The sequence below is a fragment of the Peromyscus californicus genome, unplaced genomic scaffold (assembly GCF_007827085.1).
Source record: "Peromyscus californicus insignis strain IS unplaced genomic scaffold, ASM782708v3 Scaffold_10__1_contigs__length_136768540, whole genome shotgun sequence".
Taxonomy (NCBI): Eukaryota; Metazoa; Chordata; class Mammalia; order Rodentia; family Cricetidae; genus Peromyscus; species Peromyscus californicus.
Genome location: NW_026294391.1, coordinates 100,062,025 through 100,206,203, shown reverse-complemented (window position 1 = coordinate 100,206,203; position 144,179 = coordinate 100,062,025). Strand labels below are relative to the sequence as shown.

General features: G+C 42.2%; 2 protein-coding genes across 4 annotated transcripts; both read right to left on the bottom strand.

Annotated features, from left to right (window-relative positions):
- Positions 1 to 59,201: 59,201 nt before the first annotated feature.
- Zcchc12 (zinc finger CCHC-type containing 12) lies at positions 59,202 to 62,399 on the bottom strand. Of its 2 annotated transcripts, none has more exons than XM_052746753.1 (4): positions 62,189 to 62,399; positions 61,774 to 61,834; positions 61,437 to 61,571; positions 59,202 to 61,029 (listed from the first exon to the last, which is right to left on the bottom strand). In XM_052746753.1, exon 4 carries the CDS (start codon positions 60,919 to 60,921, stop codon positions 59,713 to 59,715), a length of 1,209 nt encoding a protein of 402 aa, XP_052602713.1. In that variant the 5' UTR covers positions 60,922 to 61,029; positions 61,437 to 61,571; positions 61,774 to 61,834; positions 62,189 to 62,399; the 3' UTR covers positions 59,202 to 59,712. The 2 variants fall into 2 exon arrangements, with proteins under 2 accessions (XP_052602713.1, XP_052602724.1); XM_052746764.1 differs by having other exon boundaries at positions 61,774 to 61,831.
- A 20,412-nt stretch (positions 62,400 to 82,811) lies between these two features.
- Positions 82,812 to 143,797, bottom strand: Il13ra1 (interleukin 13 receptor subunit alpha 1). 2 transcript variants are annotated; one of them, XM_052738115.1, is made up of 11 exons: positions 143,405 to 143,797; positions 129,815 to 129,954; positions 126,061 to 126,199; positions 123,495 to 123,615; positions 114,119 to 114,303; positions 111,237 to 111,388; positions 104,763 to 104,828; positions 104,361 to 104,493; positions 101,157 to 101,253; positions 98,517 to 98,601; positions 82,812 to 85,263 (listed from the first exon to the last, which is right to left on the bottom strand). In XM_052738115.1, exons 1-11 carry the CDS (start codon positions 143,481 to 143,483, stop codon positions 85,171 to 85,173), a joined length of 1,290 nt encoding a protein of 429 aa, XP_052594075.1. In that variant the 5' UTR covers positions 143,484 to 143,797; the 3' UTR covers positions 82,812 to 85,170. The 2 variants fall into 2 exon arrangements, with proteins under 2 accessions (XP_052594075.1, XP_052594076.1); XM_052738116.1 differs by having other exon boundaries at positions 104,763 to 104,810.
- Between the last annotated feature and the right edge of the window lie 382 nt (positions 143,798 to 144,179).

The window sequence follows — 144,179 nt, the reverse complement described above, 5'->3', positions numbered from 1 at the left end:
ATTATCTAGTTCCTTCACTTCAGATGTGGGGGACCATGGACCTCATATGCCTGGCAATCTCAGTACCCACTTTGACTAAACTGACTATGGCATCTAGTCTACCACCTAGACAATGTGTAGACATGAGCTGAGTCTCACAACCAGTACTGAGGCTTCACCCTGGATCATTGGTTAAGTTCTGGGTTTCTGTTTCAGCCTGCGAAGCTGATTCAGTCCCTTGAGCAGGGCACGCGGGATGCCACATTGCTTTCTGGTCCTTGTACCAGGACAGGTAGATACAGGCCACAGTTCTGGAATCTGGGGATTGCTTGGGTGCCAGCTTTTTCAGCAGATGGTCTCACCATCATGAAATAATTAGTGTGTAGCCCCACAGGACCCTGGATGAGAATGACACAAACTGAAATGGAAAATGAGGCCGACGAAAATGGAGGGGAAGTTGCTGTTCCACTCGAAGGTGTTTGTGCCTCAACAGGAAAGGGCTGTGAATGTACTAGCTCTAAATATACACCTCTTTCCCACTCTCATTTGAGTCTCCAAAATGCCTTACTAGCTTCCTACATGTACTTTATTTGTACTCTATAGCAAATATTACTTGCTTTATGACTATTAATTTGAAGAGGTTAGAACTCTAGTTTCTCAGCTCCCCCACTTCCTGGACCATACCTAAGCACATCTGCCTGATACACCCCTGTCATGGCCCAAACTCTTTGGGAACGAGACTGCCTGCCTCAGTACTGCTGCTGCTGTTGATCTGTTGCTGCTCTTATTTAACCATGGGCTGCTGTTATTATGTAGCTTGGGGTGATAACCATGATAAACAATTGTGCTTTTGATTATTCTTTTGATGTTTTAATCATCCTTTTGATGCTCTGAGGGTCGGTTACATATGAAGAAAAACAGGCAACCATCTGTTTCCTGAACCATTCGATTGAAGAAGCATCAACTAAAGCATAGTCTAATAATTGCTGGGCCCTGGCTAATTGGCAGAAAGGCAGCTACGCTAGCACTGATACCACATATGGCACAAGTTTCATGCACTTATGTTGGGGGAAATTGTAAAGTAATACTAGTGCAAAGGGCTAAGACTCTGGTTGTCCCTAATCAAGAGAGGTGCTCTATTCCTGCACAGAGCATGCGAGGATTCCCTAGCACACTCAGTTCCATGATAAATCCTGTCCCACGCTCTAAATCCCTTCTCTTCAAAAATTTTAAGTGTGTGTGTGTGTGTGTGTGTGTGTGTGTGTGTGTGTGTGTGTGTGTGTGTGTGTCTTCATGGTGCATATGTGGAGGTCAAAGGGCAACTTAAAGGTCAGCTCTCTCTTTCCACTGTGTGGAGTCTGGGTATCAAACTCAGGTCGTCAGGCTTGGTGGCAGATGCCTTCCCTTATATAAAATGGCAGTCTCCAACACTTAGCAGTCAAGTTCCTTTTACAAGTAGGACTTCAAGGATGGCTTGCTACTAAGGAAAGAAGGAAAAGGCTTTTAACACAAAAAGGGAGGAAACTAAATAAGGAAAAACTCTCTTGCAATGGAAGGGGACCCTTATCCCTAGTTTTAGCTAAGTGCAGTGAATTCATAAACAGTCTTTTTATTGAACTGGATTTCAAGGCTTTTACTTAGTGTGAATTTGAAAGAAATATGAATGCATTACAGTTAGTTTCTATTTCTGTGATTTAAAGAAAAAACACAAAAAATCTTAGGAAGGGTTTGTTTTGGCACAAAGGTGGAAGTTATAGTTCTTCATTTTGGAGAAATCACAGGCACAGGAGCTTGGAATAAATGGTCACTCTGCACCCACAGTCAAGAAACAGAGGACAAGGGATGCTTGACACCACTTTCTCCTTTCTGTATAGTTCAAGATCCTAGTCAAGGGAATGAAGCCACTCACAGTGAGTGACTCTTCCTACTTCAATTAATCAAATCAAGAGAATTCCCTACAGGCATGCCCAGGGGCCCTTCTCCCAGGGGATTGGAGAGCTCATCAATTTGAAAGTTGAGGTTAACTATTAAAACAAGACAAGAACAAATGTGGCAGGTACCTATACAATTTCATACTCGAGCCTTCCAGGATATAACCTAGGCATACTTATGAAATAGACAAAATTTGTTCTCAGCATACTCAAATTTTGTCACTTTTTTCTGACTGTATTCCACTTTCCTTGCACCCAGTATCTCCAGCTGACACCAGATGAAGCCTGTTCCCCAAATCAACCTTTAATAATTCAGCTGGGGTTCCCATTGCTTAGTCCTGAACACCATGCTGAGATTTTTCCTACAACTCAAATCAAAATGTATCTTCCTAATCTCCCAAGGCCCAGCTTTCTAATGGGATCCTTCATAAGTGATACCCCTGAATTGTTCAAAGAGATCTGGAATCCCTTAACCCAAATGTGTGAGAACGGTGGGAAGTTCTGGCTTGTTAAGCCTTAGCAGGAGACCTTGTGAGGTCCTCAAAAGGGCAGTTGAAGAACATCTTAAAAACATTGCGTCCTGCAGCCACTGTACCTGTACCTCTAGGTAAGAGTGACTCTCGATTCCACAGATGGCTCCTTTAGCAGGAGCCTCATGTGAGTACACAAGACCTCTGGCTGAAGCTGTCCTACTTGGTTCCCTAGTGAGCAGAGATGTGGTGGAAGAGTTGAGGGGGGCAGAGGTCCTGCGTTTTGACTTTATAATGCAATAACAGTTTTAGGAATTACTATCTACTTCATGTCTCATTTTTAGTAGAAGACGAAATCAGGATATAGATTTTAAAATGTAAGTAATAGTCATTTGACCAAATGTTATTTCTTTTTACATAAATTATACTGTTGTTATGCCATCAAAAGCCCTGCTTACAGAATTCATCACAGAAAAACTGGGGAGCAACTTTTAAGTAGTTACTGTGCTTCAACAAACCATCACAGATGGCATGATGATTCTCACAGACACTGTGCTGAATGAAAGAAGCCTGTGCCAGCTGGGTGGTGATGGTGCACGTAGAGGCAGACACAAGCAGACCTCTATGAGTTCAAGGCCAGCCTGGTCTACAGATTGAGTTCCAGGACAGCTAGGCTCTGCCCAAAGAAACCCTTTCTCAAAAACCCAAAAGAATAGAAAGAGGAAGAGGAGGAGGAAGAAGAAAAGAAAGGAAGGGAGGAAGGAAGGAAGTCACATGCTGTGTGGAGTTGTTTCTATGCCCGCCTCAGAAAGACTATAATGAGTATATAATGAGTAACTGCATCAGTGGCTCCAAATTTTGGAGGTGGAGGGAGGAAGTTTGGAGATGAGGGAACTGGTCTGTAACCCTAAAGCGGTGATAACAGTGTGCATCTATGTGTTAAAGCTCATAGAAATATATGCCAACAGTAAATTTTTCTTTATGCTTTAAATCAAGCTGGGGAAATGCACTTTCCATATCATTTAGTGGTGTGAAAAAAATCAAACTTTCTAAAAACAGTTACAAGTCAAGATGCATCCTCTCTAAAGAACAACTATGAAAAGGGTTTTGAAGAATATCTTACAAAAACCTCTCTAAGCTCCTGGGAAGTAAGGAGTCATCTGAAGAGGGTAGAAATCATGTTCTAAGGCCTCGGCCCAGCAATGGCATGTGGTGTCTGTAGCCAGTCACCCACAGAACCTGCTCCCCTCCTATTTTCTCCAGGGGTAAGAGCCAGCTGACCGAGGACCCAGGGTTAGGGCAACATATTTTCACCATTTAGAGTTAACAAGCCCATGAAGGCTTTTTTGATCTTAACCTCATGACCAATGGACAAGCAAAGAAGGGATGGGAAAAAGAAGAATTACAATATCCTATTTTAACTCCAAGTCTACCCTTAAGTATGGAAATTTATATAGTAAATGTTTGGTTTTTACACTAATGCAAATTTCAGTCAAGTTTGCCAAGAATTTCCAGAAAGTGAACAATGCATTTCTGTGTCACCAGAGCCATGCTAAGGTGTTGTGTACCCAGGCTTGGGGAGTCACTTTTTTTTTTAACTATCCAATCTGGGAGGTAGATGGCCAATTTAATTTTCTACCTGTCCTATAGGCCAGATCCATTAGCTCAGTATCTAGTAAGATGTGAAAAACCTAAATTTTGTCATTATCTTTCTTTCAAGCTAAATATGTCAAAACTTTGAAATAACTTTAGATCATAAGCAATTAATGGTGCAGTGCCATACCTATGTGTCCTGTCCTCAGTTTCCCCCAGTGAAAACAGCTTATAGATGCAGTAGTATTTGCTCCACCCATGACCTTGGGCTGTACTGCCCAAAGGAGGTGAAGCTTCCTGCCATTGTACATGACCCTTCTCCCTGCTCCTGCCTGTGAGGTGGATTCGCTCCCAGTCAGATCAGAGGATGACTTCTGCTGTCTACTCTGTAATTGTGAGTGTATTTCCTCAATTTGTATCTTAATAAATTCTGTTACCCATTTAATAGACTCATGTGGATTGATCATAATATACAAAACCATACTATAATGAAATAACTAGGACATTGCTACTAGGAAATAACTAGACATTGCTACATTCATCTTTTTACTTCTTTTAATCATTTCTGTGTATATCTCTATATTTAGCTCTATGTAACTTTATTGTCTATGTGTAGTTTCCTGTATTCACTAACACAATGAGAGCTCAGCAATCACATGCATCCACATCCTTCTTGCTATCCTTTGTAGTCTTATCCAACTTCCTATCTACCCCATGCACTGGTTAATGCCAGCTAATCTTCACCCCACCTCTAAAGTATTCACGAACTTCATATATATATACAAAATATATACTCTTTTAAGATCGGCTTTTTTACACAGCAAAATTCCTAAGAGATTCATGAAAATCATTAGGAGAGCCTATACCCCTTTTCCTTTTATTGCTTAGTAGCATTCCATGGCATGAATATATTAGTTTGTTTAATCATTAATCTCTTGAAGCAAACCAACAATGCATGATTTATCCAGTTGCTTTGTATCCTTGCCAACACTTGGTATTGCCACTATTTTATTTTACCTTTTAAATATGTTTGTTTTCTTTTGCTAAGATAAGGTCTTACTCTTTATCTACATAGCCCATGCTTCTCTCAAACTTACATCAATCCTCCTGCCTTAGCCTCTCAAGGCTGGAATTAGAAGCATGAGCCACCACACCCAGCATATTTTTAGTCCTTGATGGCTAATGATACTGACAATCTCTTCATTTGTTATTTCCTGTTTGTACATCTTCTTTGAAGAAATAGCTGTTCATACATTTTATCTGTTCCTAAGTGGATAGTTAGAGTTTTGAGAATTCTTGAGTCCTTTGCTGGGGGTGTGGTTTGAAAATATTTTTTGCCTGCCTGCGGTTTGTCTCTTTATGCTTTACAAAATGCATTTAATGTTTTATCAGCATACAAAGGAACAGATTTTCTTGTGGTATTTTCATACCTACTTAGATTTAGCTGATGCTCCCATTCACTCCTCTCCCCCATCTCCTTACCCTTACTTACTCTCTGCTTGAACACTTTTGATCTCAGTATTCCCTTTCCACTTTCATACAACAAATGTTCTATTACCCTCCCCAACCCCTTCCTTAAAGCTTCTCTGTTCCTCTTTCTAGTTCCCTGACTTCTAACATACTCACTCAAATAACAGGACTTTTGATATTGTGAATCTTTTTAAAATTTTGATGGAGTCCAATTTAATTTTTTTTTTCATTTTTGGAGCATGATGTTAAACCTAAGAACTCTTTTCTAAGCCCTAGAACATGAAATTTTCACCTATGGCTTTTTCAAAAAGATTTACAGTTTAATGTTCTACAGTGTAGAATCCACAGTCATGTCTGTTATCCGTTTTGAGTTAAGTTTCAATAAGTTGAATGATCAAAGCTTTGTCCTGGAGGAGGTGGGAATGGGGGGTGGGCTGGGGGGAAGGTGAGGGGGTCCATAGGGGGGAGAACAAGGGAATCCGTGGCTGATATGTAGAACTGAATTGTATTGCAAAATAAAAATACAAATTAAAAAAATTGTTTTGCATCTGGGTGTTTTACAGTTGCTTCTGTACTGCTTTGAAGGCTATCCTTTCTCCACTGAGAGCCTGTTTGGAGGTTCTAGCAGGGAGCTCAGCTTCTTGTATACCCTTAACCAAATACCAGTCTTCCTCAATTCAGGGTAGGGTTTCTTTTCAACCAAGCACACAGCTTCAGAAAGAATACAGATGGCGGAATGAGGGAGGAAGTGGACACCTGCCTAGCCATTCACATCAGCTGAATCAAGCCTGGTGATCAATGGTGTGACAGATGTCACAGACAAATCAACTTCATGTCCCTCTTTACACCTGTGTCAAAAAAAAGGCAGTTGAGCAAATTTGCATGAATCATTGACCACGGTCAAGTTACAGAGATGGTTCAACATACATAAGTCAAAAATATAACACATCATATAAATAGACTTAAAGACCATCTCAATAGATGCAGAACAAAATATTTTTTTCAAAATCCAACATGCCTTTATGATAAAATTCCTAAAGAGTATGACTGTATATGTCAACATAATAAAGGGTATATATAAAACCCCACAGCCAACATCATACCCTAAACGTTGAAAAGCTTGAAGCAATCCCAATATGAGTCAGGAACAAGACAGGGCTGTCCACTATCCCCACTCCTTTGCAATATTGTATGTTGTAGAATATTACTTTAACTGTGTAAAGATGTGTTACTTTTGTTTATGCTGCATTTGTTTAATTATGCAAAGTTGTGTTACATTTGTTTCACCTCGCCTGCCTAAGGCATCTGATTGGTCTAATAAAGAGCTGAATGGCCAATAAGTAGGCAGGAGAAAGGATAGGCGGGACTGGCAGGCAGAGAGGATAAATAGGAGGAAAAAGAAGAAGAGAGAAGAGAACGAGGAGAAAGAGAGGGACACACCCGGGGCAAGAAGTCAGTCAGCTGCCAGACAAACAGACAGATGTGAGAAGCAGCAGAAGTAAGACAGACAGAAGGAAAGAAAAAGTAAAAAGCCCCAAGGCAAAAGGTAGATAGAGAGAAATGGGTTAATTTAAGTTAAAAGAGTTAGCCAGAAACAAGCTTAAGCTAGGCCAAGTATTCATAACTAATAAGAAATCTCCGTGTCACAATTTGGGAGCTGGTTGGTGGCCTAAAAAGAAAAAGCCGGATACAATTGTACTCAAAGTACTAGCTGGAGCAGTAGGCCAAGAGAAAGAAATTAAAGGGATAGAAATCAGGAAAGACGCCAACTATCCCTCTTTGCAAATGGCATGACTCTAGAGATCCCAAAAGTTCTACCAGAAAACTTTTAGAAACAATAAACTCAGCAATGTGACAGGCTACCAAATCAACTTAGAAAACTTAGTAGCCTTCCAATATACCCATAACAAGCATACTGAAAAAGAGATCAGGAAAACATTCCAATTCACAATGGTCTCAAAAAAAAAAAGCCATCCAGGAATAGGCCTAACCAAGGAGGTAAAAGGCTTTCACAGTTAAAAACTTTGCATCTCTGAAGAGATTGAAGAAGATACTGGGAGATGAAAAGACACCCCATGCTGGTGGACTGGTTAGAATCACTGTTGTGAAATGAACAGGCTACCAAAAGCAGTTTACAGATTCAATGCAGTACCAATCAAAATCCCAATTTTGTGACATTCTTCACAGAAATATGAAAAAGAAACTTAAAATTCATATGGAAGTACAAAAGACCCAAAATAGCCAAAGCAATCTGATAAAAACAAAACAAAACAAAACCAATGGTGGAAAGGTTAACATACCAGTTTTCAGCTATATTATGGAACTATGGTAATTAAAACAGCATGGTCAACAATGACATCATGAAATTTGCAGGCAAATGGATGGAACTAGAAAATATCATCCTGAGTGAGGTAACCCAGACTCAGAAGGACAAACATGGTATGTACCCACTCATAAGTGGATTTTATTTATAAAGCAAAGGGTAATCAGGCAACAACCCACAACTCCAGATAAGCTAACTAACAGCGAAGACCCAAAGAGGGATACATGGATCACCCTGAGAAGGGGAAATAGATGAGATCTAAACTGGGGATGAGGGGTAGGCAATGGAGAGTAGGGGATAAGGGATGAGAGCATAAGGGGATGGAATGGTTGAGCTGCAACAGGGAGGGAGGGGGAAAGCAATGAAAGAGATGCCATGATAGTGAAACACATCATGGGGATAGAGAGAAACCCAGTGCTAGGGAAGTTGCCGGGAATCCCCAAGGATGACCCCATCCTGGGCTACTAGCAATAGTGGAGAGGGTACCTGAAATGAACTGGCTTGCCCCAGAGATCAGACCAGTGAATACCCTAATTGTCATCACAGAGCTTTTCTCCAATGTCTGATGGAAGCAGATGCAGAGATCCACAACCAATCAATAGACAGAACTCCAGGAGTCCAGTCAAAGAGAGAGAAGAGGGATTCTATGAGCAAGTGCATCAGGATCATGATGGGGAAGCATGCAGGGACAACCAAACCAAACTAGAGGGAATTCATGAAAGTTGGATCAATGGCTGTGGAGCCTACATGGGATTGGACTAGGCCCTTTGCATGGTGAAACAGTTGTGTAGCTTGATCTGCTTGGGAGGCCCCCTGCTGGTAGGATCAGAATCCATCTCGTGGTGCATGAGTGGGCCTTGTAGAGCCTACTACCTATGATGGGACACCTTGTGCAACCTTGAAGCAGAGGGAAGGGCTTGGACTTGCCTCTACTGAATGTGCCTCTACATGGGAGGCCTTGCCTTCTTGTGGGTGGGAGTGGGAGGTGGGTTGGGAGGGGAGGCTGGGGGGCAGGAGGAGGGAAGAGGGGGATCTTTGATTGGTGTGTAAAATTAATGAAAAAAATTAATTAAAAAAACAGCATGGTACTAGCACAAAAAAAGCAGACACATAGGTCAATGGAATAAATAGGAGACTCAAACATGAATGCATGCAATTATATCCATCTACTATTTGACAAAGATTCCAAAAACATACACTGGAGAAAAGACAGCATCTTCAACAAGTGGTGCTGGGAAAACTGCGTGTCCACATTCACAACACCCAAATCAGATGGTCTAAAACCACCTGTGACTGTAGCTTCAGGGGTTCTGACACCCTTTTCTGGCCTCCAAGGGCACATACATATAAGTGCACCTATAGACACAGAGACATTTAAAAAATGTTTCAAAAATCTTTAACAGAAATATGGGAAATAGACATTACCAACAATGCCCTTCTCAATGTCCCTAAATATCTAGATCTTTTTTATATCTTATTTTTCTTTGCTAAGACTTTCTATTTGCTTCAATAGACTTTCCAATTTTACTTATTAAAGTAGTTTTGTAATTGCTACTTTAAAGTCCTCATCCAACAATTCTACCATCCAGTTCATCAAGGTTTAATATTAGTTGATTATCTTCAGTGATTTTATTAACTTCTGAATATGCTGACTATTAGGAGATTCTGACTCCTAATTAAAAGAACTTCAGCTTAGCAGGCAGCTACTTTGCCTAGGTTTACCGCACAGGTCCAAGCTTGCTTTTATTGGCTGTGATTCAGTGACAATTTACTTTTCAGAGGCTCCATCACAATATTTTTGGTCTGCTTGATTAATGTGCTGCTGGGTCAACTGGCCCCTGCTGGTACTGTCTGAGGATGTAGAGCCTTCCCAGGCTTCTATGTGTATGGGGAGCAGGGATTGTAGGGGCCTGTAGGTTCTGTCGTCTCTGCTTGTGCTGGTGAGATTCTCCTCACCTATGCTGCCTGCGCTTTTAATATGTACAAGGGGAAGCTCGGACTCTCAAGAGCATGGTGGCAGAAAGTTCTGGGTCAGGCTACTTAGGGTGGTATTTCTTCTCCTTGTTTGTACAGTATCTTTAGGACAGGTAGGAGGAATCTCCTCCGGTGGGATTGAAAAAAAAAAGAGCCAGTTCTCTTTGCTGATTGTCAGTGGAGATCCCTGCTAGACCCCCTTTGTTGCAGCTGCCACGCTCACCTGGCATTGGATCCAGGGTCCCATTCAATCCAGAAGAAGAAAGAATTTCTCTAACCCACATTCTGTTGCTAGGCTGGAAGCTGGGAAATGCTGGCTTGTGCCCTTCATCTTTAGGTTAGGGAATAATAACAGTTTCCTGCTACAATGAAGATCATCCGATCTTGGAGATCTTAACCACTCTGGCTCCCCCTTTACAGTTTTCAAAATTCTCCTTTCATCATCTCTTGCATTACTTCCTGGGTTGATGGTTTTACTCATCTGGAAGGAGCAGAGGAAAATGAGTCTACGTCGTCTGATTTAGACTGGAGATGGAGGGCTAATTTTGTATTGGTTTCTGCTGCTGAGTCTCCAACGGATGACTCATACTTTCAAGTGTCACCATTTCTTAGGCACGAATAAGCTCAGGACGTTTTGCTTTGGTTAATATAGCAAAGTTCCAGGAGTAGGTGGCTGTGCATGTGTTCCAGTGTGTATGCACTTTGGAGAAGAAATCCTGGAAGCGTCTAGCCTTGAAATAACTGTATTACAATGGGAAAACACTGACAAGACACTGAATTAACTGTTAATTTGTCCTGCCTATGAGATACTTGTGTTACTATGTTCACAGAATCCCCATATTTTAAGGAGTCGGAATAACCAATTCTTGATATTTCTAGACAGGCTTGAAGCAGATAATGAGATTTTAAGACATTCTCTTATCTTAATCTAAAATCTTGGAATATCAGTACATGGCATACTCTGTGAAGCACTGGTCCTCCAGGAAAATGAGATGTCATTAAAGAGGAGTGCCTTAGCAGGCTGAACAATGGTCTCCGAAAACTGGCCACACCCTAATTGATGGCATTGTATCGCCTTACATGAAACAAGGAATCTTTGTAAGTGTCTTTTAATTAAAGGAGCTTAATCTAATTACAGATTTCCTATCAAAGAGAGGCAGGGTAGTCAAAGTGCTATAAAATGATGTGACTTAGGAATCTGAGAGTCAGAAAGGGAGAAATGAAGATACCGTACTTCTGGCTCCATGGGACAAAGAATGCAAGTAGTATCTAGGAGCAAGTAAGTAGCTGACTTAGGATTTCTGACCTTCATATTTCTATGACAATTGTGCTGTCTTAAGTAACTACTTTCATAGTCATTTCTTATCGCAGCAATGGGGAATGAATACACTCACAGGGAGCACGCACATGGTGGAGGAAGTTGGAGGTCAGAGAGTGTTGAAGTTTAGAAGGACATTCATGTGTGCTCTACAGAGACACAGTAAATTAGGAGACTAATCTGCAAACATGAAGTCTAACAGGGGCTCAGTATCTTCCAGGCATGTCCAACTTGAGGCCTGTGGACTGTGTGTGTCCCAGGAAAGCTACAAATGGAACCCAACAGAGAAGATTCCTTCTGGAATAGATGGGAAAAAATACAGAGACCCACGACTACACAAAGTGCAGAGAGTGAGAGACCATGGAATATTCATTCTTAAATAGGATTGCTTCATCAAATCCCTCCCTTCAGAGCTCAGGGAACTCTTCAGAAAAGGAAGTGGAAAGACTGTAAGAGTGGGGGATGGAAGACACCAAGGAAACAAGGCCTTCTAAACACAACAGTGCCGGTGCACATAGGAACTCTCAGAGACTGTGGCAGCACGCACAGGGCCTGCACAGGTCTGCACCAGATGGGGTCCCAGCATCAAGAGGGTAAGTGGACATATGGCCCATCCCTATCCCAGAAACCAACTCCAGTTGATAAGCACTCCTAAAGAAAACTTAGTTCTCTCCACTGGAGTCTCACTGGGTATACAAATCATGCTTAAGGGCAGGCCCCATACTCAGCAATAGATGCATAACACAAAACAAATTCAGTGGTATTTTTGGAGGTTTTCTTTTTCTCATTATAAGTCTTATTTATTATGGTTTCTGGTTTTGTGTTTTTATGGGATTTCTATGTGTCCGTGTGTGTGTGTCCGTGTGTGTGTGTGTGTCCGTGTGTGTGTGTGTGTGTGTGTGTGTGTGTGTGTTTCCTGTGCTTTTTCTTTGGTTCTTCTTTTCTGTTTGTATGTATTATGCTATTCTAGTTTGTTTGTTTTTATATCATCTTATTTTATTTTAACATCATTATTATTTCCTTTTAGATGAGAGAAAGAAAGGTGTGGATTTAGGGGGTGGATCTGGGAGGAGTTGGGGAAGGGGAAACCATAAACAGAATATATTGTATGAAAAACAATCTATTTCCTTTAAGTTATTTAAAAGTTACTTAAAAATTATGAGGGATTTTTTTTGCCATTTTTGGTAACTTGATTACATGGTTCTCAAGCATAAATACTGGATATGACAATGTTCTGTCATAATATCAAAATGTTGGACATGCCTGCCTAGATCAATGCTGTCCAACAAAACTTTCTGTAGTGAAAATGAAAATGTTCTGCATTTTTAGTCTCCAATATGGGAGTCACTAGCCTTGTGTGATTACTGGACATTTGAATATGGATACAATAACTGAGGAAGTGAATTTTCATTTTATTTATTCTTAATTTATATTTAATTGTTTTAATGTACATGTAGCCTGTAGCTACTATATTGGATATAACACACCTCTAAAGTTAAAAAGAATGTGGATAAAGTGAACACAAATGTATTCATTAAATTCTTCAAAATAAGAGAATTATCTTGTTCAAAATACCTTATCTAAAATTAATGCAGAAATGCACCTGTACTTCAATGCAGATTAGATTTCTACAAACCTAGGATAGAGAAAATAAATCTATGAGCTTACAGAATTGCTATTGTAAAAACCTGAGTTATTTTATAAGAGATGCATAGACTTCACACTGGAAAACCAACTGTATGTTAGAAGAGCCAAGAATGCATTTATATAGGCCTTTACCACCATAAAGAAAAAGCTAAAAGTTGAAGGACATAGCTCTTCCAGAAATCTGAGACCTGCTTAGTTAGTAAAGACATATATATTTCTACACACCTCAGTGTCCAGGGTAAAAGTAGATGATCATACTAGTCCCTTGAGTCACAATACAAAATTATACAATATTATGAATTATCTGCTTATATGCAGAGCAGTAAATGGTAGTTTAAAAGCTCAAGAGGAGAAATGGGTAGATGAACGAAGTGGAAAGCTCTCTCTCTTTCATACGAACCCTCTTCTTCTAGGGTTACACCAGCTATGGTCTACTGTACGCTCCAGCTCCTCACCACCATCACATGCTAACACTGACAGTCACCAGGTTGATGACTCAAACCCAGTACCTTCTTAGCACGTAAGCTCATTTTATCCCTCTGTCTTACCTTCCACACAACTTCTGGATCTGAAGACATTCAAGCGTTCACGACCACTGTTGACTCTCGATGGAAGAAATAAAACAATGATAAATAAAGGGAGATCCTGAAAAGCATAGCCTGTCAGGAACGCTGCACAGGAGTTGAACAGGCAAGAAACCTGTATGTGCTCTATGAAAAAATTTCAAGTTGCACTAAACAAAAAAGCAAGTGATCACATCCCCTGGGATGGCTACAGTAAACACATAGTGGGAGATGGCTCAGTCTGTAAAGTGCTTGCCACACAAGCATGGGGCCCTGAATATGAGCCCCAGCAAGGCATAGTGTCACATGCTTATGATACAGCACTGGGGAGGCAAAGCCAGGTGTATTCCTGAGGCTCACTGGCCAGCCCGCCTAGCCTAATCACTGACACCCAGATCCCAGGGAAAGTCCCTGTCTCAGAAAACAAGGTTAACAGCATCTAAGGAACAATATCTAAGGTTGTCCTTTGACGTACACAAACAGACACACACACATGTACTCATGCATGCACACAGACATACATACATGCACACACACACATACACATACGAACACTTATGTGTCCTTATACATACCCAAAGACAGTAACAAATGTTGATGAGAAGAAAAAGAAATTAGAACTTTAATGAATTAGGGCATAATGGTTCGGCTACTTTGAAAAAAACAGTCTATAAGTTCTTCATATTGTTTAATATAGGGCTACATAACCCAACAATTCCACTGCTAAGGAAATGCTCAAGAAATATGAAAACTCACAGCTCACAAAAGCTTAGCACATGTACAGTAATGCTATTTCATAATAGTCCAAATGTGAAAATGACCACCAACTGAAGAATGAACAACCAAACATGGTATGGTGTGTGTGGGGGGACAGGGTGAGGGAGAGAGAGAATATATTATTCAGCAATAAAAATGATGAAGTTCTGGTTCCTACTACAACATGGACTTTGAAAGAATGGTACAAAGTGAAATAAGAGAATCAGAAAATAACACACAATGGCACACTCTAATCCTGGTATTTAGGACACTGAGGCAGGAGGATCGTGAGTTTGAAACCAGCCTAGGCTACATAGTGAGTTTTGGACCATCCTGGACTGTATTGTAATTCCTGTCTTTTTAAAAATAAACCACAAAAACCCAGAATAAGAATATCAATAAAGACAGAAAGTAGGTTAGTAGTTGCTTAGGGTTAGGCTGGGAAAATGTCTTTAGAGGTGATAGCTAAAGTGTACAAGTTTCTTTTTTGAGTTGATGAAATGTTCTTACCATGGCTATATTTTTACATATTCATGAGTATATTAACAAATTGAACTATAAACTTTGAATGTGTGAATTGTAGTATGTGAACTGTACCTCAATAAAGCTGTTTTTGAAAGTGAGTGCCAGAATAATGCATATAGTAAGAGCTCATTTATAGAAAAGCCACAAGTACATATGCATGTAATATAAACATTTGTCAGTGTATGCAAATATATAGAACATGATTTGGAAGGAAAGCCACCCATCTGTTAGCACTGGTTACTTCTGGAGAGGGAAGTGGGACTGCCTTCTGTGGCGTCCTTCTCTCCTCCTACTCTGCTTGTTTCCCAAGTTTCTTTGTAGGCCTTCCTTCCTCCATTCACCCCTTTAGAAGCCACATTTGATTCTCCTGGCTCTCCAGAAATCTCATCTACATTCTGACTCATTCATTCAACAAATATCCATTAAAAACCAACTAGATACATAACAGGAGCAAAGCAAATAACTCCAGCAGTCCCATGGAGCTTACAATCTGGTGGTGGCCAAGAGATATAATAAAGAACACTTGGATCAATGCTACAACATTGCATATAATATTAAATGATAGGGATATAATAAAACAGGGCATGAGACACTGACCAAAGTAGGGTTACATCATTGGGACTATCCGAGAAAGCCTCTCTGAGGGAGCCACCATTAAAGCTGAGATGTAGACAATGAGAAAGAAGGTTTGAGAACCCCAGTGAAAACAACTTATAGCTGAGAGCGTAGTGATCGAGGAACATCCTATGGAAGATGTCAGGGATTTCAGTAAGGATTGTGTCTTATTAGGTTCAAGTCAAAAGCTTGGCTGTCACATAAAGTATAACTGGAAGCTCTTAGAGGCTTCTGGTACAGGGAGAATAATATGTGCAGATTTACATATTTAAAAGTTGGTTCTGGGTGGTGTGTGAAGACAGGAAATAAAGAGGCCAGGGAGGAGACTCCTGTAGTGAGGAAAAGAGATGATGGTGGTGACTAAGGGGATGGACTGGAGAAAGATGAAATATGCTCACTGGAGATAGGGCAGGGTTTGCTGATGGGTTGGATGTAGAGGATGAAGGAGAGAAAGAATCAAAAATGATCTCCCCAGCAAGCTGGATATGGTGGCATATGCCTCCAAGCTCAGCACTCAGGAGGCTGGAGCAAGAGGAAAGGGAGTCTGAGGCCACTGTGGGCTGCACGGCAAGACTCAGTTTCACTTGAAGATGACTCCCAGGAATTCTGATTGTTAGATAGACGGGGGATGTCATTCCCTATGACTGGAAGTAAAGGAGAAGAGCGAGTGGAATGGTTTCAAGAAGTAAGTTTGAGACCGAGAATAAGCTTGATGTTATAGTACCTGCCAGGCATGTGTGTGAGCGGCTGGATCAATCCCTGGGAGAGAGAGTGAGAGAAAGTCAGGAGAGGCTGGATGGATGGCCTCTTAAGTGCAAGATGTGTATTAGTTATCCAACTGGAGATCCTATGTACATGGCTGGCTATAGAAATCTATACTTCAGGGGAAGGTTAGGGCTAGACCTGGAAGTTTAGGAACTGAACATTTTTAAAAACCCTGCAAATGGATGGCGTAAGATGACAGTGGAGACTTGAGAGAGACCTGGCACAGAACTCTGAAGTCTCTTATTTGTCTTCTATCCTACTTCTCATATGAGTTCTAGAAACACATGCCTAAGTGCCTTGCATAGGCCTAACATGCCCCAAAGTGACTTTATGCACTTCTTTCCAAAACTGCTCCTTTTTCTTCATTTTCCTATTACCTATTCATCAGTCAACTGAATAATATTTTCAGGTCTATTTTATATTGTTTCATCTCCATGAAAGTTAGTTCGTAACACCACCATCTCATTGTTTCATGGCAATACACACTTAGCTATAACTCTTATCAACTTGTCCCTGGATTACTACAATGCCTTCCTAACTGATGTTCTTACCTCCAGCCTTGCCCTATACTGTCCTCAGAGCCATCCTTCTCAAATGCCTAGCTCATAGTACTACCCTACTTAAAATCCTTCAGTGAGTTAGGCACAGTAAGTGATAAAAAAAAAGTATAATCCCAGGATTTAGGAAGTCGAGGCAAGAGGATAAAGAGTTAAAAATAATCCTTAGCTACACAGCTAATTTGAAGTTAACCTGGTCTGCATGAGAGCCATCCCCAAGCAAGATCAACAACAACAACAATTGCTCTGGTGGTTTCACACTACTCAAAGTACAAATTCTTCAACCTAATTGATAAGATCTTTCAAGTACTGCTTCCTGCTGACCTCTCCAACCTCAGCTTCCGTCTACACCCTCCCCCTCGCGTAGTAGACAAACCAATTTTTCATTTAGTATTTTAGTCCTTTGGACTCAACCCTCATTCATATTTGCAAACATTCACCTGCAATGCAGCGCCCTCACATCTTGTTTTCCTCCACCTCTACAGAAAATGCCTAGACTGCCTTCCAACCAATGAGCTTGATCTTTCTTAATGCCTCTTGATAGTCTCACATGCTTCCATCTTTATTGTCTGTAACACTTCACTGTATTTTCACGTTTATGTCTCTTTCTCCCAGTATTAGCTTAATGAGAGCACTCAAGCTTTCTGGCACCTAACATAGTACACAGTCTTCACACGTCCAACATATATCAACTGTGTACCAGTTCCAAGTCCGTCTCTAAGTGTTTACAAGTATTTATCCACTTAATCTTTACAATAACCCTATGTATGAAGTATATACTTTTGTTATGCCAAGTTGGTGAATAAAGAAAAGAGATGCTATGTAATGTGCTCATGGTCACAGAGCTAGTAAATAGGGTTTACAAGCCCAGATGTAATTCCAGAGTCCATGCATGTAACCATCACCAGTTTCGCAATAAAGAAACAGTAAATGAAACCAGGCTTGGTGTTACTGGCCTGGGATCCCAGCACTCAGTAAGTACATGCAGGATAATTAGGAGTTCAAGGTCAGCCTTGGCTAGTGAATTCTTAGCAAGCTTAGGGTATGTGTGAGATCTTGTCTCAAAAACAGTCTGCTCAATAAATAGGATATGGGGAAGGTGAAGCATGCAATTTTTTTCATGGTAATATTCTGACTTTGGAATTTCATCTTTTCTTTAATTTCAAAATCTCATTTGTTTCAGAGTTCAGAACACAATAAGACTGCAATTTTTTTTTAGAAATCCTTTGTTATGAAACTCAGTGAGGGCTAATGTCACTATCCTCATACCCATGGCACAAACAGGATGGGCTGATTTATTGATGTTCAGTGACTACAGAAGTACAGAAAATAAGATGGGATTAAAAATTCTAACATCTAAATTCATAACAGTAACCATTTACAGAAAGCTGCATTGATGCCAGACATTTTGTTAAGAATTTTACATGAATTATCAGATTTAATCTTTCCAACAGTCTTGTGATATAGACAATGTCATGATCGCCATTTTTTTTTTTGGCAAGGGAAAAAGTTCTCAAAGAGATTTGGTGCCTCGTTCAAGGTTTCCGAGTCAGTAGGAGTCAAACTAGGATTTATGCTGGGGACTTCCTACGTGAAGATGCTTGTTCTGAACCACGGTAGATTAGTTCTCAGCAACACTGTCACCTGAGACTCCAGAGCTATTCCACCCCAAGGACAGCTACTAGCCACATGTGGCTAGGTAAATTTAAATAACAAAATTAGAAAAAAATGCCTCACTCACTCACACTAGCTATGTGTCAAGTGCTCACAATGAATTCTAAGATACCTGTGTTCCATTGGTAATACCCACAGAGGTCAGGAAACTAGTAAGGGGTTAATAGAGGGATTTCTTTTTTTTTTAAATTTTCTTTTCATACACAAAATATTGTTATCATGTTTTCTCCTCCTACATCTTCTCCCAAATCCTACACACCCAATTTTATGTTTTCTTCCTCTCCCTCCCTATCTCAAAATCAAAACGAACAAAAACCCAGTAAGAAAAAAAGTGCCCAAATTAAATGAACAACAAAAAATCCACAGAATTCATTTTGTGTTAGCCAATTACTTCTAGCATGGGGCCTGTCCTGGAGTGTGGTTGATATACCCAGTGACACTCTTGGAGAAGACTGAGCTTCCCATTGCCATCAGGTATCAACTGTAAACAGCTGCTTGGGTGGGGGTATAAGTTTGTGTCTACTTCCCCTTCTCAGGGCTGTGACTTTTTCTGGTTTGAACCTGTGCATGCCCTGTGCATGCTACCACAGTCTTTGTGAGTTCCTACGTGTATCAGCCCTGTTTTGTCTGAGACACAGTTTCTTTGAAGTCATTGACCACCTCTGACTCAAAAACCTACTACTACTATTCTTTTAAGGAAGCATAGCACTCAAATGACTCCTAATGACATATTACAATATATTACCATATATTGACTCTCATCAGAGAAGCAGCTTCTTGCAGTTGGTGCATTGGAGTTGGTGGCCAGTGAGAACCCATAGACCCCAAAATATTACAGGATATTGTCTATGTTCTTGGTTACCCTCCAGAACTTGTTTAAGATCCCATTGCTGAAGAAACCATATATGTGAGTCACAGAACACAAAGAAAGCAAGCTTGTACTCATCTGGAAGCCTTATCCTTAATGGATAGTTTCATAATTCTGGAAGGTTCTATGCATGTGAGCAGAGGAGAAAAGCAATCATCAGTCTTACCCTGTTGTGAACCTTGAAAACTACAGTAACAATCAGCCTCTCAAGACATGCCCACTGGTATAATAGTGGTATGAATCTCATGGGTGTAACCAATCATTTTCTAATTAGATTTAAGGCCCACTCTACAAGATGAAACCTATACCCGGCACTGTTATCAGGACCAAGAACCTGTGGCTAGACAGGTCATAGTCCCTAGGAAAGAAACTAACTATTTCTATTGCTTTGTTAAATAGGCATAGTTTTAAACTGAATCCTAATGTCTTACTGTTATACACATAGATTAGCAAATCCCTCCAACTTCACCAAAGAAACTTCTTTTTGCAGTAGATGGCGACTAACACAGAGACTCACAACTGGTCATAGTGAAGAGAATGAGAGACTGCAGAACGCACAGCCCCAAATCGGACATCTTTATCACACTCTCCCCTCCCAAGGCCCAGGGACCATTTTGGAAGAAGGGGCAGAGATATTGTAAGAATCAGAGGTGGAGGATGATTACAAAGAAATTGTCTTTCAGACACAGCAGGGAAGTTGCACATAAGAACTCACAGAAGTTACGACAGCATGCACAAGACCTGCAAAGGTCAAACCAGACAAAATCCCAGCACAGAAAGGAGAGGTGAGCATAAAGTCCCACCCTTAGTTAGGGAACTACTGGCAATTGATAACTGCCTGGAGAAGACAAGCCAGTCTTCTTAAAGGTACGGCCCCTGGTAGGTTGTCCATGCTTCAGTAAAAGACCACACATCCGAGAGTACATAGGCAATACAAACTGTACTTAATAGTTTTTTTTTTTATAAAGAGAATACGAAGTTGATTGGGTGCAGAAGGCGTGGATCTGAGAGGAGTTGGAGGAGGGTGACTATGATCAAAATACACTGTGCAAAATTCTGAAAGAACTGATTAAAATATGGGGGAGGGAGAGCAACAGGCACTGGTGGGTAGCACACTATGGAGTGCAGGAGAGAATATTTACATCTTCACCAGACAGCTTAGAGGACAATAGTGTTGCTTGAATTCTAAAATAGGTCTTTTAATAAAAAAAAAACCTGGAATCAGATATTGGGGTAAATGCTGAGAGATTGGAGAGACAAAGGAACAAGCCACTGCCGCGTCTCACCTCGCCAACTCCACGAATCCTGTTTGAAAGCCTCTAGCCACAAGGGCTCTAGTTCCTGTCTCCTCACGCCTTATATACCTTTCTCCACCCAGCCATCACTTCCTGTCTCAAACTTCCTAATGCTGGGATTAAAGGTGTGTGACTTCCTAGTGCTAGGATTATAAGTGTGTGCCACCACTGCATGGCTCTGTTTCTCTCCTGGACTGAGTCAATCTCATGTAGTCCAGGGTGGCTTTGAACTCACGGAGATCCAGACAGATCTCTGAATTCTGAGTGCTAGGATTAAAGGTGTGTGCCACCACTGCCTGGCCTCTATGTTTAATCTAGCGGCTTGTTCTGTTTTCTGATCTTCATGCAAATTTTATTAGGGTACACAATCTATCACCACACACTATGGCACTAGAGTGTGTGCTCTAAGATATGGTAGGCTGTTAGCTTCCTCAAGGTGCTAAAAGCCTCCTTTTCCTTCTACTAGTCTGCCTCTTCTTATTTTGGAGTGTTGGGGAAATTTTCAGGTGGTTATAAATCTAAGAAATTTAATCTTTGCTCCTCCATCAATTTGTCAACAATAACACCCATTCTCCCACCACTCCATTCCCCCACTTCTGCCACAGCTGCAATTCATCTGCCATGTCCTCTCTCCAGTTTTCTGAATTCAGAGACAGGGGTGCCACTCATGTGCATGTTTCTGCCAACCCAGAGAACATTTTACAGCCTCAAGTACAAATGGTCTCCTAGAATTGGAGATCTCTGGCTGTTGCCTGCTGCCACACCCTGTTTTACCACCTGGTACTTGCTTAGCTCTCCAAAGGGCACATCCACCCTTACCCTGGCCCACCTGGCTGAGAACAAACAGCTGATGAGGTGCAGCAGCTTATAGCAACTCCAACATCAATGGGACTTCAGAGCTAGGGAAAAAATGACATGGAATGTTTTCTGCATCCCATAGTAGCACCTCCAATGGTGATGAAATTGCATAGGAGTCTAGAAGGTGACACATAATTTTCTCAATACACAGGGACAGGTAAGACAGAAAGGACACATTGCACCCAGAGACATGAGATGTACACATTTATTCCCGGTCATGAAGAAGTGTACTATATTATTATCTAAAAGGCACTCCAGAACATAAGGCCCTCCCACACCTGACTTCTAAATCCTGGCAGATTTATTCCTCTAACGATCTTTTATCAGAGTAATATTAAATGGACATATATTTTTAAAGCTGAATCCAAATATATCAAAAGGAAGAAAGCACTAATGTGCAGAATGGGAAGGGTAATGACGACCTAAAATGATTACTAGCCCACTGAGTCTCTCAAGCCCAGGCATCTTGAGAGTTGTCTGTACAGGCTCTCCAAGGATGCTGCCTGTTAGGGTACCTAAGAAATGAACTGCCTAAAATGCTTCTTGCTCTTCTTGGAGGTGCACATCAGAAAAGTATATGATGTCAACTCAAGAGTGTCAAGCTAGCTGTCTCTTAGTCCCTAATGCTGTCAGCCGCATGGTATCATGTGACCCAGATCAGAAATATTCTGTTGATTCCCAAAACAGGCTCCTTCGGGAGCAAGTTCAGTGCAGTGTACCACTTTGCAGTGGGAAAGCTGGAAAGGGTTCTGCCCCATCTCTGTGATGTGTGGGCCTTGTTAGCTCCCAAAACACAGCATTGGGATGGGGCAGTAAACAACAGCATTCTGGTTTGGTCATGCTTGAAAGGGTTCATAGCAGTGTGAGAACAGAGTAATGAAGAACTAAAGGGCCAGAAGATGGGAGTCAATGTTTCTGAAATGAACAGTACTTGAGAGCTGGGAAGGTGGATCAGTGGGTGGGCAAGCTTACTGTGAAATCAGCCAGGCCTGAGTTTAAATTCCCATCACCTACATAAAAGATGAGCATGGCTGCCCATGCTTGTAACCATAACATCTGAGAGGAACAGAGAGTGGCAAATCTGGTCAGCCAACCATCCCAGCTGAAATGCCAAATGGATTCAGTGAAAGATCCTGTCCAAAAAAGAATATGGAGAATGGGAGAGTAAGACTCCTGGGGTTCTCTTCTGGCCTATACATCCACACTCACATGTGTATACCCCACACCACACACACACACACACACACACACACACACACACACACACACACACACACACACACACACAAGCACACGCATGCACTCACACACATAACACACATATATATTATTGTATTTGCTGGAGACATTATTGGTTTCTATTTTTTTCTCTAAAAAAAAAATAAAAGTAGTTCAACTTCCTTAATGAACTGTGACCAGGAACTTGAGTCTGAGAAGGAGTCTTTCACTGAGCCCTGCCAAGATGAAGCAGGAAGAAATATGCATCTCATTTTAAGGCCTTTGACTGAGGTCATAAAGTCTTGGGAAAACATAAGCTGCTCATCCCCAGTGTACATCTCCTGTAGGTCCAGGGAAGTGGGTAATAGGGAGGCTCAATGTTTCCAAATCAGTATCTGAATGGTTAGCTGGTATGAGCTAGCAAGAACAGAACTGTTTCTGAGAAAACTGCCTAATTTGGCTTTCAGATAAAGTGGACAAGTCTCGAGGCAGCTTGGCTGAATATAGACAGTACAGGGAGATAGAAAGCAGGAGAGGTAGGTTGCTTTCCCGAGTTCTTTTCTGAGTCGCTGAGTTCACCTTCTAGCAAACTCCCTGGGTATCTTTACTCCCTATACTAATTTACTCTTAGAAAGGCAAGAAGAATACTGAGTCTGTTTCTCCAAGCCTATTGATGGTTGGCATAGACTCTGCTCCATTTCCTTGTCTCATCTTTTCTCAAAAAGTCCAAGTTGGGGAAAGACTGACTGTAATCTGGTAGCGGTTGGAGTAGCTAACTCTTACAGACTAGTACGAAGTTGTGAAGATCCACTGGGGGGTCAGGAGCCTTCCTGGATTAGTCGGGGTGGCTGTCCAGCCAAAGCAAAAAAGAGGCTACCTGACCCCTAGGGTCCAGGCAGAGATGGCAGAGAGGCCAAATCAGAACTTCGGATCCACAAAGTGGCTATGTGGCAGGCAGTGTGGGATACAGAAATGGAAGCAGGCAATTTTAGTAGGAAATTCAAAGAGTAGCTGATTCCTGCCCTTTGCCACTAGTCCACATACCGTTCCCTGCCTCTGCAAGCCTTTATCTTCTGAGAAGTGAAGATCAAAAACAAGGCAGCCACTTCTCAAGTCCGCAGTTAGGGGGGGCCAGTACTCACTCTTAGGACAAAAATGAACTACTCTCTGTGTAGGGACGGCCAAGCCCAAGGAAACTATTTCATTTTTCTTGTTTCAAGACCTTCGACTCTGTTCTCATCCCTGCACATTTCTCCCACAAGTCAACATATCTTGCTGTGGCAAAATATCTGAGAGGAGCTACTGGTTTTATTTTCTGATTATAAAGTAAGTGGTTATTATATAAAATCAAGAGCATAAAGAAACATATAAAGTAGACAATAAATCACTATAACCCCGTCACCTAAAGATCACAAGTGACAGCATAGTGTTCAGGCCGGGCAATGTGGCTTATTCCCAGTGTGACACTGGTCAAGACAGCCTTTCTGAGCTTTCTGTTTTCTTACCTGAAGACTAAAAGCAGCTGAGACTCACAACTGGCCAAGGTGCAGAGAATAAGAGATTGCAGAATGCCCAGCCCTAAATAGAACTTATAACTGCACCCCCTCCTCCCAAGGCTCAGGGATCTGTGAGGAAAAGAACTCAAAAAGAATGTAAGAGCCAGAGGCAGTGGATGTCTACAAAGAAAAAGCATTTTCAGAACACAGCAAGGCAACTGCACATGTACAGCAGTGTGCCAGCATGAACAGGACCAAATCCTAATGTGGAGCTGGGAGATGGGCACCAAGTCCCACCCTTGACTGAGGAGCTATGGGCAATTCTTAGGTGTCAGAAGAGGAAGAATCAGTTTTCTCTAAGAAGTAGGCCCTGATAAATCAACCATGTTCTGGCAGGCCGCATATCCAAGAATATTTAGCCAGCCAAAATTGGCCTTGATGGGGAAAACAGGATACAGAGTTGGATGAGAAGGGAAGGGGATGGATTTGGAGGAGTTGGAGAAGGGAGAAGTGAATATAACCAAAATCACATTGTACAAAACTCTCAAAGAATAAAAACATATTTTAACAACTTAAAGCAATTCAAACCAAATATAGTGTTTACCTTAAGGTATTATTCAAGAATGAGAGCTGGGGAGATGTCTCAGTGGGTAAGAGCACTTGCTCCCCTAGCAACAGGACTTGAGTTCAAATCCTAAGCACTCACATAAACAGCCAGGGATTGCTGCCTACACGTCTGTAACCCCAGTGCTGGGGAGGGGCTGAAGACAGGAGGACCATCAGAGCTTGCTGACTGCCCGTGCAGCTCCAGGTTTAGTGTCTCCAGGGAATAAGGTGGCTAGTGATAGAGCAGAACAGCAGACATCATTTTCTGGGCTCTACATTTTGCAAGGATGCACCACCACCACCGCCCGGCTCTCCATGTATATTGTAATTGTTGCATAATTCCAAAGAAATAATCTCCAAAGGTCTGAAACCATTATGTCTGCTTCAAAATCCCTGAAAAGAGAAAAAGCACTGTTAGAGTGCATATCTTCTTTAAAAGTTTTAATTACAGGGGAGTCTGCATGGTACCACACTAGGCTCTCTGAATGAGGATGACAGTTGTGTGGTTTGATCGGCTTGTGGGGCCCCTGGCAATAGGACCAGTACTTATCCTAGGTACATGAACTGGCTTTTTAGAGCCCATTCCCTATGGTGCGATGCCTTACTCAACCTTGATGCAGTGGGGAGGGGCTTGGTCCAGCTCCAACTTGGTATGCCAGCCTGTGTTGATTCCCCAAGGGAGGGGATGGGGGGAGGTGTGGGGAGCAGGAGAAGGGGAGGGAGGGGGAACTGTGGCTGGTACGTAAAATGAAAAAAAATTGTATAAATAAATTAATTCATTAAAATTTTAATTGCATTTATTCCTTTATTTATTTATTTATCATTTATGTGGCGTGCACATGCCTTCTGCATCGTGCAGTAGGAGGTCAGAGGACAACTTGCAGAAGTCACTTCTCTCCTTCCACTATGTCCTCCTGCAGCAGCTGACAACAAATACAAAGACCCATAGGCAGACGTTGGGCAGAGAGAGAGACACTGCGGTACTCAGTCCTAAACAAGATGTCTCTATCAAATCGCTCCCTTCAGAGCTTAGGGAACCCCTCAGAAGAGGAGGCAAAAGGAGTAGGGGAGACAGAGGGAACAGGAGAAGAAGGCCCCCTAAAACAAGAGAGCAAAGCTCATATGAACTCAAAGAGACTGAACCAGCAAGCACAGGGCCTGCGCATGTCCGCACCAGGTCCTTTGCATGTGGATTATAGATTTTAGCTTAGCATTTTTATGGGCCACCATACCCTGCTCGAATACCCGTTTCTTTCAATGTAGTCTTCAAAAGACATTAAAATAACAAACTTCCTCACACCCCTAATCAAAATTTTCATTTATTTTTGTTCAGCTGTTTTTGAGACAGGGCCTTACTTCTGTAGGCCCAGATGGATTTGAAGTCATGGCATTCCCCCACCTCAGCCTCCAGAGTGCTAGGACTGAAGATGTGAGCCACTACACTTGGTGAGAATTTTATTCTTCTGTGCAAATATTCAGATGCAGCTTATTGATAAATCATCAGTTTTAATCTTATTGGGGGAATGTAAGTTATCAAAAATATGTGTAAGCCACAGAGTCATGGAAACACAGTCTCCCAGGATAGAAGTTAAATACAAATGTCATCTTCTCTTCACACGTCCCATATTCTCCTGCCTGATGCTGCTTGGTGAGAGGAGAGGAGAGGAGAGGAGAGGAGAGGAGGGGAGGGGAGGGGAGGGGAGGGGAGGGGAGGGGAGGGGAGGGGAGGGGAGGGGAGGGGAGAGGAGAGGAGGGGAGGGGAGGGGAGGGGAGGACAGGAGAGGAGAGGAGAGGAGAGGAGAGGAGAGGAGAGGAGAGAGCTGACCCGAACTCGTGGGAGCTCACAGACAGCTAGGGAGACTGCATGGGACCAACCTAGGCCCTCTGCATGTGAGTGACAGTTGTGTAGTTTGGTCTGTTTGTGGGGCCCCTAGCAGTGGGACCAGGATCTGTCCCTGGCACATGAGCTGGCTTTTTGGAACACATTCCCTATGGTGGGATGCCTTGCTCAGCCTTGATGCAGGGGGAAGAAGCTTGGTCCTGCTTCAACTTGGTATGCCATGCTTTGTTGACTCCCACAGAGGCCTTACTTGTTCTGAGGAGTGGATGGGGGAGGGGGTAGAAAGGAGGTGGAGGGAGGGAAGAGGAGGAGAAGAGGGAGGGGGAACTGTGGTTAGTATGTAAAATAAATAAAAAATTAATAATAAATAAATACCTTTCTAGTTTCCATATCAGTCAAGAAATAATGTGTGAAGAAATGAAATTTCAAGGGGGAAAGCGGGACCATGATAGCGGAAGAAGTGCTGTTGTTGGTGTTTTGGTTTTGAATTTTGTGGGGAGAGAGGATTGGGGTTTTTGTTTGTTTTTTGTTTTTGTTTTGTTTTGTTTTGTTTTTTAGACAATGTCTCTGTATGTAGTCCTGGCTGGCCTCAAATTCACTATGTGATCCTGGCTGGCCTTAAACTCACAGATACTTGCTTACCTTTGCCTCTGAGAGAGGAGGGATTATATGAGCAAGAGATGTTGAGACCATGATTGGAAAAAGCACAGGGACAAATAGCCAAACTAGTGGAAACACATGAACTATGAACCAATAGCTGAGGAGCCCCCATGGAACTGGACCAGGCCCTCTGGATAAGTGAGACAGTTGATTAGTTTGAACTGTTTAGGAGGCCCGCAGGCAGTGGGACCAGGAACTGTCCTTGGTGCATGAGCTGGGTGTTTGGAACCTAGGGCCTATGCAGGGACACTTTGCTCAGCCTTGGTGCAGGGAGGAGGGGACTGGACCTGCCTCAACTGAATCTACCAGGCCGAGCTGAATCCCCAGGGGAGACCTTGCCTTGGAGGAGGTGGGAATGGGGGATAGGTTGGGAGGGGAGGGCTGGGGGGTGGGAGGAGGGAGGACAGGGGAATCCATGGCTGATATGTAAAATTTAAAAAATATTTATTTTAAAAAAGGTGTATACCACCATACCCAACAGAAGAGGAGATGTTAAGGTGGGGGTGGGGAGAGGAGTAGAGAGAGTAACAGAATATCTGTGACATGAAATCCGAAAAGGGACTAGTGTGGGGAAGAAGGGAAAAGCAAAGGGAAGGAAGGGACTGATGCCCTAGGGTTACACCATATTCTGGCGAAGGCCCCACAGAGACTTCTAATTTGTATGTCTTACATTGGTTTTTGGACAGCAGACATGTGTGTAATCCAACAAACATTGACCATTCCAATTTGACTACATGGCTGCCCCAAACTCCAAGAAAACAGAATGTCTTTTCCAAGGCATCTACACACCTGCGTTATTTTTATCTCTGCCTATTACTTAGACATCTTTCCTATCATGTTTTGGCCACACCTGCCCCCTCTGTTTTCAACCACATGTCAAGCTCTTTATTGACTCAGTTTTTTAAAAATCTGCTGTCCTTTCTAACCCCAATTCCTCATATATCTAGCTCCTGCTAAGCATTCTGCTCTCATATCAAATGTCATTATTTTATGTGACTTCCCTGCCTAATATTTCCTCAGGCCCATCTAGTCATTCTACTTATTCTCCTTTCTTTCTTTTTTTTTTTCATAATACTCACACTGTGAAATTAGTTTACTAATTCACATACATTTTCCAATCAGCAATCTCCATGAAGAAGAAAAAGAAAGAGAGAAACATGCTTGTCTTACAGCTGTAGCAAGCAAAGGTATCTGGTACATGACAGCCAATAGCAATGCTTTAAGCAACTTAAACTCCGTAGTCAATACTACTGTAAACCTTCAAAACTTGCAATATGCCTTCTTTTTTATTTTTATTATCATCATTATCTGTTGACAAATGTTAAGAGCTACATTTCATTATGATTTGAGTGATATAATCTACGAAAACTCACGGAGAAAGGAGACTGGAGTTCAGTCTGACTGCTATTGACTTCTACTTCAGAAGATAAGCATCTGCTACTAAAATTCTGTGGATTCTTCCACTGCACGAATAAGGCATCATTTTTGAAGAAAAGATGTTTACTATGTGGAGGACCAGGTCTCACTGAAAGATAGAAGAAAGAAAAGTAGTTTCTACAAGTTTATTAAATTGCTGAACTTAGCAGAAGAGGTGGGGCTAGCTAGAGAGGGAGGGTTCTGAATCCAAGGAGAAATAAGGCTTGGCAATCAGAGCAACAAGTCGGGATAGGCCGAACTGCAGGCACAGGCAGGGTTTCTCTGTAGAACGCTGCCCTCTGCGTCTCCCCGCTCCACAATGGCTGACTCCTTTTGCCACACAGTGGACGTTTACTGGGCTGCTACCGCCCAGGAGCTCTGTCCAAGTTCATGGCACATGCTTTTCTGTCTCTCCCCTGCTTTTCCTGGACAGTGCTAATGGAGGAGCAGCATATTCCCTGCTCCCAGCCAGGACACTTGCAAGAGAGTAAATGGAAACGTCTGGTCATCGATCTCACTGCGCGACTGATGGTTAAGTTGGACGTTCTCCCTGGGTTTAAAATTCCAGATGGGACTCCAGTCACTTTATTAAAGCCTGAATTCCATATGTCAACTCCCAAATAAAAACTCACAGATCTGTCTTGTGATTCCAAAATCTTACCATATTCCCAGAGCAGCTTACAAACAAAATAGCTAAGTGACTATTTCTGGAACAGAGAGGTTCAGGTGAAAAGAGATATAGACAGAGAAGAAAGAAGAGTACCTTCTAGAAAACAGATGAGCAAAAATGGAAAGTTTAATGCTTAGACCTCAGAGTACACTCATTACTGCACCATCCCGTGGGCAGATGACTAAGAGATTCATCCAAGATCACACAGCACTGTTCAGCTGATCCAGGGACCGAAGCCAGGTCTCTTGATCACCAGTCTCACTCTCTACAGTATTTTAGCACTGTACAGAGTAGTTCTGCATCTCTAAGAAGCATCCTTACACAATATTAGATATAGTGGATTTCCTAATCAGAAACCATCTCTCAGTGGTGAGTGGTCAGGGCTAGAAAAAGGAAGCATAGCAGAAGGCTGAGCAAAGGAATAATAATGGCATGGTCTGAGGGAGACATGTTTCTGGCTGCTTTATGGGCTCTGCAGCCTCAACGCTTCTTTGCCTTGAGCCAAGTCAGTCATACCCTTTGTCACGAGGTAGAGGTAGGAGGCCAGTGAGCACAGTGAAGAAAGCAGGCCTTGCTGGCAGTAGTAACGTGGCTAGACTGTTAATCGGCCAGCAAGTGAAATAAGGTAATTGCGAATGCATGTGACAGCAGCAGAAAGTTCTGGCCTAAGCAGCATTTGTCTCGCACCCAGGGCCAGCCAGTTCACAGAAGCTGGCAACAGAGCTCATGGTCATGTGAATAGAACAGGATACAAGAGTCCACTTTGAGCAACGGTGTGTGTGCCTTGCCCAGGTTTCTGACCCAGAAGCATGGACAAATGGGTAGACTATTTCATCAGTAAGCACTGCGACAACCTGGCAGGGACATGCGTGAGAACTGAAGTCACTTCCTGTTAGGGACCTCCAAGCCTGACCTGCCCCTCTCCACAGCTCAGGCTTCCGCAGAGGTAGCTCCTGAGGCCAATGGAGTGGGGATGAGGAAAATCCTATGAGTGGTTGATGGGGTCCATAACACAATCCAAAATGCAGCCCCTCTATGGATGGCAAATCAGAGAGTCAATGACTCTTGCGTGCAGATCATAACTGATGCAATATCTGAATCGCTCTCACCAACCCCAGGCTTTACATTCTTACAATAAAAAGCACCATATTCTCATTACAGAAAACTCTAAAACTTCAAGCACAGATGAGCTATAGTAGACTTAGAAATGCTTGGGTTTGGACTAAGTGAGGACTTTCTGAACACTATTTTTGGGGGGCACATTGGTAGTCAAACCCTCGTCTCCATGAGTGCTAGGAGAGCACTCTACCAGTGAGACACAATCCCAGCCAAATGGTAAAAGTATGGAAATTTTAGCAATATTTTTATAATATACAAAATGTGCATCTTTATATTGCTTGCCTCTCATGTTTCTTTTGTGTCTAATTTGATTCGTTTGCTTTAGGTTTTTTTGTTTTTTTTTTTGAGTCAGGATCTTACAATGCACCAAGGCTGTCCTCAAACTCACAGTTCCCCTGCCTCTATCTCTCAAGTGCTAAGATTACAGAGCAGGGACTTCTATAGTACTTGTCTCCCACGTTTCTTTGCCCTTTTGAATTCTTGTCCAGAGGGCTCCAGGGAACCACAATCACACCCTCTTTTATGCTATATTATGCTATTTTCTTATTTCTTCCCATGTTAACAGGCTTTCAATGGAAACATCCCCCATTAGTTGGTCTGAGTACAACCCCTATTCCCTCTATCCCGTCCCCTCTCCCCCGCCCCAGCCTGCGGTATCTCTTCCTGTTGCTTCTAATTTACAGTGCTAGGAAAGTAGATTACAAACTTATGTGGAGCTGTTACAAATACGTCATTAAGAAAAGGTCTGGAGAAGAAAGTTTGCAGTTTTGGTAATATTTGTGCATGGCGTGGGGGGGGGGGCGGTTTGCAAGTCTTTTCTTTCCAAGTTGGGATCAAATTTTCAGAGCAAGGGTGTGCCAGGAGCCTGGCCTAGGGCTAAGTGCTTTCTTCGCTACTGAATGTCTGCCTGACATCAGGCTGTGCCTCCAGGCCTTTTCCACCCAGCTCCCTGGCTCAAATCTCTGAGTGACAGAAAGCTGGAAAGGACAATTAAGAATAAACCTGAGGCCAGGCCAGACTCTTCTTTGAGAAAATGCTTAAGTGCTGACAGAGGAACTTCTCTAGGTTGCTCCCAGGGGAACTATACATACTGAAGGAATTAGAAAGGCAGCTTCAGTTTAGGCAGACCCTGAGGGAAACCTAATGACATGAAAAAGAAAAACCCACTAATCAGAAGTAAGCTAAATTGGGTGGATTTTCAACAACTGTATTTCAGCTGGTAAGAGGTCATCTTTAAAATCCTCGGGAGGGGGAGGGCTTCTAAGGGGCAAGGCAACATATGCAATTTGCCATGTCAATGTGGTATGCATCATATGTGCCAAACTTTTGCAAGTTAGAAGTATTTTCCTAACTGCTTGACTCATCTGATCATCTATACAAAAAACCATTTTTCCTCCTATCCACAGACATCAGTCACTACATTAAGGAGCAACACTTGAAAACTGTATTTCTATTGTCTGTACCATCTTATCAGCTAAATGGCCACCAGGTCCACATCCCCTGAAGGATTCCACTGGGAGAGCTGGACCAGACCTCAAATCTAGCTATCATAGGATCTATAAAGAAGTTGTTTAGATACTAGAATCCTTGCCCTTGAGAGACCTCTACCAGAGTTCTGCCTGTGTGAGGTCATGCACCTATACACAATGCATAGCAGTTGTTATCAGCCTGTCTCACATCGTTTTTAGACAGGAAGGAGGTCATAATGCAGAATTCACAGGTCATCAAAGGCTGGTGATGAAAAACTTATTCATCATTTCTGAACCTTGATTTGTCCACATGTTTGAAATCTTATTTGCTAGGGGATGTCTTTCTGTACACTGTGAATAGATGTTGTTCCCATTGGTTAGTTAATAAATAAGCTGCTTTGGTCTATGGCAAGGCAGTTTAGAGGCAGGTGGGAAATCCAAGGAGAGAGACAGGAAAGAGAAAGGTGGAGTGGGAGAGATGCCAGATTGCCATCCTAGGAGCAACATGTAATGGGATGGAGGTAAAGCCAGGGAACACGTGATGATATATGGTTTAATAGTTATGGATAGAGTTAAACTATAAGAGCTATCTAGCAAGAGGCGTACCATAGGTCATACAGTTTGTAAATAATATTAAGCCTCTGAGTGATTATTGTACAAGTGGCTGTGGGACCTTAATATACTTAATAAAGTATATATATATATATATATATATATATATATATATATATATATATATATATATATAGTGTGTGTGTGTGTGTGTGTGTGTGTGCGTGTAAGTGCATGCATGAGAAGCTAGAGCTCAACCATGGATGTGATTCCAGCCGAAGCACCATTCACCTTGTTTTTCATTGGCTCCCTATTGGGTGTGCTGGATGGTTATTGAGCCCCAGGGATCCACCTGTCTCTGCCTGCCTAGTGCTGGGTTTACAAATACACACTACTACACCTGGCTTTTCACTGTACCCTCTGGGATTTGAACTTGGGTCCTCATATTTGTGTGGCACACTCTTTACTGACTGAGCTATATCCCCAGCCCCTGGTTAAAAGAATTTTTAGGATCAGATGCATTATTCCCTTTGGTTGTAGTTTACAATTTAAATTTCTTTCATGTATATGTCATGTCATAGATAATGCGCTTCTAATTGTTTCTCAGTTTTTCCAGATTGAATCCTTTCTAAGATTTCTTTATCAAGCTGTTGCTGTTTATATGTTTTCCCTTCTTTCCCAGTGGCCACATTTCAATTCCTCCATTTCCCATGTTCACATCTGTCCTCTCCTCTTCCATAGCGCTGCTTGGGATTGTCACTCACCTTGCTAAATGTCCTTACCTTCTTCCTCACCAAATCTTCAGTTTTTCCATTTTTTTTTGTATCTTTGATTTTTAGTAAACTTTTAAATCTGTGAAGATATATATATATATATATAGTGTGTATGTATATATATATATTATAATGAGATTGGCATTGATTCTCTAAGAGGATATGATTCATATTCAGGAACTGACTAATTGAACTTGTCTCATATAGACTTGCAATATCAAGCACCACATAGAACATAGTACGGAGGCTCAGAAAAGGGAAATGTAAACTAATCAGTGGGGCTCTTTTTTCAGACACAGCTCTTATCTCCACCTCCCTACAATTCTGTCCCTCTGCCCCCGCCCCAAGCTACCCAGCTAAGTAGCCGATCCATTATCCATAGAGCAAACAACTTACATGCACCTGGTTTAAGAGCCTGCCCTTGAGAAAGGTACATAAGCAATTCCAGCAGATCAGTTCTTTGAGGTTTGATCTACACTGGCACCAACCATCCCATCTCTAAAAGCATCAGAAAAAAAATGTATTTAGTTTATCTCTGTGAGTGAAAACAAAAAGAACGGAAGACTGTTGCAACCGAAGTCAACAAGCATTCCTGGATTTCCTGCATGTGTGCAGGTGTGTGTGTATGTATATACATACTAGTGTGTGTGTGTGTGTGTGTGTGTGCATATGTACATAGTAATGTGTTTATATATACATATGTGTGTGCATGTGTGTACATATATACATACTAATGTGTGTGCATATGTACATACTACTGTGTGTGTGTTTGTACATATGTACATGGTGACATTTTTTAACCCCTTACATTCCTTCTAGGATGTGATCTTTACTACTCGTAAGAAATTTGGAAAACTCTCCACTGGATATTCTTCTCCTAGGAGAACTAATTACCTTGCCCTCTCTCTGTGTACTTAAGGCTAAGGAGGAATTCTGTTCACTCAACTCTGTCAAAGGGACAAACTTATTGTCAGTGAAACAAGCCTGAGGCATTGGGGCCCCTAGAGATATGGCGCAGGGCTTGTGCCAACCTTGTCGTAGTGACCTTGGAAAGAACCTCCATCTTATCAAAGGCTCCTGTTGCTGGAGTCATCTGGAACTTGGCACTAGTATGACCAAAGTGTTTGACCTGGGGCAGTTCTGTTATTAGTGTGATTATTGCGAGAGAAGCAGCAGGAGAAATGCAGTGTGATGGCGAGTAATGAAGGGGGGAAAGGAAATGGACTATGAAAAATAGATGGGTGATGCCACTTCTGTCCCCTCTCCTTAAGTGAAGCAAGCGCTGGCTGTAGAACTGAAGAGGTGACTTGGTGTGCACAGTCCTGTCTCTTTCCAGAACGAGAAAGTCAGCCTCACTCGTTCACTCCCTGTAAGCAGGCTCGAAATCAATGGGGAGTCGGTACCCAGGGAATGCAGCAAACTACCAACAGTCAGCAAATCTACCACCTCTATCTCTTCAGAGCTCACATCCCTCGCAGTTAGATGGAAGGAACTAGTTCCTGTCAATGAAGTCGATGTGAAAGTTGCATGTGTTGCCTGTAAGCATGCGCACTTTCAGCTGTCTCTTTCTTTACAGTGGTGTTCTTGGAGGTCACGTGTTCCAGACAGATTGATGTGTTCATTTCCGTATCAGAGTCTAACCTCTCTTGGCTAATGTAGGAGCCAAAATAGCCTTCAATCTAGAATGTGAGAAACTTCAGTGTAAGAAATAAAGCTAGTCATACGCTCAAGATACGATTTCTTTTAAAGAAGTAAATTCTACCTGGATGGTTGCCTTTGACATCCCTGAAACTCTCTTCAATAAAACACTGTCTCTGAGGGAGAATGGAAGGTTCTTCCTGAAATGGAAATTACTGAATTTGGAGTACTGAAATTGAAGTTACTACTCCAAGGGGAAGGCCACCTCTCTCAGAGATACACACCTTCCTATCAGACAGCGTCCAAAATTCATTTGAGTAGCTCCCAAATCTCCTGGGCCCCATCACCTCCTACTGCTCTTTCCCATGTCACTGATAGCCCTGATAGAAATGATGATTTCTAGCGTCTATATGCAGGACTGCTTCCAAAACACAGGTTCTTGTTAAAAAAAAAAAAGCAGACAAAAGAAAAAGAAAAAAGGAGAGAGAGAGAGAGGGAGGGAGGGAGGGAACTAAGTTTCCCACTATTGAAACCATTCAATTGCTTGTGGGTCGAGGCCCAACCCATTTTTAAAGTTTAGCATAGGGGGAAAAAGGACTTCCTTCCACTGCAATGTCTAAAGTTAGCTCTGGACGTCTCAGCAAGCTACGGAATCAAGCCTTAGAAAGGAGGCACAATGCCTTCCAGCTCCAAACAAAAAGGCCAGTGACAACTTTGGCTTTGTCCCCTCTGCAGACAGAAGACTTCTTGCCTATTTTTCACTCTACCCAGTTTGAAAGCTCTTGCTCCCTGAGATGCAGAGGCCCCATAATGGCTGCTTATTGCAAATGACCAAGCTCTGTATTTTTAAAATATCTTTCCAAAGCAGGTCATGCTATCAGTAAAGGTCTGCGAACTTATACACACAGAAAAATGTTTTTCTTGGGCTAGGGACTGGAGGGAAATGCTGATGTTTTCAACATCTAAGGAAAGCAGTGAGAAAGCCTGTCTGGTGGACAGAGGCTAGCTGAGAGCCACAGCCTGGTTCCCTTACTCTGTGGCTGGAAGCCAGTTCTACTGGGAGGGGACAGGAGTCAGGAGCCCTTACGTCGCTGACCCAGAAGGCCTCTTCTGAGCATTGCCCAATGCTCCTGTTATACAACATGAAAAATAAATAATCAACCTTAAAAGTCAGGCAGCCAAAGCTCTACTCAAATAATAAGCCCTTTTACAAGCTGCTTATCATCTGCCAAAATCAGCTCCAGAGAACACCAGGAACTCTTGATTCTATTGTTCTTTTTAACTACTTGGGGGAACCAGACAAGCTTCAGTGGCTTCTCTGGTTTTCTGAGAGACAGAGGGAGAAAGCTTTCCCCTTACCCACACCCTGTCCCTGATCTCAATAATTTAAATACACAGTGAGTCCTCCCATCTCTGGGAAACCCCTGCTTAAGGTGTGAGCTAGGAAAAAGGCCCAGCCTTGGTTGTTGTTGGTTTTTTTTTTTTTTTTTGGTGTGTGTGTGTGTGTGTGTGTGTGTGTGTGTGTGTGTGTGTGTGTGTTTGTGTTACTAGAGTTTGAATCCAGGACCTTGCACATGCTGAGCAAGCATCCTATCACTGAACTAAATCCCTAGTCCTGGACATTTCTAGAAAAAAAAGTCACTCTCTACTTCTCATCTAATGAATAGGAAGAATGGAAATACCAGGCTTTTCTGAAAATGTGTATTTGGAGGGAGGGAGAGAACAGGGCAAAGATGTGGGAAATGTAGTCTCCTGCCTTTGATACCCCTCTGACTTAATCCCAAAAGGAAGGTGGAATTTCCTAAGGAAAAATATTCAAAGTCATGTTTACTACACTTGTGAGAGCCTGGGTGTGAAATGTTAGCCTGGAACTATTCTGGCTTTCAAATTACAGAACAGGGGCTGCAGTTAACTGGTCTTGTTAAAGAAATCTGATGGGAAAAATTTGGTTGAAAACTCATTTCTGATGAACCACAAGTGGGATTTTGATGTTTACTATCTATCAATATCCTATGACTGCCAGTGCACAAAAGCTGGGGATGTCTTTTTGTGTGCTGTGAATGTGTTGCTCTGATTGATTGATAAATAAAACGCTGATTGGCCAGTAGCCAGGCAGAAAGTATAGTATAGGTGGGATGAAAAGAGAGGAGAATTCTGGGAAGGAAAGGCTGAGTCAGGAGATGCTGCCAGCTGATGCTTAATAGAAATGAGTTAATTTAAAATATAAAAACTAGATAACAAGAAGCCTGCCATGGCCATACAGTTTATGAGTAATATAAGTCTCTGTGTGTTTACTTGGGTCTGAATGGCTGCGGGCCCCAGTGGGACTGGAGAAATCTCCAGCTACACACAAATGCCCAGCTCATGCATTGCATTTCCTGGAAAACCTTACTTCTTCTCTTCCTCTTCCTCTCACTGTTCCCACCCACAAACTGAGTCCTTTCCTCTGCCAGGTTCTGTCTATACATGCTCACCCTTGTCTTCATTACCAGTTTATGGGTTTTCTGAGAGCAGAGACCGAACTTCATTCTTTCTTACATGTCCACAGTCTCTATCAGCCCCTGGAATACCAAGGGTGTGCGTTAAACCATTTAACTACGGACAAGATCAGTGTTTATAGCTAATACTTGAGTAGGCAGTAATTCTATGTTTAACTTCCTGTATCTTTTCTCATTTTCCAAGTGACAAAATTGAGGCACTAAGAGATTAGATATCATCCCCAGTCTCATTCTAGTAAGAGGAATGATAGTTGTGCCAACTAGGCTATAAGGGTCTAGAACCTTCCTCCCTGTGTGTGTGGTGGGAGAATGTGTATATGAGAGGTGGGTAGTGTGCATGCCCATGAATGCACAAGCAGGAACCAGAAAAGGCTGTCAGACCGTCTTCCACTCTGGCTTCCCACCTTATTTTATGCAACATGGTCTCTCACTGAAGCAGAAGCTTGCCATTTCATCTTGGCTGGCTGGCCAACAAGGTCCTAGGATCTGCCTGTCTCTACCCTCCAATGCTACGGTTACTGTCTGGATAACTATGCACAACTTTCCCACAGGTGCTGGGAAATGGAACTTAAGTCTCCATGCTTACACATCAAGTGTTCTTACCCACTGAGCCATTTCCCCACCCTAGAACTTTTACTCTTAACCACCACACCAAGTGGTACACAGGAATGAATAAATGACCTCTCTCTCTCTCTCTCTCTCTCTCTCTCTCTCTCTCTCTCTCTCTCTCTCTCTCAGTGCAGAATTAAACTGGTTTGGTTAGGAAATCTGGTTACTCTTCCTATGTGACTGATTAAGCATCTAGTAAGTGCTCAGTACCAAGCCTTTAAGTAGTAGTGATAACGTTAAAATATGATTTCATTACCGAAAGAGAAGAGAGACACATAACAGAAGTGTATTTACTGTGTGCTAGGCATGGTTTTAAGTGTTTCACATGTATTCCTTATCATGACACATTTTCAATACAAACCCACAGCGAGTGCTGTTATTAGTAAACTTGAGAAGAGACAGGTGGGGAATCAAGGCCTGGGGAGGTTAAGAAACCTGTCCTCAACAGCATTCAAATGCAGCACCTGTGTTCATCCATTTTCACAGTGACAACACTTGTCACTTCCATTTCAAGGAAGAAAAGACTCAGGTTGTTGAGGACCCAGGTTCCATTCCTAGTACCTAAGTGGCAGCTGACAAAGGTCTGTAACACCACGCCCAGGGAATCTGATGCCCTCTTCTGGCCTCCACGGACACTGCATGCATCTGGCCTACATGCAGATGCATGTACATGCAGGCAAAACACCCATATGCATAAAAATAATAAATAAATAAATAAATAAATAAATAAATAAATAAATAAATAAATAAATAAATAAATAAATAAATAAATAAATAAATAAATAAAATGTTCAAGAAACAAAAAAGAAGAAAATATTGAGCACCTGATTTCAGAGGTTTCAGTTCATGATCACATGGACCTTTTGTCCTCAGCCTGTGGTGGGATGATAGAAAGACCTGTCCAGCTTATGACTGAAAAACAAAGAGGGAAAAAAGGCTGAGATAGCAATATGCTTCAGGAAACAGCTCACCCTGCATAAAAGTTCAAGCTGTTACAATGGCCTGCAAGCCCTCACCTGGTGTTTTCTTTGTCCTGAAAATATATTTGCAGATGAAATGAAGTAGATTTGGGAAGGAGAATCTTGACACAAAGCCATAATCACATCAAAACACGGTTTAACAGCAAGGTTTAAGAGTTAGTGCTGGAGCCGGGCGGTGGTGTCGCACCCCTTTAATCCCAGCACTCAGGAGGCAGAGGCAGGCGGATCTTTGTGAGTTCAAGGCCAGCCTGAGCTACAGAGTGAGTTCCAGGAAAGGCGCAAAGCTACACAGAGAAACCCTGTCTCGAAAAAAAAAAAAGTTAGTGCTGGATCAAGTCAAGTCCTAGATCGCCATCTGGTGGAAGCAACTCCAAAGTCTTCACAGAAGCAACTCCAACATTTCACTGGAAAAGTACTCATAGGAACACGGGAAAGTCAAGAGTGAACACAAAACACATGGCCAGATCTATCAACTTATATTACAGTTAAACTTCTTTGGCATAGGATGATAAGGTGAAAAATAACTGACTTAAAGTTAGTAACTCACAGTCAAAGAAATTAAAATCTAGTCAATTTTACAAACAAGTACAACGCAATGAGCATGATTGAACGTGTGAACATGAGCCAGAGAAGAGGAATAAGGAACTCTAAATTGCCCAGGAAAGGGAAGAATTACTTTAGGCTGGGTAAATTTGAAGCGGGATGACTCTCCAGCTGAGTCTTGAAACAAGGAAATTGTTAACAAAAGAGTATTCTGTGGAGAGACTTAAATATGGGAAAGGGCATAGCACATGGAATCCCGAGAGACCAGCAGGGCTTTATAAAGGTCACCATTTGAGTGGCTACACAATGTGGGTGAAAAGAACACAGAGGGATTATCTAGAGAAAGGTCCCTGGCAGAGGCAAACACAGGAGGAAATGAAAGACTCTTACCTTATTTTCTCTTATATCAGAGGAATATGTGTAAAAACTAGGGGGGGGGAGATAAAGAAAATTAAAAATACCCAAATAAACAGTCAAAGTTACATTAATAGACAGAGGATTATGAACCCACAATGAAAACACCAGTCAGGCAGGTAGGGCGTATGAGATCTATTCTGTCCAACATGTTATCAAAAGGGAATATCCAGAGAACACTCTTTTCAAATAAGGCTTTCTCTTCCTTTCTCTCCTGTCTAAAGGAGAGGTCAAGACACCTCTCGAATCCATCCACTTCTCTCCATCTCTACTATCATTGTCTTTCTTGGGCAAACCACCTTCCTCAGTCCCCTGGTGCAGTGCCTAAGCCTTCTTATTGGTCTCCCCACTCACTCTGGGGACCCACTTTCAACCCTCCTGCACAAACCAAACAAATCACCCAGGGTTGTTCCTGTAAAAAGTAAATAAGTCATGGTGTTTTTTTTTTTTTTTTTGCAAGTTTTCATTTTGAAACAGTTCATTTCAAACAGTTGAAAAGACATTGTAAAATCAGCACAAAGAATCTCAGCACCATCCATGAATTCTCTGAATGTTAGCATCCCACAAAACCAATGAGAAAGCTGTTGGTTACTACCAAGGTACGCGTACCACTAATGCATCCTTCGGGTTATCATGCCATGATGATCATTGCTGTGGTTCATAGGTGTCGTAGCCCAGTAGGACTGCTGGTCTCTTCCCTCCTTTGGAAGCTTGCATGGTGCCTTCTGGTACCATGAAAGTTAATCCTCGGGGAGGAGGCTTTTGGGTCAGTTCCAACTCAGGAGCTACATACATATGCATGTACATCTATAACAACAAATAATAAAAAAGAGCCTGTGATTTTGAAAAAGAGCAAGGGGAATATATGGGAAGGTTTGGAGGGAAGAAAGGAAAAGGGGGAATGATAGGGTGGATGACATACTTATAATCTCAAAAGCAATTTAAACCACAACACAGTTTTAATAAATAAGAAACTAACATTCCAGATGGATGAACTGGTGCATGCCCACAATCTCAGCCGTTAGGAGGTAGAGGCAAGAGGATCAGATGTTCCAGGCCATCCTCAGCTCTGTAGTGAGCCCAAGGCCAGACTGACTAGGCTACATGAGACCCTGTCTGAAAAGACAAAATGAAAGAAATTAACATTCTAACAATATTATAGTATGATCTATAGGTGATATGTAACCTTCTTCGATTGGCCCACCAATAGATTTTTTTCATCATTAAAGTTTTTTAAATGACTGACCATTGTGAATTTCAGATTTGTCTGATAGCTTGTCTTAACTTCAGGCTGTGTGCTCCGCAAAAGGACTACAGACACATGAGCTGTATCCTTCTTGCTATCATATCAAGAGGCATGTGATGCCAGTCTGTTTCACCAACGGCAGCATCTACTTTCATCAGTCAGGCAGGTGACACCTTCGAGGTTTCTCCAGACTGAACTCAATCCACTACCGCTTACAAATGATAAGTAGTTTGTGGGAGAGATGCTCAGAGACTGTGTAAGTATTCAGTTTCTCATACTTTTTCATAAAAGTTTGCCTCCACTCTTGCTTGGAGCAATAATCATTGTATTAGAGAAGAAATGGGATGTGTACATGTTAAAAAATGCATTCATACTGGTACCCTTGATAACCACAAGGCACATTCTAAAGTTGCTGTTACTTTTAACCAACAGAGTAAAATCTAGCTTTTATCGTTCACAGTATATTACTTCTTTGCTCCACATAGGAATATACACAGATTCAGGAACTATGAACCCATACTACTTTGGAAAACAATACTAAGCAAAGCAGGTAATTCATCTTTAATTCAAAGGTGTGGGCCCAGCAGCATCAGCATCACTTGGGAACTTGTTAGAAATGCAAATCCTCAGGCCTCAGCCCAGACCCAGTAAATTAGAAATTCTAGGATTACAGGTTGGCATCTGAATTCTAGCAGTCTCTCTAGATGACTGAAGTTTGAGACCCACTATCTTAAAATACAGTCCAGGTACTACTTGCTGAAGTAACTCAGAGTTTTGGTTCATTAGGAGTACCAAAGTAGAATAATGCTACGGGACTGAAGAGATGGTTCAGCAGTTAGGAGCACTGGTCGCTCTTCCAGAGGACCCAGGTTCAGTTCCTAGAACGACATGGCTGCTCACAATCATCGGTAACTTCAGTTCCAGGGCATCTGGCGCCCTCTTCTGGTCTCTATGGGGTTCCAGCATGCTTACGGTGTACAGATAGACAAGCAGGCAAAAGACCCATACACACAAAATAAGAGAAAATGAAATGTTTTAATAATAATAATAATGTCACCAATGGTGGCTCACACAACAGAAATTTATTACTCATAGTTCTGGAGGCTGAAAAACAACGAGCAAATTGTCAGCAACATTGGTCTCTGTCTCCTGGATATGAGCTTCCCCGGATATGAGCTTCCCCGGATATGAGCTTCCCCCCCACCCCCCGCTTTTTTTTTTTTGAGACAGGGTTTCTCTGTGTAGTCCTGGATGTCCTGAAAATTGCTTTGTAGACAAGGCTGGCCTCGAACTCATGATTGCCTGCCTCTGCCTCCCAAGCGCTGGGATTAAAGGTGTGTGCCACAACCCCCCAGCAGGAGATGACCTTTTCTGTACACATACACTCATAATATTTCTTCCTGTTCTTATAAGGCTCAACACTTATGGACTCATTTAATCTTAATTAACTCCTTGAAGGTTCTGCCTTCAACTATAGTTACATTGGTGATAAGGACTTCAGGATACGAATTTTCAAAGGAACACAATTCAGCCCATAGCACCCATATTATTTCCTTCCACCCTTTCATGTGGCTGTAATCAGAAATGCAATAATACATCAATAAATACAGAAAGTATTTAAAGTTCCTTTGTGCCTATCTGAATTCCATTTGAGATCTCTTTGTCCATATTAATCTGTGCTGGTGAAACATGCATATTCTTTCATTTTGTTATCCTTCTGATAACATGTAATACCCCAAGGAAGCTACTTAAGGGAAGAAGAGTTCTTTTGGCTCATGGTTGAATAGATCCAAGTCCACAGTGGTGGGAACTCATCCTGTGGCAATCAGATTGAGTGGCAGAGGTCCCTTCAATATGGTAGACAATGGCTAGAACTAGAGAACAGAAAAAGGGGTGGGTGGAACCTTCAAAGACCTGCCTCTGCTGACCTACTACCACCAGCTGGGATCTTTTCCTAAAGGCTGTACGGCTTTTGTGCTGGCTAGTTTTATGCCAACTTGACCCCAGCTGAAGTCATCTGAGAAGAGGGAACCTCAATTAATAAAATGTGCCTCCATGAGATCCGGCTGTAAGCATGACTGTAGGGTATTTCTTAATTAGTGATATGGAGGGGAGGGCCCAGTCCACTGTGTGTGGTATAATTCCTGGGCTGGTGGTCCTGGGTTCTATAAGAAAACTGGCTGAGCAAGCCAGGGGAAGCAAGCCAGTAAGCAGCATTCCTTCATGGCTTCTGCATCAGCTCCTGCCTCCAGGATCCTGCCCTGTTTGAGTTCCTGTCCTGACTTCCTTCAATGATGAAATGAAATGTGGAAGTGTAAGCCGAATAAACCCTTTCCTCCCCAACTTGCTTTTGGTCATGGTGTTGTGGTGATAACATCTAGCAACAGAAACCCTAAGTACTACAGCCTTCAAAACACTACCACAAGCTGGGGAAGCAAGCATTCAAAACATAAGTCTGTAGAGAACAGATCAGATTCAAACCATAACAATATGGCTCTAAAAAGTCAGAACAATACACAAAAATGTTTATTCAAAATATATACTCCCAAAAGCTGTCATTGGGGAACTGGAGAGATGGCTCAGTGGTTAAGAGCATGTACTGCTCTTGTAACTCCAACTGCCTTGTAACTCACAACTGCCTGTAACTCCAGCTCCAAAGGATCCAATACCACTGGCCTCCAAGAGCACCTGCACACACACACACACACACACACACACACACACACACACACACACACACACATAATTTAAAATAATAAAAAAAATGTTCTTAACTGTCACTGGTGGGTGCTAGAGAGCTAGCTCAGCAGTTAAGAGCACATATTGTTCTTCGAGAGAACCATAGTGTGCTTCCCAGTAACCAAATCAGGCAGCTCACAATTGCTGTAGCTCTAACTCCAGGGGATCCAGTGCACCTAGCCCCTGTTAATGCATACGTGCACACACATACAAACATGCATGCATGCACACACAAACACACACTTAAAATTAATAAAAGTAATGCACCAAGCCTCCATGATCATGCTAATATATGTACACACACATGCACCTAGTCTCCATGATCATGTTATACGCACACAAAATTAATAAAAATAAATAATTTTAATTGTTGTTTTCTATCCCTTCTATTCCACTTGTACCCTGCCCCTCACCTTTCCATTCTTCTCATTTGCCCTTCAGGTTGCTAATCGCATCAGGTTTTGATTAATCTTTCCACACTGAGCTTCTGTAACAAATTGCCACGAGGTTAGCGACTCAAAAGAGCATAGACTGTTAAAGCCCAGAGGGTCAGATTTAAATGGGTTTCACAGTACTAACACCAAGATGTCGGCAGGGCTGCATGCCTTCTGAGGGCTGCAGTGGGGAATGTCGCTTCTTGACTTTTCCATTCTCGAGGGGCTAAGTATACTCCCCAACTTATAGCCTTCGTGTACCTTCTAGGCTGCAGCATAGCACCTCCAAATTTGTCTCAAATGGACATCTTTTGTGGCCCTTGGTCTACCTATCACTTCCTACGCAGTACAGGCTGGCCTTCAGCTCACAGTACTCAGACCCTGGCCTTCATAGTACTACAATCATAGCTGTACATTTCTATTTTTTTATAAATATTGTAGCCAGATATAGTGTCACAGACACATAAACCAATACCTAGGAGCAGAGACAACAGGATCACAACAAATTTGGGGGCAATCTGGTTTACATAGCCAGTTCTAGACCAGGCATGGCTACATAGTGAGACCCTGGCTCAAAATAACTAAACAATACCACAAAAGTCCACAGTGATACGCCTATCACCCTCCTGGTTAAAACTTGTAACTGGATCCCCACTACATCTAGAACAAATCCAGCTGCTCTAGTCTTTGAGCTTGCCTTGTCTTCCTTCATCCGTTGAGCATGGCAAATCCTTCCTGACTCCAAGGCTTCTACACTCCATCGTTCTAAAATATCCTTCTCCAAGCTCCTTGAATGGCTGGCTCATTCTTCTAGCCACATCCCAAAATATCACTTCTTCAAAGAAGCTGTGTGTGATCATACTCCTCAACTGCTCTAATCTGGCTCTTTATCATTTATCAGAGTGTGCAGCATACTGTGTTATATGCCAGTTGACTTTTTATTGAGCCCTTTTATCACAAACATGAAAACTCCAGAAGGACAGAGAGATTGTGTCTATCTTGTTATATCCAAGACATCCAGCATACTACCAAGCACACAACAGGCCCTTAATAAGTGTTGATTAAATAAACGTAGGGTGGCCTGTGGGTGCATTTCAGTGGTAGAGCATAGACCCTGGGGAAGGGAGAGGAAAGGGGAGGGAGGAGGAGGAAGAATGGGGAGGAAAAGAATGATGATGATGATGATGATGATGATGATGATGATGATAATAATAATAATAATATATGATACTCCACTCTGAGTAGAGAACATGAGAAAGTATTGCTGGCCCAAATATAGGCAACTAAACAGTCCCACATTACCTTACGTAGTGCCGGTGTAGACTTAAGTCCCAGTACCATCTAAACAGCTTCCCATATGTGATTGTTTAATGAGTATTTACAAAACAGCTAATGGAGTCTCTAATCCTCACAAAAACTCTGTTATGTAGTTACTGTTGTTATCATTCCCATTTTCTATGTGAGATAACAGAGGTGGCATGGTTAAGGCTGCACACCTAGTAAGCTACCATGGTACTAGTGAATACATCTGGACTGGCTGGTTTTGTGTGTCCACTTGACACAACTAGAGTCATCAGAGAGGAAGGAGTCTCAGCTGAGGAAATGTCTCCGTGAGATCCAGCTGTGAGGCATTTTCTAAATTAGTGATCAACAAGGGAGGGCCCAGTCCATGGTGGGTGGTGCCATCCCTGGGCTGCTGGTCCTGGGTTCTATAAGAAAGCAGGCTGACGGGGCTGGGGAGATGGTTCAGTGGTTAGGAGCAGTCACTGTTGTTCCAAAGGGCCTGAGTTCAATTCCCAGCACCCACATGGCAACTCACAACTGCCTGATGCCCTCTTCCGGTGTGCAGATGTACATGCTGACAAAGTACCCATAAAAATAAATAAATAAATAAATAAATAAATAAATAAATAAATAAATAAATAAATAAATAAGTAAGTAAGTAAGTAAGTAAGTAAGTAAGTAAGTAAGTAAGTAAATAAATAAATAAATAAATAAATAAATAAATAAATAAATAAATAAATCAAAAATTAAAAGAAGAAGAAAGAAAGCAGGCTGAGAAAGCCAGGGGAAGCAAGCCAGGAAACAGCACCTTCCATGGCCTCTACATCAGCTCCAGCCTCCAGGTTCCTGCCCTGTTTAAGTTCCTGTTCTGGCTTCCTTCAGTGATGAACAGCAATGTTGAAGTGTAAGCCAAATAAACCCTTTCCTCTCCAACTTGCTTTTTGGTCGTGGTGTTTTGTCACAGAAATAGTAACCCTGACCAAGACAATGTCCTTTGTCTTCTGTAGTGGAAAGAGAATCAATCAGTAATTCAGAAATTTACCAGTATTCTATGATGATGGAGGTCTTGGAAAGGTACAGTGGAAGCATGATCCAGGAAGCAAAAATCAGGGTAATGAGTCTGACGAGGCTTCTCAAAGGAGGTGGTCTCTGCACTAAATTAGAAGCATCACTAAGGCTCACTAAGTAAATACACTTGCTGCCAAACCGGAAGACCAGAGGTTGATCTTCATAGCTCATGTAGCAGAAGGAGAAAACCAACTCTCACAAGCTGCCCTGTGACAACCACGCACATGTGCACGCACGCGCGTGCGCACACACACACACACACACACACACACACACACACACACACACACTCACACACAGTGGCACACGTGCACTCATCCAGATGCATACATGCATACACACACACAACACATAAATAGTAAATGTTTTAAAAGCATGAGTAGATTTTAGCTAGATGAAAGAAGCATCAAATTGTTAGTTACTAATAAGGCCCATGAGGTAATATACACCTTGATGGGTTTTTAACATTTGCCATAGTCTAGCCTTCTCCTGAGCCTTGCAGGGCAATAAATGCAAACTGCAATGAGAATACAGAACAGGAAAGAATGAAGCTTAGAAATCAGAGCATCAATTTGCTCAGAGAAACAAAGGTGGGCAGTCACTCTCTTTGAGAGTGCCCATTGACACAGTTTTCTGCTGAGTCTAGAACATGGATCTGCAAACCTTTTCTTTAAAGTCACATAGTAGATATTTTGTGCTTTGTAGGTTTAATATGATCTGCATCATAGTGATTGAACCCTACAAAATCAGTGACAGACAATATGCAAGTTAGTAAATGTAGCTGTGTCCCAACCAAATGATTTACAAAGACTGATGCTGAACCAGTGTGGTCCATACTGTAGTTTATTGATCCATGGCCTAGAAAAGAATGAGAAAAGTAAGCTGGGTGGTGGTGACACACACCTTTAATCCCAGCATTCTGGAGGCAGATGCAGGCAGACCTCTCTGAGTTTGAAGCCAGCCTGGGCTACAGAATGAGTTCCAGGCCAGCCAGGGCTACACAGAGAAACCCTGTATCAAAAACAGTTTTTGAAAACAAAAAGTATATAAAAAGAATGGGAAGAGTAGAAGCTTGGAAGATGGCTCAGTCAGTACCTGCTAGGCAAGCATGAGGACCTAACTTGGATCTTTAGAACCAACATAAAAGGCCAGGAATGGTGCCACATACCCACAAGGGAGGCAAAGACGGGTGTATCCCCAGAGCTCACTGGCCAGCCAGTCTACAAAAGTCTCTGTGCTTCAGATTCAGTGAGAGACCTTACCTCGAAAAGAAAGGTGGAGAGCAACTGAGGAAGACATCGAACAGTCTGGTCTCTGTCCTACATACACACATGCATACGCGCAAGCACAAATGCTTGTGCATGTTGATACCTCCATGCCTACACTCACACTAACAAGTACATATACCACACTCACACACAAGATAACACACATACAAGCGTATATACCCACATGCCTACATGCCCACTGCCATACTACACACTCACAACACAGAAGAAAAGAAGGAACGAGAGTAGTGGGTACATGGCTCCCGTGATTAATTACATCAGGCATTGGAAGCCCGATGTATCACCAAGGCAACACAGAGATACATAACTCCAGTAGAGATCAGGTCACTCTCAAGCAGAGGATCCTCTTCCTCAGCATTGCTTTAGATGCACACTATTGGCAATGGCCTCTATGGTCCTCTTCTGTGACTGCTGGCCCCTTCAAAAACACACCCAAGTTAAAGTTCTGCTTACCAAAATACTGCAGCACCACCACCATCACCAGCAGCAGCACCTCCACCAGCAGCCCCATCACCACCACAAGCACCACCACCACCAGCAGCAGCACCAGCAGCAACACCACCACTACTACCACCAACAGGACCAGAAGCACCAGCACCACCAGTGCCACCATCAGCACCACCACTACCAGGAGCAGTACTACCATTACCATCACCATCACCAGGACCAGCACCAGGACCACTATCACCACCAGCAGGATCACCACCATTACCACCACCACCAGCAGCATCAGCAGTACCATCACCAACAGCAGGACAAGCACCGGCACCAGCACCACCAGTACCACCACCAGCAGCACCACCACCATCACCAGCAGCAGCACCAGTACCAGCACCACCAAACCCACAATCAACAGCAGCAGGACCATCATCATCGCCACCAGCAGGACTACCACCATCACCAGAAGCAGCACCAGTACCACAGTACCACCAGCACCATCAGCATCAGCACCACCAGCAGCAGCACCAGCACCAGCAACAGCAGTAGAACCACCAGAACTATCAGAACCACCACCACCAGCACCAGCACCACCATCAAGATCATCACCATCACCTGCAGCAGCACAAGAACCAGCAACAGCAGCATCACCACCACCATCGCTACCAGCAGGACCACCACCATCAAGCACCACCATCAACAGCAGCGGCAAGGCCACCGCCAGCGCCAGCAGTAGCACCACCACTACCAGTAGCAGCAACACCATCACTAGCAGCAGCACTAGCACCAGGACTACCACCACTAGCACCACCACCACCAGCAGCAGCAGCAGCACCACCACCACCACCAGCCCCATCAGTACTGGCACCACCCGCACTAGCACCAGCACCTGCAGCACCACAAGTATCAGCAGCATCAGCACTACCACGACCACAACCACCAGCCGTAGTACCACCAGCACCACCACCACCGCCACCACCACCACTACCGGCATAACCAGCACCAGCAGCACCCCCAGTACCACCACCACTACCAGCATCACCAGCACCACCAACACCACCTGTACCACCAGCAGCACCAGCAGCAGAGCAAATAGTCTATAGCTCCTTTACACCTCCTTGACCCTTCACTACCTGAATTGAGGAGCTGAGAAGAGGTAGAACCTGAGAGGGTAGGAGAGGGAAGAGCGAGGGGAGAAATGATGTAATTATATTTTAAATTAAAAAATACTTACAGAAGTCACTGGTGTGTAAGTTTATGATGAGAGGCTGCTTTTAATTGGAAATAACTATTTATTTACTTATTTGTTTATTTACTTACTTACTCATTTACAAAACCAATATAAGTTTGTCGCAGTTAGAGTTTCTATTGCTGTGAAGAGACACCGTGACCACAGCAACTCTTCTAAAGGAAAACATTGAATTGGGGCTGGCTTACAGGTTCAGAGGTTTAGTCCATTATTGGTCATGGCAGGAAGCAAGGCAGTGTGCAAGTAGACATGGTGCTGAAGAAGGAGCGGAGGGTTTGGAGCTGAAGTTTTCCTGGCCCCGCCCCTTGGTCCCACATCCACTCAGACCCAAGAAAACACACAGAGGCTTATATTAATTATGAACTGCTCGGCCATTAGCTCAGACTTACTACTGACTAGCTCTTACACTTGAACTCAGCCCATTTCTGTTAATCTATATGTTCCGTGGCTTTACCTATGTGCTGCTCCCTGGACAGTGGGCTGGCGTCTCCTGAATCAGCCTTCCTCTTCCCAGAATTCTCCTTGTCTGCTTATCCCACCTATACTTCCTGCCTGGCTACTGGCCAGTCAGCATTTTATTTATCAACCAATGAGAGCAACACATATTCACAGCATACAGAACAACATCTCACAGCAAGGGTTCTTACATCTTGATCCTGAAGGCAGCAGAAGTGGTCTGTCTGACTGGGCATGGCTTGAGCATATATGAGACCTCAAAGCTTTCTCCCACAGTGACACACTTCCTCCAACACCACCACACACCTAGTCCAACAAGGCCATAACTTCTAATAGTGCCACTCCATCTGGAGGCCATTTTTCTTCAAACTACCACAATGTTTATTTTAGAAAATCTGAAAATAAGCCAGGCATGGTGACACATGCCAGTAACTTTAGCAATTGGGAGGTAGAGGCAGCAAGGTCACCCTCAACCACATAGTGTTTTCAGGCCAGTCTGAGCTATATGAGACCCTGTCAAGAAAGGAACAGGGAGGAAGGGGAACAGAAAGGGATATGGGGGGAAGGAGGAGAAGGAGAAGGAAAAGTAAGAGGGGAAGGGAGGAAATGAGGGAGGAGAGATGAAGGGTCTCCCTGCCAGTTCATGTCTGCGGCTGTGCAAAGCCCCTAGTCAGGCAATTAATTTTGGAAACACTGAAGCTCTCTTCAGAACTGGGTATCTTATTCTAGTGTGGCAAAGTTGAGACAAAGCCCACACCTAACACCTATTCCCTTCGAGTCCTCGACAGAGGAAAGCCGTGCACTTTGAGGGAAATGAGGAGGCACCAAAAGCTGCCAGCTCTCTGACCTAGGGGGAAGGCAGAGAGAGACTTTCTTTGTCTTCCAGGAAGGGCCAAAGCTGCTACAACCTCTAGGGTAGGTGTCTCCTTCCTGGTGCCTGGAAACTCACGCAGTCACTCCTGGGACTTTTGTTGCTTTTATTCCCCCAGCACGGTCACCCTCCAGCCATCACAGAGCTACAACGACCTACAGTGGAGGACAAAAAGCCACCCGAGTCAGCTGCACAGTGCCTGGTCACTCTCTCTGATCACAGCTCTAGATACTCTCAAATCTTACTCCATGATCCTCAGCGTGATACACTGGTCACGTGCCACCACCACAGCCGAGCTGAGGATGACTGAGCTGAGCACACTGATCCTAGCCACCTGTCTAGCCCCGTATAGCCGAGTCCAATCCAGTACAGCAGAGCCTTTCTGAACTCAGCTGAACCTATCAGAGCCCTGTCGAATGCAGCCTAGGCACTCAGTCCGGCCGAGCAAAGCTAAACCCAGTCGAGTCCCTTCAGAGACAAGGCAAGTCTCAGCCCTGATCCACCCAGACAAACCAAGCGGAGCTTTGCTGAGCATAACCGAACTTAATTGAGTTTCCTAGTACAACCGATTCTAGCCGAACTCAGCTAAGTCCCAGCCCAGCCAAGCCAAACCCAGGTGAGTCCAAAGTAGGCTAGCTGAGCTTTGCTGAGACTAGCTGAATGTAGCCAAGTCCCAGACAAGCTGAGTCAAGGCCAGATGAAGCTAGCCAAGTTTTGCCAAGCCTAGCTGAGCCAAGCCAAATCTAACCAAACACACCTAGAGCTTTCCTTCAAAACAAGCTGAGACATAAAGGAGCTCAGCCAAATTCTACCAAGTCTAACCTAGTCCAACTGATTCCTGGTGAGCTCAGCCCAGCCCAGGGAAGCTTTCCTGAGTCCAGCCTGAGCTTAGCAGAACTAGGTGAGCCGCTGAATCTGACAGAGTCCAGCCAAGCACAGCGAACCATTTTGAACCTGGATTGCAGCTCCTTTCTGGGGAGAATAAAGCATTTTGTTGGATTGTTTTGGTAGTAGTGATGCTCCTGAAAACATGTGTGCTCTACTCTGAGCCTGTCTCCTATCAGGCCTCTTGACCTTCCTACGTGAGTTTCTCGGCCACAGAGACAATGCGTGTTTCTCTATGAGTTGAGCTCAGATCTCTTTCTTGCAGCCCCCGGTTGCTAAGGACCATAGCAATTATGCCATGACCCACATATGGAAAGCGAGACTCCCTAGTTTCCAGCCCTCTGTGTTCCACTGTCCCAGTGGCTCACCTGCTCCGGGGCTCTTAACATACTTGTTTTAATCCCTTGGCTACTGCACACAACGGTAAGCCTCATGGGGAAGGGATCCCTGAACTGTCATTGTGAGATTGGCTAGAGCCATGGAGAATCTATAGCGATGTTATCCTCTCTGTTCTGGCTATCACACCCATAGCTTCCAATTAAGCTGTTTTTTTTCTATTCGTGGCAATCATCTGTGTACATTTCAAAAGGTTTTTTTTTCTATTTTCTTTTCCCAAGTCATTCAGATTTCATCCGAATGTCTCTTATTCTTGTATTTTCAGATGTGTTTCCATCCGTTCTCTTGCTTTTTCTAGGAAAACAAAAATATAATTTATGACCAGTGTGTGTGTGCCTACAAATGACAGTTTATTTCTTGTAGTTTTTGTTGACATGCTTCTATATTTCCTCCAGCTTTAACCTTGTGCCTCTTTTTGCCAAATCAGCTTTTCATTTTGTTCTAGCAATGATTACACTTTTTAGAAAAAGAACAAAAACAATTTTTCATATGCAAAAAAAGCTGTATAGAGAGTACATTCTCAACAAAGCAAATAATGCACGTACCTACACTCATAGTTAGAAATACATTTTAAAAGAAATGTGTTAAAGTATCCACCATTTACCTACAGCTTGTTTTTTCTATTTCTGCATGCTTTTCTATTTAAATGTTGACTATATAATATTTTCTAGCTTTGTGACCTTTCAAACTACTGCTTATGTAACAACTAATTTTATTTAGCAAATAATTTTATTTAGTAAATAGAGGTTTTACAAAATACTCTAGCAAAGAAGGAAAAATTTATTTATCACTTTTTTAAAAAAGTATTTATGTATATGTGTGTTCCTGCTTATCTGTAATGTGTACCATATGTCTGCAAGTGCTTGAAGAGGACAGAAGGGGACATTAGGTCCTCTGGAACCAGATATCTGATGTGTGCACTGCTCTTAACTACTGAGCCATCTCTCCATCTCCTTACTTTTTTTCCCACAATATCTTATATAGACCAGGTTGACCTCAAACTTACTATGTAGCTAAGAATGAACTGGGTTTCTGATCCTGCTGCCTCATGAGTGTTGAGATTACAGGTGTGTGCCAGTATTCCCAGTTTGTATGATGCTGGCATCAGAGGACCCAGGGCTGCATTCATGTTAGCCAAGCACTCTATTGACTGAGCTATATCTCCAACCCTATATATCAGTTATTTACTTTCAAGAATCGATGCTACTAAGCAGTCTACTTTTTATTATATTTTTGCCCATTGAGACAAATATTCATGGTATTTTAAGTCAATTCCAGTTTTTCATTGCTACCAGTGAAAACACAAGACTGGTAGCTGGGAACATAGCTCAGTTGGTAAAGTACTTGCCATGCATGCATGAACAGCTGTGTGTGGGTCCCCAGAACCCACATATAAAGGCTGAAGTACATCATACTTGTAATTCTAGTGTTGAAGAGGTAAGACAGACAGATCCCTAGTACTCACTGGACAGCCAGTGTAACCTACTGATAAGCTCCAGTCAAGGAAGAGATCCTGTCTCAAAAACAATGTGGAAGTTACCTGAGGAACAATGTCCAAGGTTATATTTGGTTTACATATATACATGCAGCACATGCACACACACACACACACACACACACACACACACACAACACACACATACACACACACACATGCACCCAAGACATAAACATGTACACACACACAAGTGTGGGTGGATATCTTTGTTCATAAATTATTTTGTTCAATTAGTTTATCTGCATCAATTTTAGGACTTACATTGCTGGATCCAGAGATTTTTCTGTTTTAAACCATTGCTGCATTCCTTAATTGACCTATCAGCAAGAGTGTGTCAGTGCCCACCCAGTCTTACCAGTGGAATGGGAGAGAGACTATTTGCCCTTCTTCTCCTCATTAGGTTTTTATTTTTATTATCTTTTCCCAGAAATCACATTTAAGAATGAATATGAGATGAAGATTCTTTCAGACTCTGAGAAAGGACTTTCCTGAACAGATCATTTTTCTCTGTCATGTTTAATGACAGACATGAGACTAGGACCATGCTACCGACTGGCTTGGTAAGTAACAATTAGCACAGTGATAATATGACCAATGGGATGATTATATATTTGAGCTCATTGTCCTAGAAGAAACATCAGCAATGACCATTTTGAAAATGTGTATGGATGTCTTGCCTGCAAGTGTGTCTGTTCACCTTATATATACCTGGAGACCTTGGGGGTCAGAAGAGGCCATCAGATCCTAAAGTTGGAGTTACAAATGACTGTGAGCTGTCATGTAGGTGCTTGGAAACAAATCTGGGTGCTCTAGAAGAGGATCCACTGCTCCTCATCACTGAACCATGTCCTGTAATGAGTTTTGACTCTGGAGAGGCAGATCGGAAGTTCAGTTCTATCTGTAGCCCATACTGGCTGTGTGATGTTCGAAGAGTGACTGAATTCATCGCACCTTGATGTCCTTGACTCTAAAGTAGAGCTCGTGAACAGAGTAGCTATCTAAGGGCACAGTTGTGGGAGACTGTTGTCAGCCAAGCTGTCAGGCCTGATCTGAGATGAACTGCTGCAGGAGGCGATCCATATATCCTTTCAGGATGAAGCCTCAAGACCCAGACCTACACTCTCTGTCCCACCCCACCCCTCTTTTGTCCTGTCCCTGGGATCCCTGGTTGTGGCAACACATACTTAATTGGATAGTAAGGACTTCTCAGACATCAATCACGCCTCCTTCCTGCCATGCACTGGGGAAGTTCTGTGTTACTCCAAGATCCACCCCCCACCCCAAATGCCTGTCACATATTACTGGGGATAATGGCTTTGATGGTTCTGAGCAGTCTAAAAAGACACGGGAAGCCTTTAAGATGTAAAAAAAGGAGCAATCGCCCCTCCCCCGGGATGCACAAACCACACCCCCTGCCATGCATGGGTAGTGGGGGTGGCATTGGGCTGGCCTAGGAAATCCACTGTAGTATTCAATAAATCCTCTCTTACCTTCCTACCATCCTTAACAAATCTCAGGCATTCCTGAACATGACAGTCTTATCATGGCTGCCAGGGACCAGGCTCAGTGGAGCTCAAGGAGCGTGACTATTATTACATCCTCAAATGAGCTAAGGAAGCACAGGGTGCAGCTCAGGGACAGCACTTCATTTCTTCTGTCCTTCCTCCTAGAGCAGATTAAAACACATTCTAACCCAGCAGTTGTCATTTCTCAAGAGCCTACAGTGGGTTAGCCCTGTCTTAATTTCATATTCAAAGCACATCTACTACCAGCAGCCCTTGTGTGTAAAAAGACACATCACATGCCAGGGTGCTATGAACCCATGAGGCAGGGAAAAGGTTGAGGCTTGGGAGTCAGTAACCCTAGAGCAGTGGTTCTCAACCTTCTTAATGCTGTGACCACTTAGTACAGCCCCTCATGTTGGGGGGACCCCCAACCATAAAATTATTTTCATTACTACTTCATGACTATAATTTTGCTACTGTTATGAATTGTAATGTAAATGTCTGTGTTTTCCAATGGTCTTAGGAGACCCCTGTGAAAGGGTCATTCGACCCCCAAGTTGCTCAGCTTACAAGCCTCACAATTCCAGGTGAGTTTCTGAGATGTTCAGTCTGTTTCCTCATTCCAGAAATAAGATCATGGGCTTGCCTATTTTATAAGATTGGTGTGATGGTAACTGAGCTGATATAGTTAATAGTTAAATTTTTAGTGGTGATATTTATTCAATTTTTATTACAATTATACAAGGGCCAGAAAGAGGAAAAAGATACAAAAGAAACAGAGAAGAGAGTACCAAAAAGGCCAGAGACGGGGGAGCCATGAGAGAAGGGTGTCATGGAAACCAAGGGAAAAGATGCCAGGAAAAAGGGAGACAATATAAAAGGCCACTTAGAGGCCAGGTGCTTCTGACGAGACAAAAAGCCATTTTCAGCCCATCGTGACCAGTGAGGGTGGAGGCAGAAGAGAGAGAACAAGGTCATAGCTTGAAAGGAAGGGTATTGTAGCACAAATGTCCTCCCAAGTCACCTTTGTTTAGCAGTCTCACTGGTCTGAGCTGGATACCCAGGTATCCAATCGGAGAAAAATGGATTTTTCTCGCATAAAGGAAAAGATGCTGTCTCATAAAATGAAGGAAGGAAGAGAGGCGGGGGAGAATTTCAGGTCAGCAAAATAAAAAAAATTAATTAAGCATTTTGAACGTGCACAACAGAGGGTGGGGGGGGGCATGAGAAAGGCCAAAGGATCCCAGAATGGATTTTCTAAGCACTGCTCTAGCTCCAGTGAGGGGGGTCTTGGACAGCCAGGATTTGTTTCTTTTCCTTTCTGTGTTTCTACCCTGCCTGGGGCCAGAAAACAATGCTGGCAGCATAATCTATGTCTTTGGATCAATCATTCAACAAGTATTTGAAGGGTGGAGTTGAATAAAGTTCATCTGGAACATGGAACTTTTTTTTTTAACTGTACCAGACACTGGGGACAGGTATTCAGCAAAGGATAATGTGATCCTTAAGTCTCCATTGTCAACCTGACTGGATTTAGAATCCCCATGGGAACATCTCTCGGGATGTCTCTGGGTTTCCAGAAAAGCTCAGATGCAGAGGGAAGACCCATCCTGCATGTGGGCAGCACCATCCATCCCGGGGGGCTGAAGTCCCAAATTAAGATGGAAAAAGCCAAGCATCAGCCGTTGCCTCTCTCTGCTTCCTGACTGAAGGCCCAGTGTGACCAACCGCCTCACACTCCTTCGGCCGTGTGTTTGCCACCTTGATGGACTGCACTCCCGAACTGGGAGAGAAAACAGACCCTTCCATAAGTTTCTTTGGTCAAGTATCTTGTCGCATCACTGAGCAAAAGTAACCCATCCAGCAAGTGTCCAGGGGGCAGGTGGAGAGTAAGTTACAACGTGTGCGAACTGGAGGGTATTGGACGCTCCAGTGGCTTGAGGAGCCTGAGAAGCCAGAGCAGCTTCCTCCTAGAAGCACAGGAAGTCACCTCTCTGGCTCTGGAGAGTGCAGTGGCTGCCAGAGATACACAGGGGCTTTGGAGGGATGAGAAGGCTGGCCCTCTTGGGTCTTTGTTCAGACCTGAATTCTAAACTAAAGGGTCAGAAGCAGCAGCGATCCCTCCCAGTGTCCCTCTGGCCATGAGTGTTCAGTGGCTGAGGTTTAACACATAAATGAATGCTGGGGAATGTGGCTCGAAGAGACAGGGGTGGTGGCGGTTGTCAGGACAGATTGTGGGGTCATGGAATTGAGCAAGAGTGAGAAGCTAGGAGGAGCTGAGGTGGTTGTTCTAGAAAAAAAACTTGAAGTCAGGTTCTGGACAAAACCTCTTGTAGGTAGCCCTTGGTGTCTGCTACCTCCTCCAGGTCTCAGCCTGAGGTCTCTTGCTACTTCTAAGTGGACCATCAAATCCCAGCAAAATGACACTCCTAATACCTGCCTCAGAGACAAACCTGGGTCACTCTTGGTTCAGCAAAGGTCAGGTTTCTGCAGGAAACCCTATGTCTGTTATTCCTACCAGGATTTCTGTCCCTGCCAATCTCCATGTGAGTCTTCCTAGCCCTCGTTCCCTCATCCCTGTCCCCTGACCCATAAAGCACCACGCTTCTCCCCTGACACACCAACTCCCACTGCTGCATACTCTTATTCTCTCAGTTCTGTGGGGCCTCTATTTCCTACATGATAAACGTTCTCAGGGACTCAGACGTCTGAATCCATTTCACTCTCTCCACACTGCCTTGCCCTGACAAGCAGACTGCTGTCCTTTGCCTCTGTATGAGTGGATTGAATTGGAAGTGATCTTACGTTGATTTGGGGTTTGGGGTCCTTGGGCTCCTGTGGCCTATCATTTACCGGCTGAGGATTGGGCCACTGTCAGGAGCAGAGAGCTTGCTGATGCTAACTAAAAGGAAATGCTCTCTTATTTCCTTAATCATGGAGGCAGCAGAGGGTAGTATCGGCCCACAGAAGAGAGCAGGATGCCCAGCAGCACCAGCAGAAATGTAAAGATGCTACCCAAAGGGAGAAATGCCCTTCCTAACATGAGCAGGAATTGAATCACTGCAATTCCTATGTTGGGCTCCTACCTCAGCACTGGGCTGCTCCTCTAGCAGACTGCTCTGGAATATTAGAGAAGAAAGCCATGGAGATTTGTCAGTCAGTGTAGGTCATAATTTGGCTCTACAGGCAGGGAGTCAGTCAGTTGTGGCAAAGGGATCCTTTGCTTTAGGAGATTTATTAAGCCTATTTTCTTCCTTCCTTCCTTCCTTCCTTTTTTTCTTTCTTTCTTCGTGTGTGTGTGTGTGGGGGGGGGGGGGGTTATGGTGTGGTGTGTGTGTGTTTGTGTGGTGTGGTGTGTGTGTATATATATAACGTGGTGCGTGTGTATGGTGTGGTGTGTGTGTGGTGTGGGTGTGTGTGTGGTGTGGTGTGTGTGTGTGTGTGTGTGTGTGTGTGTGTGTGTGTGTGTATAGTGTGATGTGTGTATATATGGTGTGGTGTGGGGTGTGTGTGTGTGTGTGTGTGGTGGGTATTAAGCCTAGAGCTTTATGCATGCTAAACAAGTGCTCTGTATTTTATTTATTTATTCACTCATTTATTTATTTATCTTTCGTGTGTCTGTGTGTGATGGAGATTAAGCCTAGAGCTTTATACATGCTAAACAAGTGTTCTCTTTCTCTCTCTCTCTCTCTCTCTCTCTCTCTCTCTCTCTCTCTCTCTCTCTCTGTGTGTGTGTGTGTGTGTGTGTGTGTGTGTGTGTGTGTGTGTGTGTATGTGTGTGTGTGTGTGTGTGTGTGTGTGTGTGTGTGTGTGTGTGTGTGGTGGGGTTTGGGCCTGGAGCTTTATGCATGCTAAACAAGTGTTCTGTCATTAAGCTAATTCTTTTATTTTAATTTTAAGACAGGTCTAAGTAACTTTCCCAGTCTGGCTTTGAGCTAACTTTGTTGCTCAAGCAGACCTCGAACTCAAGATCCTCCTGCCTCAGTCTCCCAGGTAGCTGGTGTTACAGAACTAGATCACCGGGCCTGGCTTTTTTCTCATCTGCAAATCAATGTTTATTAAAAACAAAACACTTCAGAATGTAATTCCACCCCTTTATACCTTCTCACCATATTGTTCCTTTTCCTTTGCTTCCTAAAATAATACCACAAGACATTAAAGTAGATGCTGACACATATCTATCTATTTATTGACAAACAAAGCCACAACATACATTTTGGTGAAAAAATACAGCATATAGAACAACACGAATATTTGATCACTTTTGTCTATACACATATCTATCTAGGAACATAGGTACAGAGAAATATTTAGAAGGATAGTCACCAAAGGGCTTATAATTGTTACACGGGGTAGAGAGTATTGGGTAATTTTTACTTTTTTTCTTTCTTACTTGAAGCTTGAACAATGGACAATAGCACTTTCACAAAGAGAATAAAGCCACCAAGAAGATAGGTGCACACAGAAAGTAGATTCGGGCAGTGGGGAAAGGGAAGGAGACCATAGGTCAGGCCATTGCTCTCTACTGTACTGGTGTTCACAACCCTTTCTCCACCCCAAAAGAAAGCCACTTTGTGGATTTGTTCATGCAATTAGAAGTCTGTCTCCCCAACTTTTCCATCATTGGACTCTGAGTACAGGTAAGGGTTAATTCCAGCCTGGAGGATGGCATCTACTGTAGTTCATAGAAGCCAAAGTGTTCCCCAAAGGCCTCTCTTGCCCTCTCCTCCTCTGAATGAGTCAGCTCCTGTAGGGTGATGATCAGATTCTCAAAAACCTCCGTCTTATCGGTCTCATTGTCACAGGTTTCTTTGGAGTGACCATCCTCACCACAATGGGCGCAGTTGACTGAGAGCTTTCGCTTCCTGGTTCTACGCAGCTCCCCCAAACTATTGTTCTTACGCCCAGCACCGCTGCTGGTGGAAGGAGCCTGAATCTCAGAAATGTTGGGGGACTCAATGACCAGCACTTGGTCCTCGGATATAGCCCTGCCTAGGAAGGGAGGGGCACTAGTGGATGGCAGTGGTGGGTCCTCGGACTCCACCAAGATCACATCCTCATCTGAGTCATCCGGAGAGTCATCTATCTCTATCACGTTGCAGTCAGTACTGCTGACCATGATTGGTGGGGAGCCCTGAAATGCCATAGGACTGAACACCCCCTCCATCATTGACTCAGATCTTCTGGGCCGCTTTCGCTGATTGAAAGTGTCATCCCAATCCTCCTCCTCCCTTATCATCCTGATCAACTCCAGGAAATCGGGAAGGTGCTCTGGCTCATTTCCATACATTCTGAGAAGCCCCTTAAGCCGGAATCGAAGGTCTCTACTCAGCTCAGCTCCAACAAGGAGCTGATGCAGGCGAGCCTTGTTTGCCTCTCTCTCGGCAAAGACCCCTGCCTGGATGGCATTCTGCAGCTGCACCTCTAAACGGATCACATACAGCGATGGTTTCTCTCCAGGGGTCTGCACAGTGTTATAAAATTTACCATGGGCTGCCACACTGCTCTCAGACTCCCCAAAGACCAGTTTCATTGCCCGCAAAAATTCTGCCACATTTAGGGTGGGATTGGCAGCATGGAGCAAACGCATGACCTCCCGGGCAGGGCCCCTAAGGGTTCTCATTAGACGCCTGACCTTTTCCTCCTCAGGCATATGCCACTCAGGCAGGACCCCAGTGACCTGGCTCAGCCAGTTTTCAAAGGTTTCTTCCCCCTGGGCTGGTTCTGCCCTCCCAGAGAACAACCTCATGTTTCTATCTGCCATGTTGGCCATTAAAGGACCAAGACTCCTCCCCAGGGACCTCAGCATGGAATGAGCCCAAGGTGGCAAGGGTGAGTTCTGCCCCCGGCTGTTACCCATACGTGCAAGGATGCTAGCCATGCCTGACAATGGCAATAGGATATCTTAATACAAGATGCTCAGGGCGTTTTAGAAAAAAAAAAATTGCTTTCTCTTCAGTCACGCAGTAGTCTCCAATCTCAGCAGGGGCTGCAAAAAATAAAACGGGAGGGGGGATTAATAAGGGAACAGGCTACAGTTGTGATTATCGTACCTCAATAGCCCATATCCATCCACTGTCCTAAAAATACTGGGAAGGAGACCAGTTGCAGCCTCCTGGAGCTAGCTGATGTCTCTGTACTAACAGAGTGCTTTTTACAGTCACGTCATCCATACCCTCCCACCAGTCCTGTGAGAGGGAGGGCAACTGTTGCTTCGATTCTAGATTTAACGGTGTGTGGAACTGATGTCGGGCTCTCAAAATAAAGCACAGTGGTCACAAAATTCGCAAGGGTTAAAAAGAGATCTCACGATCTCTGGTCTCAACCACACTGCCCATCTCAAAGCTCCCAGACCACCACCCCCGCCCTCCAGCCCGTGATTTCTCAGATTCTTACACTAGCTAGGAAACTGGAGTAAGTCTTTATTTCCAGCCTCTGCAACCTGTGTCCTCCCGTGAGAAAGCTCGCCTTCAGAGTACGTAGATCTCAGTCCACAGGGTGTCGCAGATCCTGGTGCTCAGGATTTCAAGACTGCGCCACAATAGAGGAGGGAAGGGTCAGAAACAGACTCCATCGTCATCGTCATCCCGATACTCCCTCCCCCTCCCCCTCTTCTCCCGCCTCTTCTGCTGTCACCAGGCAGAAAATTCCCTCTCGCACCTTCTGAACACAATCCAAAATGATAACCCCCCCCAAAAAAAACGCATTGCACCCCGAGACGCCATCAGCCTACCCAGCTCTAACAATCAGCTGCACCGAATTCAAGTTCAGATTTCCGCTTTGATGGGCCGCTACTGAGAAAGGAAACATAAATTGGACACACCCACCCCCACAGTGCCTGATGAAATTAGAGGAGATGCATAGGGGGTTCCAGGCAAACAGAATTCCTTCTCCCTCATCCTCCAGGTGGCCTCTTACCCCAACCCCTTCCCTGGCCAGGCAAATCCTACCAAGTGTCATCTTCCAGGTGAATCCCAATGCAGTCAGGCCATGCAAACGCTGCCAGCTTCTCAATTGCTGATTCTCCAAGACCGGAGCCACCTAGTACCCTCGGGCTTCCCCGCCCCCTCCCCTTTTCCCCTTTCCTCACCAAGGAATCGCGTCCCCCTCCCCCACCCCACCCCCACCTTTTTTTTTTTTTTTTTAACCTGCGATCCGCTGGTGGACAGCAGCTGTTGCGACGTCTTCAGCTACAGAGTCTGCCTTTCAGTCCCGTCGCCCTGCAGGGAAAAAAAGGGCTGGCGCTTCCTGAGGCGCTAGGCGACCCGAAGCTACCAGAAAGAACTGCTTCACCCAGCCACCTACCCAGAGGTAACCGGATCCCAGCAGCGCAGTTCCCAGGGCTGCGGCAGAGCTTTTATCAGCTGCCCACCCACACAAAAGAGTTTGACGAGCGGGCTAGCGGAGCCAATCAGTGGAGTGCGGGGGCGGTTCCTAGTCCAAGGGTCCGAGTCGGGAGGGGGAAGCAGGGAGGGAAGAAGGAGAAAAAGACGCAACAGGCCTCACCAGCCATAGCCAGTGACGCTAGGCTGGTTTAGAAAGCTAATTTGCATTGTACCCCTGGGTTTGTGACTCTGCCCCTCCACTCTTCCCTTCTGCCTCTCCTTTTCTCCCTAGCCTCAGTACTGTGCCTTGAGGCCAGATGAGTGTGTATGACAAGGTGGAACCCAAATCAGGTTCACGACAGTAAAAGGAGGTCGATATTAGGCTCCTTAGCCGGCTACCTCAGAACTGTTTGGGGAATTGGGCAGGGTGATGAACATCTGTAGTCCAGCTCTCTAGGGAGGTAGCAGCAAGTGAGTCAGACATTCGATGCCAAATCTGTGCTACGTAAGATCCTGTTGAAAGAGCTATTTTGAAGCTACCTGTGGTAGCCTGCGCCGGTAATCACTGCACTTGGGAGGAGTGGCTAGGAGGATCAGGAATTTAGGGCCAGCTTTAGCTACATAGGGAGTTCCAGACCAGCCTGGGATGTACATGAGGCCCTGGTTCAATGTATATGGAAAAGAAAACATCTTTGGAATCTTGTTAGGAATGCAGGCAGATTCTTAGATCCCATTTCTGGGGGATTCTGGTTTACTTAGGAGTTTAGGGCATGATTTTATGTTTTATAATTTTAACCAGTGATGTAGTTGATGCTAAGGTGTAAATAATCAGAAGGGCCCAACTCTCCCGAAGGGCACATGGTTAGGGGTTAATTATTGTTTTATTTTTATTTTGTTTCTTTGCTTCGTTGTTATTGTTGTTTTGAGACAGGGTCTCACACTATATCCCAGACTGGTCTGGAACTGCCAATGTAGCCCAGGCTGACCTAGAGCTAGTGGCAATCCTCCTGTCTCAGCCTCCCAGCTATTGCTGTTACAGGCTTGAGCCACCATGTCCAGTTTAAACACCGTTGAATATTACTACAAAGAATGTTAATTTCTTTGATCTTTTTATAAACATCTTTTCAAGTTTGCTTGTTGTTGTTTCTGTGGATGAGCAAACTGCTGGGAGTGGACCATCAGTTCCCTGGGATGACTGCTCTCAGACCCTTCCCTTATACCTACCTGTCTGCCTTGACGTGGCAGCTGTCAGCTAATTGGTCCCTTTGATAACAGCCAGACTATACTCAAGGCAGTCCATCTACTTTAAACAGCCATGTCCCTCCAAGGAAACCCCACTCCAGCTGCAAGGGACCCTGCAACCATAGGTACTTTGGGGAAAGTCACTACTCCTGCTTCGAGGGGCTTTGCTCTCTAATCACAACTTCTCTGGGCAACTTGCAGGGATTTGGAAGACTCCATTCCTCCTCCTCAAAAGAATACTTCACCCTGCAGTTGCTTAACTCGGGGAAATTCCCTGTGATTGGTATAATATGAAGTTTTTAGTAGGTTCCTAAACAAATCCTGTGGTCGTTGCATATGAAAGCTCATGACTGGTAGAACTGAGAGCTTTGAATATGCAAGACTGTGGTTGCTGGAATTATAATTCAGGCATGAGTGTGTCGTGTGCCTTTTCTACTGATATCATCAGGCTTTTTCTCAGTTTTGTCAGCTTAACCCCTGGGGTTTCTCTGGTGTGCTTTCCCTGATTTGGCAGCATCAAACCTAATAAATGCTTCCCCGGATGGTCTTTCATTGCCTACTTGTGGTCTTTATCACAGATACAGCAGGCTGAGCTGTTAACACCAAGAGCTGATAAAACATGGGCTTCTGGGCCCAGACATCCAAACTGCTGCTGCAGCTAAAGCAGCTGGAGAGTGATTCCTGATGCTATAATCCTGGAACTATGAGCTCTTGTCTCACTCAGAAACCAAGAGGTGGCTGAAGAGCTCTAGAGAATGGCCAGGAGTCAGAGACTCGAAGACTATGAAGGGCTATAGAAATATTAATACAGGCTGCATATTTTTCTAAGGTATAAAATTTTTAATTGGTCTGGGTCACTAGAGCTTATGAAACATTCATGTATGATATCTTCCTGCATTATCTTCCTCCTTCATGTATGTGAAATAAAACCCAGTCTAGGCTAGGCATGATGAGAGGTATAGTAATATCAGAAGTTCAAGATCATCTTCGTCATCAGAGTCAGTTCAACGACAGGCTGAGTTGTATGAGAATCTGTCTTAAAAATGAAACAGACCACAATTTAACTAGCTGTCCGATGACAGTGCTAGAGCTTTGCCACTCATAGAACTCAGTCAGATGTTTCAGTTCAGATGCTGTGTTGTTCATCTCTGGCCTCTAAGATCTTTCTTCTGTATTCGGCTTCACTGACCCCAGAGAAGGAGCAGCTCATTGTTGGAGACATATGGTTGTATGGTGGTTTGAAAGAAAATGCCCCCATGGGCTCATATATTTGAATGCTTAGTCCCTGTTAGAACAGTTTTAGGAAGAATTAGGAGGTGTGGCCTTGTCGGAGGAGGTTTGTCACTAGGGGCAGGCTTTGAGGTTTCAATGCTCAGGCTTGCTTTCTCTGCCTGCTGCTTATGGATCAGATGTAAGCCCTCAGCTACTGCCCCATGCCTGTCTGCCTGTTGCCTTGCTCCCCCCCATGCTGGTCATGGATGCACCCTCTGAAACTCTAAGCAAGCCCCCAATTAAATGTTTTGTTTTACAAGTTGCATTGATCATTGTGGTGGTTTGAATAAGAATGGCACTCATAGACTCATATATTTGAATACTTGGTCTTCAGAGAGTGGCGCTACTTGAGAAGGATTAGGAGGTGTGGCCTTGCTGGAGGAAGTGTGTCACTTGGAATGGGCTTTGAGGTTTCAAAAACCCATGCCAGACCTAGTCCTAGTCTCTCTCTCTCTCTCTCTCTCTCTCTCTCTCTCTCTCTCTCTCTCTCCCTGCAGATCAAAAAAATGCTGATCATATAAAGATTCCCAGGTTAGATCCCAGAAAAACACCAGGGCTTAAACTTTAGAGAAAGTATAACTTATCCCTGGCCCCGGGTTGGAAACAAGAGGAAGGGGCTTCCAATTATAAGAGCTGTGAGGACTTCAAAAGGGCCATATTTAGTTTCCAACTGTGGAAATTAAACCTTCATTGCTGGGTGGTAGTAGTGCACACCTTTAATCTCAGCACTAGTGGGGGCAGATCTCTGTGAGTTCGAGGCCAGCCTGGTCCACAAAACAAGTTTAGGGACAGCCAGAGCTGTTACACAAAGAAACTCTGTCTCTAAAACTGAACAAACAAACAAAAGCCTTCCTGAAAGTTAGGAGAGGAAGTGTTCATTAGAAATAATAATTACCTTTGGCTGCCTTTGCACTCTGAGGCAGGGTTTTTCCATCTGTTGTCTCTTCTTAAGGATTTCAGCAACTCTCCTGAGACAGGCATCATGAGCCCACCAAAGAAGCTGAGTGCTGATGGACACTTCTCCTCTCAAGTCAAAGCCAGCACAGGGATGCTCATGGGAACCCTGCTCTTGGCAATCTGATGCCCTTAGGGCAATGTCAGTCACAATTAATATTCAGAAAATCAGTATATTTTTAGAAAATAAAAACAGAGAAGTTTTCACCAATATATCACGTTGAAAATTCTGCAGATGTCCTCAGGAGGGAATGACCTCAGGATAACAAGATGTACAAAAGAATGAAAAGCAAGGAAAGTGGTAGTGTAGGGCGACATATGCAGATACTGATAAAAGTAAATGTGACACCTAAGAACGCAGATCAAACCTCTACTCTGATTCATTTTACGACGTTAAAAACAGTATGTGGGCTGGAGAGATGGCTCAGGGGTTAAGAGCACTGACTGCTTCTCAGAAGGACCCAGGTTCAATTCCCAGCACCCATATAATAGCTCACAACTGTCTGTAACTCCAGTTCCAGAGGATACAGACATACATGTAGGCAAAACACCAATGCACATAAAATAAAAATAAATAGAAAAATTAAAAAAAAAACAGTATGTGTATGTGTCTATCTGTGTGTGGGTACATGCACACGAGTGCAGGTGTCTTCAAAGGCCAGAGGGGTTGGAGACCCCAGATCTGGAGTTCCAGGCAGTTGTGGTTGCTGGAAATCGAACCCAGGTCCCCTGGAACAGCAGGAAGCACTCTTTAACCACCAAGCTTTGGCTCTCGCCCATCTAATCTGCTTTTGTTAAAGTAAATTATTATACAGTAAGGAAGTCATCAGGAAGGGCATGAAGAGAATTCAAGTTTTCTAAGAACCTTGTATTGTATCAGAAGTGACTTTGGTATTCATAGGCATTACAGTCTGATAAGGTAACCATTAATGGAATATGACTATTAACGTAATAGCAAAAGGATGTAAATTTCCAAACAAATAGACCGGGAAATTTTTTAGAAAATTAACAACAAATTGTGCCAACCCTTAGGCCATTCCTTTGTTTATTTTAGTGCTAGTGACTGAACCCAAGGCCTCACACATGCACAAGCTAAGCATGCAAGCGACTGCTCAACTACAGCCACAGTCTAGTTTCTTTTTTGGTTAGGATAGGAAAGGTGAAAGAAATATGGAGGAGACGGATAAAAGCAGAGATACGGATACTTTGAACTGCGTGACTCAAAACTTAAGCTAACAACTAATGTACAGAACACTGTAACCAACTAGCAGGACACACACATGCAGAACATTTATAAAACTTGACCATTTGTGAGGCCAAAAAGTGAGGCTCAGAAATTTTGAATAATTGAGTTGTGATCATAATGTAAATAAATTTTAAATTAAATTAACAACAGAAAGTTTACTGGAAAATCTTGGTATAGTTGGAAACCAAGACACACATTCAGAAATAACTGATGAGTCAAAGAATAACAGTAGAATTATAAATATTTTTAACTGAACAATAATCAAAACTTGGGGAAAGCAGTTGAACTGGGGCTTAGATGGAGAAAATCTTTACCAAAAGTCAAAGTGTTGAGCCTCCATTTCAGCATGTAAAAAGAGGAAAAAGAAAGAGAGAAAAGGAAAAGGGAAACCCAAGCCTATTTAAGAGGAAGAGAAAGTAATAAAACACAAAGAAATGAAAAATAACAAGCCTGGTAACCTACATGGTGGAGGGGAAACACTCCATCAAGCTGTCCTCTGACCTCCACATGCACACCATGGTCCATACGGGCTCCCCAACTCCAACAAATAAATACATAAATGGAATTTTTTTAATCAAGCCATAAACACAGTTGAAAGAAATGAAAGGTCTAAATAAAGAAATGGACATTTCCTATTTTGAGGTTGGAAGACCTAAGGTTAATAAAATGGAAGTCTACAGAGTGATCCATAGAGTTAGGTATTTATTTACTATGAAATCACAGAGCCAGACACTTCAAAACTTCCCATTCACAGTGCTGGGAGGAGGAGGTGTTCAGACCCCATCAGAAAGCCAGATAGTGGTGGCAGCAACCTGTAATCCCAGCACTTAGGCGACAGGGGTGGGGGATCTCTGGGGAAAACTGGCTAACTGAACTAGCAGAACCAGCAAAATCTGACTTCAGCAAGAGACTGCCTAAAACAGAATACAGTGGAGAGTGATGGAAGAAGACAATGCCAACTTTGGCCTCCATGTGCACATGTACACACATACACACAAACTCTCAAATGTGAAAGCACACATATGAGAACATATGTCTCCCAAAAATCTCTACCCATAGATCTGGATGTACCAGTTCCCTCATTTACAAAGCAGAGACATTAACAACAGCAGATATTTCATTGGATTATCATAAGGGTCAAATAAGATCATAGAGATGAAAACTATGAAAAGTCCCATAATAATCAGAACTATGAGGTGATGAATGAATAAGTTTAGCATGTACTACATTTTAGTGTTGAGTATTTAAAACACTAGGTTATTAAATTAGCAAACCTCTGAGATAGGCAAAAAAAAAATCCCCAGTACTTATACCCTTCTATTTTGAACCCTGTAGCTGTACATGATAATGCCCTGAAGAAAAATTATCCAATGTCCTCATGCATGCTACATGTTTTCTTACCCAGTCCACTCATATATGATGGAAAGAACAATAAGCAATTTGTTGAAGGCTTGTTGCATTTTAGGTACTAGGATTCATAAGTTCATCCTTAACTTGACCTTCAAGTCCATCTTCATATTGAATGTCTGTTTTGAGCAGGGGATGAGTGTTAGTGACTCAGCTCCTCAGCTTTTCTAATCTAAACTGTAAAGCAAATCCTATTCTTGTTGGAGTCTCTGTTCTCAGGACTGAAATCATGCAGCACGGGGTTGTCATGACTATGTCAGCTCAGATAGCTGGAGCTGATGAAGAGTAAGTGTTACAGCAGGGCAGGAGCTGGAGCCCTGGGTCTGAGGCATTGACTGGACGTCTGATGATTGATCCCAGCCTCCCCTGAGGCAACAGGTTTATTCATTTTTCGTTCACAATTATTTCTCTGGGACACAGCAGCTGTCATTCAAATCCAGGCAATCTCTTTCCATCGCTCTGTGACATTTAAGGGAGCAGACAGAGCAACTTGTCAAGTGCTTGTGCAGACTTCCATGTCCTGCCTCTCCGCTGACAGGTTTTTCATAAAGGGGTGTTCATCTCTTTGGCTCACTGCCCTTTGTATCCTTATAACTGTAGACTGTGCGGCCATTTGCCAGGTCCAGAAATGTTGGCTAAGCACTCTCAAGCCACTTTCCCTCACACCCATTCTTCCTCCATAGTCCATAGTCGTCTCCTTCATTAGAATGAACTATTTTTTGAATAATTGGATTGTCCCCAACTACCTCCAAGTGACACAAGAATAGACAGAATCGACTTTCTTCTGGGCCGTGACCACGGTGCTCAGCTCTGAGCCTGGCATGGAGCACTCTCAGCCAATATTGGTTAAGGAATGGAACAAGACGAATAAGTGAGTCATGGAGAGAAACAGGACAGAGTAAATGTGACAAAATATCCTCAGCCTATGGGGGGCGGGAGTCTTTATAACTCTTGACTGAAAAATTAATTTCAAAATTACTGATGAGCTTCAAGATTAGAACAAGGAATCTCTATGTGTCTGTCCAGACCTTAAGCAATTTTGAGCAAGCTGACAGATTTATCACTCCATCTCCCCCATTTACATATCAAGGTTTTATTCAGAGCGGTTCGTCAGCAAGTTTCATAAATCATGCCACTGTGGTCCTCAGCAGATCTGTATACTTCCTAGGTAAAGGGATGTGCTTGTAGGTGACTCCAGCACCATGATCACATCCAGGAAATTTAGCCGTGATGAGATATTGCAATCTCCAGTCCTTCCTCCAATTACAGCTGCCATGGGCAGGGGGTGTTCTGTTTGCTCCTCCAGGACAGAAGGAAGATTAATGGGCAAACATATGAGGAATACGGTCAAAAAAATTAAAGCTGTCTATTACTTGCATACATTAGCTTTTATTTAAAAATAGGGGATGCCTTTCCACTGAAGCAGGGACTGGATTATTTCTTGTGTGTGGTGGCACACACCTAAATCCCAGCTCTGAGGAGGCTTTGGTAAAAGGATCAGGAATTTGAGGTCAGCCTGGGCTAGATAGCAAAACCTTAGAGAGATGGGGAGACCTCTTATATGTATGGGCTACAAAGACAGTTTCTTTCTGTGTGTGTACTCTACAAACCAGGTGATTTTTAAGTGAGCTGTGGAGCACGATTCTTTTATTCCTCATTTTGCTAACCGTTTCTAATGCCAGGGTGGGCCCTTGAACATCTGAAGTAACTCCTTTGCCACAGCACTGTTTTGAAACAACCTGACACCAATTTCCCTAGCTCCTGTAAGCAGGTAAGAAGAGTGAGCGGCATATATTATGTGTTTCCTGTACACGAGAGTCTAATTGAAGTGCTTTTCAAGTGGAAATGTGAAAATACTCCCTAAGGATGTAGCTATTATTTTTTTCTTCTGGTACTGGGGATGGAACCTAGGGTCCTTTGCATACTAGAGAAACACTCTAGCATTGAGCTACATTCCCGGCCTGTGTCTAATCTTCTCATCTCTGTTTTACTCGTGAGGAATATGAAAGGCAGATCTTGGTATCTTGATTTTTATCCAGCGTTTTGTGTTAGAATACTTAAGGCACTGTGTTCCTGCTGTTCAAATGCGTGTGTAGGACAACAATCAATTGAAAACAAATATGGTCGTGCAAGCTTGTAATCCCAGCACTTGGGAAGCTGAGACGGGGAATCGTGAATTTGAGGCCAGCCTAAGATATAAGGTGAGGTTTCTTTTTGAAGAGAAAAAAAAGTCAAAACTGGTTTTGATTCTTTAAAATAATAAATCAACTAAAGCATGGTGTTTTGAGTACACCATCTTCATTTCTTTGTTTGTCTGTTTGCATTTCTTTCCTTCTAAACCGGCAGTCTCATTTGTAGATAGAGGATGTGTTTTTAGGAGATGAGGAGTCTCTTGTTTCTAGGTTCCCTAATTTCCTGACTGCTGCTGTTGTTGTAATTGTTATCTTTACTTTATTTATTTTTTTGTTATCTTTATTTTAGAGATACACTTTTCCTTTTAGTTTCCAGGACAATTCAGAAGTGGAGATCCTCTGAGGAACTCCCCGTGTGAAGATAGTTAATCTCTCCAATGCCTTGTATCTTAGAAGGCAGAAGTCTCAGAAAGGTGGGTCCTCCTTTTCCTGAACTTGTGTCTTTGTATTTTTTCAGAACCGTTAGCTTCTGCCCAATTCCCACCAATCCTTCACATTTCAGTTTAAGAATTACATCTCACAAACCTTTCTGCTCTCCTCCAAAACCAGTGAGGCTCCCCATTACTGGCTCTCACTGCATCACCCAACTTTCCCTAATGGCAGTTTCTGCACTAAAATGATTGCATGTTGGAGACGTGCTCAGTGGTAGAGCATTCAATCCCTCCCCACGACACACACCTCTACAGTTACACTGAAATGCAGTTTGTTAGAGGGATGCATCTGTTTTTGCTCACTTATGTATCCCTGGTACTCAGCACACTAGAGCTACTAAACGAATGTTTGTTGAATGAATAAATGAATTAATATGAATAAATGAATGAATGAACAAAGACCCAGTTCCACTTCACAGCAAGATGTTAGCGAAAGGAAACAAAATTGAAACATGAAATCATTCTAGTGCTTGAAGAGCCGAAAGTAAGAGTCAAGAGTATTATAAAAGGCTCTTGCGTGGAGGGGTCATGCCCTCTCAAATTATGTCCTTTCCAAATGGTTTTTCATAAAGCTGCCATTACAGTTTATAGGCACAGCCCCCAGGTGGCAGTAGTGTGTTACTCTTGAGCAGCAAGTGCCGGCTAAGCGCCTCCCTCTCCCACTTCCCACCCTAGACTGTACAGCAAGCTTGGGTTTGGGGTTTCCTAGCCCTGAGCTAGAAGACATGCAAAGTGAATTCTCTAGTGACTTCCTTAGTCTTTCTCCGGCGAATACCTCCCATGATCCTCTATTTTTTTCAATGTTACATTTATTTATTTATCCTGGGAAGCGGGGAGTGGGTGCCATGGCATGCCTGCGGATGTCAGAGGACAACTTCCAGGAGTTGGTTCTCTCCTTCCAACAAGTGGATCCTGGAGATCGAACTCAAAGTTGTCCAGTTTGTCAGCAAGTACCTTTACTCAACACCCCCACCCCCACACACACTTTTATCTGCATACAAAGTAATAGAGTACATTATGGCATTTCATATATGTATATATTAAATCATATAAAATACTTATAATTTGTTCTCATACTTGTCTCTGCCCATTGCTATTTCTCCTCCTCCCCTCAGTCCCCCCTTTCTGCCTTCATATCGCACACATTCTATCACTCCCTCTTGTCCTCCTCTTCTCCCTCTCTTGTTCTATTCCACGCTCCACACGTTCACACTAAAATCTAGATTCCATGTGCCAGGGAAAACATAAGCTAACTAAACCCCTGACATTTGAAGCTGCCCCTCTCACAGCCATCCTTGAGTGTCTGAACGGAGCTGGGAATCATGGCCTGGTGGATCTCTCGCGGACTCCACAACCCACATGTCCAAAATCGAATTCAGAGTTCTCGTCCACTCCCCAACTCAAGTCTGTGCTTTTTATAGATACAATTTTGAGATAGAGTCTCGGTATGTAGCCCAGATTGGCTTCTAACACGCAGCCCTCCTGACTCATCCTCCAGAGAGCTGGGATCCCCAGGTGTGTGCCTCCAGATCCTGTTCTATTATTTTGAGCACATACTTTCTGTGCATTAAGTCCTGAAGAAACCATCTGTGCTGGCTAGTTTTAAAGTCAACTTGACACAAGTTGAGAGTCATTTTGGAAGAGGGAACCTCAGTTGAGAAAATGGTCCCACAAGATTGGCCTGTGGGCAAGCCTATGGGACATCTTAATTACTGATCGGTGTAGGAGGGCCCATTCTATTGTGGGTGGTACCATCCCTGGGCTGATGGCCCTGGGTTCTATGAAAAAGCATGGTGAGAATGAGGAGCAAGCCAGTAAGCAGCACACCTCCATATGGCCTCTGTATCAGTTCCTGCATCCAGGTTCCTGCCCTGACTTCCTTTCATGATGGACTGTGAAGGGGATATGTAAGCTAAAATAAACCTCCCCAAGTTTCTTTTGGTCAGAGTGTTCTATCACATCACTAGAAGTCAAAGACACCATTTCTAAACTATCCCAGAGCTGTGCCTCCTCCTCCACTCTGCCAGGCACAAGGCAGATCCTCACCACCTCTTTTTGAATGTCCCACTTTATCTGTATATCTTCCCCGTCTTCCCTTCACAGTCTATACTGCCAACAGAGACCAGGCCTTTGCACAAACTCTTCCTTTTGAAAACAGCAAGGACCTCCTTTCATATATCTGTTCAAATGATTCTAGTGCATTATGGTGCATTTTTAACTAGCTCCTCCCCGAAGACCACTTTCTAAGTCTTTTTTCTGGTCCCAACAGCCACATCATTCTTTGTATTACTTGTACACAGCACTTATCTCCACCCTCCTCTTTTCATAGTTTTAATTCATAATGTTATCTCTTGGTAGTTTTTCATATATATATATATTCTATCTCTTTTGAGCCCTTAGCCCTAGGTAGCAATGAATGAGGTGGCACAATACTTCAGTTCATCCTCTTTCCAGTATCCACAGAAAAACACATCATTCATACATCTTAGCTGGATTCCTACTGAGTCTGAGCACGCTCTCAAAACCCTTTTCAAAAAAAATATTCCAGGCAGAACTAGTCTATTATTTAAAATAGATGTCAACCTACTTTGGACTTGAAACAACTATAGTACAAAACATATGCCCTATGACTTGGACTCTACCGGAACATTTTGTGTACAGTCCATACTCATCTAAGGGCTTCTTGAATGAATGCATAAAAAGCAAAGTGGAATAGAGCAGACTCTAGCAGCAGGGATGTGACTCCAGACTCCGACATTCAATTTGACTGTGTGTTTTCTCACTGGTACATCTACATACCTTGCTGGTGATAGTCACGGGGTTTTGATTAGTATTTCTCAGCTGCATTCAGGGCAGCGACTTACTGCAAACTTCATTATCAAGTGTAAATGCAGCAGATTTAAGATGTGCTCTCATAACTATATGTCATTCTTGACAACCTAATATTCTACTTCATAAATCTCTTTTTCCACTTTGTTTCAAGTTTTTTATGCACTTCAAAATATTTGTTAAAAGGCTGCAACTCTTTGGTCTTAATTAATTCATGCCAAAGTGCTATCCTTCACTATCACATGTCCAACATAAACATACTTAGGTTGATCCTTACCCTATGGGGGGTGATGATAAAAAACAGATGTGTTCTCTGCTTCTATTTGCCAAAACACTCCCTGGACATACTGAAGTTGGCATTTGTGTGTATGGGCGGAGACTTGTGCCGATGAGTCATTTTGTCTTGGTTTTAGTTTTGATGCTGGGGGTAGAACCCAGAGTCTCACACACACTAAACACATGCTCCAGAGATATACCCACAGCCCAGGTTTGTTTGTTTGTTTAAGACTGTGTCTTTAGTGTGTAGAAATTTCAAATTTTCAAAGCCATACTTAGGTTTCTCACGTCTTTCCCACTTCCACAGCTATCTTATTGTGTTTGTGAAGAACTCCTGAAATTAAACCATTTGGAAGGGCAAAAGGGAGTGACTTTGTGGCAAGAGGGTCATATTCATTACTAGATGCTGACATAGTATGATTTTCAAAGCCAAATAATTATTTCCCTCAAATTCTTGCCTTTGCAAATCATAAAGTATTAGTATTTTTTAAGCCAGCAAGATCTTCACTGGACCTTGATTTAAGAAAATTGTAGGAAAAACATTCATGAGACAATTGGAGAAATGTGAACACTAACATAATATTTGTCAATGTTAAGAATTTTTGTTATTTTTAAAAAGTGTTATAATGATACTGAAGGTATACATACATATTTTTTATTTGGTTATTCACTTTAGCATTTACAAAAAGTCTATATTGCCCAGGCTGGTCCCAAACTCCTGGGCTCAAGTGACCCTCCCCCTTCAGCCTACCAAGTATATGAGGCTACAGGTGAGATAAACTGTTATAAGTTTATGCGTTTTTTCTTTAATAACAATGTTACTTTATAGAGATATGCAGTGAAGTATTTGCAGATGACAGTGTATGATGACTGGGATTTGTCTTAAACTATCTCATTCTGTGGGGTAATAGACAATAGATGAAGGTAAATATGATACAAGATAAAACATATGGATAGTTATTGACACTGGATAATAAGTACATGGTCATGTATTGTAATAAAATCTCTCTCTCTCTCTCTCTATATATATATATATATATATATATATATATATATATATATATATATATATATATATATTTCCATTTTTCCCAAAGAAAAGATGATTAAACATCCCCCCATAAAAGTGGTAGCAGGGTTTAGGGGAGGCTGCTTATAAGATGAATCTTATCCAAGAATGGTAACCCACAATTTTCTGTTGTCTTTTTTGACACAAGAATGAACTGAGCTTACACATTATGAGGAGGCAGATGCTGAAAGAACAGGAAATGAGGCAGTTAGGGAAAGCATAGACTGTAAACTCTAGCAAGAGTTACCGATCTCCTGTAAGCCAATCAGCAAGAGGCTTTGGGGTGGCAGCAGCTGGAGAGAGGATGCTAAAAGAAAGTAGAGCACACTAAAGGAGGAGGTATGTGTACATGGACACTGATGGGGACATCACTGGAGTGCGGCTCGAATGTGTCCCTTATTCTACCTTATCTGTGTGTACGCTCGTGTGTGACAGGAAACATGGGAGGTGCACGTGTATGTGGGGTTCAAAGAACAACCTTGAGTGTCAATTCTTTGGCAGTTGCCTACCTTGTAATTGAGACAGTTTCTCACTGGCCTAGAACACTCCAAGCAAGCTAGGCTGGACGGCCAGTGAGCCCCAGGGATCCACTTGTCTCTGCCTCCCCAGCACTGAGATTACAAATGGGCACCACCAACATGCCCAGCCTTTTGATGTGGATTCTTGAGATCAAACTCTTATGCTCATGAATTCTGGAATCAAACTCAGGTCCTCATGCTTTACCAACAGAGCCAACACTCCAGTCCCAAACGCAACTTTTGATTGGAGCAATCTTTGTCCTGTCTCTAGTGCCTCTGGCAGCGTGATGGGTTAAGTCATGTAGAATTCATCCTTCTATCAGTTCTTATGTCAAACAATAACATGTGGAATTGGTTTTGTTGTTTTTTTTTCTCTCCACATTTTGAAATCTATGAGTCTTGGGTCATTTGCAATTTTTCCATTAGCTGCTTCCATTACTTTCCTAAAAATAGTCAAAACCCGTTTGGTATATTGAGACTATTGGATCTATAGGGGCTCCTGTTTTCCACTCTGCTTATCACAGGTGAGGAAATCTCAGAGGAAATGAAATAATGCCCAGCATCATGCAGTGCCTAGCAAAGATTTGGTACATAATAGGCAATAAATATCTGCTTCTGAGTGGTGCTGGGGATTGAATCCAGGAATGTATACACACTAGGTAAGAGCTTGATCACTGGGCTATATTCACACCACAATAAACAGCTGCTGCATCCAAGACTGAGACATGCATACCAAGAAATTGGAACTGGAATCCAATCTGATTGGTTGGTGCCCACGTCATCCAAATGAATGAATGAAATAGCAAGACTAAATTTTGCACCTTCCTTTTCTCTGATTTTAATTCTGGTCTCCATGGGCCCCTAAACACAGGCAGGACCACATTTATACTAAACCTAGGTCTCCTCTGAGTCTTGAGGTTTGTGAGCTGCTTTTTAGCTTCTTTGGCACCCCAGGTACTGGCTATATGACAGAGTATATGGCAACTTTCACATATTAAAGGTTTATACTGTCGTCTCATCCTGAAAAATGGATGCATTTGCACTCCAAATGACTCATTTTTTATCAAAGAGCACCTACATCCATTTTCCAGTTCACATCTATATCTCAGGGGTGAGGGAAGGTTGGAAAGAAAGAAAAGAATAAAAAAAATTTTTGATTTCAAGAGTTTTTAGAAACAGAGCTAATAATGGTCATTTGATTTATGCTATTCAAGTTTTCTAAAAGCAATGCAATTGAAAACTGTTATTACAATTTCAGTACCATAAAGGAAGACAATACTATAGTATGATGCCATGAGAGCAAGATATGGTTTCCACTCGGATTGTCATGTTCATGTGTCGAGAGACCAGGAACTGGCTCCTAAGCACTGCTGATGCCAGTTCACCATACTAAGCACTCTCTATGTGTCATTTCGAACCTAACAACAACCCTAGGATGTAGAACCTTTTGTCAAATTGTACTAATAAGGGCCAGGCAGTGGTGACACACACCTTTAATCCCAGCACTCGGGAGGCAGAGCCAGGTGGATCTCTGTGAGTTCGAGGCCAGCCTGGTCTATAGAGCGAGTTCCAGGACAGGCACCTAACTACACAGAGAAACCCTGTCTCAAAAAACCAAAAAAAATTGTACAAATAAGGATTGAGGTTCAAACCACATTAAGGTGATTTCTCAGAAACTAAAATCAAAAGCCAAAAATAAATGGAAAATGTGAGAAAAAATGTGGAAGGTAGGAAATCAGTCCAGTACATTTAATAGCTAACTAATTGGAGTTCTAGAAACACAGACAATAGAAGAAGAGATACAGGTGAGAAATAACATGATGTGCAACAAATGAAGAGCTACTTCTTACACTGAACGATGCTCACAAAATCCCAGCTTACTAGATGAAAGATTTGCACTGAGGCATATTATTAGATTATAAGACACTATGGACCAAAAGACAGTCTTGAAGAGAAAAAAATTACATGCCGGAAGTTGGAAATCATGGAGGGCTGATTCTATTTTAGAAGCAAGAACACATTGGAAGAATATGTGCAATTTGAAGAATGCTTTCCACATCCCGAGAGGAGATTGTTTCCAATGAAGACTTATTCACCTAGCAGAAACTTAATCATGTGTAAGGATATATTCAAACACAGAAAGGTTTTATTAAAATCACCTCTAGAAGGGCACACTGTTAGAAAAATAATCAAATAAAAATCACCTCTGATGATGACATCTTTCTAAGGAAGTTAGCAAAGGGTGTGGTCCGGCAAGGCTAGAGGTTAAATCAAAAGAAACTGGGGTCTACGGAATGAATGCCAATGCAGGAGAGGAATTCCCAGGATGACAGCTTGGTGGCAAGCCTAGAAAATAACCATTCCAGAATGAATCAGAGGGGAGCAAACTCCAAGAGAGCATTCTCCAAGAAAAATAAGTGGAACTCAGGAATTAATTAATATGTTTGACCATACTGTGTAGAATTTTATGGTTTTGTCAGAAAATTGATGGTACAGAGAAAAATAAATTTAAAAAAAAGAGGTGATTTGGGAAGAACAAAATAGAAATATAATGAATTGGACTTTACATGCATCGTTACTGTGAGCAGTACTTACATGATATAGTGCAACTAGTCAATATTGTCATTAAAAGTTTTATACTTGTGGAAGTGTGTGTGTGCATGTGTGTGAGAAACAGAGGAAGACAGGAAGAGAGAGAGACAGAGAGACAGAGAGAGAGAAAGAAAGAGAGAGTACTAACATTTAGCCATGGGTTCAATCACTAGTATTCAAGAAAAAAATGCAAATTCCTTATCTTATACAAGTTTATAATAAATCTCTAAATTTAAAAATACGAAGTAGCATTAGTTACTGTGTTATTCCACAGTAATTATACCATATACCAAAAGAAGGAACTAAAAATGTTTTTAAAGCTATTTAAACCAACAAAAATTTATGAGCTCACACTTCTGTTGGTCAGAAATCCAACATTGTGTGGCTGAATTCTCTGTCCCGAGTCCTATGAGACCCAAAGCATGGTATCTGCCAGGCTTTGCTCCTCTGTGTGGGCTCTTGGGGAGAAGCTGCTTCCTGGCTTGTTCATGTTACTGGCAGTAATCAGTTCCATCCCACCCTTTCTACATGGACCCTTCCATCCTCACACTGGCAACAGTACTTTGAGTCTCTTTGACTTTGACCCGCTCTTGCTCTTCTGCTTCCAGGAAAGCGAATTCTCACTTTTGAGAGCTCAAGATTGGACCCCCATTTTTTTCTAGTACTGAGGATTGAACCCAGAACTCATGTACACTAGGTAAGCACTTTTATTACTAAGCTAAACTCAATAATTTAACCCAGGAAAATCCTCTCTGTTCTAAAGCCTGTGGCCTTAATCACATCCATAAATGTCTTTCATGGTTACACTGTCATGGGTTCCAGGGATAGGGTATGGAAAGTAGAAATCGGGAGTAAAGGGGTAGGGCAGAGGAATGGCTGTTTCTACATCATGAGCCTTGTGTTAGGTCTTGTGCTAGTCAGATTTCTGTTATTATAACAAATGCCTAAGATAACTTATAAAGAGAAAAAGCTTATTTGGGCTCATAAATTTCAGTTCACGAACAGCTGGCCCTATTACTTCAGGCTTGTGGTGGCACATCACTGTAGAAGTGTAGAGCTGAGAAAAGGAGGAAGGGACTGGGGTCCTACTTACTGCTCCCTTTGAAATGCCCTAAAGTAATCCTCAATAACCCAAAGGCTTCCAGCTAGGCCCTAGCTCCTAGAAGGTTTCCATCACATCCTGATGATACCAGGATGGGGATCACGCCACATGTACCTTTGAGGAACACTAACAATATAGACCATAGCAAGCTCTATAATACTCCTTGAGTTTAGAGGTTTTGTGCATGCATGCATTATTTTGTGCAAATAAAAAAATGTTTAAGCTAGCTAGAGATGTAGCCTAGTGGTAGACCACTTAATTGCCTAGCATGTGTGAAGCCATGGGTTCAATCCCCAGCATTGTCCAAACAAAAACTTAAGCTCAACTACCAAATTTTCTATTACTGAGTTCAAATAGACTATTTTAGATAATATATCAAATCAAGTCATTATGCAAGCAATGTGTATTATATACTCCATTTTTGTGCTTCCAAGAAATATGCTCTAAAATCATCTGAATGCTTTAAGAAATATTTGTTAGTCACAACCTTGGCTGGGCCCCAGTGAAAAATCTTGACTTGGATGAACAACGGAGCTCCTCCAAGGTATCACTTCCTTAGTTCTTCACATTCCATTAAAGAACCAGCTCCTCTGGTTGTTTTTGGCATTTACCGCGGCGTATAGCAAGCAAGAGTAAATGATGATAAACATGTTTTCTTGATTTATAAGGCCAAAATTATATTAGTCCCTATTGTGTGTCAGAATTAATATAGTAAATGTAATCCAACCTCTTAATTTTACAGATGAAAACACTGGCCCCTCAGAGAAGAAGCAGATCCAGACAGGGCGAGGCACTTGCCCAGCATCCTTTGGAACTGCAAATAATTAATTCAGCTTATTTTATCTTATAAAAAGCAGCCTCCCCTTGACTAATCAACTATGGACTACAGAGCCAAACATTATTCACTTCCAAATTCCTTTTATTTAACACACCCTACCTGGCACACTGATAAATGATTGCACAATGAATCTCAAGATGCTGCAAATGATCACTTCACAACGGAGTGATTTGAATTCTCAAAGTCTTACCATTAATAAGCAATTTGGCGATAATGTGCAAGAAGGTGTCTCTTCTTTTAGTAGCTGCTTCTTAGGGACAAGCAAATGCACTGCTGGCTGCATTAAAAGCCAGGTGGACTTGTTTTCCACTTCTGCCTCATGACTCCATAGCTGTACGGTTTCACAGAACTCAATCAGCCAGTATCTCCAATGTCTGCATTTGTAAAAGGCATGGAATGCAGCCAATCTCATGGTATAGGGAATCAGGGAAATAGCACATGTATTAGTAACTTAACACAAAGTAGAAACTATTGATTTTCCCTTTTCATTTACTAGTCTACCTAACAAATGTTGAAAACCAGCAGTGAGATAGTTTCCTGTTGCTGAAGATGCAACCACTGGAAAGATGGTTAGAGGCCAGAGAAAATTTAGGGAAAAAAATCATCTTAAGGGTTGATGTTAAAAAAAAATATCTAGCATGTCAACATCAATTAAACTTCTCCCTTAATGAAACTAAAGCATTCCAAGATTTTAGTTGATATATACATATCAACTTTATGTGTGTGTGTGTGTGTGTGTGTGTGTGTGTGTGTGTTTGTGTGTGTGTGTGTGTGTGAAGATTGTTTTATCTAATCATAAGTGTGGAAGAAAAACATTTCTGAAACAAAAGGGTTTATAAATTTTATTATTATTGGTGTTTGTGCATGCATGTGTGTGATATGGATATGGATATGCATACTACAATATGTGTGTGGCAGTCCCAGAACAATTTTATGGAGCCAGTTTTCTCCTTCCACCTTTGATTGGGCTCTGGAAACAGAACTCAGGTCTTCAGATCTGCAAGCAGCTTTATTTTACATGCTGAGCTGTCTCTCCAGGCCAAACAAAAGTGTTTGTTTTCTTATTTTCTTCTCAAAGTGCTAATACTTTAGTAGAGTCTGACATGCTGCATTTCAGTAATCCCAGCATTTGGGAGACTGAGGCAGGAGGATTGTGAGCTCTAGACAAGGCTGGCCTACGTAGCAAGTTCAAGCCACACTGGGTTACATAACAAGACCCCATCTCATTAAAAAAAATCCAAAATATAAAAACAAAGCAAAATGAAACCAAAAGCCTAGTAACACAATTCATGTAAACATGCTGTTGCACTTTTCAAAGAGCAGACCATGGTAATGATGAAGCAGCAAACAACCTGACAAGCAAACATGCATAGATCATTCTGGTTTCTCTCTCCCTGAGATGAGGTGACCATGTTTGTAGCTACAGGAAGTTATGTTTTCCACAGATCTCATCTAGATTTACAATCTCAACTTCACATCACCAGCCCTCATGCTAAAAAGCTAGAAGAGTGGTGTCACACACCTCTAACCCCAGCAATGTGGAGGCAGAGACAGGAGGATCTCTGCAGCTCATTGCCTAGTTGGTCTTGCCCCATTGGGGAGCTCCAGATTCAATGAGAGACCTTGTCTCAAAACTAAGGAGTAGAGCAGTAGAGAAGGACTCCCAGTGTTGACCTCTGGTCTCCATAGACACATGCACACAAGTGCACCCACGCCCTAAGCATGCAGACATAAATGAACATGTACTTACACATACAACACACACAAATAAAAGTTGAAAAAAACTATGAAGCTATAAGTAGCTAGAAAGATCTTACGAGGACACCTATTGAAAAAAATAGTTTTCTTAGTCTCACATGTAAGCTAATATTAATAACATAAGTAGGGGTCTCCCATGACAAAGGCAATGATAGCTGTGTATATCATGTGCACATCATGTCTATGACGACAGTAAGTACACTGTGTTCTAGTTCCTGCTTGATATTGCAAAAGTTCAGATCCATTTCCATTAATTTTAGATAGCTTTTTATTTGTGTACGGGTGCATGTATGTAGCTGTACATGTGGTGCAGTGTATGTATGGAGATAAGAGAATAACTCGAGGGAGTCAGTTCCCTCCTTCTCTCATGTGGGTCTTGTGACTCAAACTCAGGTCATCAGGCTTGGCATCAAGCATCTTTACCTGGTGAGGCATCTTGCTGGACCACCATTAATTTTTGCAATCACAATTTGTCAAATCCTTCAGTCTCTTTAGATGATGCCTGGAATGGCTGCCCTAAAGGAAACTGATTTTATATGTACGTCCTCTTCAGAAAACTGACACAACCAAACAACAGGGAAACTGTAATACATGTTTGTTAAGATAAAGTAGCTGTCTTGGAATTGTCTTTATAATGTTTATTATTTCAACTGTAATTTTCTCTACCACCCACTCCCGACAATACTTTCCCAAAAATAAGATCAAAAGAAAGCATTTAGGTGACATACAAAAAGACAATATTTATTTTACTTTCTTATAAGAAGTTAAACAGAAAGACTCCTAGTAGCAGACATTACTAAAAACATTAACATTATTTCATGTATCCCTTCAACACCCAGATTCAGAAAAAGGTTATCTGAATGAAAGAAAAGGAATGGTCCTCCTTACACTGGGTTTACTTATATGTGTAGGTGAAAACAATCCATATACCTTAGTCAAAATAATATAACAAACCTACAAGTTTCCGATAAGCAATGTACTGATGTCTTTAAGAGTTCCTAAGTCCTGGAGATTACTTTTGTCCATTAAAACAAAGGAATTCCTATAATGTACTATCCTCTTTCCCCTCTGCTATTGCAGAGGAGAATGGAAGTAAAATATGATGTTCTTGTTCCCATGCTGCATAACTCTCGTAACGGGTGGTCTCCAGGGCATTTCAAGGCATCCTCTTCATCACCATCAAAATAGGCCAGCAGTAAAAGTGGCCCTGTGCAATGCATTTAGGTGCTTTCCTTCCCAGATTTGTGAAAACCTGCATAAGGAGTGATTTCCCTCTTCTACAACAAGCCAAGTCTTCTTTCCAGTGACTAGAAACTGAACACCTAGGATGCCTGGAGCCCAACTGCAACCTGACAATCAAAATAAAAGCACCGGGAGGAGACATCTGTGCGTCAATCACACCATGGACCCCCATTTCCTGAAATGCCAGGGCACAGTGCTCCTCTACCACCACTACTACCACGGAAGCAAGGTTCCCCTTTGTCCCAACCTGTGGAGAGCAGGGGTCTCTTATCTTCCCTACTTAAAAACAGGAGACGCAAGTAGCATCATTTTATTAATATGAACTGGTAAATGTCTGAAGAATTTGTTATATAAAGTTCTTCAGTCCTTGCTAGTGATCTGTAGGTATGAGAAAGAGAAGTGGGGTACCTCTCAATGTTTTAAATTTGCAGGAAGTAGTCGGAATGGGGGGGATATATATATATATGCATATATTGTGGAAATGGGACAAAATGGAAACCTAACATATGCAAAAACTGAGTACATAGTTGGAGTCCCACTTGGCTCCCTCTCAATAAAACACAGAATGGACAGAACCATTCACAGCGTGGAAAACAGCCATCCTAAGGCCTATTTTGCAAACAAAGAAAAACAGACACAAATCTTTTCTTTTCCCCCTTGAGCAAATAGAGCCTAAATTCTAAGCGAAGAAAAGACATCATCTCTGTTAGAGAACACACAAAGAAACACCAATTGCTCAAAAACCTCAAATAATTGCAGGCTCACCGGGACGTGGCAAAATCTGTATGAATTAGTCATTGTTGTTCAGAAGACTCATCTTTTACCTGAGATGAAAATTATTCCCTGCTCTACTAGACAGTCTAAGCAAAGTTGTATCCTCAATTCCACTGCAAGTCAAAAGGCTACATGAAAGAGGATGGAGGAGTAGGCATAGCAGGGAATAAGAACAGGAGACCGGAAGTTCAAAAGTCTGGAGATAAAGGAAGTGCTAAGAAATATGGAGTCCCAAATTTATGTAAACCCAGGAGTGGGGTCCCACTCCTCATACGTGAAGGTGTAGTACAAGTTAGATACATAGTCAATACTTGATTTGAGTAGCAGAAATTAAGGGGAGCATACATCTTTAGAGATTTCTTGATTCCGACTCTAATACTAGGTCGTTCTGCCTCCACTATCCTAAAAAATCCCTGCAATGACATAAAACGGCCTTGGTGGAGAAGTTGCCTCTACTTTTTTTGTACATGTCATCACCATTGCCAAGATGATTTCTGGGAATTTCAAAGCAGAGGAAAATGCTATTGAAGTGGATAATGATAGTGCATTTTAATAGCCACAAACATTACTCAGTGGGTTCCCAAACAATAAGCAGCAGATTGTATCAGTTTTGTTTGCTAACTGTTCTCTGGGAATCAAGTTCAGCATTAGTGTACACACCCCAAAATGAGTTTCCTCACAAGTAAAATTTCTTGATGTTATTCCACACAAAGAATACAGAGCAAGCAGAGATTCCTTAGGCAGCCGTCACAACTCTTAATAAGATGAATCCATGGTCATTGCCCCCTTTTCTTTGTCCTCTAGTCTGAGACTTGGCAAAGGATGTCTGCTTTTAAGATTCAACGAGGACAAGAAGGACTCCGCTTTCTTCTTGAAGAGCTCCATGTGTTTGGATTTGTCAGTGCAAGACTGACATCCAAATCCGCGGCTCTTAAGAGCTGACTGCTTTTCAAGGGTCTAGTAGTTTCAGTTTCTGTTTAACAAGTCCTCGGCTAAGAAGTGGAGAATGCAATGAATCCGCACAGGGTCACATTGAGAGAAAGAAAGCAATCAATTATCCCCATCACTGAGACACTTTCTTCAGGTTTTCTATCAGCACTACAGAATCCGTTTCTTCTCTGGACTGCTTCTCATGGATGTCATACTTCTTCCAGTGCTGCAAGGAAGGACACAAACACACACAGTGACTCTTCTCAACACTAGTCTCTCCCTGGGCACTTTGAAGTTGGCATGAACAAGAACAATAAGTGCAATGTTTTCCTGGTTTGGGTTTTTTAATCTAAGAATGCTCATCTAGTTGGACAATTAACAAAGTCAAACAATCAAGAACTAACATTAAAGACAGGAAAAGCATAGGTCTGTTACATAATGGTTAATGGCTGTCTGAAGAGATAAAAATGTAGGTATTTTCAAGACTACAAACAGTCGTTTGGAGATGAACAAAAGGGTAGCCTACTTTTCTAACTGTTTCACTTGGGATTTTATGTTTTTGACCACTGCTCCAGAAACATCACAGGCTCACAAAAGCCAATTAACATCTAGTGAAGAAGACACTGGACGTCCAGAAAGTCTTAGTCTCAAAAACCTGTGAAAGGCTCTAGACTAACACCTTCATTTAACATCATTTGCCAGACAGACCTTGTTTGCTAGACATTATGTATAATGGACTCATTATATATAGTGTCTCCTGAATGGGATCAAGCATGTCTTTCATGGCCAACATTCTGGTCCTATGGTTTTTTTTTATTTGTCGGTCTGGGGAAAACGTGAAATCTAAACTCAGTTCTCTCATCTGTAAAGTAAAGCTGTTAGAGAAAACTAGGTGGGAAAACTACGAGGCATGGACCAATCTAGCTAACTGCCTGTTTGAAGAAGTGAAGTTTTATTGAAATATAACCATTTGTTTCTGTATTGCCTATGGCTGTTTTCATGCTGTAATGTTTAAATTGTTACAGAGAGTGAATGACTTAGAAGACAAGAACAATTCTTTGCAGAAATAAAACCACACCACTCCCTGCACAAGGATGATGTGTAGGCTCCCTTTCTCCTTTGGTGTTCCATACTTCTTTAAGCTTATGGGAAGAAATGGAAGTCAGAAAAACAGAAACAAGAACAGCCTGTTCAGCTGTGGCAGCCTGTGGCACTGAGAAAATTTGGACCATGTAGCGTTAGTGTATAGAGCTAAAAGCTGAGAGATCCTGCTTAAAATAGTCATTTTTTTCTAAATAAAATATTTAACCCTAACATATCTAACAGAATTGCTACAGTTAAAAATATTGCCAAGTGCAAGTGCTGGTGTGGATGCATAGACTTTGGATCTTGCACATATTGTTGGTGGGAATGCAAAATAGTAGTCACTATGTGAAACAGCCTTGTGTTTTTGTGTAAATCTGAACATACACTTCGCACATGACCCCAAAGTCCTGCTCCTTTGTACTTACCCAGAAGAAATGAAAACATGACCATACAGAGACTTCTACATGAACATTTACAGTGCCTTAACTCATAACAGCACAACTAGATATAGCCCTGATGTCCTCACATAAGTGAACGTTTAAATAAACGTTAAATAAATGGAGTAATTCCTAGCAATAGAAGTAAACTGTTGACACATGCAACAATATGAGTATTTCCCTAATGCATTATTAGTAAGTGAGAGACGCCATACTCAGAAATCTGTTTCCTAGGATTCCATTTATATGATACTATGTAAAGGGAAAAATTCTGGGGACAGAAAACAGATCAGTGGTTGCAATAGTCTTCAGCAGTGGTTCTCAACCTTCCTAATGCTGCAACCCTTTAATACAGCTCCTCATGTTCTAATGACACCCAACCATGAAATTATTTCCATTGATACTTCATAACTGTAATTCTGCTATTGTTATGAATTGTAATGTAAATATCTAACATGCAGGATATCTGTGACCCCTGTGAAAGGGTTGTTAGACTCCCAAAGGGGTCAAGCTCCACAGGTTGAGAACCAGTGGTCTAGAGTGAGGGATGGAGCTAACTCCAAAGGGGTACGTCAGGAAATGACAGAAATATTTTATATTTCTACTGGAGTGGTGACTACCAAATTGCATCCATTTGCTAAAATTCTCCTAAGTGAACACTTAAAAAGAATCTATTTTGTTATTTGTAAGTTGCACTTCCAAAAATTCTATATTTTAAAAAATGTGAAATGTGCAGACTTCTAAGAAAAACAATCTGAAAAATTAGATAACCTTAAAACAACGGTTTACTCAATAAATGGCACTATGCCAAGTGGCTAAGCATTTGAAAAACAAAGTTAATCCCTCTCTCATAGACTACATCAATAAAGCCTTGATGGAGTAAAGCCCTGAATGTACAAAACAAAGTCAACCAAACACACAGAGGAACAGCTATGTAAGTTTCCCATGATATAGGCTTCCTGCACACAAAAGATGATTATTTGATTTTTTATTTTCCTGGAGCTGAGGACCGAACCCAGGGCCTTGTGCTTGCTAGGCAAGCGCTTTACCACTGAGCTAAATCCCCAACCTCTAAGATGATTATTTGAAAGGTGGTTTTACTACAGAAAAAAGGAAAAACCATTTATATATAATTAATCACCATAAATATAATAAAAAGGCAACAACGGCTGACAAGCCAAAAGATTAATATTTTATATATGAGGCTAGAGAAATTGTTGAGTTGGTAGAGTGCTTGCCTTGCATGAATCAGGCCCTGGGTCCCATCCTCAATGGTGCAAAACCAAAGCCTGATATATAAAGAACCTTGGAAACCACCAAGGAAAAGAGAAATATTGTAGCAGATAAAAGGGCAAGGAACAAGAATTTCACAAAACAAATGGCTTAGGCCAATGCACCAACGAAACATACAAAATTGGTTGTATAAAATTTCCTCACCTATCAAAACACCCATTGATTTTTAAAACATTACTTAACAACATGTTGAAAAGTGTGTCCAAACAAGTATTTGAATCCTACTAGTAGCAAATCTAGAAATTTGTATACCCTAGTTTTAATATCTACTTCTTGTGAATATAATTGTTTGAATTCTCATGTTTTGCTTAGGTAATACGGATATTTCATTTAGCAACATATGTTATAAGTTCTCATAAATTGGCATAACAGAGCTATTTCAGTTTCTTTAACCTCTAAAAACAATTTCACGCATGAACGCACTGTTCATTCAAACCATACGACCTCCCTGGACAATAATCTGTTGCTTCAAATCTGCAAATTTGCAAACTAAAAACTACTGGAGGAGCAGTTCAGTAGTATAGCACTCCTCAAGCTTGTGCAATGTTCCGTCCCCAGCATTCAGAGAGCCAGCCAGAGAGAGAGAGAGAGAGAGAGAGAGAGAGAGAGAGAGAGAGAGAGAGAGAGAGAGAGAGAGAGAGAGATCCAAAGTCTATTTTCAGATCAAAAGCTATACAAAAGCACGTGGCAGTTGGCAGGATTTGGCTCATAGTTTGCAGTTTGCAGAGATATGATGGCAGGAAGGTGGTTTGTGGCAGCATGGTATGGTATTTGTCTTTCTCCAAATGCAATCATTTAAAAAAAAGTAGGAAAGACAAGCAGAGTAAATAGGAAAGCAAAAACAAACAAACAAACAAATAAATAAATAAAATTCACTAATCAACTTTACAGCTAACCTAGATGAAAAAGGATTCGTCATGAACCCAAATAAGGGTTGATGGGGACAAACAAGTGATGGTTATGAGGGGAAAATGATAAACAGCTGTGGAAGAAGAAGATACAGAAAGACTCAACATGGTATCCAAGAGATCTGAGAAGTCGGTGGGAACTCAAACACCAGTGAGCTAATTTCGGACATATTCTGAGAATGGAAAGAGTCTGCTAACTCACAACAAGTCCATGGTCAAGACACATATTCTCAAAACTAAGACTCCACAGCTCCCTTGCAGGATGAAGTTGTACTCCGGGAAAAGACTATGGGAATAGACTCCAACTGATTGGCAGGGCAGGGCAAAGAAATGGCTAAAAAGTAAGAAAATCCAGATAAATATAGAGATGGAGGGCAGGGAAGAAGGAATGGAGGAAGAAGTTATAAAAAGGAGAAAAGGCCAGGTATAGCGGCACATGCCTGGCATCCCAGCACGCAGGAAGCAGAGGTCGAAGGAAAAGTGGAGGTTCAAGGGAGCCAGGGCTGCAGAGTCAGGTGCAGGCAACTCAGGACTGCACAGTGAGATGACTCTCACCACTGCAGAGCAAGAAAATAAAAGGAGGCAAGACTTTCAAAAGCCACTCACTATAACTTCCAAAATTTCTCAAAGCAATACAAGAGGGGGCTGTATAGTCAGGAAATTAGTAAAACGGACCCAAGTGAAGCCTCTTTCTTCAAGTTTAGGAAACTAATTTCACATAAAAATGAACAACAGAATAATACCCTCACAGAATTAAAAGTTGTCAGAAATATGCCCGTGAAAATTATACCCTAATGTTTCAAATTTTAGGAAGAAAAATTTACACAGAATAAGAAATTATAAATCCTGTGAAAGAATGTATAAAAATTCAGAACAAGAGGGGATTCAGAAATTAGATGAGAAAACTCAATAAGGAATTAGAAATAAAGGAAAATAATAATTTCATTTCAGAAATGAAGACTAAGCTAGAGGGAACATGGGTGAGTAAACACAACCAATCATTAGATAATGTTTTCAGAGCAATGGAGGGTGTGATGGGGGATTTATACAATTATCAAGGAGGGTGTGACAGATACAGGAGCCAAAGAGAGGAAGAGTGGAAGAGGTTAGAGACCCTCATACAAAACGCTTGAGAGTCCAAGGGTGTGGAGTTTGGGATATACTGTGGATGGGACCCAAGTCTTAACGCAAATTCTTTCGTATTTCACATATACTAAATAGTCATAACGCAAGATAATGTTACATGGCACATTAAAGTTTTGTGCATAAAACACAGTTCTAGGAAGTAGAATTTTCCATTTGTGGCATCATATTGACCGTCAAATCAGTTCAGATTTTCCAGCATTCTGGCTTTTAGATTTTTAGTTTAGAGGTGCTCAACCTGTATCTGAGAAAAATCAACCCAGAATGACCAATATCAAGAATGGTTCTGGTAAGATTATTGAATTTTGTGGGGGAAACATTTTGAAAATCCAGGGAGGGAAACTCAAATATTTTAATATGGAAATAATATTATACTGTAAGATTCTTTAACAATAATTTATACCAGAAGATAAGGTAGGAACACATTTAAGATAGTCAAAGTAGGATGTGTGTGTGTGTGTGTGTGTGTGTGTGTGTGTGTGTGTGTGTGTGTGTGTGTGTGGTGTTGCTTTGGGGGTTTTGTTTTGCTTTTAAAGAATTTCTTACACACGCTGTCACAAGCACTGTGAGTTTGTGTGTGCAGCTGCCCTGCTGTGTCTGGAAGACAGTTCCCTTTAGATCACCCATCATCAGCTCTTGCAATCTTTCTGCCCACTCCTCCACAATGATCCTTGAGCATTGGTAGTCCAGACCAAGAAAGACCCACATCATATGTTTTCCCTCATCTGTGGATGTTAGCTTTGCATCTTCACATATGTGTGTTTCATTTGGAATACCCATAAAGGTCAGGAAATTACTAACCACCCATAGGAAATGACGTTAAAGGGAAAGGAGACAGAATGCACTAGTATAAAGGGTTTAAAACTAATAATGGGACAGGAAGGGTTACCATGGGTAGGGGGTGGGAAAACAGGCTAAAGGAAGGAGTACATGGAGGGAAATTAACACTATAGATGTTTAGAAAGGGTCATAACCTACTACTGGAGAAGCTTCCTAAAATATATACATACACAGTGCTGTGTTGGATGAGAAGAAAAGCAATTTGGAAGCCACTAGTGATACAGTTTCATACATGTATATACGAAGGAAGGACTCAGGAGTTCTTATCCCTCCCACTGCTTACTATTTCCTACTGATAGATTCATGGAGAAGGGAGAGTCATCGATTTTTTTTAACTGGACACTCACTGGTGACCCTATCATGCTCCAATGTATGGTCCCAATCCAGTGGTCACACAGATGGCCCTGGTTAATCTAAATAGGTCACAAAACAAACCCAAAACTCATGAATCCAGGAAAGGGAATGATGGGGAAAGGAGGGAGTGGAGTTAATTGAGATGGGAAGGAGTGTGGGAGGCTGTAGGGGGCTAACTGCAATACAGAATACATGGGGTGACTATAATACAGAATACATTATATACTCTCTTTTTTTAACCCTTTATCAGCACCATGGCCTTTCTCTTAGCACAGCATGTAATATGCCCACATAAAGGAGAAAGAATGAACACAAAGGCTTTCATCTAGTATTCACTTTTATGAATTTTATGCCAGCCCCATTTTAAAACCCATAAAATTATCAGTCCACAATTCAATCCTTAATCTACCATTTAAAATAAAAGAAACAGGCCATCAACAATAGAATAGTGGTCAAAGAGGAAAAACATGGGTTTTTGTATTGTTAAGCAATAAATTTGGGAGCATTATGGAACATCAAGTCTCAATTCAACATTATTCTCAAGTTTGATTACAGTGTTTCCCACAGTGTCTAGCGAAGTGAAGTAAGTTTCTAAGCATCTAAGCACCATATAAAAACACTGGTCTCTTGGACACAAATGAACCTATTTCATGCCCCAGTCTTCTTCAGAGCAACAGTAAAAAGACAAAAGGCTGAACAGTACAAATTGGAGATCCCCACATCTGAGAGCACTGTTGAATGTGGCATGAAAGGGGCTAATTTGAAACCCTTTGTGGTGGCTATTAACCCAACTCCTCATTTTATAAACCAATAAAGGAAAAAATAAGCATGCATTCTACCCTTTTAGCAGGAATTGAGTTTCCGAACAGCCCAAGAGACTAGTTGACAACCAAAAAGCAATGCTTTACAGAAAGGTGCAGATTGATGCACGTAGCTGAAAGGACAAAATGCGAAAAGTGCCCTTTAACCACACCTAAAGGCTGAGTAAGGCAACAATATGTGCTGGTGTAAAGAGCATTAGCTGAAGGTTTGGCAGGGTGCTACACAATACCCAACAAAGTATCTCCAACAGCACAGGTCGGGGATGCAGGGGCAGAGTGGGGGGATGTAGGTAACCTGAGGCAGTATGCTGTTATCATCTTAAATACAGTGGTCATTCTTAGCCTCACTAAAGGTGGGATAATTGGATGCTATCTATCTCTGAACAAATGGACAACAGGAAAAACCCAAGCAGAGCCTGAGCCTTAGATCATATTAGGAATTCTTAATCTTTAAAGCACCATGATGGTGTCTTGGCTGTAGAGGAAAGCATCCTTTGTTTTTTTTAAGACATATACTGAAGTAAAAAAAATTAAATATTTGGAAGTTTAAAAGCTACCTTGTGATTGGGCATGGAAAACTGGCACAGCACAGTTGCCTGCCGAGAAGTGTGGGAAGAACAGTGTGATTTTTCTTTTTAATAGATACAAGCAACACAGATTCAGAAGAGAAACAATTGCCTCTGCAGTCCCCTCCCCCACCCCGAATGTGGCCAGCAGCCCAATTAGTCACATGGAAAAGGGTAATAGCAAAGCAACAGGAAGAAGCACTGTTGGCCAAACTGTTACTACGGTGACGAACAAAACAACATGAAAACACTAGAAACCTTAAGGAAAACTACACTGAAGATTTATTTGTGGCCACATCTAAATACGTTTTTAAAGCAGCATTATCGATGGCATTGGTGTGGAAGTAACGAGTGTTTAAAATCATATGGCTTCTTTCTTCAGATTAGGGTTGACATCTTTGGGATACTTGGGTCTCATCCAGGTTTTCTAGTCACTCCTCTACCTTTGGAGACTTCTCAGTGGCCCCCAAAGTCCCCATCTCTAAAGTCAGGGTGTTAAAAGAGAATCTAGGATTTTGGAAAGTTGTAATTAAAGGCAAGAATTAGGCATATAAACATGTGTCTCATCAGACAGCATCTAAAATCATGTTTATTCTGTGAGTAAATGATTCTAGCTGTGTTTCTATTGCACATACATCACTTCGTGAAGACTACTTCTGTGTAAAGAAAGCAGACTATGGGGCCTATGAGATGGGCTCAGGGGGTGCTGGCTCTTGCTACTCAAGCCCAGAGACCTGAGTTCAACCCCTAGAACCCACATAATACTAAAAGGAGAGAACTAACTTCCCAAAGTTGTCCAACTGCCACATGTACATCCTCCCCCAACATAGACATAATATTTTTTTTTAGAAAAGCAGATTACTTATTTGCTTAAAAGCAGACAGAAAATTGTTCCCTGACCCATGCCCATATGTGGCATTATTTTATTATACTTTTAGTTTGAAAAACCTGATTTTGTTTAATGATCTGCAGCCATCATGGGCGAAAATGTACACGCTTTCAGTGGTCCATCTTGTCAATGTATCTAGCTCACGAAATTACAGAATTATCTGACTCATTGGGACAAAAACAACATATTATCCGCTAGACAGCAAATTGAAAAATCCCTGGCAATTTTCTTGTCTCTGAAAAAGATAATTGATCTGATTTTTGCCGTCAGTGTTGCTATCATTCACTCTATCACCCAGAACTGAAAACTTACAATTATTTTCTATTCTCCCTACCTTTCATCACCCACACAGAGTCACCAAGTCAGAGTGCATTCCTTTAATAATGTGTCCTATTATCAGTCTCCTCTGCCACCATGGAAGTCCAAGTCTCCATTATCTCCCAAACCTGGATAACTACAATAGTCTTCCTCCTCATTAATGGCTTGTACATGGTTTCTTTCATTGTAAAAGTAATACATGCTTATTATAGGCAATTTGAAAATTTCAGGGAGATTGACAGAGAATATCAGCTACCCATAATCCCTCTGACCCAGTTCCTTCCACTCATTGTTCTATGTGTATCTAATATAGTTCTCTAAAAACTAGGATTGTGATTTACTAGATATTTATAATTTGTTTTGTACTCTGATAAGTGGGGTTTTCTTTCTTCTTTTCTTTTGAGATACTATTCTTTGAAACTTAACTTTTAAAAAAATGAAGATGTTATTCCATATCTGTCTGTAGGTAGAAAGCCTGACTGCAGCCATCTTAGTTTATAAGTAAACTGTTCTTCTGCCTGAAAGCTGTTAACTTTTCACTATCCTTAGATAGGATACACTCCCAGTTCACTTTAGATGCTTTATCAAACTTTTCTGACACTTGGGCAGCCATACATGAGAATCAAATATTTCATCTGTTCATTGGAAATTCTATTATTTCATTAATTTTGCTTCTCATTTATCTGTTAAATTTTAATAAGTCATTATTTATATGTTAATTCAACTCAATTTATCTACTAATTCCCTTACTATTTTCCTTATAGTATATTTTTGTTCTAGAAAATAAAATCAATTCTTAATTGTTGGCAACTCACTGGGTTCTAGGTTTTCATATCAGAACAAAATGATGCATGGGTCATTCTTGTGCTCTTGTTTGGTTATTCCCTGAATATGTATTTCCAAGAGCATAATTTACATAAGCAAAGATGCTTATTATATTGTTGTTGTCAAGAAAGAACACACAGGTTAAACACCCCTGATCCAAAAACCCAAATTCTGAAATGTGCCAAAACCTGAAACTGTTTGCACAGTGATATGATGCTTTAAAGTTTCTGGATTTTGTCTGGGTGTGGTATTATATGCCTTTAATCCTAACACTAAGGAAGTAGGGCAGATGGATCTCCATGAGTTCAAGGCTAGCCTGGTCTACCTAGAGAGTTCCAGGCTAGTCAAGGCCACATAGTGAGACCCTGTCAAAAAAAAGTTCTGAAGTTTGGATTTCCAATTTTCATATCAAACAGTAAAGTCTATGTAATATTCTAAAGTCTGAAAAAATACTTTTGTTCTCAAGCACTTTAGACAAGGGACACTCAACCTGTATGTAGGGCCACTAGCACTACATGACAAGTGCCACTTTCTTACCGACTTGTTAAGAACCAGATATTGTTTCTTTTTAGAAATGCATTAGGCTAGCAGTTTATACCGTGTCTTAGTGGCTTTTCTATTGCTGCAAAGAGACACCATAACCAAAGCAACTTACAGAAGAAAGAGTTTAGAGGAGGCTTACGGTTCCAGAGGGTTAGAGTCACTGACCATCATGTGGGGGAGCACAACAGCAGACAGGCAGGCAGGCCCGGCATTGGAGCAGTAGCTAAGAGCTCATATCACAAGCATGAGGCAGAGTTAACTGAGCCTGGTGTGGGCTTGGGAAACCCGAATACAACCTCCACAACAAGGCCACACCTCACAATTGTTCTCAAACAGTTCCACCATCTAGGGACTGAGTATTCAAACATATGAGCCTATAGAGACCATTTTCATTCGAACTACCACATGACTCATCAATGCTTTGGTTGGCATGTGCTGTGCATTTGGTGTTTGCCCACAGACACTGGGAATTTGCATTGTGGCATTTTAGCTAGTCTCCATCCTTCTGAGAAGAGGAGCAAACTCAAATGTCTTTCCATGACCTGGCATTGAGGCCAATGTGTGACAGCACAGTGGAACTGGAAATGGCAGAGTGGGGGTGAATGGGAGAGTGCATGCTCTGCTCCTATTCCAAATGGAAAGATTTTAAGTAGGTCACACAGGGCAAACCAAAACATCCGCTGTTGCAAAGCAGGCCTACTTCCAGTTTGATGCCATGCATGTACTTCCTTTCTCTAATCCATCCCCCTAGAATGAGAATGATGTTCCTCATACCTGATACCTTCTTACTGCATGCTATTCATAATACGATCCCGAGTCTTTTTCTCATAACTCCTCTCCTGTCAAGCCAACTTGTAGAAGGCAATGAGGTACTTGAGGACAAGCATTCTATCATACAAGAACTAATGAAGCACAGGGAAAAAAGCAAGGGACCTCTACAATCTCACTTCCAACCAGCTGTGTGACTATGGCCACGTTTCTAGACCTCACTGAGTCTCTAGTTCCTCATCTGGAAAAATGATACTAACAGTACTGTCTAATTGTTTTCTCACTGCTGTGATAAAATTCTCCAGACAAAAGCAACTTAATGGAGAAAGTGTTATTCTAGCTCACAGCTCAAAGTACATCATAGCAGAGAAATAAAGGCAATAGGAGCTTGAAGCAGCTGATCACCTCACATCTGCAAACAGAAACAGATGAATGCATGCTAATGCTCAGCTTGCTTTCTCTACCTTATACAGTACAGGATCCACTGCCTAGGAAATGGTCTCATCCACAGTTAAAACGAGCCTTCTTGAATCAATTAATATAATCACGATAAAACCCCACAACCATGTCCAAAGGCCTAGCTCTCAGGTGATCCTAGATTCCATCAGGTCGACAGCACAAACCATCACAAACACCTATACCATAGGGTGGTTCTAAGGATTCAATAAGGTAACATAGGCCAAGCACTCGCTGCCCTCCCTGACGTACAGTAGATGCTCAATAACTGCTTGCAGCATCTATTAGAGCAGTTGTTGAAATGAAGAACAATATGGTATACAGGTTGTTTTACCAGGACAGTAATCACCTACTGCCTCTTTTTAAATATGCAGATTTGTAGGATTCACTCCCAACTTGTTGCCAGGATTTCTGGAGACAGAGCCCAGGAACCTGTACTTCTTACAAGAATTCTAGTTGGCTATGATTCAACTAGAGTTAAAGGACAACTAGCTGCCACACTAACCTTACCTATGCTATACAATCTCTCTTGTAGACTGCTGGACCTACCTCCCCAGTGGTACCCTGGCCTGGGCATTACCACTCTCTACAAAAGTGATCTCCTTTTAAAAATTAAAGTGTCAGCCTCCCTACTTCCTGTCCCTAGCCGAATAGCATCATTGCCAGTATGAGTAATCTGTTATTATGAGAGTCAACAATAAATTCATATTATTGTCAAAAGCACTGCTCATTGCTAACATGCATTAAGCATGTCTAAAGTGTGAGGCATGCCAACTAGTTTTTATTGTTATTGTGCTCTATATGGATTTAATCCACATGAGACAGGTGCTACTCCTACTACCACTTTATAAATGGGAAAACCAAGTTACAGAAAGACTAAGCAAGTGACCTAAGGTCAAAAAGACAGTAAATGACACAGTGGATATCTGAATCCAGACATTGTGACTCCAGAACCCAGGCTATTATCTAGTATACTACAGTGCTCTTCTAAATGAACTGCCCTATGCCTGTTATTACTAATTTAAGCTATCTACAATGCTATTAATATTTATTTCATACATGTTCTTCATTATCTCATTAGAGTAAATGTATTTATCACAGAAACCTCAAACTCTTGTGTTCCCATGTCTTAAGTCTCCACCCACAGGGTATAGCACAAAAGTCTGCAGGAAACCAACAGTTGGGGTGGGTCTGTTCTCTTTCTATGTGCTTAGAGTCCAGCTTTCTAATGAAACTGTATGAATCAAGTGCATCGTAACTGTTAATCCTATCTATATTTACCTCATCAACATTTCAAAAGTATCTAAAAGTTGAAGGCCTGTCCATTAGTTTAGTTTCCCAAAGAAGGCTCTTCCTCCTGTGTGTTTAGATAAAATACCTCATTCCTCAAAAAGACAACAGAGTCCAGTGACCTGAGACAGACAGGGTGTTCTGGAAATTTCTTAGCTTGTATGCTTGGCCAGATATCCAATATTTTAAATCAACTCTTTCATCGTTTAGATCAAGTGTAGTCTAAAATAACCAAGTTTGGTCTGGGGAGGTGGCTCATTAGATGAGACCATTTGCTAAGTAAACATGAGGATCTGAGTTTGAAATATAAACATCCATTTAAAAAAATGGCCATGGCTGCTGATGTGTGTAACCCCAGTGCTATGGAGAACAGAGACAGGGCGATCACCTGTTGCCCACCAGCCTCACTTCAGGTTCACTGGTGATCCCTTTTGCAAAGGAATAAGGCAGAGATTGATAGAGTAAGTCCCCCTCCAAAAAAACCCTCCTCTGGCCTCAACATTTGTAACTCCCCCAACACATGCATGCATACATACAATAACCAATCTGAAGAATTCTGATACATGATACAAAATGTTAAACCTTGAAAACATGATGCTAAATAAAACAAACCAAACCCAGTGACACAAATATTGCATGATTCCATATGTATTAGATAACCTAGAATAGACAGATACACAGAGCAGAACATAGAAGAGTAGTTGCTGGGGGAAAAGGAGAAGAGAACAGGAAGCTAGCGTTTGGTGAGGTACAGTTTCCGCCGAGGATGATGAGCAAGATCTAGAAGTAGATACTGATGGTGGTTGTAAAACACAGAAAATGGATTGGAGGGTACTGAACTATATTCGTAAAATGGTTGGAATAACCAATTTCACGTTATATGTGCCATATGTTTTCCAAACTTCATACCCCATTGCAATTCCCCATGGAGGCAGTACTTACCAGGGTGTCATCATTCTGGTCTCCAAACATTTCTTTAAAAATCTTGCCAGGATCAGGAATTGGAGGAAATATAATGATCTTGAGCCTTTAAGAAAAGAGATTTTTTTTTTTTTTGGATCAGACCTTCTAGTGCATGAGTCTCTCACATAAAAGACAGCTATATTAAAAATAGGCATGCCAAAGTCACAGTACACAAGTCACTTTTAGTAAGTCACCTTTAGTAATGAGGGAATTGTGAAAAACATGTTTAAATGGCTATGGGAAATCAGTGTCCTAAGAGCACCAAATCTGCATAGAGGAAATAAGGCACCAACTTAAATTACTTACATCACTTAAAAATAATGAGGGCTGGGCATGGTGATACACATCTTTACTCCCAGCACTCAGAAGGCAGAAGTGGGTGGGTCTCTGTGAGTTCAAGGCCAGTCTGGTCTACATAGAGATTTCCAGACCAGCTATGGCTACATTGTGAGATCCTGTCTCAAATTAAAATAAAATAATGGGGCATAATTTCAGCAGATAAGAAGTTTTCTTTTTATAATTTTGAGAGTATATATATTAGTCTAATGGCACAGACCTGTAACCTCAGCTACTCAGGAGCTTGAGGCAGGAGGGTCGTTAAGTTCAAAGCCTGCCTGAGCTATAGAGTAAGTTTAAGGCCAGCCTAAATAACTTAGAGCCTGTCTTAATAAGAAGTGGGTTGGGGATATGACTTAGTGGTTATAGTGCTTGCTTACAGCACATGCAAGAGCTTAGGTTCAATGCTCAGCACTGTGAAAAAAATCTCTTGTTTCTTGTTGTTTTTTGCCTTTAAACAGCATCTCATGTTACTCAAGCTGTCCACAAAATTGATATACAGCTCAGGCTGGCCTTGAACTCCTGATTCTTTTGTCTCTACCTCCCAAGTGCTAGCATTACAGGCATGCACCACTTCACACAGCCAAAATCTGATCGTATTTTTACTGCTCCCATTTTTTCAATCCTAGTGATACACATGCCAGGCAAGTGGGCTGCTTACCATACCTACCTGGTCCGATCTGAAAACTTCTCCAGCCTCATCTCTGGCCACTCTCCCTCACCCTGTCTCTTCCAGCCACACAGGACAAGCTTCACTTCAGGCCCTGAGTCTCGGTACTTGTTTTTCCCTTGGTCTGGACAAATATTTGAATGGCTCATGCCTGTATTTTATGAGTCTCTCATTAAATGATCATCTTCTTGGAGAGGACGTCACTGGTCACCTTATTGAAATGAGTCTCCTATCACTGCCTACCTCTACCTCCTGCCGACCTGATTTCCTACTATGTATGTGTACTATCCACTATAAAAATATAGATATGGCCTGTGTTCTATTCACTGCCATAAGCCTGGCACTTTGAATAGCAGTTAGCATATAAATGGATATCTAACATATAATGTTGAAATAAGGCTAAAGCTTTGGTTCTGGGCCCAGATCAATACTTTCATACCAATCTTGAGTGTTAACTATAAGAACAGCAACCACCTCTATACTGGTAAAGAGAAATAAAACATCCTTTCTCTTTATTGACACATGGTCTACAGAACTGATGGTGGCCTTGAGTTCAGTGTGTAGCTAAGAGTACGTAAACTCCTGCTTTTCCTTTCCCCCACCTCCCAAGTGTTGGGATTACAAGTGTGCACCACCATGCTCAGCAATAAAAGCACTCTTAAGGAATGAATAGCATATATTAGGGATAATCTGGCAGAGTTTTCTTTCCTGTGGCATCAAGTAGCAGCCCGCTTTGCACTAACACTTGATAAGTCATTTTATTAGCAATAGATTTCATTTCTTATTTTCTGTTTCTTTGTTGGTGATGGAAATTGAACCAGAGTCTCAAACATACTAACTGAATGTCCTACCACTGTGCTCCACTCCTGGACCCAATTTCTTTTTATTTTTAATTGTGCATGAGGTCTGGGGGGAGCACACATATGTGAACATGCCACTGTGCACATATAAAGGTCAGAAAACAACGTTGTAGAAATGGTTCTTTCCTCAAACATTTACATGGGTTCCAGGGGTCAAACTTACATCACCAAGCTTATTCAGTAAGTGCCTTTACCCAGTGAGATGTCTTGTTAGCCCCCTTAATCACCTATTTCTAAAAGCTCATTCCAAGAGTTGTCAACTAACTGTGGATAAATCAGGTACTGAAAAGAGTCAATGTACATAGCACAGGGACTATTTAGCAATGCTTTTTTTCCTCCTTTTTTATTAAGAAAAATTTTCCATTCATTTTACACACCAATCGAAAATCCCCCTCTTCCCTCCTCCCGTGCCCCCAGTCTCCCCCTCCCAACACAGCCCCCACTCCTCCCCACATGAAGGCAAGGCCTCCCATGGGTAGACACATCCAGTAGAGGCAAGTTCAAGCCCTTCCCCACTGCCTCAAGGCTGCTGGAGGTGTCAGGGCCATGCCAGAGCAGTGCTATGGGAAATTCACTTGATGTTTCCTTTACCACTAAAATGGGCACAATGATTTGCCTGTCATTTCGGCAAAAGTCACACGTGATTGCAATTGTGCAAAAAATACAAGGCAAACAATCCGCCAGCATAAAGAGTAATAAGCATAGAACCCAGGCTAGCGGGAACTGTCAAACCTGCCTGGGCAAGTGACTTACCTTTTCAGGTAAAGAAGAAGGACAGTGATTGCCCCTGCAACAATGACTGGAATGATGAGTAACATAGTTATGTAGAATGTGGAGTTCGGCTCCTTACCTACGCAATAGAAAGAAAGCAAGCGCGAAGACATGAGATCTACAAGCTCTTTTTCGTAATGAAGCAGGCGACAATTCTATTTGCTAGTGAGAGCAGATATTTCTTTCCTATGCCTCAACCCATTTTCCTCAAATTCTTCAATTATCTTATAATAGTTTGAACAATTATCCTGCTCTGGTGCCTGAGCTTTCTAGATGAGTAAAGACCTTAAGGATTGTTTGCAACCAGGGCATCCTAACTTGTTTTAGACAGTATTAAATAAAAATTCCATATCTATTAACTCTATTCACAGTGACTGTCCTTTCTTTCCTTTTTTGTTTGTTTTTTGTTTTGTTTTTGTTTTTCAAGACAAAACAGGGTTTCTCTGTGTAACAGCTCTGTCCTGGAACTCGTTCTGTAGATCAGGCCAACCTTGAACTCACAAAGATCTGCCTGCCTCTGCCTCCCAACTGGTAGGAAAAGGCATGCACCACCACTGCCCAGCTTGACTGTCCTTTCTTACTGTTTACTTAAAGACTTACTATCGTACTTTCCTACTGCCCACTACTGAATACTTAAATTCTAACAACTACCACCATTATGATTCTTAAAGATTGTCTCTCCTCTGTGTCTGGTACCATATCAGGTGCTCTGACATGTTTATCTCTTAGCTATTCTATCTGCTAGACAATATTATCTCAGATCTGTGCAGGAGATACGGCTCAGGCAGGCTTCAAATATAGACCTGTCCAATTCCAAACTCTGTTTTTCTACACCTAACACATGGAAGGCGACTTATCTATTTCTAGGTTCATCTTTCCCACAAGGGCATAGGGGATCTAGAAAGCATCATCAGGACCTAATGTCTTTGTTTTAGGGAACTTCCTAAAATGACCCCAAATGATTTCTGCCTCCCAGTGATCACACTCTTGTATACTTGTATAATCCTCCTTTTTGACATGGGCTGAAATAACAGAACAGCACCAGTGCTGGTCTCTTATTTCCAGTATAAGTGATGGTGGACCATGATTTTCACAAAGCTGTTCTCTTACATACCCTTTCTTGCTAGGAATGTTCACCTGGGGAAGCTGATTTCTATGTCAGAAGGAAGCCCTGTAGAGAGGCCTAAGGGGACAGGGAACTAAAAAAAATATATTTCTATTAGTTTCCTACTGCAGCAGATTATAGAAAGCTAGATGCTTGAAAAAAAAAAACAACAAAACTTTTCTTTCACAGTCCTGGAGGTAAAAAGTTCAAAATCAAGATACTGGCAAGGCCATGCTCCTTCTGAAGGCTCTGGAAAATAATCTCCCACTTTCCTCCAGCTTCTGGTAGCTAGCTCCCACAATCTTTGGAGTTTCTTGGTTATGGCTACCTTACTCCAGTATCCTCCTCCATCTTCACACGACTTTCCCCTTAGTGTCTCTCTGTGAAACCTTCTCTTCTTCTTTTCTTCCCCTTCAGTATGCCTAGAAGTGGGATACTGAAACGGGATACTGGGATACTCTCCAGTCTCTGTCAAGCCTTTGGATGAGATTACAGTCCCACCTGCAGTCCTAATGCAACTGTGTGTAGCCGCTAGCTAAACTACACTAGTCTCCTGACCTAGAGAAACTGGAATGTGGGAGGTGTCTGCTATTGTAAACTATTAAAGTTTGGTGTCAATTTGTTTTGTTTCTGGGTTTTTTTTATTTTATTCTTGAGACTGAGTCTCACACTGTAGCTCAGGCTGATTTATGATTCACCATGCAGCCATGGCTGGCCTCAAACTCATGCCAATCTCCCTGTCTCAACCCCTTGAGTACTGGAATTACAGGTATTAGCCACCATTCTTAGATAGGGTTGGTGTACTTTGTTCTGTAACAACAGATAACTAATACAACCATATCTGACATACAGCTTGTTCAGTCTCTCAATGAATACAGAACGACATTCTTCAAAAACCCATTCCTGTTTAAAAAGTCTCATTTTGGTTCTATATTGCCCCTAGTGGCCACCAAAAGAAAAGACAAGTTCCTCTTCCACCTAGCAATGATTTAAATATAGGAATTCAACAGCTATGCCTTCTCAAAGTTACTTCATGTACAGTTCCTTAGCCATTTTGAGGTTCTTCAACATCCTCATTACCCTTTCAATGATAGATGCCAGTCAGTCATTGTATCTCCTACAATGTGATGCTGCACACACAGAGTGGGAAAGGTGTTCCCACATATTCTGTGTGTGTGCGTGTGCGTGTGCGTGTGTGTGTGTGTGTGTGTGTGTGTGTGTGTGTGTGTGTGTGTTTGCATGTCAAGTGCATATGTTTAAGTAGGTAGGAACTAGAGTTAATGTCAGGTGTCTTCCTCTATTGCTCTGTACCTTATTTTTAAAGACAGAGTCCCTCACTAAACCTGGAGTTCACCAATTCAGCTAGATTAGCCAGCAAGCCCAGGAATCCTCCTGCCCCTATCTCCTGAGTACTGGGATTACAAGTGTGTACCACCATCCTAAGCTTTTTGGAAGTGGGTGCTAGGGATTGAACTCAGGTCCTCATGCTTACTTTACCAAATGAGCCATGTCCTCAGCCCTACTTCATACTTCTAATGGGGACGGACCACTGACGCCCCACCCTACAACACTATCCATATGACCTGGGAGCTACACCAGCACTATGATCCAAGACTGCACATGCATTTCCTCTGGAATTCAACTCCACAATTCAAACAGGTCTTTCTCATCCTTTATTTGAGCATGGCCTGCTCAGCATAGCTACTAACACGGTTTATCTTTATTAAATACCACCAAGACACTCCTGAGTCTATCAACTAGCATCCAGGAGAGTTCTCTGGCATGGTACAACCTGAAGATTTGATGGTGCCTGCCTTCTGTGGTTTTGTTCCAGTTGCTGATAAAGATAGAGATGGGGCAGAGGTGAGGATAACACCCTGTGGATTGTGGTCTCCCAAAGAACTGTAGGTTGTCCATTAACCCTGGGTGATTTGACAGCAATTAAATGGAAAGGAAATGTGCATTGTAAATACTCTCTGTCATCAAGAAAGAATGGCAGCCCCTTTCGCGATCGATTTTGTGCTTCCACTTAGTGTCCAGCCCTCACTGTTTTATACTGTAATAACAGTGTGCTCTCTTACCTATACTCAGCGCTTCGCTCCAATTACTCCACAGGTGATTGTCATCAAAGCATAACTTGTTTGTTTTGATTCTTACTCTGACTGTGTAGACAGTGTCAGGAAGAACACCAGGGAGCATGAAACAACTTGTACCCTTCGATATAAAGTAGAAATGCACAAAAAATATTATCAGTTTATTCCCTTTAGCTCTGCTGTTGAATTATAATAATTGGCAAAATTCTGTATGTGATTAAGACTTGGATTACAATTCAGATTATCTGACTTTGACTCCTGAAAAACATTGGCAATATCCCACAGAACAAAACAGTTTGCTTTTCACTGAGCATTTCAAATTTACCTGACCTTTCCCACCCCCAGTTACTTGGTGTCCAAGCCCAAATAACAAAAGATGAATTTACTGACCTCCATGTTTCTTTCAGATCCTGAATTCTGGCATTTGTCTTCTTCAACCTTGAAAAAAAATGAGTTCTAAAATTTAAAAAAAAATGTTTTATGTTTTTTAGCCACTTCTAACAAGCTTTCCTTACATCCTGTGAAAAGAACATGTGGGCTGGAGAGATGTCTCAGCAGCTAGTAGCACTTGCTGCTCTTCCAGAGGACCAAAGTTTGGTTCCCAACACCAATGTTAGGCAGGTCACAACAGTCTATAACTCCAGCTCCAGGAAATCTAACGCCTCTGGCACCTTCATTCATATGCACATACCTGTACAGAGTCACACATATCACACATAAATAAAAATCATACAAAATTTAAAGAAATAAAAGAGAAATGTATACAGTGGAGAAATGCTGCTCTTTTTATTAAGCAGTGCTGTGTATATTACATGTCCCTGGGAATAAAAAATTCTTTCCCTATACCTCACACTATTCACGAGACCAAATTCAAGTATGCTGCAGATGTCAATAAATGAACAAAGAGACTGGGTAGACGTCTCAATGGTTAAGTGCTCACCATTCAAGCACAAGGACTAGAGTTCAGATCAGCAAAGCACATGGAACTCTGGCTGGGTGGGTGTGGCATCCACCTATAATTCAAGCTCTAGAAAGATGGAGAAAAAGGATTGTCCCTAGTAATATGGAGACTAGCTATATCAGTGAGCTCTAGGTTTGACTGAGAGAGTATCATTTTCAATGAATAAAGTGGAAGCACAATAAAGGATGATTCCCAAAGTCAACCTCGAACCTCCATACACATGCAAACACACGCCCACACCACACATAAATGAACAGGAAAAAAATGAAAAGATATAAACACATAAATATAGCAAGCCACCAGATGAACCATCTTTATAACTTTGAAAGAGGAAAAGACATTAAGCAGCACCCATGAACCATAAATAAATATTTTATAAAGTGTTAAAACTGAAATCCACAGTCGGGCGGTGGTGGCGCACGCCTTTAATCCCAGCACTCAGGAGGCAGAGCCAGGCAGATCTCTGTGAGTTCAAGGCCAGCCTGGTCTCCAAAGAGAGTTCCAGGAAAGGCACAAAGCTACACAAAGAAACCCTGTCTTGAAAAACCAAAACAAACAAACAAACAAACAAACAAACAAAAAACTGAAATCCACAACCTATTAAGGAAACAAGCATGAAATGCAGAGAAGAAAACATATGCAATCTCTAACAAAGGCTGTGAATACATTTGTCCTCTACATATTAATGGAAGACAGCTCAATAGAAGAACTGGAAAATGACCCAAAGAGGCAATTCACAAGAAGGTATGCACACGGGCAATAAATATGAAAAAGTTCTTAACTTCATTGGTCATGAGGGCACTACAAATGAAATAGAAACAACGATATACACACCTCCTAGACAATAACAAGTGTTGATGGGTCACGAGGTGCCTGCAACTCTCAATTTCTGTTAAATGTATAGATTGGCAGAAACATTTGGAAAAATTGTCGTTTTCTACTAGAGGCAATCATACATAACCTTTTGATAGCCCCCACCCCCGCATAAACAGAGGCATGACCACAGAGATTTATGCTCTTATGCACCAGGAGACAGGCATACAAATGTTTGTAAACTCTATTCATAATAGCTTAAACTGGAAACTTGCCAAGTCAGTGAGAAAATCCATTAGTAGTAAGTGATACAGTCACACAAAGGGATGCATATAATGAGAATTAACCATCTACAACTATTGGGAAAATCTTGTAAACTTTATGTTGAATGAAAGAAGACAAGCCCAAAAATATGTTCTGGCATTGGTGTTATAGTGGTGAGCATAGCTGCTGTCCAAATATGTTCTCCATAACTCTATTTATAGAAAGAATTTGTTGGTTGAGAGAGAGAAAGAGACATACAGAGACAGAAACTTGCTCCATTGCCTAGGTTGAGCTCAATCCCCTGAGCAAGCTATTCTCCTCTCAGGCCTCTGAGTAGCTGGGACTAGAGACATGGCTGGCATGCCTGAGAAAGCTTAAATGGTGACAACAAAACAAATCTAGAAGATTAGAAGTCTTGATAATAGTTTTCCCTTAGGAGTATAGCACCTAGAAGAGATAATGAGGGGGCTGCTACGGTGTGGGCTACACAGGTAAAATTCATTTCTGAAGCTGTTTGGAGAAGTACATGCCTATAATTTCAGCACTTGGAAGGCAAAGGCAGGACGGCCAGGAGTTCGAGGCCAGCTTCAGCTACACAGTGAGCTTGGGACCAGCTACATGAGACTCTGTTTGCTAAAAACAAAAACAAAACAAACAAACCAAATAAATAAAAGTAACTTATGGAAAAAATGTTGACATGTACATCATGACTTACATACTTTTTTCTAGAGTGAATTATATTCCATTACAAAAATTTTAAGCTGTTTATTTAATATATTTGTCTGAGTGTATGTATGTGCACCATCTATGGGCAGAGCCAGCAGAGGTCAGAAGAGAGTGTTGGATTCTCTAGAAGTTTCTGACAGTTCTGATCCTACCATGTAGGGGTTGGGAATTGAACACAGGTCCTCTACAAGAGCTTAACCACTGAGCCATTTCTTTACCCTCCTTTACAAATTTTTAAGAGAAACTAGTCTCCCTTGTTGAGAGCCTAAGAAATAAATTTGAATTTTTTCAAAAACAGTCCAAAAAATCAAGCATGAAAATCTGTTGCTTAGTCTTAATAGTCAAACTTCTAAGAAACATTTTAAAAACTTTTAATAATTTAGTTTTATTTTGTGTGCCCTTGTGTTCTGGCTACATGTGTGCCTATGTGAGGATGTTGGATCTCCTGGAACAAGAGTTACAGACAGCTGTGAGTCGCCATGTAGGTGTTGGGAATTGAACCCCAGTCCTCTGGAAGAGCAGCCAGTACTCTTGACCGCTGAGCGATCTCTCCAGCCCCTGTCAAAGAAACTTTTAAACATGGAGCAAAGACCACAACACACCACTATTAATTTGGCACTCAATGCCATTCACTAAATAGTCCATAGCAGCATTTCTGAAGAGCTAGAAGGCCACCAGGATGAGGAAAGACTATTATTTCAGTAGTTCATACACAGGCAGAGAAAAAGCAGGTGGCCTCAGTGTCCTATTTCTGGAACCACTGGCCTTCTGGGAAATCACAAGTGTCAAGTGCCACTTGAGAGATCAAGCTGTAGACTGATGTCACTTCTTTCCTGGACTATTTCCCAAACATACGAATGCCAAAGCCAGCAAATCACTGTGTAGATTAAGTCTGGGCTCTTGTTCCACTGTAAATCCTCATGTATGGGTCAGCAGCTGCTCTTACCTCTGAGAGGGGGAAAACAAGGGCACAGAGTACCCAGTAGACTGTTTCCAGGGAAGGGGTGGGCATGGAAAACAATTCCTACCTTATTTCAGGATTCTGTTCTAAGCTACCTCTGACTATAACCCACCCACCCCCATATGATGGTAGGAGTTCATGATCCAGTTTACCCATTCCCCCGGCCTGCAAACCCAACAAACAACTCCTCAAGTAATCTTTCGGAAAGAAAAAGAAGGGGCTAATCAGCAAAGCTCAAAATTAGCACACAAGGAGCTGATGACATTTTAGGGAGGAAGCAGCTGGTGAACATCTGCTTAAAGAAAAGCATTAAACTCAAGCACATAAACAGAGTAATTCCAAATAGACTGTAGTCGGTCTATGTATATAATGTCCATGGTGTACATGTTTTCCTTAGTTCAGAAGTTCTGTACATCCATACATATATGTATATATAAATTCAACAAGACTTTAATTAGTGTGGTTTTTTTTAAGGACTAGGGATTGAACCTAGGCAAGGATTTTTCCGCTGAGCTATAGACTTAGCCCTTACTTAATGATGATTTGTACATAGTATTGTATCAAGTAATCTTACTCCAAGTTGAAGACACAGAGACTAACCTCTGAGGTCATATTGACTTAAAAGCTGTGTGAAAGTTACTTAATCTTTCCTTCAGCCTTAGCTTATCAAAAAAGTGTGTTCCAATAATAATAATTTCATGAGTTATTATGAGCTACTACGTCAGAAGCCCTTAGATGAGTATCTTTGTCGCATATTCTAGACAGTTGATAAATGGTAGTTAGTACTATTATGAGAAGTAGTAAGGTGATCTCCAGTGGTTAAAAACACACACTTGGGGTTAAGACTTTTGCTTCCATCTTTTTCAGTTTTTATTTTACACATGAGCATTTTGCCTGCATGTATGCCACATGGTGCCTGCAGAAGCCAGAAGATGGCATCAAATTCCTGGAACTGGAGTTACAGCCAGTCTGGAGCCACTACGTGGGTGCTGAGAATCAAACCCGAGCCTTCCAGAAAAGCAGCCAGTGCTCTTAACCACTGGACCATCTCTCTAGTCCCTTTTGCTTAATCGTGACTCTATCCTTTACTAGAAATATGGCCTTAGGTGTAACTAAACTTTCCCAATGTAAACCAGGGCTCAAGGCCAGGCAGTGGTGGTGCACACCTTTAATCCCAGCACTCAGGAGGCAGAGCCAGGCGGATCTCTGTGAGTTCGAGGCCAGCCTGGTCTACAGAGTGAGTTCCAGGACAGACTCTAAAGCTACACAAAGAAACGCTTGTCTCTAAAAACCAAAAAAAAAAAAAGGGGAAGGGGGCTCAAATAACAGGACATAGGTCCCTGTGCTTAGTGTGATTTCTAAATGAGAGTATTAGGAGAAAGTACTCACTAATATACCTACTAAGTAGTCAGCATTCGGTGCATAGAAGCTGCTGTTAGTATCAAGAACAGAACAAAGTCGACACTATCCGATGCCTGCTGTATACTTTCAGTGGAGACAAGAGGCATAAGTGTGATCAGGTTTTAAACAGCAGGGCATAACTGAGAGGCTAAATGAGTTCAGAGAAGCAGGACATGTCTCAGCATCTCACACAGAAGCATCCGGGGAGGGGAAAGGTTGGAGTGATCAAAATACTCACTTTGTTGACTAAACATCCTCTTCTCCCCCATACAGAGATCATTGCTTTTCGTATGGGGACACCATGCTTTCTAACACTAACAGTCACTTCATATCACTACACAGTTCCATCTGCAAACACCCTGAAGGACCCTGTTCTGCTGTGGAGCTGGGCACTCTCTGTGGCGTTAGAGAATATCAACACTGACTTACTTTAGAAAGCATTTTGAGGGTTCCATCATAAGCTAAAACAACTGGACCCAGAAATTTTACCCATGTGCAAGATACCAGGCTCCTTTAAAAGCCTGGTTAAAAAACACACTTTAATACAGAACTTCTAAAACGCAAATGTACAAACGACCCAGGCAGGTAGCAAACAAGAGAGTGAATGGTACACTCTCCGTGGTCTTGAGGCGCCACCTTATGGAAATACACACCTAGAGTAGTCTGATTTTAAATCTGGACCCAAAAGAGGTTTTTTAGATATTATATGTAGTGTGTGCCCACGGATGTGCACACATGTGCATGTAGGTGTATGACTGCTATGGCATACATGTGGAGGTCAGAGGAAAACTTTGCAGGAATTGGTTCTCTCTTTCTACCCATGTGGATCCCAAAGACTGAACACAGGTCATTAGACTTAGCAGCAAACCATTGGGCTATCACACCAGCCTCCCCCTCTGATTAAAATTTAATAGGCAAAGAAACAAAATCTCCCAAGACTCTATAAAACTTTAAATCAAATAATGGGACTGATGCCCTAGGGTTACACCATATTCTGCTGAAGGCCCCACAGAGACTTCTAATTTGTATGTCTTACATTGGTTTTTGGACAGCAGACATGTGTGTAATCCAACAAACATTGACCATTCCAATTTGACACATGGCTGCCCCAAACTCCAAGAAAACAGAATGTCTTTTCCAAGGCATCTACACACCTGCGTTATTTTTATCTCTGCCTATTACTTAGACATCTTTCCTATCATGTTTTGGCCACACCTGCCCCCTCTGTTTTCAACCACATGTCAAGCTCTTTATTGACTCAGTTTTTTTTAAATCTGCTGTCCTTTCTAACCCCAATTCCTCATATATCTAGCTCCTGCTAAGCATTCTGCTCTCATATCAAATGTCATTATTTTATGTGACTTCCCTGCCTAATACTTCCTCAGGCCCATCTAGTCATTCTACTTATTCTCCTTTCTTTCTTTTTTTTTTTCATAATACTCACACTGTGAAATTAGCTTACTAATTCACATACATTTTCCAATCAGCAATCTCCATGAAGAAGAAAAAGAAAGAGAGAAACATGCTTGTCTTACAGCTGTAGAAAGCAAAGGTATCTGGTACATGACAGCCAATAGCAATGCTTTAAGCAACTTAAACTCTGTAGTCAATACTACTGTAAACCTTCAAAACTTGCAATATGCCTTCTTTTTTATTTTTATTATCATCATTATCTGTTGACAAATGTTAAGAGCTACATTTCATTATGATTTGAGTGATATAATCTACGAAAACTCACAGAGAAAGGAGACTGGAGTTCAGTCTGACTGCTATTGACTTCTACTTCAGAAGATAAGCATCTGCTACTAAAATTCTGTGGATTCTTCCACTGCACGAATAAGGCATCCTTTTTGAAGAAAAGATGTTTAATATGTGGAGGACCAGGTTTCACTGAAAGATAGAAGAAAGAAAATTAGTTTCTACAAGTTTATTAAATTACATGTATATAAGATATGATTATATATGTAAACTGGATAATGAAGGTTCACAAAGTGAAATCAAAATAGGGCTGATAGCTTTTAATGGCTTCACATGATCTGATATAGAGTTTGAGAATTTCTGATTAGCCACAATTAGCAGAGGAAGTGTATTTAAAACTGCCCAGTAAAATGGATTTAAGGATAGCCTTTGGGGTTATCTGGTAAATGACATGAACTCTGATCTGAGTCTAGTCAGCAAACAGTCAAGGTAGAATCAGGACATCTAGCCACCACACGGAATAAAGAAAAGGAGTTCTTGGTGCAGATGTGCTTCCACTACATGGGTAAGAAAATACTGGTACAAGAGGCTTCTCTAGCTCTCCCTCACTGATGCCAATCCAAGACCACAATTTCAAAAATACTCTGCTCTCCATTGTAGGCTGTAACATGGCTGCACTTTGAGAACATTTTGTTAAGCAAAACAAGCCGATCTAGAAAAGACAAGTGCTACGACTGTATTCATGTGAAATGCTAAAGTAGCTATAGTCAAAGAGACAGAAAGCAGAAGAGTGCTGCTAAGAGCTGTGGGGAAGCAGAATTAATGTTTAATAGTATAATAGCACCTTTGCATGATGAAAAACTTACAGATGCTGGGCAGTGGTGGTACACACCTTTAATCCCAGCACTTGGGAGGCACAGGCAGGTGGATCTCTGTGTGTTTGAGGCTAGCCTGGTCTACAGAGTGAGTTCCAGGATAGCCAGGGCTGTTACACAGAGAAACCCCGTCTCAAAATGAAAAAAAAGAAAAGAAAAAGAATCTCTTGTAGAGATCTGCTGTACAGCAATATGAATATACTTAACACTACTGTGTATGTAAGATGATGGTGGTAAACTTAGCATTGTATGATTACAATCCCAATTACATTTTTTGAAAGCATTAGCAAGTTCAGATTACTTTTGCAGGTGTGAACTATGGTTAAGAATAAGGAACAGAGCCGGGCGGTGGTGGCGCACGCCTTTAATCCCAGCACTCGGGAGGCAGAGCCAGGCGGATCTCTGTGAGTTCGAGGCCAGCCCGGGCTACCAAGTGAGTCCCAGGAAAGGCGCAAAGCTACACAGAGAAACCCTGTCTCGAAAAACCAAAAAAAAAAAAAAAAAAAAAAAAAAAAAAAAAAAAAAAAAGAATAACGAACAGAAAATAATGAGTAATTAACAGAAAACATAGAGGCCAACTTCTTGTCAAGAAGAATTTTTATGTCACCATTAATTCCAGAAAGAACAGTAAAACTTTAAAACCCTTCCTAAGACAGTCTGCCAAACAAGAGGAAGGACAGCTTTACTTCAGTCACCCCCATGTGATAAACTAGCCTGACCTCACTCTCTTGGCCTACAAACTAGGCTGCCTTTGGTCCCCTGCTACAGTTGACTTCCAAGACTCTCTGGAGGAGTGGGAAGTAGTGTTCTGCTTACAGATTTAGACAAGTCTTTGTCAAATTGTGCCTATTTCTTTCTATTAATCATCCACTTCTCATTTAGCCAGAATCTGAGCTCCCTTGTAGGTTACTACAACAAGCAAACCAATATACTGACATTATTTTACTTTGGAGATTTACAAAATGCCTTTAGATGCCTCATGTCTTTTGGCTCTTAAGGGAACGATATATTCCATTTTACAAATAAGGAAACACTCAAAAAGGGTCTATTTGCCTTGGCAAAAGGAGGTGCTAAGTCCTCAACCAAATACGTGTTGTTCAAGCCTTGTGCTGGTTAATTTTGTCAAGTTGAAACAAACTGGAGTCACCATTGTAGGCTGTAACATGGCTTGAAGAGGGACTGTCTCTATCAGATAGACCTGCAGGCACATCTGTAAGGACACTTTGTAGATTGCTGATTGATGTGGCAGGATCTAGCTCACTGTGAGCAGTCCCACCTCTGAGTAGGCTGAGCAAGCCAAAGGGAGCAAGCCAGTAATCAGCCTTCATCCATGGTCTCTGCTTCAGTCCTTCCTCCAGTTTCCTGCCTTGAGCTCCTGCCTCAGCTTCCTTCAATAGTGGTCTGTGACATGGAAATGTAAGACAAATAAACCCTTTCCCTTCCAAGTTGGTTTTGACCACTGTTTTATGAAAGTAACAGAGAGGCAAACTACTACTGGCCTGTTAGGCAATACAGTCAGATATGGTTGGCCTACACATTATAACTGATCAATACAGGTGCCACATGAAGTTAAATATTTTGAATATGCTGGTGAGTGTATAGTTCAGTGGTAGAGCATTGCTTAGTATTCGCAAAGTCCTGAACTCAATCCCCAGGATTATGAGAAGTATTCTAGTAATACTCCTGAGGAGTTTTTCTAGCCAAAATATTATTCAGGGACTATATGATCAGATGAGCATCTCCTCCAGAGGATCAAAGTGAAACAAGATCTTTGAGTTAGACAGCCCAGGTTCCAATCTTGGCTGTACAATTGTTTGTCCTAAGTCTCTGCCTGTTTCTAAGTCAACAAGAAGAAAAGTATGTGGTACTCACCATTTCCAATTTGCTTCTTGAAAACATCTATCAAAAAAAAGCTTATATAAATGCAGTCTCTTGTTTCAGGAAGATCTTCAGACTGAAAATTATCATCTTTAATTATTTGTTTTAACTGTTCAAAATATGGGACAACCTTTTATCCATGTTGTCCAAGAGGGCTTTGAAAACTTACCATAGGAAGTTAAAGACACTATTTTGTAGGATGGCCTAATTTTCCCAGCATTATCCTTGACCATTATTTGAATTCTGTGCTGTTCAAAATTGGAATCTACTTTAGTTAGTTTAAAGGAACAGCCAATGCGTTGACCTTCTCTATAGATGTTTTCACACTGAAGAATTTTTCCCAGGCTCTTGTACCTACAGATAAAATGAGACAATGCTCTGTGTTATTTTGAACACAGGGTCAAGAGACAAGGGTAGTCATTTTTTTAAAATAGCTGAAAGAAATGTCCATGAAAAGCAATATATGCAATAAGGCATGAGTGTTTTTTAAACGCCTATTTTCTAATGTGGCTCATTTCATATTCTAGAAAAGATTGTCCTCTGATGACAGACATTGGTATTCACAATAGCCATGGGCACTGGAATCCTGACCTTCCTCTTCTATATGAGGGAAGAAGTTCTGAAGCCAGGATGAGAAGTTTTACCCCTTCTGAAAATGCAAATATACTGAACCCCAACGGTTCCCCTCTGTCCACTCTGCCTCTTCCTTCCTTGCTTTCTTAGATGGTTCCCCTCCTTCTTCCCTGCTCCCAGGGGTGGGGAGTCATAATAACATTCTTCTCTACTTCTGTTTTATGTGTGTATGTATGTACCCGTGTGTGCTCACAAACGCATGTGGAGGTGAGAGGGCAATGTTGGGTGGTTTCCTCTATTGCTCTCCACTTTGTATTTTGAGACAGGGTCTCTCACTGAACCAGGAGTTTTGGTTACATTTACTGACTAGCAAGCTCCAGGGGTCCTTCCATCTTCTCTACCTCAGTACTAGAATTAAAAGCATACACCACTACACCTAGCTTTTTTTTTAAATGTTGGTGCTAAGGATGTGAATGCAAATCCTCATGTTTACAAGGTAAGCAGTATACCAAAACTCAGCACTTCACCTTCTCTACTTCCAATTTCCCTATCTACTCATTCTGGGGAATTCCTAAATCTGACCATTCACCTCGGAATTCTTCTAAGATTTCATGTTTTGTTTGTTTGTTTGTTTGTTTCACACAGGGTCTTGTTGTATAGGTCTAGGTGGCCTGGAATTCACCATGCTTGCCTGGAAATCACAGAGACCTGTCTCAAGTCTACTGAGTGCTGGGATTAAAGGCATGCATCACCACCCTGATCATCCCAGACTTTAACCATTCCATTTGAGTGTTTCATTCTTCCCTCTTGCCTCAGAGTCACTGTCTGAAGACACCATATGTACCCTCTCCTCCACCAAATTGCCATTTATGCCAATCTTTCCATTTCTTCCACTCTGAGCTCATTTTCTCTATGTTCCTTAGATACTTTGAAATGATGTTTTTTCCTTTTTCTCTATATCCTATCACCAAGTTCTGTTTGCCAATTTTCTTGGAGTCTCATCTCTGATATTCCCACTGGCCACCCCCTAATTCATGATCTCACTGTTTCAGATCATATTTGGCCTCTATGACCTTCATTATTAATGCCCTCCCATTACTGCCAGATCAACATTTGAGCACACAAGGGCTTTCTGAGTGTCCACTCTACCATTAGGCTTTCATAAGTGGTACTGTTGGCATCCTAAATAACATTTCATCTCTCCACATACCTTCCCAAGTGACCATGAGCACCTAGACAATGGATAGTGTATTCATTACATTCTCTCCCTCCTCTCTGTCTCTCTCTCTGTCTCTCTCTCTCTGTGTCTCTCTGTGTGTCTCTGTGTCTCTCTCTGTCTCTCTGTCTCTCTCTGTGTCTCTGTCTCTGTCTCTCTCGCCCCCTCTCTGTCTCTCTCTCTCTTTCTCTCTCTCTCTCTCTCTCTCTCTCTCTCTCTCTCTCTCTCTCTCTCTCTCTCTCCAGCATCAGCTATCAGAGAACTCTGTTTTTTTAGGAACTGGTACAAGACAGGGTCAAGTCTTACATCATCTGCCACAGTAGGAGTTATGCAAAGGTTCTGTAGAAAAGGAAGATCATTTTTAAAAAATGAACAAAGAACAGACAGTCTCAAACCCTTGACCTGTAACCTCAAACTTATCTGTAGTTTTTCCTGAGCTCAGCAATCAGAACTCTGACAGAAACGCAAATCCTACTGCAAATCAGGGGTTTTTTAAAATAATGAAAATGTAATATATTTACTCCTACAAACACTACAAGGAAGTGTTTTGATACAGAACATGTCTTTCAAGAGTCAGTTCATCTCTTCATGTTGCTGTTCTTATTGAGACACAGGGTCTTGAAGGCCAGGCTGGCCTCAAACTCCCTCTGCAGTCAAAGACAAACTTGCACTCCTAGGGTCCTCCAGCCTCCACTACCAAAGTTCTGGGATTATAAGCATGTGCCACTATGATCACCTAAAAGCACAAAATCTTTCCTCTTAGTTAGAAATCTCTATGGATTATAAAAGAAAACTTTTAAAAATAAGTTGTGGTCATGAGTTGTTTGGGGATTAGACAGTCTTGGAATGTTTTCCAACCACAACAGAAACTAAAGCTACTAATGACATTTTTCTTGCATTACAAAAGCTAGTGATAAATGTGACTTTTAAAATATAATGAAAGGAACTCCTGTGATGTATAGTCTTTTAGGTTCATCTTTCATTTTGTTCCCTCAACAGTTCATAGATACTCGTGGACTCTGAAAGTGATTAATGCAGGGGGGGGGGGAATCCCTAAAATTGATCAAGCTGGCTAAACTGGAGCTGTTTTAGGTCAGGCTCTTTCCAATACCAAAGTACCCTGTTGGAACACAAGTCACTGCTCTGGGGTTGCAAACAATGATTTTGAACTCAAAAAACAACTCCCCAATAGGGGACTTAACGGGCTAGGGGAAACAGTCTGGCAATTTGTGCAATGTGTGGTCTACATGGGTACGTAAGCCATTGTTTATGTTTGCTAATCAATAACATGTCTGGACTCCCTTGACTTTGGGGTTTTGATTGAAAAGTATCAATATGGGGGGATGAAGAGGAGGAGGCATGGGCAGCACTGAGTGCTGACCATACCTCCAAGAGAATGCAAATAACTAGCAAACACTAGTATGTGCAGCCCTCACAAAATGCCATGCTGACCATCAGTCACTGTTGCAAGCACTTTTCATATAACAGCCCTCAACAATCTTTGGAAGTAGTTATTATCACTTTCCCCACTTTACAGATGATAAAACCAAGGCTCAGAGATAAGAAAGGATCATTGTAAGTAAGGATTGGAATACACACATAGTCTAACACTAGAATGAAGAAGTTGTTGGATGGAGAGAGCAGAAGACATGGGGCAACACTGTAAAACAGAAAAGCACCATCCAATGCAGCAGTCACTTGTGACCACTGGAATTGGCTAGTGATATTGAGTTACTAAGGTTTTCACTTCATTTAATTAAATTGTAAACAGCCTGTGGTGGTTTAAATGAGAATGTCCCCCAAAGGCTCATATATTTGAATGCTTGGTCCCCACTTGGTGGAACAGTTTGGGAAGGGTTAGGAGGTGTGGCCCTGCTGGAGGAGGTGTGTCACTGGGGGTAGATTTTGAGGTTTTGATTACCCATGCCATTCCCAGTTGGCTTTCTTTCTGTCTTGGAGTTGAGGATCAAGATGTGAGCTCTCAGCTACTATTCTAGTGCCATGCCTGTCTGGCTGCTGTCCCACCATGATACCATGATAGTCATGAACTCTAACCCTCTGGAACTGTTAGCCCCAAATTAAACACTTTATTTTATCAATTGTCTTGGTCATAGAGTCTTAGCACAGCAGTAGAAAAGTAACTAAGACACAGTCATACATAACTAGCATCTCCTGTATTGAGCAGACCAAGGACACACTACATATACTATGGAGAGAGCCTCTGTCAAATTACCAGCTCCAGAAATACACTGACAAGTAGTAGTATCTTTGATACCTGGCCACTATGGTATCAGTAAACTACCACTTTCCAGATCACTTCTTGAGCCATGTCCAGTTATAGATTGTGCCTTGCCAAAAGGTATCAACGTGGGGCTGAATACCAACAGAAACACTATCTGCTGTCAACCTAGACAAGAGCCTGCATCATCCAAGAGAAGAAGAATGCTTTTCCAAATTAATCCCAAGAAGACTGTCTTAGGGTTTCTATTGCTATAAAGAGACACCACGGCAACTCTTATAAAGGAAAACATTTCATTGGGGCTAGCTACAGTTCAGAGGTTTAGTCCTTTATCATCATGGCAGGACATAGTGGCATGCAGACTGACATGGTGCCGGAGAAGGAGCTGAGACTCCTACATCTTGATCCACAGGTAGCAGAAGCAACTGTGTCACACTGAGCGTAGCTTGAGCAAAGGAGACCTCAAAGCCCACTCCCACAATGACATACTTCCTCCAACAAGGCCACACCTACTCCAACAAATCCACACCTCCTAATAGTGCCACTATCTATGGGGGGGCAGGCATTTTCTTTCAAACCACCACAGGAACACTGTATGGTCTGCACTGAGTCTTGTGTTTTGCTAGCATATCTCCAGGGCATGGGCACCTCCCTATTTCTCCCTTTTTCTCTTCCTAGATCTCCAAGAACTAGTTTGCCCCAACTGTAAAAGCTGGATTGCTTTCCTTCACAGTCTGTCATGAAATAAGGTAAGTTTAAGACCCTCCCAACCCTCTTTCTAATCCCCTCCTATAGACACATTTCTAAAGGATTTCCCTGTGGTTCCAATCTAATAACTCTGGGGTTAATAGCACAAGAAACATAGGGATCTACCAATTCCTAAGGCATCTTTAAAGCCTGTATTAACAGCTCTCTATGGCTTTCACTGCAGCACAGAATCAGGAGACTCCTAGAAGCTTAATTCCGTTTGTTTTCCTTTTAGCACCTCTTGGGGAGCCAGATGTATTCAGTCCTTTTTTCACTCCCGAACTATAGAGATCCTGCAGTGCTTATACGTCTAAGTCCTCACCCTATCCCTGAATGTTCTCTGCTTTTGGATTGCACCACGAATGCACAAGTGATTTATGGAACACCTACGTTATGTGTCAAGTACTGGGAAAAACACAACACAGCCCCTGCTCTCAAAGGAGACTGCAGCCTGGAGAAGGGAACTACCACTAAGTAAACAGGAAATGACGATGCACTGTGCAGAGCACTATGACATGCAAAAGTACTACTGGGGCTATGTCTTCAGACTTGAGAGGTCAAGGAAGACTTTCTGAAGAGGAAATTGCCTCTTAGCTGAGCTGAGGACAAACAGGAGGCATTAGGTCAAAGGGGAAGGTGCAGACTATGAGAAAAGGTAGAATGTTCCCATTATTCTCTTTAAATATCCCTGTTTGAATATCACTATTCTGTGTATTGAAGAGTCAGTGTGAAGAATGGAAATAAATTCAATGTAGGCTGTAAGAGGGGCAGAGGTCCAAGGAGGGGGATGAAACAGGCTAGACAGGTTGACAGTAGCCAGGTGATAAGGGGCTTTGTCTGTCATGTTGAAGAAGATGGACTTTACCATAAAGGTACAAGAGAGCCACACGAGTCTTACGAAAAGAGAATTTCAATAGGTACCAAGAATGAGCAAGTGAAACTGCAAAACCTCCAATGAGAACTTTTACACAGAGATAGGGGTTTGGGGAAAACAAACCTACAGAATGGAGCACATGATCTTCGGACCGCCTGCCTTTACCTGTGGTGTGTCTCAATCTTATCGGGCTGACCCTCCCACCCAAAGGGGAGGAGAGTGAGTGCAACTCCCCAGGACATTTAGGGGGATTTCATTCAACAATTCATGGGATTTGAGGAGGCTGATATGCCGAGCCTGGTTTGTAGAGCACACACACTATGTGTGTGTGTGTGTATATATATATATATATATATATATATATATGTATGTATATTGAAATATCACATGGTAGCCCATAAATATGAATAATAATTTTTATGTATCATTTAAAAATAAATTTAAATGAAAACACCATATGGGGCTTTTGCACTCTGTTTCATTATCTATACCCATGAGTGTTTTAATATACAAATATTTTCCACGATGTAGTCAGGCAAAATGGTCACTCCAAGATGATTTTGTTCCCTTTTCCGAAGGTCTCATGCATGTTGGGCAAGTGCTCTACCACTGAGTCACGGCCACAATGTGATATTCCAGGGCATTTATCTTCAGAAGTCTGAGACAGGGTCCCACCCATGCCTTTCTCTCAGAGCTGTTTTATCAAACGAGTGAGTAGAGCGAGGCCAAGTAGAGGACAGATTCCCCAAGGCCAGACTCTTCTCTCCATCCAGCTGTAACAGTGCCTAATATCCTTGCCCTGGTTAGATTCTGTTTTTGTCAACTCGACATAAACCTAGCCATATCTGGAAAGAGGGAATCTCAACTGAAGAATCGCTTCCGTCAGATTGGTCTGTGGACAAGGCTGCGAAGCATTTTCTTCATTAGTGACTGGTGAGGGAGAGCCCAGCCCACTGTGAGTGGTAACACCCCTGGGCAGTGGTCCTGGCCTGTGTAAGAAAACAAACTGAGTGTGGCAGGGGGAGCAAGCCAGTAAGCAGCACTCCCCCATGGTCTCTACCAGGTTCCTGCTTGAGTTCCAGCCCTGAGTTTCCTCCAAGATGGACTATAAAGTGTAGATTAAAATGCCCCCCCTTTTTTTTGTTTTTTTTTTTTGTTTTTTTTTTTTTGGTTTTTCGAGACAGGGTTTCTCTGTGTAGCTTTGCGCCTTTCCTGGATCTCGCTCTGTAGACCAGGCTGGCCTCGAACTCACAAAGATCCACCTGCCTCTGCCTCCCGAGTGCTGGGATTAAAGGCGTGCGCCACCACCGCCCGGCTTTTTTTTGGTTTTTTGAGACAGGGTTGCTCTGTGTAGTTTTGGTGCCTGTCCTAGATCTCACTCTGTAAACCAGGCTAGCCTTGAATTCACAGAGATCCACCTGCCTCTGCCTCCTGAGTACCGGGATTAAAGGCATTTGTCACCACTGCCCAGCTAAACTGTAGGTTAAAATAAACCCTTTCATCATTTTTATACAGAAATAGAACCCCGACTAATACAATCCTCACAACTGATAAGGAGATAGAAGATGGTGGGTAGTACGTACAGTAACTACAGTTCTAAAACCAGTAGGGCTATTAGAGCCCACAACAGCTAATTACACATTTCAAAGATAGGAAATGAGTTTGAAGGCTTTCAGCACACAGAAATAACAATATTTGATGGGCTGGAGAGATGGCTCAGAGGTTAAGAGCACTGGCTGCTCTTCCAGAGGTCCTGAGTTCAATTCCCAGCAACCACATGGTGGCTCACAACCATCAATAATGAGATCTGGTGCCGTCTTCTGGCACACAGGCATGCTGTATACATAATAAATAAATCTTAAAAAAAATATTTGAGGAGAGAGATGTGGTAATTAGCATGACTTGATCACTGCACATAGTATATATGAGCCAAATTATAATACAATATTCCACAAATATGTACAAATATCAATCAATAAAAGTCTTCCAGGCCTTTATAAAGAGTAAATAAACCTGCTTTAAAACATCCTCCAATTTCAGCCAGGCATGAGGACACAAAAGTATTGCCACAGTTTGAGGCCAGCCTGGGATACACAGTGAGCCAGCCTAAGCTACAGAATGAGAAACTGTTTCAAAAACAAAGAAAGGAATGCAATATGTGTATGTATGTAATATGTATGTATGTGAGGATATATACTATATGGCTCTCAGGAGAACTGTGCTGCTATTTTAGAAGTCCATTTTATATGATATTTGCTGTAGAATTTCATTCTAGTGACATTCTTGAAATAACAAAATTATATAGATGGAGGACAGATTAGCGAGTGGTTGCCAGAGACTTGGGAGAGGGGAAGGAAAAGGAAGATGGGATGCAGGAGATGGGTGTGGCTATGAAAAAGCAACTGGAGGGAACTTTGTAGTGGTGGAACTATGTGATAAACTTGCATAGGACACACACGTACATATGAAACTGCTGTCATGTGGCAAGACTGTAGATCGTGTCAACACTAATTTTCTGGTTTTGATATTGCTTTAGAGTTTACCACTGAGAGAAAAGGAGTGAAAGGAATACTGGGGTCTTCCCATATACATGCTGCAGTACTGTGTGGATGGGCACTGTAAAACAGGAAGTCTTTTTAAGTAGATGTATTTTCTACTCAACTGTCTATTCTTCTTGTGGTGCTTTTGGTCATTTGTTTCTTGTTTTTTAAGAGTGGAATCTTTTTTTCCTTTTTATATTTTTTTAAATTTCTTAATACATTTATTTATAGGTATTTATTTATTTAGTGGGAGGTACACATGTTATGGAGCACGTGAGGAGGTCAGAGAACAACTGACAGGAGTCACCATGTGGATTCCAGAGATCAAATTCAGGTCCCCAGGCTTGGCGGCAAGTGCCTTTTACCTGCTGGGCCATCTTAATAATGGCCCTTTCCTTTTTTTTTTTTTAAATTTTTTCAGATTAGTTTTTAAGTTACCATACCAAGTAATGGGTTTCATTATGAATTACCAACCCACTGTGTGGTGATATTGTGTCCCCCTAATATATTGTGCACCCTAATAAACTTATCTGGGGTCACGGAACAGAACAGCCATGAGATAGACATAGAGGCCAGAAAATGGTGGCACACACACCTTTAATCCTATCACTTGGGAGGCAGAGATTCATAGGGTCTCTGTGAGTTCAAGGCTACACTGGAAACAACCAGGCATGGTGACACACACCTTTAATCCCAGGAAGTGATGGCAGGAAGCAGAAAGGTATGTAAGGCGTGAGGACCAGAACTGCAGGCTTTTACGTTTTTAGGCTTTTAGCAGCAGTTCAGCTGAGATCCATTCGGGTGAGGACTTTCAGTCTGAGGAAACAGGATCTGATGAGGAGTTGTCGAGGTGAGGTTGGCTGTGGCTTGTTCTGCTTTTCTGATCTTTCAGCATTCACCCCAATACCTGGCTCCAGGTTTGTTTTTATTAATATGACCTTTTAAGATTTGTGTTACACTACTGCCCTTATAGAAAATAAGAGGCCCAGTAAGCCATGACATTTGCAAGGCTTTGGTAGTTCTTTGGTTTGTTGATTAGTTTGTTTTGTTTTGTTTGTTTAGTTGGTTGGTTGTTTTTGAGACAGGGTTTTTCTGTGTAGCCCTGGCTGTCCTGGAAATAGCATTGTAGACCAGGCTGGCCTCGAACTCACAGAGACCTGCCTGCCTCTGCCTCCCGAATGCTGTATTTAAAGGCATGCACCACCACTATCCAGCCAAGGCCCTGAGTTTTATCCCTACCATCACATATAAAAAACCAGGCTATTCTTTTTTAAAAATAAGATTGACTCCAAAGGCTCCCAGCACAACCACAATCAGTGTTCCAGTTAATCTGCTGTACCTGTGATACATACTCACCAGTAGTAAAGAGTATAGTTTGTGTCAGGGCTTGCGTTCTTTCCAGGGAGCCAGGAACACTTCATATAGCTTAGGTTGTGCCAAATGCACTGGAGCTCAGTAGCGGCAGACTCAGGATCACCTAGAACATTCAGGCAAGAGTCCTTGTCATGGAAAGTAGGTAACAGCTTAACCCCTAATCTCACACCCATTTTATTCAGAGGTCACTCAGGACAGGAAAAATACAAATATGACTGGTTCACAGCTTTCTTTCTCACCACTTTATACGAAGAAAGCATCTTTTGTATCTCTAAAGGAACCTTACTCTTCTTCTAACTATAGAAATTGGTTAAGTCAAATAATATTTCAACCATATGCCCTGACTATAGAATAACTAAATGAATATAAAAATACAAATGACCCCTATATTTTACCATTTTTAATATTTGTTTTTAATTAAAATATTATCATATCACTTGCCCCTTCCCTTGTCTTCCTCCAACACCCCCATCTCCCCCTTGTTGCCCTCAAATTGATGGCCTCTTTTTCTTTGATTATTATTGTTAAGCTGGCATATGTGTGCATAAATATATAAATACAACCAGCTAAGTCTGTTTTGGTTGCTTGTGTGTATATGATTTCAGGGCTAACCGGCTGGTGTTGTTTGTCTGCATATATGTATGTGCATGTGAGAGTAGGTACCTGCACAAGTCAGAAGCATCCAGTATCCTGGAGCTGGAGTTAGAGGTGGCTGTGAGCAACCTGACATGGATGCTCAGAACCTAACTAGGGTCCTCTGGAAGAGGCAAGCCTTTTATAAAGACACAATTAACCTACCTTTCTTCTCATCAGTACTGACATCTGGGGAAGTTCTAGGGAAACATAAGCATAACTAAGCTTTAATAGTTGTTTGTTGTATGCTGTGGTTTTAGGTGTTTTCTTCCTAACTCCCCTCTTTTTGGACATGGTTTTCTAAGTAGCCTAGGATGACCTGGAACTTGTCATGGAGCACAAACTGTAATCTTCCTGCGTCATCCCCGAGTACTGGAATTAGAGGTGTGTATCACCAAGATGGCTGTCTTTATCTTTTGGTATTCTTTGATGTGTTACTCTTTGTTATTCTGGCTGGTTTTTAAGATACTGGCTCAATCTCCTGGGTCCAAACAATTCTTCCTGTCTCAGCCTCCCAAGTAATGTGACTATCAGCACATGCCACCACACCTGGCCTGAAATCATTCTGATGTGACATCTCTCTTGATAAAGAGGTTTCAGTTATCATGTCTCTACATTAATTCAATGCCTAGGTTTAAAATGTCAGCCTTTAACCCTCATGCTCCTCGAAGGAACACTTTACTGAGCCATCATGAACCATTTTATGTCACAATATAATTGCTTTTCAAATTATTATACTCCGAAAAATACAAATACAGTAGGCTAAGCTGGGTTTTTTGGGTTTTTTTTTTTTGAGACAGGGTTTCTCTGTGTAGCCCTGGCTGCCCTGGGACTCACTCTGTAGACCAGGCTGGCCTCGAACTCAGAGATCCATCTGCCTCTGCCTCCCAAGTGGCACCACTGCCCAGCATTGCCAAATCCATTTAAATCATGATCTCAGTTACCTGGAAGTCCTAAATTTTAGACCTTTAAAAGCAGTGCCTCATGGGTATTTTTGATTATCACAAATCAGAGAGTGACTTAAACAACCATCCATGTACTTCTAAGGTTTGGAAGCTGGAGATGAGACCTGGACCTGCCTAACAAAGGACCAGGATAATATGAAAAGACAGAATGTGCAAAGTATTTATTGTAACCCTCTCAATGACGTTAGGAGGTAGGTGCTCCCATCTTATAGATGAGGAATACAGATGGGGGCAGTAATCTAGCCAAGGTCACACAAATAGTAATGGGCAGAGCTGGGATTTAAATGTCGGTAGCTGGTGTCTGGTAGCCTTTCTTTTAATTAATGTAGGCTCCTCCCTGTACATAATATAAGAGGCAGAAGGACTGTGGGGACAATGATCCTCACCACCCAAGAGCTTTTCCTTTGACTAGGCATGTAGTAAAGCTAGGCCAGCATACTTATTTCCCTTTAGCACGTCCCCCATATGTATTCTGCATAGCAAACTGATTTCCATATGCCATGGAAGAGACAGTTCTATAGCCTCCCTAAAAGCGCTGAGCCTGAAGACCTACAGGAACTCACTCCATCCTCTTCTACATTGTGGAACACATCAAGATAACAATGAATGCCTTACTTACTTTAGATAAATTGTAAAGCAAATTTTAGAGAGGAATAGAGTGTGTGAGTGTGTGTGTGTGTGTGTGTGTGTGTGTGTGTGTGTGTGTGTGTGTGTGTGTGTGTGTGTTCATTTTTCAAATTATACAAGCAAGCATTCTAACTATGTAGACAGGATTATTATTAAAACTGTCTGCGCTACTCGAAGCAGCGACACCCTCAAACTTATCAGCATCTAATACAGGGCCTGACACTTATTTGATTAAGCAAAACTTTGAGAATGAAATGAGCCCATCAACAATGAATGTGAGCACACTGAGCAATGGGATACACTCTGAAATTTTTATCTGTTACCTTCAGGGGGTGAGATGCACTTTGTCGTCAAAGCACTAGGCTTCTCACTCTCATTGGCACTGCATTGGGATGCCACTTGCAGACAGATCTTTTCATTTAGTGGTACTTCCTCAGAACGATGGGTTTTGGGAGCAATTTTCTGAGATGAGAAAGTTTAAAAAAAAAAGTAACTTCTACAGCAAACACACAAAAAAGACACTTAAATAACAAAGTCTTAGCAGACCCAAGTGTATAAGAAAAAAAAATAAGTTCTTAAATGAAGTGAGCGGGTGAGTGGTTGTCAAAGAGTTATTCTGCCATGCCTGTAGACATACTAGATGGAGGCCAGGAATGATAACTGACATCCTATAATGAACAGGTTAGCCCACCCTTCTCCTACAATAAATAATAAGCCTGCAGCAGGCACTAGTAGTACCACCCGCCACTGAAAAACTCTAGATAAAGAAATCCCCACATTTAGCCGGGCGGTGGTAGCACACGCCTTTAATCCCAGCACTCGGGAGGCAGAGCCAGGCGGATCTCTGTGAGTTCGAGGCCAGCCTGGGCTACCAAGTGAGTTCCAGGAAAGGCGCAAAGCTACACAGAGAAACCCTGTCTCGAAAAACCAAAAAAAAAAAAAAAAAAAAAAAGAAATCCCCACATTTAAAAGTACAACTATCATACAATTTACTTTGAAGTCTACCATGCTAGCCAGCATCAACTCTCTGAAAGCAAACTGAAAGGAAGCAATTAACAAAATTCCATCAAGATCAAGGTTTAAATTTCCAGTCATTGTGGTGATCTCTGGGGACTGAGGGCCAAAAAGACACTTTTCATTAAACACTCTTTTGTGGTGTCTGGGCAAGTTTCTAGTGTTGCTATAAGGATTGAACACAAATAAGGATAAAAAAGCTTTGTGGAACCACAGAGGCCCCAGACACTGTAGAAATCTAAGACTAAATCACAAATCTGCTTATTATGACTTAGAACAACGTTATTAAAGGGCTCTCTAAGAAATTAACATTTCCAGAAGTGAGAGGAATAAGAATGAAGCTGATTTTAATCAGAATTCCAAAGACAGCACTTCCTGTTTTGCAATAGTTTCTGACTCAAGTTTCCCATAGTATTTCCTTTCATAATTTCCTGTTAGCCATGAAGAGTGGGGAAATGGTCACGTCTCTTAATCTACCACCTCAAGTAGCTAGTGTGACATTTTGCATGCCTGCTGCTGGCTGGGCATGGGGGAAACTCTAGTCGCCTCTGAAACAAAGACATGAGGATGCTCTCAGGAAGTCACCAACAAATCAATGATGAATGTATCAAAAGAAAGATATGCATACAGAGACAGAATAGTTCCTAAGGACAGTTAAGAAAGTGCTCTGGAAAAGTGGGGGCCAGTAGGGCATAAAAAATAGATCTCTTCAAGAAAAATCCTGGCTCAGAGAAAGGAGGTGGTGACTTAACAACTTGAACATGGAGAATCCAGCAAAATTATGGTTATCCTCAGCGGGACCTCCAGCTATTCATAGCCAAGGACATTTTCACAAGGAATTCTTGATTCCTTGCCAAGAAATCTACTTATCATTTGGCTTCCCATATAGGCTCTGCCTACCGGGATGATAAGTCCAGTGGTGACAGAAGTCTTCCTGGAATGCTGCATCATTTTAGGATTGTCCCTTTAGAAATGAATGTACGCTGAGGAAGAGAGGTCTCTGATCAAGCCTGTGAAGCTGAAGACCAGCCCTCGAGAGTGTGATAATGGTGGCAGGAAGGCTTCCAATGTAAGTCTCATCAACTTCATTACTTTACCAATTACAAGTTGCTGAATAATCCTTGCTGACCCAAGGATCCTTCCTAATTCTCATCTGGGAGATGCAGTCATTCTCTGAGGACACCAAGGGAAAAATGTATTGACAAACATCATAAATTAGGGCTAGGAGTGTAGCTCAGTGGTACAGTACTTATCTCAAAAATGTGGTACCTGGGTTCAATGATGCTTTTTATTTAAAATAACTTTTTTCAGACATCATAAATTAGGATCATGGCGGGGGAGGGAGATCTCAGTTCTCTCACTATATTAGATACTGTTTCAGCTAGAAAGCTATAAAGGGTTTTATCATGCTGGCATTTTTAAATTTAAAAAATACTTCCAAACATGGACTTGAATCTTATCTTCTAGGCATATGAATAATAAAACAAATAGTTAAAGATAATAGTTTTACAGTCTCTTTCTATGATGGTGCTTGCCTGTGATTCCAGCACTTGGGATGTACAGGCAGAGGAATCGGGAGCTCAAGGTTAGCCTCTATTACATAATGAGACAGAAACCAGCCTGAGATACAAGAGGACCTGCCTCAAAAAGAAAATCTGCAATTCTGAGATATGTAATATTAAATTGGTATGAATAAGATAGAAAGCCTAAATATTAATGATCATCAAGTGAAACATGCCTTCCTGTATCAGAAAGGAAACTAAATTCCTCCCAGCAGAACTATAAAGACAGTGTTCTCCACCCTCTGGGCATCTGGCCTTCATGTAAAATTTATCCAAGCCCATCTCCCTGACAATGAACGCCCACTTGGCTCCGTCACACCTTTCCTGACTAAAGAGTTCTTTCCCAGCAGGAAAGGGAGCCAGCCTCAGCTTATGCCTCTGTGCATGCCTGGACTGAAGGGCCTTTGATTTATTCACCCAGCGGGACTTCCCTATCTCTTAGTGATGAAAGATAACCTAAAATGCATTGCCAGAGCTGCCTTCTACTTGCCAGACTGGAGAGTTAATGGACATGGATAAAACAATGGTAGAGTGATATCAATCGTTTGCTTTAAAAAAAAAAAAAACCTCTCTGCAGATCTCTCATATCTTGATAAGCCTCTCTGTAAAGGCTGCAAACAACCTGCAGACTTGATCTCATTTAGGAAGTTGGAAGCACTGGGCTTCTGCCTAAGCTCCCCGCTGTTCACTAGGCCTAGGGGCTAGGTGCTAGGTACAGGCCTATAGATGATACTGCGGTTGCATCCAAAGGACAGGAAGACGAGCACTGCTCTTGCTACTCATTTGAAGCCTCACCGTGGTAAACTCCAGGAGGTCTAGACAGTATCACCTCTTCAAAATTCTGGACAAGTTCAACCCCCAACACCTCTCTCACCATACACAATGAAAAAAGATACAGACTCCCAAAACAATTGAATAGAGGTATCATAAAGAACCTAATTATCCAATCCTGCCATCAAAAATTATTTAAGTTGTCAGCTGACTGACTACTTCTCACAGGCAAGGTTTACATTTTTGCCCTGTTTTTTTCCTCGGGAACCAGGAAATGTAAACCTACCCACCACTAACATCTCATCTTTCCATTTCCCCATGGCATTTACTTTTAAATCAAAAGTTCTTGCATATCTACCTGTATACATGAGTGATGAGATGCTAAATGTGAAAATGCTCCGAAATGGAGGGTCATACAAATACAAGAAGATAGAGCTACGTATAAGAACAAACTTAGCAATAATGGAACTGATTACTTATTGCACCAAATACATAAAGATATCTAGTGTTTCCTATCAGAACAGTCAAGTCTATTCAATCGTCACTAATCAGCAAATATTTTCAAATGCTCTATTTTGTCAATAGCTGCTTCGATAGTTCTCCCCAGTGGAAATTTGGGAAGAACTTCAAATAAAATCCCCGCTTTGAAGATGAGAACTTGACTCATGCCTTGCTTTGACTTATAGTGTTCACTTTACCTCAGCAATGGCGCATGTTCTAGCAAACTTACCTTATCCTGTTTGTCATCAAAATGACTAAGATATCTGAGACTGCAATTGGGGTTGGCTCCCTCAGGAGGACTCCATGTCCATATGATTGTGCAGAGGTTTTCGACATAGACACTCAAATTTGTCACAGGTGGTTGAGCTTCTATTCAAATCAAACATAAGGTAAACATTTATCAATGACAGCCAGACTCTTTAATGGTTCATTTAACCCATTCTCCCACATCCGAGAGGCCAAGTCCAATAACAAGCTGAAATGACAATACCCAACATTTGCTGAGACAGACACGGTTACACTTTACACATATTACTGAAAAAACTCTTCACAGACGCTTCGAAAATAGGGACTACTGTTGGCTTCATTTTAAAGATGCAGTGACTAGTTGGGTGTGGTAGCTCACATCTGCAACCCTAGCAATTGGGAGCCTGAGGCAAGAGGACTGCACTGAGTTTAAGGCTAGCCTGGGCTACATAGTAAGTTCAAGGCCAACATGAGCTACAGACTGAGGCTGTCTCAAAAAAAATGAAGGAAAGAAGACAGGAAAAACAGGCTGTCAAAGGTATCTCAACAGGTAAAGTCACCTGCACACAAGCCTGGTGACCTCAGGTTCAATCTCCAGGGTCTCCGTGGTAGAAGGAGAGAACACACCCTTGGAGGTGTCTTCTGACTCCCACACACATGCAGTGGCATGCATGTGCAAGCAAACACATACACCTACATTTTTAAATTTAAAAAAAATAATAATAACAGCAAAAGTAACTGAGGCACAAGGAAGTCAGTCACTGGTTGTAACCTGGATAATGGGGCTTTAAAGTCACGTTCTTTTCTGAGATCGTGTCTGCTCAGATTGGCCCCAAATTTACTACATAGCTGGCCTTCCACCGTCCATCTTCTACCTCCACCTCTCATTGCTATAGTTACAGGTATGTACCGCTATGGCCCATATCTTTTCTCTCTTTCTAGGGATAGAACATAGGGCCCTGAGCACAGGAAGTGAGCTACATTCCCAGTTCCCAGGCCATATACTTAATTAAATATAATAAATATAATATATTCTTTCCTTAGTATCCATGGGAGGTCTATTTCAGAACTCCGTGTGAGTAACAAACTTTGCAAAGGCTCCTTGGAGGATTTGCATATAGTCCATGTACATCCTTCCATATACTTTAATGGTATATAGATCAATGTTATACTGTATTGCTCAGAAAAATAATGACAAGAAAAACTCAACTATAACATGTTCAGCACAGATGTAATATTTTTAAGTTTTTCTTTTCTTTTTGTTAATCTATAGGCAATTGACCAGCAAATATAAAGCCCATGAATAAGAAGCCTATGGACTTTATGTATTTATTTATTTGTTTGTTTGTTTTGAGATAGAATCTCACTCTGTACCCTTGGCTGGCCAGTCTTAACTCACAGAGACCCACCTGCCTCTCTGCTCCCAGTGCTGAGATTAAAGGCAGGCATTACCATGACGGACTCTTAAATACTAGTATTCCCAAGATTCTTCCCCCAGGATATTGGGGTTCCCCACCCTCAATCCAGACAGTTTACTCAGCTCTTTTGTGCACTTGCAAACCTCAGTTTCAACTGTGCTCTCTTCAGATGTGCTCGGCAGCGACATGTTCTAGTCCTCGGTGGGTTTTTCTTTGTTTGTTGTTGTTATAGCTTTTCCAAAGAAGCACTGAGAGAGACTTAGCACCCGGATCCCCCCTGGGAACTGACACTAAGCAGCTGGAGCTGGAGAGGGAAGGGGACATAGAGAAATCGAAACAGTGTCTCAAACTTGCCGGAGAACTTCCAAGCCCAGGATTATCAAAGTCCCACATGGGAAGCTGGGTGGGAGTGTAGAGGAATTCTCTGCCCTTCCTTCCAGTGCTTCTGCAAACATTGCAAAACCAAGTTTATCAAAGCCATTTTAAAAATCCAGCCAGACCTGCAATCAATCCTAGCACTGGAGAGGTGGAGGCAGAAGGATCTTGAATTGGCATTAGCCTGCACTGCATATGGAGACTTCCATGTCAAAAACAAGACCAAGGCCAACCACAACAAAAATAACAAATGAAAGCAAAAAATAACCGTTTCGGAGCTAAGGGTATATAGCTCAGTGGTAGAACACTTGCCTATAATTCGCCAAGCTCTAGATTCTAATTCAGTACTGCAAATAATAATAACTGATGTTGTTAAAATGATGGTTAAGTACTATAGTGTCTTATCATACTATTACAAAACTCCATCAGTCCCAAACATCAGCCCCATGGGCACTATGTAGTTGAGGTTTTCCTAACAGTCATTTAATACATAGCCACTAACTGGGCAGCAGCCTATAAAAGTCCTTGAATCTCAATATTGCCTCACTCTCCTGACACAACTACTGGTAAGCTCTTCCCAGGGCCCAATTTGGGGAGGGTTCAGCCCTGAGCATGCCAAGGCCTTTAGAAGCAGGGAATTCCTAGCCCAACGTCTTAAACTGAACTAGTAGCTGGCTTTGGTAGATCATAGCTGTAATTCCAGCACTCAGAAAACTGAGGCAGGGGGATCACTGTTGAGCTGGAGGTCAGTCCGAGCTGTATGGTAAGTTCCATCAATTAGGATTTTAGAGACCACAATCTAGTTTAGGATTATCTCCCTTATTCTGCAGTTTCCAGAAACAAATTTTAGCAGAAATCATGAATCCCTGGCTTATCAGTTCCTGACACTCTATCCAGTTACCTCCCCCACAAAAATTAAAGCCCTGATAATAAAAACAACAAAGCTATTGCTTATTGTTACTTCTGTTGGATTCCAATATTTAAGGTAATTTAAGACATTTAAACCCCCCACCGTTTTTTGCTGCTTTTTCGTTTTTTTGAGATAGTGTCTCACTCTAACTCAGGTGCCTTGAACTTACTATGTAGCCCAAGCTGACCTAAAACTCACATCAACCCTTCTACCTTAGCTTCTTATTTATACTCGAAATCAATCAAAAGTCTTCCCTCGTTCTAATCTCACCAAATAAGATTCAATTTTCCCATCTGTTTGGAAATGCTATTTAGCCAAATCTAACTGGTTTGCACTGTAAGCTACTTTGGGGCTATCAGATGTCTTTCCTTTTCGTTTTGTTTTTTTCCCTAGTGGCTGCTTCATAACTGCTGAGATTTTTCTACCTCCTATACTTTAAAAACTATATGTGGATGCTGGCGGTGGTGGAGGGGTTACAGGATAGGAAACATCCCACCTAGAAGAAAACTGTACTGAATCTGATAAACTATAATCCCAGCACTCAGACAGCTAAGGCAAGAAAACTGCCGTGATTTTGAGGCCACCCTGGGCTACATTGGGAATTCCAGGCCAGTCTAGGCTAACAGCTAGATCCGGTCTAAAGCATATACCGCCCCCCGCCCTACGCCCTCCACCCCCACACACACCATTATGTTGACAGCATGCTGAATGGCAGATTCCAGGCACTATGAAGACAGCCTAACTAGGCATGTGGCTCATGCACATCATCTCAGCACTTGGGGGGTGAGGGATGGGAATTATCACAAATTCAAGGCCAGCCTGGATTACAGAATTAATCTTTTTCAGAAAGAAAGAAGGGGAAAAAGGAGGAAGGGAGGAAAGGAGGGAGGGAGGGAAGGAAAAGGGAAAGGAAAAGAAAATGTATTTGGTATGACTATTTAGAAACCCTAGGTGTAACTGAAAGTTTTGCAACTTCCAGATAAAGGAATGGACCAGGAGAACTGCAGTTAGTTTCAATCAAGTTTTGGTCCTTGTTAACCTTTCCCACAGCAATGGTTACTGAAAGTTGACCCTGGGCAGGCAAATGTGAATGTGTTCCTGGGACAGCCAACAGAAAGCTTGTCAGAGTAGGCAAAGAGAACCCTGCCCTCCAAATATCTGAGACCTGTATTCTGATCACTGGTCGCAACTTCAAACGAAAGAGGCAAAGACACAAAAGCCATGGCCAAGTTGTTGCAACTCCTTCCTCTTCTAGCAGTGGCTTTCAGGACATTTACATTGGTACTTTATTTTCTTCCTCATTTTCCTCTTTTTTTTTTTCCTTTGTGGAAGCTAGACTTTAAAGAGTCAAGACATTTAAAAATAGCTGCATACATGAGGAAGATTAAAGAGAAAGCTTCCAAAAGACCCAAGAAAACCTCAGAGACAGCCTCAATAATAAAAATAAACACACCGAGATGATCAAAACAGAAATCCCCGAGCGAATACGAGGAGAGAGTGTCCTCAGGACACAAGAGGGCGGCTGCACATATGAAGTCACAGTGGTTGGGACAGCATGCACAAGTCCCAAGCAAGCTCATGCACAAGCCCAAGCAAGCTCAAACTAGACCAAATCGAAGGATGGAGAGTGCAGGTGGACACGAAGTCCCGCCCCTAGCTGGGGAGCTATTGGTGAGCTATTGAATGCACAGGGGCAAGTCGGTTGTCTTTAAGAGTGTTGTCACACTCTAATGGAAGGCCACACACCCATGAATATATGAGCAGCAGAAATTGGACTTGATGGGTGGAAAAAAGACACAAAGTTAGACGGTTAGAGAAGGGGGTATGGATCTAGAGGGAGGTGGGGGGAGAAGCGCAGAGATCAAAACTCATTGTATGAAATTCTCAAAGCACTAATAAAAACGTGGGGGACAGAAAAACCCTGGAGCTCGGAAATAATTCACTTTCTGTGATTACTACATTACTTTATTCAAATAATCTATTTTTGATAAAAGCCAATCACAATTCAAAAAAAGAAATAGTAAAGTATGAGCATTCTTTTCTGTTTTGGCAGTGCTGAGGACGAAACCCAGAGCCTTGTGTATGCTAGGCAAGTGTGCTATCACTAAGCAAAACCCCAGCAAGTCTGAGTCAGTCAAAGGAAACACAATCAGGATAAACTGCCCCTGAATAGGGACAGTGTGCTAGACAAAAACTGTAAGACAATGTCTTAGAGATGCTTAAAGAGCTAAAAAGAGATAACCAAAACAGAAACAGCAACAACCTAAAAAGAAACCAAAACCAAATTCTGGAGATGTAAAATAAAATAACTGAGCCAGGCACAGTGGTTCTCACCTGAAATCCTGGGGTGCAAAAGGCAGAGGCTGGAAATCACGAGGAATTTGAGGTAGCCTGGGTTACAGAGTGGGGACTAGGACAGCCAGAGCTACATGAGTGAGAGCTCATGTCCAAAAACCAAAAGATAGAACACAAGTAAACAACTGAAATGAGGTATTTAAAAATAGATTGGATCAGCAAATGAAATAATCAGCAAACTCGAATATAACACAATGAGAATTACTGAGTCTGAATAACAGAAAGATAAGGCTAAAGAAACGTGGATTTTCAGCTTAGAACTCGTAGATTTGTGTGTGTGGAGCGTCTGCAGAGACCAGGATCCAGAAAGGACCTATGATACAGTATAGGGGAAGAGTTCCCAAGGTGGGAGGGGAGTGTAGAACATACGTGGTATGAAAGTAAGTTGGGCAGGGGAATAGTGGGCATTAAAGGCTTAAGCAGAGATGGGAGTGAAAAGGCAAGAACTAATAAAAACTTGGATGTATGAAAAAACACTACTAAAACCCACTATTATATATATATATATATATATATATATATATTCTACGTATATATATAAACTTTTTTAAAGGAGGAGGGCTGGCATAAGGACTCAGCAAGTTAAGCTACTTGCTGTCAAGCCCGACAACCTAAGTTCAAACCCCAGAACCCACATGGTGGATGGAGAGAACTGACTCTTGCAAGTTGTCCTTTGACCTCCACACATGCTGGACGGCATGCTTGTCCCCTCTCACAATAAATAAATACAATAATGAGATTTTAAAAGCAGTCTGAACAGAGGTACTCTGGACAAGACTCCTCTCAGAAGACATGGGTTATTAAATGAAATCTCAGTGCCATCTGTGTGATACCTCCCTGTGAGTTATTGATCAAGGAAGCCTCGGAACCCCCAACCACCAAATAACCCAAGATACCACCATTGCTTTTCATTTCCCACTGGAGATAGATGGTAAGACACAACATATTTTGGTTGCAGCACACAGAGAAAATGAGATGGAACTAATTTGGATACTTCCTCTGTGATGATAGCCAGCTTTCAAAGAGCTGAAAGGTGTTATGGAGGTTGCTGGAGGAGAAAATTCATTAACCAACTTACACAGCACTGGACTCTGCATGCTGTGGTCCCAACCTGTCAGGTAAGACGTTCCCCCTGGTGCAATAATAGCATGACCATTATTGGGGAAACCAACCCTTCTCTGATGGGATTTGAGGCCTGCTCCACGGGAGGGAATTCAGACCTAATACTGTAAAACTGGTCAAAAGCCCATAGCTAGGAAGTCATATACCCTCAGAATAACCTACTCCTGTTGTTTTGCTAGACATATTGTAGAACTGCTTTCTAAATATTTATATTTATACCTGTAGATTAGTCCTGCTCTCCATCTGTTTTCCTAGATGCTTCCTTTTGCAGCAGTCCCCAGTCAACACAGAAGACTCATCATTTGTCAAAGTGCTGAGAATGACTGCTAAGTGTTCAGCCCTAAATGAGACATCGATAGCAAAGCCTCTCCAGTTTCAGGGAACAAGGGGCGAGGGATGGAAAGAATGTAAAAGATGGAGGACAGGGAGAAAAGCTGTGAAACACTTGTAGACATAGCACAGGCACAACACTCAGGAACTCACTGTACCTACTGTTGCCTGTAGGGAGCAGAGAAAGCCCTGAGTATGTGACATCCTGAGTGAATGTATGTTGTTGACGTGGGCCGAGTCACGTCAAGGACCCTAGCCTCAGACCCAGAGAGAAATGGCAAAGCCTTCCCTTGTGGTCCATGTGTAGAAGTTGACAGTGTGTACAGAAAATGTGCACCATAGCTTTCTCCTGCCAGATATTTACAGCCTGAAGACTGCTCCCTACAGAGACTGCTCCTGCTGAGATCAGCTAAACCTGTCTCCTTGATCCAGTTGCATACTATAAACCCTGCCTCCTTGGTTATCTATATATAATAACCCTACCTCCTTGTTTAATCTGCATGTAATAACTCTGCCTACTTCTTCAGATGTGTGCAGCAACTCCACCTTCAATTCAATTCCTAGTCAATTCAATGCAATAAAATAAACAGCTTCTGGGGTACTGTGGCTTCTCCATTAGAGAGCCCAGACCACCGATTCCTAGCTGTCTGTCCACGTGTCTGTCTGTCTTTTCTTCACTCCCTCGAAGCCCCAGTCAGGTCTGTCCCTGGCTGGGGCTGCACACAGAAGTTACCTGCACAATATCAAGCCAGTCAATATTTCCAACATGGATCCTAGAGGGGCTCATGGGGCTCCACTCCTTGGCCACTGGCGGCTGCTAGTGGAGGGAGAGCCATTGTTCTTTAGCAGTATGGCTCCTGGTAGGTTGCTCATGTTGCTGCAGGCAACACTAACAGGACTTAGTTGGGTCTTTTTAAGACTAAAGAAGAATAAACAGACCCCCAGGAACCTGTGGGACACCATCACTGGACTAGTAGCTGCATTGGGGGATGGGTTAAAGGAGGAGAGAAAAGGGAAGAAAAAGAAAAGTAAGAAATAACAAGGGGCTGGGGCCACGGCTCAGACAGCAAGGCAAGCAGGATTGCAGTCCTGGCACTGAGTAAGTGGAGACAAGCAGATCCCTGGGGCTCACTGCTCAGCCAGCCTAGCCTACTTGGCAAGCTACAGGCAAGTAAGAGACCCACAAAAAGAAATGGACAGTACCCGAGGACCAACTCCCTCTGAGTAAAGACCCGAGTAAAGGAGCGGAGGGGGGGGGGGGGGGGGGGGGGGGGGGGGGGGGGGGGGAGGGGGATGGAAGGGGAAAGAGAAGGAGGACACCCGGCCTGGTGCACACCTGTAATCCCAGCACCTGGGAAGTAGAAGCAGTTAGATCAGGAGTTCAAGGTTCCTCAGTTCAAGTTCCTCAGCTATGTTACATAACACATTCGAAACCAGCCTGAGCTATATAAGACTCTGTCCGAAAACCAACTCAAGCAAACAAAGAATAACTGAAAACTCCCCAAATTTATGAAAGATGGGATTACAAACATTCAGACACAACCTAACTTTAGAACTTACAGGGCCATGAAAAGAACAGGACAGATGCAAAGTTAGAAAAATCCAGGAGATCGTGAAGATTAGCGTAGAGATAAATGAAATAAGAAGCAGAAAAGCAAAGCAGTATCATAAAAAACAAAGGGCTTCTTCAAAAGGCAACATAATTTCCAAATCTTTATGTAGGTAAAGAAACGACGCAGTTACTAAAATCAGAAATGAAAACGAGTATATTACTACTGATTCTCAGACACAAAACAGGATTATAAGAAAGAAGTATGAAGAACTCAACACTAAGAAATTTGATGCTTTAGATGAAAGGCACAAGTTCCTGGAAACATAAAACTTACTGAAACTAAATCACAAAGACACATATAATCTGAATAGACCTGTAAGCAATAAGGATATTAAATTAGTAAGCAAATTTATCTCCTGACCAAAAAAAAAAAAATCCAAACTTGATGGCTTTATGGGCAAATTGTACCAAGTATCTAAAAAGCCAATACTATACATTTCCATTTTCAAAGACCTATGAGGCCTGCAGCACCTGTTTCTAAATCCTAACAGACAAGTAATCCTCAATAAAATGCTGACACAATGACTTCAGTAACATACCGAAAGGATTGTACACCATGACCAAGTGGGATTTATTCCTGGAAGGATGGCTCAACGTAGGAGAATTAAGCAATGTAATAGACCACATTAACACAATGAAAGGGAAAAGAAATATGACATTATCCCAATCGATGCAGGAAAAAAAAAAACACCTGACAGACTCAGCAACCGGAGTTAGGGGTGCAGCTCGTACCAGGCGCTGGGTTCAATACTCAGCAGGCATTGCTACCCAAATAAACGCCTTTTCATAATAATAATAAAAAAATTTGGGCATGGTGGCACATGCCCACAATCTTATCTCCTTGGGAGACTAAGACAGCAGGCCTGAACGTTAGAGACCGGGTTGGGTTACATGGCAAATTTCAGGCTAGCCTGGGAAACTTAGCAAGATGCTGTCTCAAAATTTTTTAAAAATCAAATAGGTTGGCAGTATGGTAATAGAAGATTTACTTTATATATGCAAGACCTAGCTTTGAAAGAGGATACTGCTGTGAAAGCATGATTCTTTTTTTTTTTTTTTTAAAGATTTATTTATTTATTACGTATACAGCATGTATGACTGCAGGCCAGAAGAGGGCACCAGATCTCATTACAGATGGTTGTGAGCCACCATGTGGTTGCTGGGAATTGAACTCAGGACCTTTGGAAGAGCAGTCAGTGCTCTTAACCTCTGAGCCATCTCTCCAGCCCGAAAGCATGATTCTTATAAAAGGGAAAAATGCATTTCATTACCTAACTGACTAAACACCATGCTGAAGCATGCTCTGAGAACCTAGAACACAAAGGCTGTTTTCAGGATTCCTATGGTTCCTGAGGCCTAGGGCTCAGCCCATAGCTCTCTAAAAGCTAAAATGTAATCTCCAGATAGTAAGCACATAATGACACATGTGAATTTTGTAACACATATTGTAAGGCATATACACAAAAAAGCGGTGACTATACTTGAATTGCTGCTAGGGGCTCTGGGTGACTGATTTCACTACAGTGGAGTGATTAAGGACATCAGCTCAAGAGCCTAGCTCATCCCAGCTCTGCAACTACTGTGTGGCAAGTTACTTAACCTCCCTCTTCCTCCTCAGCTTGCTCACCCATTGCATAAGGATGAAAATCATAACCTAAACATAACCTGCTGCAAAGGGTGACTATAAGTATTAAACAAGTTAAGATAGGTAATGTGTCACACATGCAATCCCAGCACTCAAGAGGCTGGGGGAGGAAGGCTGCCAAGAGCTTGGAGCCAAGCTGGGCTAAATAACAAATACCAGACCAATGGGGGCTATGTAATCAGCCTTTGTGTCAAAAAAAAAAAATAGGTAAAGTGCTACAACAGTTTCTGCCCAGAGCAAGTATTATAGAACTGTTAACTAGCTGCTTTCTTAAGAGACAAAATGGACAGTTGCATTAGTTTTCTGTGAAAATGTGTACCTATAGGCTCTGAGGCGTAACACATAGTGCTTCTGTCTTCCTTTGACATCGACTTTCAACCATTTACTGGGAGATGATCACTACCTTTAGACGGGGGAGTGTAGAAGAGGTCAAGATCCAAGTAACTCTTTTAGCTAAACTCCAAATGCGTCTATTTATCGCCTATCCCCACATTCTGTGTGAATTAGGAGGTAACGCCATCAGTAATCATTTTACAGTAAAGTGCTTCGTTTAACTGATTGCTTTTGCTTTCTCCTGTTCAATCTCAAGAGTTGGCAGAGGCATGCAGATTTCGGGAAAAGTGAAGGAAATCCTAAGAGTCATACGTGAGTCATCTGTCTTTTTTCTTCATATGCAGTCATCAACTCCTGCCCTTTTTTTTTTTGCTACATCTTTCGTAATCATCCCCAACCACACCAATATGCTCTCCTAAACACTATAAGGTGGGAAGACACCAGTAAGTCATGATCCTACATAGGAGGTGTATATATACTGTGCATGTTTCTAACAGAGACTGGCATCTACCATCTTCCATTCCACTAAGTGTCACACTCCAATGGCTCCCTTTACCCAGACAAGTCTCCTTGCTTGCTTTTCTTCAGACTGTGCCCTGATCAAGATGTTTAAGAGCAAACAGAGCTGTTTTGCACAGATTGACTTTACCGGTATCTCTTCTGACCAAGCTAGGCTCTTGACTGGCCACTTCCTCTTCCCTGCTCCTGCTTAATCTCCACTACACAGTTTCTCTATTCAAAGTCTACCCTTTCTGAAGCTCTATCTCAAGTTTTTCCTATTTTGTGAAACTGTCAGCCTTCGTTTCCTCTCTTCTGAATGCCTATTGTTTGGACTACATGTTCCAGCCATTATGAAGCCAGTCTTCAATATATGATTAGTCTACATATATTTTCATGGATCCCAACTAGTCCCCATTCTGGTACCCTGGGAGGTACCTATCTAGCTCTTCTGCATGCCAGGAGTTCAAGACTAGTTGTTATTAAAACCATGCCACAATGTGGGCTATGGAGCTAAACAGACTGAACTAAACTAGTAACTAAATTTGTAACCTCCTACACTGCCGTGTTTCTCTCCATAGTACTTTAGTAGTATTGGACATACTATATTTTACTTAACACAAAGAAACACACAGCTTCTGCCAATAGTATAAACTAGCTTCATGGGACAGAGACTTGTCAAAATACAACTTTAAATAAAAAGAAGTAAAGCGGGCCGGGCGGTGGTGGCGCACGCCTTTAATCCCAGCACTCGGGAGGCAGAGCCAGGTGGATCTCTGTGAGTTCGAGGCCAGCCTGGGCTACCAAGCGAGTCCCAGGAAAGGCGCAAAGCTACACAGAGAAACCCTGTCTCGAAAAACGAAAAAAAAAAAAAAAAGAAGTAAAGCACTTAGAAAACTGCTGGGCAGACAGTAGACATGGAAATGCTAGCTGTTATTAAGCAAAGCCACGATTCAGCTGCTGCGCTAAACAGACTGAACTAAACCAGTAACCTAATCGGTTTTTAAATATTCAGCAGGATCAAAATGAGAAAAGCACTTAAGATGTACGGCATTCTCAACACCCAAACACAGAAATTACAATTAGAACAGTGGTTTAAAACATATACAGCGCAATCACTTCATTTCATCCATGAGAAAACTGTCACGGATGGAGGGGATAATGACTAACCTTGAGTCTCACAGCCAGTCAATGTCAGTCATTAAAAACTTCAATTGAACCTCCGAGTAACTAGAGATGGCAAATGCTTTCTACACCACAAACACAATTCTCTCTATATTTCTAAAAGGAGAAAGGTTTCTGTAGTCTAAGGTACCAACAAACTATTATGACAAAAATAAGTCGATAAGTTGAGGGTTGACGGTCTTGTCTAGAGGGCCAGCTGTTGTTTCAGGTGTGTGTGGGAAGGGACCTGTAGGAGGGAGCATGTTGGGATGACACTGTGAAAATCAGGACACTAATGAGATAGGTGACCTTAGGTAAGTCTGTGGACTTCAGTTTTCCTATATACCTACAGAAACCTGCTGTCCTCGGCTGAAGCAGAGATACTTCACGGACAAAGATTATTCTGTACACTCGAAGATTCTAAGTCAACCGACCTTCAGAGCCTGGCTCAACATGAAACAAACCAGGTCAACACTTGAATAATTATCAAAGGTTGGAGGTGTGACTCAGCCCTAGAGCACTTACCTAGCTTGCATGAAGCCCCAGCTACCCTCTCCAGGAACCCAGGAAAAACGGGCAATTATAGACAGACGAACTTAAGTGGACCTCAAGTCTCACTCAAATGCCAATCTTGCAGGGAAGTCTTTCTACTCCGTGCCATTTACAACTCCCTACCCTGTCGTGTTTCTCTCCATAGTACTTTAGTAGTATCTGACATACCATATTTTACTTAACACACTGAAACACACACCCTCTATCAACGATGTAACTAGCTTCATGGCTCGGGGACTTGATCCATTTTGCTCACTGTGACATCCTCAGCCCCTAGAAACACTGCCTGTCACAGATACTACATATAATTTGTTGACAGAGCATGGGAGTTTCCTAATTAACAACATTTCAGCTTTCGTTTCAAAGCACAGTACACTTGGTAAACATTCGTTAAACAAATTGGTTTTTTTGTGTGTGAATTCGATAATAAAACCTATTTTAAAAGTCCCAGATCTTCATGCTTGCCAGGCCCAGTCCATGAGGAAATCATTCACCTTCGATTTTCACAGCAGCTCTGCAAAGTTCATTAGTTAAAAGTTGCTCACAAGCACAAGGGTAATGGAGCAACTTCCCAAACAATGTATACAACTTTTCCATAAATTTAAGATTTCCCCCCACAATATACGGTTTATTAAAGGTGGGAGGCATCAGATGCTGGTCAGGTCTTCTCAATGGATTTCTTAATGCCAGAGGAAGTCTTGACCCTTTTGTCCTTTTGCTACTAGGACTAAGATCTATCTTTAGAGGCTCCCTTTAACTTCCAACGCCAAAGCCACACTTTCAAACTGAGCATCTGTGAGGCTCTGGGCAAGGAGCCCTGGGAAGTTCCCAGCTCACCAGGACTTGGTCGCCACCCCTGAGTCCCTCATCCCTTCACAGGCAAAGCCACTTGTTTGGGTCATTTCGGCAAAATTAGGTTCCCTTCAGTCCCCTTCCTCCAGATGCCAGCCTCCTTGGCTCTTCCCTAGTGCTCAAGGGAAGTGAGATGGCTAGTCGGACTCCCCAGCCACCGCGCCTGGGAAACCCCCAGCTCCCAAGTCCCCCAAACCCAGCAGGATCCGGGAGACCCAGCACCGGAGGCGAAGACTGGCGGCCGATCATAGGGCGTCGAAGTGGCAACCACCTTGGCGCACACCCTGGCCGTGACAATCTACCCCCCGACCCCAACCCCGGCAACCCCAAGGCACCCTGCCCGCCAGTCCACGTCCCTGCCAGCCACGTCCTCCGGGTGGCTGTCACCAACCTGGGGGCACACTCACCTGTGGCCGCGGCTCCTGGGCTCACGGTGGCACACAGCAGCAGCGCCCACAGCCCACACAGCCGCGCTGGCCGCGCCATGCAGCCCCTCGGCTCGGAGCGCGGCCGGGCTGGAGCCGCCGCAGTCTCCGCCTCCTCGCTTCTGGCTCCCACTTCCCGGCCGAGGCGCGCTGGAGGCCAGAGCCGGCGCAGACGGGAAGGGCGGCCCCGCCCACGGCCGCAGGTAATCCGAGCGCGCGGGGGCGCCAGGGCGCGGGCGGTGGACGGGGCGGGGCACGCGGCTCCCGGGCCCCCACCGGGTGACACCTGGCCTCCGTCCGCGCCACCACCTGTCACCGCTCCAGAGGACTCCTGACTAGGACCCAAGGCGACTTCCTCTGGAGCTTTGTGGCAAGGCTCCAGCCACTGGCCTCTCTCCACTCCCACTTCGATTAGGATGCGTGGTTGTCCCAGGTGCCAAAGGCTGCGCCCTGCTAGGCACTAGGGCAGGGTCATGTAGGAAAGAACCTTGGCCTGGGAGTCTGGAAACCTGGCTTCCAGCCTTAGGTCTCTGAGCCCTTCTTTCCTAAGCTCTGACTCCTACATTAGTAATACCTTATTTATTTCTCTGGGTGGACTTCCTAGTCCAAATAGAGGACTTTATTGGCACTCTGTTTTGTGGAAGGGGACAATGACGATGTATTTAAAAACTGGTAATACATTGAATGGGATTTTTGAAGTGGCATTCCCGTATTATTAAATACACCCGTATTATTAAAACTATCAACTACTATAGAT

Coding starts and splice junctions, on each gene's coding strand:
- Zcchc12 (XM_052746753.1), bottom strand. CDS start 60,921: ATGGCTAGCATCCTTGCACGTATGGGTAACAGCCGGGGGCAGAACTCA.
- Il13ra1 (XM_052738115.1), bottom strand. CDS start 143,483: ATGGCGCGGCCAGCGCGGCTGTGTGGGCTGTGGGCGCTGCTGCTGTGT. Junction 129,955..143,404: donor CCCAGGAGCCGCGGCCACAG/GTGAGTGTGCCC, acceptor TGATTTGAATAG/AAGCTCAACCACCTGTGACA. Junction 104,494..104,762: donor GATCTGAAAGAAACATGGAG/GTCAGTAAATTC, acceptor TTTATATCGAAG/GGTACAAGTTGTTTCATGCT.